The sequence below is a fragment of the Diplotaxodon limnothrissa genome, linkage group LG18 (assembly GCF_057381915.1).
Source record: "Diplotaxodon limnothrissa isolate DT_005_m linkage group LG18, D_limnothrissa_male_GT1.1, whole genome shotgun sequence".
NCBI lineage: Eukaryota > Metazoa > Chordata > Actinopteri > Cichliformes > Cichlidae > Diplotaxodon > Diplotaxodon limnothrissa.
This window is the reverse complement of record NC_140613.1, coordinates 27,856,324-27,978,219: the sequence shown is the minus strand read 5'-3', so window position 1 is coordinate 27,978,219 and position 121,896 is coordinate 27,856,324. Positions and strand designations below refer to the sequence as shown.

The following is a 121,896-nucleotide window of genomic DNA, read 5'->3' as shown; positions in this document are numbered from 1 at the left end:
ACTTCCTCTTGCGAAATGAACTGGCAGCAGAGTCACGAAGTCAAGAGCCTAGAAGAACATGAAAGCATAGTTCGCACTAAACGACGCCTTAGAGAACTGCGCTGTTGGCCACACATAGATGAAACTGTCCACACAATTCTGCACGTCCTGCCAGGCTTGTTATAAAACAGCTACTGTTTCACCTGCTCCTTGCAACTCATCAAGTTTCCAGAAGGTCCATTTAAACTTGTTGTGGTCGACATTGTTGGTCCATTTGAACATGGGACCTATGACTGCAGGTTTGTTACTGACTATTTTAGTAAGTGGCCTGAAGTTGCATTCACCCCAAATGCCACAACTGCAACTGCTTGCATTCCTTACTTCTGTTTTTGCCTGTGAAGGAAACCCCTGCACCATTACCACCATTAATGGTCCACAGTTCACATCCACTGCCTTTACTTATTTTCTGACTGAACGTTGCATTAATCACATGAAGACAAGTGTGTACCATCCTCAACAGGGTACTGAAAGACTCTATTCAGACAGCACAAGCTACTCAGCGACCCTGAAAAACTGTAGTTGCGGAACTACATTACAGCTATTGGGCTACCTCCCATGCTACAACTGGTGGGTCCCCTTTCCAGCTCGTCAGAGGGAGGCCAATGTGGACTAAATTAGACATTTTACCTCTGTCGACAAATGGACGGTATAACTCCATCAGAGCTAAGGTGGTACAGATGCAGGACAAAAGTGTGTTGTGCACAAACAAAAAGAGAAGTGCTAAACCTTATAAAAGTCACTGTTGGTGCTTCAGTTAGAGCAGTGGCGGTCCTAGCCTGTTTGGCGCCCGGGGAGAACACTCCCTCCGGTGCCCCCTCTCCGGCGCCCCCCCACACACACACATAAAACATATTAAGGATTATACATTAACATAAAACTGTTGTCGGAACCATACTGAATTTCGCCAGAGAAACACGCACACACATATGAAGAGAGAGAGAGTATGCATAGTATGCAAACGGCTACCAAACAGCCATCATAATTCATCATACAATGAGAACAGGACAAATCAGCAATTGACAATGACTAATTAATATTAAAATCTACAACATGATGTATTGTTTGGAGTTTAGTCTGTTACTGTTACTATTTTTACCATTTCTTTTTGGAGCAACTGTAATCCACATTATTTCCTTAGGGATTAATAAAGTATTCTGATTCTGATTGTTTCAGGATGACCTGCCATTATCCAATCACACATCTGCTTACCTGCATCTTTTGCTCGTTTCTCCTCCTCTTCTTTTCTATTTTTTCTAAACTGAGCACCTGATGGCTTTGACCTTTTCTTGTCCATCTTACATTTGTTTTCATTTTGCACTGCAGTATGAACACAAATCCCCCAACTCGAGGATCACCACAACATAACCTAACACACCTACACCTTAGTTCACAGATTCACTTTTCTAGGGTTTATTTCTGGGATTTCACACAACCCAGGATTCAAATCATGAACACATAATGGGCTTGGATTTACAACATTATGAATGAAATGTGCTCTATTTGGAAGCAGCCGGCCCCCCTCCCCTTTCGACGGGTTGTGTGTGAGACTTTAAATCATCAAACTGTAAATTTTAAATTGTTATTGATCCCTTTACCCCGAGTCCTAAAGTGTATATTTATTTTCTTACTCTTCTTATATATGTTGTTTGTTTACTTGCACTGCTGTAACTTGAGCCTCATCGTCTCGTCTCTCTATATACTGGACTGAATATAGCAGAGATGACAATAAAGTTTACTTTGACTTCAGCAGCGAGCAGGCGCACCGAGGGCTCTTGCGCGCATTTTTCGCGTATAGAATTTCGAAAAAACATCGGTGCAAATTATAAGCCTGTATCATGATGTCTGGTGTTTTCATGTTTGTTGGTTTGTTTTTATTTTGTTTTATTTTGCGAGTTGGTTATTAGATGCCGCTCCAGCCAGAGAATCCTCCACCGCCCCGCCCTCTCCTCCTGTGCCGCAAGCAGCAGGCGCACCTCGCAAACGAGGGCGCCCTTACTCCCAGCAAATGGGCGATAGAAAACCGATCGGTGCCTATGCCATTCACAATATGCGCTGGCTGATGTCGGGGCAGCATGAGTACGAGCAATTTTTTATTTTTATTTTTTTTGCCGATGCCCGTGATGCCGCCCCCCACCACGATGCCGCCCGGGGCAACCGCCCGTGTCGCCTGTATCAAAAACCAGAGGGAGTGTTCGCCCGGGGGCGCCAAACAGGCTGGGACTGCCACTGGCCACAGTGTTTGGTGTTTTCAAAAAAAAAACAAAAAAACAAACACACACACACAAACAAAGGTAAATCACATTTAGCTACTGAAATATGGCTCCAGACTAGTTGGATAAGCTAAGCTAAAAGCAGATGCTTGGCCTGTTTGATCTGCGTGGTTCATCTCAGACACCATGCTTTATTTTTTCCTTAAGTTGTCAGAAATATAAAACTGAAGACTGAAGTGTTGTTTAGACACCCTTAAAAGTAAACATGTTGTTTAATGTTTGATTAATACCTGCACTTTACTTTAGCTGAGAACTGCTTTTCGGGTAAAAGGGGAGATGTTGTAATTACAGGCTTATGTAGACTGAATCTGAATGTTATGTGCTTCTATGGGTGCTGTTACTCGTTCAGGCCATGTGGCGCTGTTGTGAAACAGGTAAGTGAGGAGGAGTGAGAAGAAGTGGAAGAGTGCGATGTGAGCGTTTTTCAGTAACATTAAAGTGTGCCTAAAAACAAGTCATCGTTTCCAGTGTTATATACAAACACAACACTCTCCTGTATTTGTACTCACCTGCTGGGACAAGTGTGATATGAGACTGGCACTGAAGAGCAACTTCTCTGCAGTGATGTGCAGAAAATCAGAAATGGCCTGGAACTGTGTGAACCGTTTCTTGATCTTCTCCATGAAAGGCTGTGAGGATTTTTTCATGATGTCTTTGTGTGTGGACATCACAGAGTCGATGTAAGCTTTGTCATGAGGTACAGGATAGGTCAAAGTCTCATAATGTTTCCCTGGACCCATTCGTATGGTGGTCTCTGGCGTCACCACCGTAACTGTGTCCACGGCGACCCATTTCCTGGGCAATGGCTTTAAGACCTATCCAATGACTCCCATCCATGGGCACCACGAGCAGTTTGCCTAAAACATTTGAAAAACTTGCAGGCTTGGTGTGAGGAAGTTCAGCCTCTTCTGTCTTCAGTTTGTTGTCAGGACTGGACTTTTCTCTATCTGCAGCACCGCTTATTTCCATGGCCATGTTAAGCAACAAAAGCACAAAGACTCCTGCTGTTCTCATAGTTCTTAGTCAGTGTACCAACGGCTGACTGAAATGAGCACAGAGAAAGTTTGGGGGGAATGGCAAAGGAAACACCCCCTTCTCTGAGCTTTAAGTTCTACAGCTGTGAACCAAGCTGCTCTACCTGCAGGCTCCTCTGAATAAGTTGTTTTAATACCTTGGTGAATTAGCAGATTTGATTCGCATGTGTTCAAAGTCCTTCCTGTCTCTTTTGGGAATCTAGGTGAGAGGAGCATGAGTGCAATAACCCTGCTAAAGCAAACGTTACAGAGAATGTGCTGCAGCTTTAATGCAGTTTCAAAGAGCAGCGTTATTACAATATTTTTCAACAGTACTGTATTTCCAAACCTTCCTCTAACCACACTGAGGATCAACTATCTGCATCTTTTTAACACAGTTGCACTAAAGTCTTTGTAGTTGGTATCAGACAACCCACACATTTACACACTGAACATTCTAATCAAGACACATGTCAAGAAAAAGTAATATTAGCTTGGGAACCCCTCTCAGCATCATAATAGTTCACTCTATTTTAAACAAAAATGGTATGTCTTTTATCTCCTAGGAATATCTGGAAATATGGTTTTCCTGGTTTTATGAACAAGGATTTTTATTTTTAGTGAAGCAGTATTTACTTGTATGAAATTTAATGTAAAAACCTGCTGTGCAAAAAATTGGGTACACACCAAAATTAGTTGTTAAACCTTGGACTCTATAGAGAGATGTGTCCAATCATAAGAAAAGGTATTTAAGGTGGCACATGACAAGTTGTGCTTCTCTTTGACTCTCCTCTGAAGAGTGACAGCATGGGATCGTCAAAGCAACTCTCAAAAGATCTGAAAACAAAGATTGTTCAGGGGGAGGCTTGTATGCAAAAGCTCATTTAGATAAGCCAGATTCATTTAGGAAGAAAGAGCTTTGGACTGATGAAATAATAATTGAGTGTTTCGGTCATAACAAAAAGCACTTTGCGTAGTGGAAGGAAACACTGCATTCCAAGAAAAACACCTGATACCCACTGTCAAATGGAGGCTCCATCATTCTTTGGAGCTAGTTCAAGGACTGGGGCCCTTGTTGAAGTCCAGGGTCAGATGAAGTCAACCCAGTATCAACAAATTCTTCAGGATAATGTTCAAGCATCACTCACAGAGTTGAAGTTTGTGGTGTTGGACATTCCAACAAGACAGTGACCCAAAACACAGTTGGAAATCTACAAAGGGATCATGCAGAGGGAGAAATACAATGTTGTGGAATGGTCATCACTGTCTTCTGACCTGAAATGTAATAGAAAATCGGCTGTATGTGACTGTATGTGGCACCAAATCACAAAAGCAGTTTACACTTTAAATGGTTAAATAAAGACTAGAATAACAGAGAAATTCCCAACAATCGGACAACCCCCTCTGAACAAGCACGTGGCACGTGGTGGAAGAAAAAACTCACTTTTAACGGGAAGAAACCTCTGGCAGATCCAGGCTCAGGAAAAGAGCGAAAAAATTATTAATAACTACTTTGGAGCGGTAAACACAAAAGGTGACTGGAAACAAAACACAAACACACACACAGAAATGACATGCATTATATAATAACCCTGACAGGTTGTTGTAATAAAATGTAAAAAACAACAACAAAAAAACAACAACCCCAAAACAAACAAACAAAAAAAACAATGCTGATCAAATACTAATGATTCAACAGATCATAAATATTTGAAGGAAACAGCTGTTTGCCCTCTGACCATTTATCACCAGGAATCACTACACAGCAAAATCTCCAGTGTTAAATTAACACTGGAGAGTGTCTATATGGGTCCACACCTCTGAGTGCTAAATACAACACTGTTGAGTGTTAAATTAACACTTTTGACAGTGTTATATGTTTAAAAGTAACCTAGTCAGTTTTGAAGATTAACAAAGACTAACACTGAGCAGGAATATTTCTAACATTTTGAGTTATTTTAACACTGGAGATTTTGCTGTGTAGAAATGTTTTTTTCACATAGGTTGAAGTTGAAGAAGAGAGCGCAGTTGGTGCTACGCTCCCTCGGCTTTCCTCAGCGGGGCCTAGAAACAAGCATGGCGGCTTCCAGTGTATTCCGACCGGGCTTGTTCAACCATAAAGTTGCAATAGTGATGGGTGGAGGCACCGGGATCGGTAAAGCTATCTCTGTGGAGCTGCTGGAGCTGGGTGAGTGAGTTCTCATAGTTCTGCGGGGAGCAAATGGGCAATAGAAAACCGATTGGTGCCCATGTAATCCCCAAAATGCGCTGGCATGATGTCGGGGCAGCATGTGTGCGAGCGACTTTTTTGGGGGGGGGGGGGGGTCCGAAGCCATGATGCTGCCCCCACCAAGATGCCACCCTGGGCGGGTCGCACATATCAAAAAAACACTACTGGTCTCCAGGTAGTTAGCCAATCCACAGAGACAATTGCCTGGATCCACCAATGACAGAAAGGGACCTGCACACTCAGATTTGCATATGAGACAACATTATGACAGCAGTCGTAACAAAGTCCATGTGGGTGATACAGAGTATGTACAGCTTTCTAACACAACTGTACTGTAGTTTCCCAGTATATATTAGATTTAATATGGGGGGCTAAATTCAAGTGTTTGTCTCCAGACCACAGTGCATGACCTGAGCCTCGAGAGGGGGAGAACCTGCATGCTCTGAATGAACTGGTCGACCCAAAAAGCAAACTCTGATTCACTCATGGGACGCGCGAGAGATCCCCACAAAATCCCCACGCCAAAAGGCACCGTGGACTCTGAGCCACAAACACTATCGAGGACAGCATGGTGGCCTGGTTAGAAAGTCTGTATTTGTAGTGTGTGACTGATTATTAAGAATCTGCACATAATTGTATGTACCGTATTTGGCAGACTATACGGCGCACTTAAAATCCTTTAATTTAGTCAAAAATCGACAGTGCACCTTATTTATGAATTCTGGTCGTGCTTACAGACCTCAAAGCGATTTTATGTGGTACAAGCGCTCAAAAATCCGTCAAAAAATGTTTTAGTACGACTTTGGTAAGCTACATCGCTTGATGGATTGTTGGAGCATTACAGCTACCGTAGTCAGGAGCCTCACGACTCATAGTAATCTCAAACGAACACTGCAGCGTCACTGAGAGTTAAAAACTGTCCAAATTCTTTCATTTTAATACAATGATCAGTGTTGCTGCTTTACCAGGTGTAACAATTAAGTTTAACATTCAGGCATCTATGAAAACAGAATTTATTAAATTTAACAGAGTTAGAAGTTAGCAGGAAACATGATATAACCAGTGTTGGTCAAGTTACTTGAAAAAAGTAATCAGTAACTAATTACTGATTACTTCCCCCAAAAAGTAATCCCATTGCTTTACTGATTACTTATTTTCAAAAGTAATTAATTACTTAGTTACTTAGTTACTTTTTAAAAACACGATTTACAACCTGAAGAGGTGATAAAGCGATAGATCTTTCAGCCCAATTCTACTTTTTCTACATAATCCATCATACAAAATGTAATCAAATGGAAAAATCTCTTTTTTTAACTTGTTTTATCAGTTTTAATCTTTTAACTTTATACATCAAGCAAAAATTTAATTATATGCAACATTCTGACTTGAATAAATTAGTTTAACATTTAAAGCTATTTTCTGCACATTCCAGCACATAAAATAAAATATTTTTTGTGTTTACACTCACTCTTTCAAATAGATGCAAGTAAAACACAGCAGAAAATAAATAAAGTCAAAGACTCAGCGGTCCCGTTGCTCTATTTTCACCTGTAAAGCAGGACTGCGGTAGGCGGAGGTTTACCCTGGTGCAGGTGTGCCGCGGTCAGTTGAAGAATCCGCGAGTTTCTCTGTGAGTTTCCCATTACGTCGTTGCGCACTCGGTGCTTGCTCGGAAGTTTAGGGGGTTTTTTCGCTGTAAAAAGAAGTTTTCTTCCCACGCACAACGGACACTAATGTTTTTGTCACTTTTTATGGAGTCAAACTCAAAGTAAGGTCAGTACTTCCACACTTTAAGTGCTGCACGCTCATACTCTCTCCCACAATCGATATGTGAGCCATTGTTGATCTGCACACAGCTGTTGTCACTAACGGCGCACTCGCTTACGTCACTGTCGTGAGACATTCTCGCAAAAAATCACGGTTTTACTAACGCAGTAACGCAGCGTTCCTACGGGAAAGTAACGGTAATCTAATTACTTTACTCGTTACTTGAAAAAAGTAATCAGATTACAGTAGTAATCTACAGTAGTAGATTACAGCAGTAACGCGTTACTGCCCATCTCTGGATATAACATGTTCTGACTGTGAGATTTCTGAAAAAATTCAAACGTACAGCTCTGCTATCACTTCCAATATAAATGAAGACAGGAAACTAAACAGCAGTTACTTTTGTAGGGTTACTGAAGTTGGACTAGCTGGTATATAATGGTGCTACGTGATCGCTAGCGACACAGCTATGTTAGCATAACATAAACACAGTGAAGCTGGAGGATGAATGTTAACTTTTTTTCACTCCATAAAAGTTAATGTGAGGCTGTAAACGGACCAAACTTAAGTCAGGAGAACAACTGAGATAATCCATCCACAATACGAGGTTATTCATTAATATACTGCAACAACATGGGAATACAGTGGCTGTGAGGGAATTCAACAATACAATGGTACAGAAGTGGAGGAAGCAAGAAGAATGAGTTGAGTAAAGTTTAACTTATCTGATTGCTTAATTGCACTACAAGTGTCCAGAGGTCCACTAATTGGTCGGTGATTTTAACCTGGCAGGTAATACAGTGATAATGTTAATTAATTACTTAAAGGTAGTTAATCGCTGTTTGTCCGAGGAAGTGAAAATAGCAAATGTCAGGGTTTTTGTGTTTGTGTTGCTCAGAGTTACAAAATATATCACAACAACCCCAGTAAAAAGAAACTGTATTTATTCCTGCTTCCTCTTCCGTCTTAGTTTACGGAAGCATAGCTTCATACATTTTGCTGTCAGCATTACAAAGACAAGCACCACAGTAGTTAGCAGCACTATTACATCCAGGCTGAAGTACTGGAACCAGTAGAGTTCATGGAGAGCCGATTTGAGATGCTTCGCCCCTTTATGCCGCATCACAAATTCTGTCCAATACACTGAAAGCTCAAGCGGGTCCGACGGCCGATCATTATGAAGATCTGACAGCTTCTTCACGTTCTCTTTATACCTGAAAACACAGATAAATGGGCAGGTTTTTTTAAAATGACAATGAGCTGAATTTAATCATATTTAAAGCTCTTGGAGAACAAATGGTACAGTGGTTCAGTGTTTGAAGGTTTGTTAGAGTTTTTTATTTTCTGCAATTAATGTGACCACCATCAAGTTTAACACGAGTCCTAATTAAAATTAGATAATGTTACGTGAACCCAGTTGAACAAATCAGGACCTTTTATTAACTCAAACAAAAAAGTCACTCATTGCATACCTGTGAGGGGGAAAGTAAAAGCCTGCAGCCTGATATTCAAAACACTCAGAAATACACTGAGGCACAAATAAAGGACATTTCTGAGGACATCAGTAAAAGAGTATCTGATGCTCAGGCTGGAAAAAGATTATGAGAGCCTCTCTACAAAGTCAGACTTTGTGTGTATATAGGAAACTCCCTAGGTGTGCTTGACTAGCAAAGAGTCACCATCATGGAAATGTAGCTAGAATGATGACCCATTGTGTACTCAGAGGGCTAGCTTCAGTCATTGTTCAAATGTACTGTTTTTAAGGTTGGGAAAACCTGCAAGACTTGCTTGTTTGAAAAAAATGTTTTGTAGACCAAAGGAGAACATTTTGATTGAATGACAAGGATCATGTAGATCAAACGTCACATTGTGAGCCGTCTGCTGACTCCCTCACCTGCTGTCATTGATGACCTCCTTCAGCCCCTTCAGAAGAGTTTCTGTATTAATGTCTAAAATGTTCAACACGATTCCTACACCTCTGCTGGCCATCCTCGCAGCGTTGTCCGGCTGGTCCCCGTTCAGGGGCACCATCAGCATTGGAATGGCGTGACACAGTCCCTCAAACAGACCATGTGAGCCAGCGTGAGTGATGAATGCACGGGCTCCCGGGTGAGCTACGACACAAAACATGCAGAAATACCAGATGTTATGATATGTGACACATCAGCGTGCTTCACATTTCAGGATGTGCTGCTGCAGACACACACCTAGCAGGTCATTCTGTGGGACCCATTTCATCATCTTCACATTTTCCGGGACATTGTCAGGAACCTTTCCAGTGTATCTCCATATGACCTGTCATAGTTTTATTGTAGATTAAGATTAGCTGTATTTATTTATAACACAAGATAAGCTGTATGCTGATATACCTTCTGTGGAATCTGTCTGAAGGCCTCCAGAAAGACAGAGGTGATTTCCTCTGGCAGATCTGACACCATGGAGCCCAGAGTGAACACTACAAACCCGTGCTCTCCAGACACCCAGGAATCTAGATCCTGACAAAACACAAACTTACTTAAGTACTTTGCATTTATCACTCTTACCTGATTGGTCTTACAGTCCTACGGTAAGTGGTGTCAATCAGAATGTTCATAAATGCATTTAGAGTCTAAAACTCATAAAGTCTTACTGGGGGCAGAGGATGTTTCACATTGCAATTGATTCCACCAACCAGTACAATATTGGGCATGAGTGGGCGTGGGAAATCCAGCGTGAAGTCATTCCTGTTTAAATACAGCAACAGTTTTTTAGTTTTTTACACTCACGCAGGCAGCAAATGTCAACAATACACAGACGTTCCATGTGTTACCTGAGCAGCCAGATATCAGAGTCTGAAAGCACTTCAGCCACGCCCACGTTCTCTCCGAGGAAATCACGGGCTATTTGGTCAAAGTGCCAATACAGCAGTTTGCAAAACAGCGGCTCCACCAATGCCACCTGTGGGTCAGAGGCATTACAGGACAATAATACAGCACCAAAACTGAAGACAGAAAAACTAAGACGTACTGTAATAGTAATAACACTGAAACCACAAACGAACAGTGTTTTGTTCGTGACCATACATTGTCTGAAAGAAGATTGCAAATAACATTCCTGGAAAAGCTGTGCTTTAAGGCTTGAATATGCTAACTTCCACCTGGCTCACCAAAGTGTTGATAAATCTCTCCTTGAAGCTCATTTTATCCGTGTATCCAGTGAAATAGCGAGGAACGTATGAGGGCGGAGATGGGCAGCCAGCAGACTTCATGTCCAAGTGACACGGTATTCCTCTCAGCAGATTGACAGTAGGGAGACCTGGAAGTGATTGAGTAATGATAGGTGAGAAAATGTGCAGGTGTACAAGCAAACAGATAACCTGAGTGCAGAGGAGCTCACCTAATTTCCGAGCTACTAATGAGCCCGTGGGAACCATGGGATCTGTCAAGACGGCATCAAAGTCCTATAACGTGAAACAGGGAGAAGGTGGAAAAGCAGAGAGGAGTCAATCTTCCACTGTGTGTCAGCACTACACTGTCTTGCATACATGGTTCACACATGGAGGATTTTACAGATTGTAGGTAGAAAGGTATAAAGTGTCTAAACTGGATCCATCATGATCATTTGAATCTAGTGCAGCATTGCATGACTCACAGTTCAGTTTTGATCCATTATTAGACCTTTGTGCAGCCCCCAAGTTCATCATCAGTCCAGCAGAAGCGTTTTTAGCCCCCTCCCCCTGCCCTACGTAAACTTTTCTTCTCATTGGCTGTGTTAGGATGCCTGGGTCGTTGACCCAGGGTTTTGAGTTTATTATATTATTTATCATTTCTAGTCTTTGGTTTCTTTGTTAGAGTTCTGTCTCATGGTTTATGTCTGTGTGTTCTCTAGTTGCTCTGTCTCCCCTGTCAGCTGTATCCCCTTGTCAAGTTTGCGTCTCTGTGTTATGTTTCCTGTTTTACTTTGAAAGTCCGTGTCTCATGTAAATGCATCTGGTTTTGCTTCCTTTGTTTCGTCAGGCCTGATGTGCCCCAGCTGTGTTTCCCTCCTGTTACCCATTCCCTGATTGCTCCCTCTGTGTATTTAAGTCCTGTGTTTCGCTGTGTCCGTGTCATGATCTACTCTTAGCTGTCCTCACCCATGCTGTGGTTTTTTGGTTTCCTACCTGTGTTAATGTTTGTACTTTGGAAGTTTGTTACTTTGAGTTCAGTAGTGATGGCCAAATGAAGCTTTCTGAAGCACCGAAGCTTCAAACACAGTCCTCTCTGGTGTCATCTGGTGGCCAAAAATATGAAGAGCAGCTTGAATCCACAAAATAAAACCAACTGCTTCATTAAGATTGCTCACTCTACAGAGTGGAATTCTGTCTGATATTGGGCCGCCGTTGTGTTGCTTTGAATGTGTATTTTTTGGTGGTTAAAAAAATGTGGTTTATTTGTTTAATAAATAATTTTGACCAGTAAACTCTTCTTGTTTAAACATGCACCATGGTGTGGTCTTTCTTTGCTTGTGACTTCTTGATGTTGGTAAATTCAATAATTGAAAAATACCACATTACATATAATATACATATGATAATGTACAACACATTATGGAGTATGCTTCTGCTCTGAGGTCTTGCCTCCATGCACTTATGCAATTAACCGCTAGACGGGTACATTTATAAATAATATTATATTAGGGAAATTTTCCCAGACATATTTTTGACCTGGGGGCAGAATTGATTGTGAAATGGAAAGGAAAAATGCTTATGAAATTGCAAATTAAAAACATGATGCATTTAAAGTAACCCTTTTTCATTTTTATTTAAGAAGAGAATTTGTTCCATTGTGCGATGGCCGAACCTGTTCCTTTTATATTTAGATAATTCCTCCTGCCTTAAGGGAAATCCCTTCACATGGCACAGAAGAGGCTGGAGTGCAGAGAAACTGGTAGAGATGCAGTTATACAGTCTAACTGGGCCCCACAAACTATCAGATAAAGAGAATAAATAAATTCAATTGCTGCACATTTGGCAGACTAACAGTTTAAGATTAATTAAACAATAAAATATATATTTTTACAACATTACATGTAAAGAGTCAAGTGGAAGTTTTTCTAAAGTTATTTAATGATATTTATATTATAGAAGCAGATTTTTGACATTTTACCTTTTTCCCGTTTTCAGATATAATAAACACACACAAAACAAAAGCAAACGGCCAGAACACAGAGCTGGAAAACCCACCCGATTGACAAAAATCAACTCAAAATTCTCCCACACAACAGAACCTCCTCTATTCCTCGCTGGCTCCAAATCTCTCAGTGGTTTGCTATCTGTCACCATCAAAACGCTCCACAAATCCCGCGAATGATTCATTTCCTTATAAACCATTGAATCAGATACCGAAGCAATTAGGCTCTAAATGAAGCTTCGAACGTCACTAATCACACTGAAAAAAAGGCCATGTTGGATTTACTTGATTCAATAGTGGACACTGGTTGCACACAAATGTTTTGCTTTGGCAGAAACTTAAACAACTGAGTTAAATCAACACAACTTTTTCATATTCAGTAAACCTGTGCATTTTGTGTTCATAAAACGCGATTGAAACATGTTCAGATGAAGTAAGTTGAGCTCTTGGAATATTTTAATCCTTCACAATTTTGTCATTTTATTTCAACACTATTCAATAACTTTTACCCCAATACTACTTGGTCACTTAAATACTACATGCTGTCTTCATATTACATAATGTTCAACAAAGTCTAGATCCTGGTTACCATAAAAATTGAATGGGTCTTCAACAACTATCATCCTTCTATCTTTATCCTGGTTGCAGGAGGGCTGGGAAATAACCCTGAAGTGATAGGTTACAAGGCAGGGTACACCCTGGACAGCTGACCAGTCTATCACATAGAAACAAACAACCATTTACACTTACATTCACAGGTAATTTAGAATCACCAGTTAACCCTAACTCTTTTTTTCCCCCTTCTTTTTCTTTTTGTTCTCTTTTTCCAGCTGATTTCAGTGAGTTGATTACAAGTGTATATCCATGCATAACTTTTTATATGTTATGCATCGTTCTCATTAGCTTGTCCTCTCTATTCCCAGTCATTGAGGTGGCATCGGGGGAGTACAGAGACCTGAACCCAGTGCTGTTTGACGCAGTCCAGGGCGGACTGTGCTCAGAGGAGGGCAAGAAGAACTCGAGGGACAAAACTGACTCCTCTTGTCCTCTTTAGTTAACCCTAACTCTAATAACTGCATGACTTTTAACTGCAGGAGGAAACCAGAATACCCAGAGAGAAACCTGCAAACTAGCCAGAATGTGGATTTGAACACAGGACCTTCTTACTGTGAAGCAACAGCACTAACCACCATGCCAACAATCTAGGAAATGTGATTTCCTGTATTTGATGCAGAATTTTTTTGTTTTTGTAATAATACACAATAAATAGCAATAGCATGCATGTGGTGTGTGTGTGTGTAGTTGTCTGCCTCTTATAACTCCAGTGATTTTCCTGCAGTTTGAAATCTTGTGTGATCTTGTGAATTTCATGAGTTCAGCAACTAACCACTCTTACTAGATTGTATCATGTCGTCTCAACAAGAACAAATTAAGTTTTTGAATTTCGTACAAATTCTTCATGATTTCATTAAGTTCATAGAAACATGAAATTATTGTGTTCAAATTACAAGTTAGACTTTTTTAATGTAACAACCACCCAATGTACTTTTTTTGGTGTACTAAAAAAAGTAGAGGTGGCTGCTCGACTTGACTGAGATGGATGCCTTCCTGAAACCACGATCTAAAGAGTGCGAGTCTGAAACCCGTGCAGTGTCGCAGGATTTAACATTGATATATTTTTGACTTACTTCACTTGAACATGATATGAACAATTTAATCTAGCCTCTCTGCATATCATGTAGTTTCTACACTATGTAGTTACACTTAACTTTAAAGCATGAGGCAATTGTGTTAAATACACGCAAGATGCTTACGTAAATCTAAGAGCTGGCCAATCCCTTTTTTTCAGTGCACGTGACTCTGGCCAAACGAATCAAGCTTCAACACAGTGCATCTGAAGCAGTGTGTTGATTTTTTTGACACACGCACCGTAGCTTCAGCTTCAAGCGAGCCATCACTATTACTTTGAGTTCAGCATTAAAGCTGTTTTTTGAGTTCACGTCTGTCTCCGGAGTCTGCACTTTGGGTCCTTTTCCTGCCTGCACACAGCCGTTTCATAACAGGCTGTTGCTCACAACCAGAAGATTTGAACACCAGGTGTATGCTACACCAGCCAGAGTTGCACATTTATCTTCTCTCACTGACTTCATTCAAAGTCAAGAGAAGAATAAACACTACCATAAATGGAGCATTCAGATGTCTACAGTTTACTTGCACATGTACTGACCTGAAATTTGAAGTTTAATATGAACATCCACCACTGTAACTGTTCACATACACTTATGGTAAAATGTAAGTGCACCCTTTTTCCTTTCTTTGGTTTCACATATTAGGACATAATAAACATCATCTGGTCCTTAAGCGTTTTTAAAGGTATTAAATAAACAATGACATGGTGTAATATGTTTTATAGTTCATGTGAAGTTGGAGTGATTTTAAGACCTGATGAAGACTATGTAGTTTTTATTGTCCTGATGTGTGAAACCGAAGTGTTGGGGCAGGCGGCGTGTCACGTGGTTCTTCTATTTTCCTCCTTTTAGGTGCTTCCAGCACTTCCGGGTTATCTGCTTGGTTATCCAGGGGCTTTGACTTTGGTTCCCCATCAGATTGTCTCCATCCACACGGTGGTAATTTGGTTTCCCTTGCTGTCTAAATAGCTTGGAAAGAAAGCAACGGGACTTCCTCAAATTTCTTAAAGACATTTCAACTCTCATTCAAGAGGCTTCTTCAGTTAAAGAACTGGAAACCTACCCCGACTTCCCTGGTTGTTCTTTTTCCATCGTCTCAACCTGCCCATAATTCCAGACTCCCATTTCTCTCCCAGTGCTGGAAATAAGGATTGAGCCACAATCCTGTGCATGATCAACTCCACAGGTGGGAAACCCATCTGCCTCACTTTGTAGATCTCCCACATCACGACTAAATTCTCCACAAACCTCAACGTTCTTCTGTTCAGTTAGTATTTTATCTTTTAATACTGTAATTTTACATAACTGATAAATGAGTCCTATATTTGATGTCATATTTTGCATGAGACAATTAATAATAATACAATTAATATTTAATGCAATATGCACAGTCAACCACTACTGTTACATTAATACAACAACATTTGCATTTGGACTACCATATTGAACAGCATCTCCATACCAACGAAAGACCCTCCATGTACAATTTGCAAAGCTGAAGCTGCAATGTTGGTTTTGCAGCTGATACCAAAGTTGTGTTCATCTTCTGTATTTGTACTCACCTGCTGGGACAAGTGTGATATGAGACTGGCATTGAAGAGCAACTTCTCTGCAGTGATGTGCAGAAAATCAGAAATGGCCTGGAACCGTCTGAACCGTTTCTTGATCTTCTCCATGAAAGGCTGTGAGGATTTTTTCATGATGTCTTTGTGTGTGGACATCACAGAGTCGATGTAAGCTTTGTCATAAGGTACAGGATAGGTCAAAGTGTCATAGTGTTTCCCCGGGCCCATACGTAGGGTGGTCTCTGGCATCACCACCGTAACTCTGTGTCCACGGCGACCCATTTCCTGGGCAATGGCTTTAAGACCTATCCAATGACTCCCATCCATGGGCACCACGAGCAGTTTGCCTAAAAAAAGTGAAAAACTTGCAGGCTTGGTGTGAGGAAGTTCAGCCTCTTCTGTCTTCAGCTTGCTCTCAGGACTTGACTTTTCTGATGCAGATCCCTTCATATTATCCACAGCACCGCTTATTTCCATGACCATGTTAAGCAGCAAAAACACAAAGACTCCTGCTGTCCTCATAGTTCTTAGTCAGTGTACCAACGGCTGACTGAAATGAGCACAGAGAAAGTTTGGAGGGAATGGCAAAGGAAACACCCCCTTCTCTGAGCTTTAAGTTCTACAGCTGTGAACCAAGCTGCTCTACCTGCAGGCTCCTCTGAATAAGTTGTTTTAATTCCTCTGTGAATTAGCAGATTTGATTTGCGTGTGTCTCTGTTGGGAATCTGGGTGAGAGGAGCATGAGTGCAATAACCCTGCTAAAGCAATCTTTAGCCCTTTGAAACATAAATGCAGTTTCAAAGAGCAGCGTTATCGCAGTATTTCTCAACAGTAGTGTTTTTCCAAACCTCTCTGGAGCCACACTGAGGGTCAACTACCTGCATCTTTTTAACACAGTTGCACTAAAGTCTTTGTAGTTGGTATCAGACAACCCACACATTTACACACTGAACATTCTAATCAAGACACATGTCAAGAAAAAGTAATATTAGCTTGGGAACCCCTCTCAGCATCATAATAGTTCACTCTATTTTAAACAAAAAATGGTATGTCTTTTATCTCCTAGGAATATCTGGAAATATGGTTTTCCTGGTTTTATGAACAAGGATTTTTATTTTTAGTGAAGCAGTATTTACTTGTATGAAATTTAATGTAAAAACCTGCTGTGCAAAAAATTGGGTACACACCAAAATTAGTTGTTAAACCTTGGACTCTATAGAGAGATGTGTCCAATCATAAGAAAAGGTATTTAAGGTGGCACATGACAAGTTGTGCTTCTCTTTGACTCTCCTCTGAAGAGTGACAGCATGGGATCGTCAAAGCAACTCTCAAAAGATCTGAAAACAAAGATTGTTCAGGGGGAGGCTTGTATGCAAAAGCTCATTTAGATAAGCCAGATTCATTTAGGAAGAAAGAGCTTTGGACTGATGAAATAATAATTGAGTGTTTTGGTCATAACAAAAAGCACTTTGTGTAGTGGAAGGAAACACTGCATTCCAAGAAAAACACCTGCTACCCACTGTCAAATGGAGGCTCCATCATTCTTTGGAGCTAGTTCAAGGACTGGGGCCCTTGTTGAAGTCCAGGGTCAGATGAAGTCAACCCAGTATCAACAAATTCTTCAGGATAATGTTCAAGCATCACTCACAGAGTTGAAGTTTGTGGTGTTGGACATTCCAACAAGACAGTGACCCAAAACACAGTTGGAAATCTACAAAGGGATCATGCAGAGGGAGAAATACAATGTTGTGGAATGGTCATCACTGTCTTCTGACCTGAAATGTAATAGAAAATTGGTGGGATGATTTGAAGCAGGCTGTCAATACCTGGCTGACATCAGATTTAAATGAAGTGGAGAGATTTTGTAAGGAAGAAATAAACATAATTCCATCCAGAAGAAAGGTTCCCGAATGCTTTCATATGACTGTATGTGGCACCAAATCACAAAAGCAGTTTACACTTTAAATTGTTAAATAAAGACTAGAATAACAGAGAAATTCCCAACAATCAGACAACCCCCTCTGAGCAAGCACGTGGCACGTGGTGGGAAGAAAAAACTCACTTTTAACGGGAAGAAACCTCTGGCAGATCCATGTTCAGGGAGGCGCAGCCGTCTGCAGTGACTGATTGGAGGTGGTGGGGAGGGAGATGGGACAAAAGACACACTGTAGAAGAGAGAGAAAAAATTATAACTACTGTGCAGTGGTAAACACATAGTGAGTAAAAAAAAAGTCAATCGAAGACAAAACAAAAACACAGCAAATACAAACACACACAGAGCATGCATTGTAATGTATAATAACTCTGACAGTTTCTTTTAATAAAATGTAAAAAATCAAATACTGATCAAATACTGATCATTCAACAAATCATCAGTATTTGCCCTCTGACCATTTAATATTGGGAATCAATATTCTTTCAAATCTATTAAAATCACATCCAGAAGAGGGCGCTGCTGGTGCTACGCTCCCTCGGTTTTCCTCTGCGGGGCCCAGAAACTAGTGATGGGCAGATGAAGCTTCATGAAGCACTGAAGCTTTTCATCCAATTGGTTCACCCCAGCGCAAAGCTTCTTGAAGCTTCATTTGCTCTAGTAGGACACCTAGTGGACGTAAAACTATTAGTTGGCATGAATTTGAAGAGTGTGGCCTTTTGCACACAGCCTGTAAATGTCAACAACAAAAGGAGTGTGTAAAACATGTATATTGTAGTGATGGCACTATACGGTGTATATTTATACTGGCAGTATGGAAAATGATTATTTGGAAATGCTTAAAATGGAAATGATCATTTACTGTGAGGTGAGGTGTGGTTGGGGTGTGGACAGTGGTTGTGCTTTTGTAACGTTGAGGTATGGACAGCTACACACTGAGGCTTTGAGCCTCAGTCCTGCCCACATTTTATTCTGTAAAAACTAAATTTCCACTGCTTTTATGGCCTTTTTAGTGGGGAGAACATAGCTAGGATTGAATGTTTTAACAAATCTTTTAAATCCTTTGTCCTCCACAATGCTAAATGGCTGGGAGTCCTCAACCACCATGCTAACCAGGTCTTCATCTATTTGAGATTGTTCTCCTGAGGAAAGACAATAAAGACAAAGCACAAATATAAATATCACACATGTCACTTATTGCATTGTATAATATTGTTATATCATTTAGTAACATTACTGCATGCTATATTATCATGACATTTGATGGCTCACCTGGTCCTGCTCCACAATCGGTGTCCCCCTTATTCACACGCAAAGCTCTGTAGTGCCTAAGCATGGATGAGGTGTTGTTGTTATATCCCAGCTCCCTGGCACATAGCAAACACTTCACCTTGTACAAAAGTACAGACAGCTTAACATAAGTTTTATTGCACCATCAGTATTATGAAAATACATCTTCTGTAGAAATTTACATACCTTGTTGGGAGGAATAAAATCAAAATGTTCCCACACAGGGGAGGACATCCTCCTCTTCTTAGCTGGCTCCATTCTCTCCTGACTTTCTCTCCTCACTCTCATAAACCTCCAAACTGTCTCCAAACTCTCACTAACCGCAACTCTCCATCAAACACCCACATTGTGAATGAAGTCTGAGGGGTTTATATCGCTGTCATAGCTCGCGGCAAAGTTCGAACCACTTCATGAACCAGTCACGTGGTACAGCCGGGCAGCGAGGCTTCGGACGTCATCATTTTCAGCTCCTCCCATAAATGAAGCAAGCCTCGATACGCGCATCGCGGAAACGCCCCCTAAATTACTCGACACAAGCTTTGCACAAGCCTCGATACAGAACGTCACATCACTACCAGAAACAAGCATGGCGGCTTCCAGTGTTTTCCGACCGGGCTTGTTCAACCACAAAGTTGCAATAGTGACGGGTGGAGGCACCGGGATCGGTAAAGCTATCTCTGCGGAGCTGCTGGAGCTGGGTGAGTGAGTTCTAATAGTTGTTGTAGCGCAAAGAGTCTGAAGTGAGGAGCAGCTGAGTGACAGCAAGTGAACTTCGACACAGATACAAACAAGTCTGTAAGAGTCGCACCAGTCCCTCGGTCAAGTGCGCGCAGGGACACTGTGAAAGTGTGGCTGTGAGTGTTCGCTAACAGCTGGAAACACCAAACATCTGGTGGCTTTCAGTGTTGTTTCACAGTAAATTGACTCGAAGCTTTATTTCGGAAAGTGCTGTAATTGTTTTTCGTGGCTCACTTGTTGGTCTTCAGGCTGCAGTGTGGTGATCTCCAGCAGAAAGGCAGACAGGCTGGAGGCAGCAGCTCGGGAGATGAGACAGAAAATCCCTCCCTCCAGTCCTGCAAGTGTCACTGCTGTGCCCTGTAACATCCGCAGCGAGGAGGAGGTGAGCAGCTCTGCATCTGCTGCTCGTTTCAGTGCGTAAGTGGCTGATTTTCTTTTTGTCTTTCTGTCATTTGAAGGTGAAGGCTCTTGTGTCATCAGTACTGAAGCGATATGGCCGTATAGACTTTCTGGTGAACAACGGAGGAGGTCAGTTCAGCAGCCCTGCAGAAGACATGTCCTCTAAGGGCTGGAAGGCTGTGGTAGACACCAACCTGACAGGAACCTTCCACTGCTGCAAGGAGGGTGAGCCGGGCACAGATAACACAGGCTTTGGTGTTTGTGGTTTGGTCTCTCAGCGTGACCGTTGTTGTTCTCCCCTCCAGTCTACACAGCATGGATGAAGGAGCACGGAGGCGCCATCGTCAGCATCATCGCCAACATGTGGAACGGCTTTCCGGGCATGGCGTAAGAACAGTTTCCCTCATTATTCACACACGAATGTGCAACGTCACATAGTTGTTGTTTTTTTTTTTAAAATTGCCTGCTGCGTGGTGTGTCTCCTCCTCCTCGACAGCCACACAGGAGCAGCGAGGGCAGCGGTGGATAACTTAACTAAGAGCCTCGCCATCGAGTGGGCAGCCTCGGGGGTCCGAATCAACGCTGTTGCACCTGTGCGTACAGCTCAGCACATAATCAGTTTTGTTTCAGTTTTTCAAGATGCGCATGATTTTCATCTCTCTGTTTGGCTGCAGGGTACAATCTTTTCCAAAACAGCGATGGAGAACTATAAAGAGTACGGACCACATCTTTTCAAGATGTCCGTTCCATTCACTCCTGCGAAGAGGCTGGCAGTGCCCGAAGAGGTTTGCAACCCAGTTCCCAGCTTTGTTAGAGGAAAAAAGAGTCTCCTGAAAATTCCCCTTGGTGTTGTTAAAAAAAAATGAAGCCAGACCACAAAGGTCTCACAGTGCTCCATAAACAGTATTAGAGGATATAAAGAAGTAGTTGTGAAGCCATACAATAGAAGGAGAAAGGTTAAATCACAGCTGTAATCACCAATTTTTGAATTGCCGTCTTTGCCCAGGTCTCATCTGCAGTGTGTTTCCTGCTCTCTCCTGCTGCTTCCTACATTTCTGGAGCCACGTTGAAGGTCGATGCGGGACAAAGTTTGTATAAGTCCATGTGGGAGATACAGAGTATGTATAGCTCTCTAACACAACTGCACTGTAGTCTTCCCAGTATATATTAGATTTAGTACGAGGAGCTAAATTCTTGTGTTTGTCTCCAGACCACAGTGCATGGCCTGAAGCTCCAGAGGGGGAGAACCTGGATGCTCTGAATGAACTGGTCAACCCAAAAAGCAAACTCTGATTTACTCATGGGACGCGCGAGAGCACAAAATCCCTAAGCCAAAAGGCATCGTGGACTCTGAGCCACAAACACTGTTAAGCACACCGTGCTGGCCTGGTTAGAAAGTCTGTATTTGTAGTGTGTGACTGATTGTTAAGAATTTGCACGTAATTGTATGTAATTAATAGTACGAGAAGTGTCCAGAAGTAAAGATTTGTAACATGCAACTTTTGAAATGTACATATCATTTTTCTCTCCAATTCTGTCAACAAGTCTGTGAGTAAAATTTAATAAAACTGTAAAACAGAACAATATAATTTTCTTTTTTGATTTAACATCTCTGTCTGTTTTGAACTCATTATCTCATAAAAAAGTCTAAAAAGATGTCTGATCATATATTGAACGTATGGAATGAAAAATATTTTATGCCATATTTAGGAAAATTCTTTTGTTACAGCAGTTGACAGGAATATGAAATCGCCACTACTATTAGTATTACTACTAATAATGATAATATATGGAAATTGATTTTCTGCCTGGTAGATATTTTGTATTATAGAAGGTATAGAAGGCATGTAGTATGTCAAACGTTTCCTGCATCTGCTCTTGATTAATTGTGTTAAATGCACTTGAGAAACCAAAGAATGTGATCCTCGCTATATAGATAGAGGTAAGATCTCGACAGCATGTATATGATTACAAACGGCTCTCACAGTTTTGGCCTGTGTGCAAACAGCAGAGTGTACAGACATTTTTTCTCCTGTGGTCTCAGACCATCTAATCATTTGCAAATGAAATGTCTATCTTGCAGCTGGCTGCCAGGAATACAAAAAGAAATTCAGACGATAGTAATTGTTTCAGCATGGTAACACCGCATGTTAATAATAAGTGTCATTAAGTGTAAATATATTTAGATTGTGGATTTATGTAGTTGTTCTGTGTTTGATGTTGAAAATTAATCATATGTTTATAATTAAATAACGTTATTTTGTTGATCACGGGCACCAAACAAAAAAACAAAACAAAACAGCGTGACTTTAAAAGTGAAAAAAAAGCGTTATGGAGTTTTGTCCCTAATGCCGTGCCATAATTTGCCGTATTCCTGCATCAACTGTCGTAACAATTATCCCAGCAGCAGAGGTCACAACAATTGTTCAGGTACCGAATTTATTCCTCTTTAAAATCTTCGGTGTTTCTGTATTACAGTCGTTTGTGTTTCTTTCTCACACCAGGCGACAGGAAAGCAATATTTTCACCAGGGAAGAGGCGTTTGAAAATGTTAGAAGAATTGCAAACAGAAATGCATTGCTAACGTAATGCTAGCCTCCTTGTATGTGTGAAGTTGACGTTTAATTGACATATTATCCTCTAATAGGTCGGTGGGTTTAACCAGACAGGCTACACAGTAATAATGTTGGCTATTTAAAGAGAGTTAATCGCTGATAACTTTGTTCGAGGAAGTGTAAATAGCGAGGTTAACATTTTTGTGTTTGTGTCGTTTAGCCTAGCAGCAAATATGGCTTGTGGGACTGAATAAATACACGGCACTTAAACACATCTTTAATAATTCGGAATTTACTCGATAGTCGTTACAGTCACTAGATTTTATCCTGATGATTCTCGCGCTTTTGTTCCCTTTGTTAAATAAGTCGATAGTGCATAATAATTTTAGTGTGCAATGTAAATAAAGCTTAAATTTTATGACTAACTTTTTATCTACAGCTAAGCACCCTAAAGGGGATGGATAGACAGATAACGGATATTTTATTGATCCCACAGGGGACATGTTTGTGTTACAGCAGCAGGTTATATAATAAACATAGTAAAGTCTACAATAAATAAACAGCATAGGGAAAGTAACACTGCCACAGGCACACAGTGAGCCTTATAGTATGAGATTTTATGTAAAGTTTTATATATACAACAGTGATTAAAAAAACAATAATAAAAAAATTAGGTTAAGTGGATTTTTATTCCTGACAGGCGTGTTTACCTGTCACAGACAGAAAGAGTTACTGTACAGTTTCACAGAGAATGACAGGACTCATTTCCTTAAGCTTATTTGTGGCTTTCATGTAATCATCCTTTGAATACATTAACCATTTGCATGATTACACCCAGATACCAGAAATAAGTTGCAGATTTGGTCACAATGAACTTTGTCCTGTTGTTTTAAAATAAAAGTTCCTCTGTTTGAACATGTTTGTATTAAGTAAGCTGCTGCCATTTGCTGAACCTACTGAAAGTGAGCGTGTTTCATTAAGTAAAACACAGATGACACAAGAAGCAAATCAAAGTCTGCCAGTAAGGTGAAGGTTAAAAAAATGGCCTGTTTGCTTATGTTTCCAGTATGGGAGGTGACCACGGCCACAGCAAGCTCTCCATGCCAGATTGGCGACAGTGGAAGACACAGGGAACGCCACTGGAGTTCACACAGCAGAGGCTGGCTGCACGGGGTCTGAAGGACCCATGGGCACGGTCAGTATTTTTGCCCATGTATGATATATTTCTGACATCTCCTTATATTCTGTGTGATCTGACACTGCTGCCCGTCTTTCTTTCCTGTCACTTTCCCTTTCTCTGCAGCAACGAGGCGTGGAGGTATTCAGGCGGCTTCGCTCGTGCTGTGACTCTGTCAGAAGTTCTGCTGAGAGGATTCAAGTGGGGCTTTGCTGCCTTTACTGTAGCTCTGGCTATAGAGTACACCATGTTCCCTCCAAAGAAGGGTGGCCACTAATGCTCATCATTGCCCCTCAACCCCAGATTATATGTAATGGAATCTAATTATATTCTGTGTTTTCTCTAGATTAAATATCTTTGTGATCACACAAGGCTTCTTAAGTGTATTCAATTAGAATGTAATCAACATTTTGCATTAAGGTTTTATTGATACTGATGTTTTATCAAAACATCCTTTAAACCGTGATGAGAATACAATTACAACATCACAGTACTTCCAGTAAAAAAACTGTCCTTACTCCTGCTTCCACTTTCGTCTCACTTTACGGAAGCATAGCTTCATGCATTTTGCTGTCAGCATTACAAAGACAAGCACCACAGTAGTTAGCAGCACTATTACATCCAGGCTGAAGTACTGGAACCAGTAGAGTTCATGGAGAGTCGATTTGAGATGCTTCGCCCCTTTATGCCGCATCACAAATTCTGTCCAATACACTGAAAGCTCAAGCGGGTCCGACGGCCGATCATTATGAAGATCTGACAGCTTCTTCACGTTCTCTTTGTACCTGAAAACACAGATAAATGGGCAGGTTTTTTTTAAATGACAGTGAGCTGAGTTAGATCATATGTAAAGTTCTTTCAAGAACAGATGGTACAGTGAAGGTTTGTTAGAGTTTTTTATTTTTTGCAATTAATGTGACCACCATCAGGTTTATCTAATTTTAGGACTTGTGTTAATGTGATGTGGACCCAATTGAACAAATGATGACCTTTTATTTACTTAAGAAAAAGTCACTCAATGCATACCTGTGAGGGGGAAAGTAAAAGCCTATACCCTGTTTTAGTTTAAAGCACAGGGATCTGTCCAAGTCTGATATTCAAAACACTCAGAAATACACTGAGGCACAAATAAAGGACATTTCTGAGGACATCAGTAAAAGAGTTTCTGATGCTGAGGCTGGAAAAAATGATAAAAGTCAGGCTGTGCTAATACAGGAAATTCAGGTCCAGTGTTACACTCTTTGGTGTGCATGACCACCAAGGAGTCAACCTCATGTAGCTGCAATCATCACTACACATAGAATAGTCATTTGTGAAATGAGAGGGCAAGTACGTTGGGTTAAGGTCAGAAAGTCTCACTGAGTCTAAAAACCACATGATACACAGGCACCTGGAAAAGTTTTGCATTCAGTTATCTTCAGATGTTTGTGGTGTGCACAGTGGTCCTGCAAATAGAAACCCCTCATGTTCCATAAAGAACCCCCATGACTGTCACCTGCTTGCTAAAGATGTGCTTGTTTGAAAAAAAAAAAAAAACATTTTGTAGACCAAAATGGAAAGTTTTGGTTGAATGTGAGCCGTCTGCTGACTCCCTCACCTGCTGTCATTGATGACCTCCTTCAGCCCCTTCAGAAGAGTTTCTGTATTAATGTCTAAAATGTTCAACACGATTCCTACACCTCTGCTGGCCATCCTCGCAGCGTTGTCCGGCTGATCCCCGTTCAGGGGCACCATCAGCATGGGAACGGCGTGACACAGTCCCTCAAACAGACCATGTGAGCCAGCGTGAGTGATGAATGCACGGGCTCCCGGGTGAGCTACGACACAAAACATGCAGAAATATCAGATGTTATGAGATGTGACACATCAGCGTGCTTCACATTTCAGGATGTGCTGCTGCAGACACACACCTAGCAGGTCATTCTGTGGGACCCATTTCATCATCTTCACATTTTCCGGGACATTGTCAGTAACCTTTCCAGTGTATCTCCATATGACCTGTCATAGTTTTATTGTAGATTAAGATTAGCTGTATTTATTTATAACACAAGATAAGCTGTATGCTGATATACCTTCTGTGGAATCTGTCTGAAGGCCTCCAGAAAGACAGAGGTGATTTCCTCTGGCAGATCTGACACCATGGAGCCCAGAGTGAACACTACAAACCCGTGCTCTCCAGACACCCAGGAATCTAGATCCTGACAAAACACAAACTTACTTAAGTACTTTGCATTTATCACTCTTACCTGATTGGTCTTACAGTCCTACGGTAAGTGGTGTCAATCAGAATGTTCATAAATGCATTTAGAGTCTAAAACTCATAAAGTCTTACTGGGGGCAGAGGATGTTTCACATTGCAATTGATTCCACCAACCAGTACAATATTGGGCATGAGTGGGCGTGGGAAATCCAGCGTGAAGTCATTCCTGTTTAAATACAGCAACAGTTTTTTGGTTTTTTACACTCACGCAGGCAGCAAATGTCAACAATACACAGACGTTCCATGTGTTACCTGAGCAGCCAGATATCAGAGTCTGAAAGCACTTCAGCCACGCCCACGTTCTCTCCAAGGAAGTCACGGGTTATTTGGTCAAAGCGCCAATACAGCAGTTTGCAAAGCAGCGGCTCCACCAATGCCACCTGTGGGTCAGAGGCATTACAGGACAATAATACAGCACCAAAACTGAAGACAGAAAAACTAAGACGTACTGTAATACTAATAACACTGACATACTAGTTTGTCCCAAATGAACCTCATTGTAAGCAGAGATTGACGGTAACGCGTTACTGTAATCCGATGACTTTTTTCAAGTAACGAGTAAATTAAAGCAGTACGATTGCAAAAAAAGCAAGTAGATTACTTTTACTTTTACGCTGTGTTACCGCGTTACTAAAACTTTACATGCTGGAATATGCAGAAAATAGGTTTAAAAGTTAAACACATTTCTTCAAGTCAAACACTCTTGCATATAATTTAATTTTTTTAAAATTAAAATGAATAAAACAAGTTTTAAAAGAGACTTTTTCATTTGATTCGATTTTATAAAATGAAATATTCAGAAAAAAATCAAACGGGGCTGATAGGCTTATTGTTTTATAATGTATTGTTGTGTATCGTGTTTTTAAAAGTAACTAAAAGTACTACTAAAGTAACTCATTACTTTTGAAAATAACAAATCAGTAAAGTAATGGGATTACCTTCATGGAGAAGTGATCAGTAATTAGTAACTAATTATTATTTGCAAGTAACTTGACCGACACTAATTGTAAGGAATAAATAATACTCTCATGACCACAAATGAGGTGAGTATAAAGTATGAAGAGTAATTTAGGAAAGATCATTTGAAGGTACAGCACATATTTCCTTATCAATATGGTCACAAACGAACAGTGTTTTGTTCGTGACCATACATTGTCTGAAAGAAGATTGCAAATAACATTCCTGGAAAAGCTGTGCTTTAAGGCTTGAATATGCTAACTTCCGCCTGGCTCACCAAAGTGTTGATAAATCTCTCTTTGAAACTCATTTTATCCGTGTATCCAGTGAAATAGCGAGGAACGTATGAGGGCGGAGATGGGCAGCCAGCAGACTTCATGTCCAAGTGACACGGTATTCCTCTCAGCAGATTGACAGTAGGGAGACCTGGAAGTGATTGAGTAATGATAGGTGAGAAAATGTGCAGGTGTACAAGCAAACAGATAACCTGAGTGCAGAGGAGCTCACCTAATTTCCGAGCTACTAATGAGCCCATGGGAAGCACGGGATCTGTCAAGACGGCATCAAAGTCCTATAACGTGAAACAGGAAGAAGGTGGAAAAGCAGAGAGGAGTCAATCTTCCACTGTGTGTCAGCACTACACTGTCTTGCATACATGGTTCACACATGGAGGATTTTACAGATTGTAGGTAGAAAGGTATAAAGTGGCTAAACTGGACCTATGATGCTCATTTGAAAGTAGGACAGCATTGCATGATTCACAGTTCAGTTTTTATCCTTTATTGGACCTTTGTGCAGTAGTGATGGGTCGTTCGCGAACGAAATGGCTCTTAGAGCCGGCTCTTTGACGTGAACGACGCGAGCCGGCTCCTTATCGCGAGCCGTCACGTGGGTTTTTTTTTTTCTTTCTCTCACCCTCTCTCTCTCTCTCGCACTTTTTTTCCGCTTCACTTCGCACCTGAGCCTTGTGCTTTATGCTGGGCAGAGGGGGGAGGGGCGGTAGTTACACTCAGTAGCACAGGAACAGAGCCAGAGGGAGAGAGAGAGAGAGAGAAAGAGAGCCAGGGACAACAACGTCACATTAGAAAGGTATAGTAATCATCCACAACTATTTTCGGTTGCAGATGATAAAGGATTCAGAAAGTTTATTCATGCAGACCCATATGACAGAGAATATGCATCTTCTTTTTGTTTTCATATTATAATTTATATTTAATTGTGTTGTGGTTTGAAGTGTTTTGTGTTGTTTTCACTTTAAATTTGTAAAAGGAAAAAGCTGAAAATTTAAATAGTTAAAATTTGAAATGTGAATAGTTGATTTTTGTATTATATGATTTATTTATTACATTTTATGTGGAGTGAAAAAATAAAAGTATATTTACAGTGGCCCCTACAGACAAAGCACATACAAAATTCAAATCACGTACAAACTCTGAAGCACGTACAAACTCCAAAACACGTAAAAACACGTACAAACTCCAAAACACGTAAAAACTCCAAAACACGTACAAAAAACTCAGAAGCACATAAAAACTCAAAACACGTACAAAAGACAACAGAAGTGCTCCAGGATGCTGGGCGCAGTGTTGAGCTTTTGTTACCTAGTGGCTACACAAGCCAGCAAGTACCAACGACCGGATTCGGTGTGTGGTAGTAACAGGTAAATGAACTTTTTTTTAAATTATTTGAATATATATGAGTGCCTGTGTATAAATACACAAACAATACACACATGCTTTCAATTGTGTAATTTAAGTGATCTAGTAGCTCTGCTTTGGAAGTTCAGTTCATGCTAGAAATGTGTTTTGGAGTTTGTACGTGTTTTTTTACGTTAGTAATTCCTTTTGTGCATAATTTTATATTATTGTTAATAATAAATTAATTAAAGCAACAAAACAACCTGAAGAGCCGGTTCGGAGCCGAAAGAGCCGGCTCTTTTTAGTGAGTCGAACCGAAAGAGCCGGATCTCTAAAAAGAGCCGGAAATCCCATCACTATTGTGCAGCCCCCGAGTTCATCATCAGTCTAGCCGAAGCTTTTTTTTATAGCCCCTCCCCCTTTAAGTAAACTTTTTTCCCTCATTGGCTGTTGCTCATAACCAGAAGATTTGAACACCAGGTGCATGCTACGCCAGCCAGTGTTGTACATTTATGTTTGGCATATCTTCTCTCACTGACTTCATCCAAAGTCAAGAGAAGAAAAAGCACTTGCAGAAACAGAGCATTTAGATGTCTACAGTTTACTTGCACATGTACTGACCTGAGCTTTTAAGTTTAATATGAGCATCCACCACTGTTCACATACAGATATGGTAAAAAGAAAGTTCACCTGTTTTCCTGTCTTTGGTTTTACATATTAGGACATAATAAACATCATCTGGTCCTTAAGAGGTTTTAAATAAAGGTCATGGTGTAATATGTTTTACAGTTCATGTGAAGTTGTAGTGGCCCGATTTTGAGACCTGATAAAGCCTATATAGCTTTTAATGTCCTGATGTGTAAAACCTTAGTGTCAGGGTGGGCTGCGTGGCGTGGGTTTTTTATTTTATTTTTTTTCCATGGGTCTATTAATAATAATATACAATTAAAATTTTAGGAACTATACACAGTCAACCACTACAGTTACATTAATAGATGTACAACATGATGAGAATTTGGACTGCCAACTTGTAGAAGAGAACCTCCATCCCAACACTCTTACACAGTATAAGCAAAAGACCCTCCATGTACAATTTGCAAAGCTTGAGCTCCAATGTTGGTTTTGCAGCTGATACCAAAGTTGTGTTCATCTTCTGTATTTGTACTCACCTGCTGGGACAAGTGTGATATGAGACTGGCATTGAAGAGCAGCTTCTCTGCAGTGATGTGCAGAAAATCAGAAATGGCCTGGAACCGTCTGAACCGTTTCTTGATCTTCTCCATGAAAGGCTGTGAGGATTTTTTCATGATGTCTTTGTGTGTGGACATCACAGAGTCGATGTAAGCCTTGTCATAAGGTACAGGATAGGTCAAAGTGTCATAGTGTTTCCCTGGGCCCATTCGTATGGTGGTCTCTGGCATCACCACCGTAACTCTGTGTCCACGGCGACCCATTTCCTGGGCAATGGCTTTAAGACCTATCCAATGACTCCCATCCATGGGCACCACGAGCAGTTTGCCTAAAAACTGTGAAAAACTTGCAGGCTTGGTGTGAGGAAGTTCAGCCTCTTCTGTCTTCAGCTTGTTTTTGGGACTGGACTTTTCTGAACTAGATCCCTTTGTATTATCCACAGCACCAGTTATTTCCATGACCACGTTAAGCAGCAAAAACACAAAGACTCCTGCTGTCCTCATTGTTCTCTCGTCAGTGTACCAACCGCTAATTGAATTGAGCACAGAGAAAGTTTTGGGGGAATGACAAAGGAAACACCCCCTTCCCTGAGCTGTAAACCAGGCTCTTCTCTCTGCAGGCTCCTCTGAATACGTTGTTTAAATTCCTCAGTGAATTAGCAGATTGGATTTGTGTGTGTTCAAAGTCCTTCCTGTTGGGAATCTAGGTGAGAGGAGTAGCCCTGCTAATCTAAAGCAATCAAAGAGTGTCATGTGGCTTTAATGCAGTTTCAAAGGGCAGCGTTATCACAATATTTCCCTCCCCGAAACCAGGGTCAACTATCTGCATCGTTTTAACACAGTTGCACTTCAGTCTTTTTAGTTGGTATCAGACACACAACCCACTAATTTACACATTGAACATTCTAATCAAGACACAAAGAAAAATCACAACAGACTTTGTCATTCAGTATGATCTAAATAATGTTTTAAAGACCACAGTCAACAATAAATAAGTGTGGAAATACAGTACATGTTACAAAGGGAAAAAGGTAGGGTTTGTTGACATTTTAAATTCCAGAGCACACAGAGCTCAATTTGTAAACAGACACAAATGCAAAGGGGGATGCTTGTGCAAAGAGAGACCTGGTCAAATGGTATATGTGCATATAGAGTTGTACACAGTCTACCCAATTTAAGTTGCCAGCATCCACATAGAACTAAAACATAAAATTAACCATGTTAAAAGGCTTTTTTTTAACTTACTGAAACCTAAATGGTTTAAATTTCTGCTGCTTTTTCTGAAACTTCTTTCTCAAACAATAAAACAGAAGCAGAAATAAACTAGAGTCTCGAGGATCATGGAGCAGGTTGCTTGCCCCTGACTTCATTTAAGTTTATTTATATACCCTATATTTCCAAAAGTATTTACTCATCCATCCAAATAATTGAATACTGGTGTTCTAACCACTTCTATAGCCACAGGTTTTGTGCTCCAAATCACAATAGCTGACTCAAGGCACTTTATATTGTAAGGTAATGACCCTACAATAATAGAGAGAAGACCTCAACAATCAGCCAACACCCATAGAACAAGTACATGGCAACAGTGCGAAGTGCAGAACTAGGCTCAAAAATGGGAAGCCATCTGGCATCCACTCATATATATTAGATTCATTGATTATCGACAAGTGTGAGCTCCTCTATCAAAGTAGAAATTTGGGTAGTTTGCTGGTCTGCATAATTCACACACACAATGCCAAGAAGGAAAGACATCAGCAGCAACTGTTGCTGCCCATTACTTTGGGAAGAGGTTTAAGACCATTTTCAAACAATTTGAAGTCCATCATCCTACAGCGAGAAAGATTATTCATAAATGGAAAACCTTCAAGGCAGTTGTCAAAGGAGCTTGCAAAGAAAAGCGTCTGGACTTCTTTAAGTTGCTTGAAGACGTTTCAAGGCAGTTGCCACACTTCCCAGGAGTGGAAGTCACAGCAAGTTTACCCCAAGACTACAATGCTCAGAGACAATGCAAAAGTAAAGTAAGTAAGTAAAGTAAAATTTTATTTATATAGCACATTTCTAGATAAAAGATCACAAAGTGCTTCACAAGGTATAAAACAAAAACAGTCAAAAGTTAACAAAATGCAATTTTAAAAAGATGTGTTTTTAGCTGTTTTTTAAAAGCAGTCACTGAGTCACTGATCTTAAGTTCTGAGGAAGAGAGTTCCACAGTCTGGCGGCCACAGTAGCAAAAGCTCTATCACCCTTGGTTTTCAGTCTTGTATACTGAATAACAAGTAGGCCCTGATCACAAGACCTCAGAGACCTACTAGGGGCATAGGGCTGTAAAAGTTCAATGATGTACGCTGGTGCATGTTCTTGAAGAGGCCGAAGACTGTCTATCTTAATGACAGTACAAAAGGCAGCAAATATATATAGCGCCAAATCACAACAACAGTCACCTCAGGGTGCTTTATTTTGTGAGGTAAAGACGTAAAGGTGAGGTATGAGCCAGTAATAGGAGAAAATGAGCATGCAATAAAGTGGACTTGTTAGGCAGAGTTTGCCATCTGACTTAAAACACTTCAAATCAATTTTTGATGACAGACACAACTAAAAAAATCCTGATCAGATACAGACACATGTACACAATACACACTACTGCTCAAAATTCTTGTTTTAATTATAAATTGACATTTGCTTTAATGTAATATTACATGAAGTTTGCCAGTAATGTTTTCACAGATGTGTTTTTAACCTGACTCCATGTCTGCATTGTGTGGGTGGAAACATCCAGATAAATGTCCCAAGGTTTTCTAACGGAGCATTTTATTATAACCAGATGAACAATGTCACTGACTTCACCTGTCAGTGGGTTTAGTTTTGTGGCTGATTTGTGTGTGTGTTGTTTTTGTGTTGTAATTGTTGAAAGCTCCTATTTGACATCTCTCTCACTGTGTGTTGCAGTTTTTATGCAGACTTTGGGCCCCTCAACCTGGCCATGCTGTACAGATACTGCTGGAAACTCAACAAGAAGCTGAAGGTAATGCAGATGAAGGTCTGTACTTCAGACTCAGGGCTTTGTATGCTGTATAGATATCATTTAGAAAACGCATTACACTCTTATTTTGAAAGGTCTTTGCTCTGATGGTGTGTGTGCACTCCTCTGACAGTAGACGCTTATTTTAAATGTATTAATGCACATGTGCTGTTTTCACTGATTATCATTATTGGTTTATAGTCTTTCACAATGTCTAGAAAGAGACTGGTTCACTAAACCAGCTATGACCAGAAGAAGAGAGCCAATGCTGCTGTTCTCATTGGTGCCTATGCTGTAAATATCATTTCATTTGTCCATCACATCATCTGATTGCCTGTCTGTCTGTCCATTATTAGTTACGTAGTTTAACCTCTGCCCTGTAGGTGATGTATTTGAAGAGAAGCCCAGAAGGTGCCTACAGGACTCTGATAGCAGGAAACAACACAGGCTACATGCCGTTTAGGTACAGGCTGCTGCTTTCTATGAAACAGCACTTCATGCTGGGGCTGTTGTCATTACATTTACTGAGACACTATTCTTCTCTGTCTGTTAAATCTAGCTTAGCTTAGCATAAAGACTGGAAGCAGGGGTAACAAGAAGAAACTCCACCTAGCTGGAAATTATTTGGCGACCTTGGCATGAACGTTCCAGGAAGTCAGGAAACCTCATCAAACCCACACTTTTAAGTTTGGGATGGGAGCATGAGGGTGGGAATGGATGTTTGTATCTGTGTGTGCCTGTATGTCTGTGTCTATATGTCAGGTTGGGTGTCAGGCGCCACCTCTCTGGGGACATCTCAGGCCCTCCAAGGTTTGGAGGCCTATCTCCCCCTACCACCACTTCCCCTGCCAGTGGCGGACCCCCTCAGACATCGGTGCGTTGGTGGTTCTTTGTGTCCGGGGATGGGCGTCCAGGTACACACCGGCTCACTCCTTGGCGGCCGCTTATCGGGGCCTGGAGCCTGGGGCTCGCTCGGGACACTTCGGAGGTGGGGTGCCCCCGGCCTCTCGGCCTGGGGCTCGGTCACTCAGGCGCGGCTGGCTGCCGGCGGAGCTCACGGGCGCGTCACTGCAACTCCCCCTGGCTTCTGCTCCGCGGCTGCTGAGTGAGCCCTCATCTGGGACTCTCCTCAGCTCTTTCTGGGACAGTGGCGCGGCTGCCCCTCTGTTGGTCTTCCTTGGTCTCTTGTGTTCTGGGGGCCTCTGGATGTCTGGAGTTTTGATCTCCTCCACACCTGCTTCACGCCCTGGAGGACGGGGCTGTGGCCCCCCCACACCCTCTAGCAGATTATTACATGAAGGAACCTTTTAAAAAAACAAAAAACAAGCGCGTCCATGCTCACAGGTGTACACACGGGTGATCACACCCACAAACTACACCCTTTTTGGCTCCTACCTCAAAGCACACTGTGTTCTGTTGATCTTATGTGCTGCACAATAATGTTTAACATTTAGTATTTACTGTCATATTCCCATATATCATTGTGATGTTGTTTATTCTATTACTCTTGTTCTCTTCTGCTTGTTTTCTTTTTTCTTTCTCAGCAGGTGATCCAGGTGATTGATATATGCATTTTTTTTTCTCTGCCCGTTCTGTTGGTTTTTGTCTTTTGCCCTTCTCCCCCGTCCCTCTTCTCAGCTGTTTCTCTTTCCCTCTTTCTTTCTCCCCTTCTTTCCCCCAGTCAAGTCTGTCCCGTATTCAGTAAGTGAAAATAAAATAAACAATAAAAGGTGAATCAAATGGACCATTACGGCAAGGCTGGGATGGTCAGTTTGGTAAAGTAAATCCGTTGGGCATCTTTCTTTGCCTTTAGACAACAATTCTGATGGCAAAAGAGCCAAACGGGACAGGCCAAAAAAAAAAAAAAAAAAAAAAAAAAAAAAGTTTGGGATGGGAACATTTTCCCGTATTATTGTAGGGTTTTTACTGCTGTTGTGATTTGGCACTATATAAATAAAACTGAATTCAGAAATTTGAAAGAATTGTTAACAGTTTATGAGCTCTTAGTGAGCTTTAGCGGTGCCAGTTGGTTGATTTCATTCATCTAGACTGAGCTAAGAACGTGTTTCCCCCCATTCCCAGTCCTGAGCTCAGCTCAGCTAAACAGGTGCTGCTTAGTTTTTACACTCTTAGTGATGGTTTATGTTTATTTACAGTGCAAACAAGTCTGAGACCATATGTGAACAGATATGATCTGAACCCTATCCTATTATAAAAGCTTTTGTTTATAACTACACTACTATTACTGTATTCCTTTCACTGTGTGTGTGTGTGTGTGTGTGTGTGTGTGTGTGTGTGTGTGTGTGTGTGTGTGTGTGTGTGTGTGTGTGTGTGAGTGCTCATTTAACCTCACCGTCCTAGACTGCTTACAAGGAATCCACAAGGTAGCAACAACGTCTAACACAGATGATTTTAGTAAAATTAAAATGACACTTATTAATTTTCATTTTGGTCATACCTCATTTCAATGCAAAAATCCCTGTTTGAGCCACATTTGACATTGTTCTCCTCCTATTCTGTAACAACAGTAATTGAATTCAGTTTTATTCATAGCACTAATTCTAAGCAACAGTTACTTCAAGGTACTTTAACTTATAAGGTAAAGACCCTACAGCACTGCAGAAGTATACACTTGGCAACAGTGGGAAGGAAAAACTCCCTTCCAACAGGACGAAACCTCCAACAGAACCAGGTCTAAGGAGGCAGCAATTCACTGTGACTGGTTATGGGTGAGGCGTAAGCGAAGAGAGCAGAGAGAACTACAAAGGAGTTTAATAATTACTAATGATTAAATACTTCAGTGATGTACAAACACACAGGAATTGAAAACAAACGACTAAAGAAGAAATAGCCAGTGCATCAACGTGTCTTTTAGACCCCATTCCTACAAAATTGCTCAAAGTCCTGCCATTAATTAATTAGATTGAAGCTTCTTAATTGCTTCAATCTTAAATATGATCAACCTATCTCTAATAATCGGCTATGTACCACAGGCCTTCAAGCTAGCTGTAGTTAAACCTTTACTCAAAAAGCATCTCTAGACCCAGCAGCCTTAGCTAATTATAGGCCAATCTCCAACCTTCCTTTCATATCAAACATCCTTGAAAGAGTAGTTGTCAAACAGCTAACAGATCATCTGCAGAGGAATGGTTTATTTGAAGAGTTTCAGTCAGGTTTCAGAGCTCAGCACAGCACAGAAACAGCTTTAGTGAAGGTTACAAATGATCTTCTTATGGCCTCTGACAGTGGACTCATCTCTGTGCTTGTCCTGCTAGACCTTAGTGCAGCATTCGATACTGTCGACCATAATATCCTATTAGAGCGATTAGAACATGCTGTAGGTATTACAGGTACTGCGCTGCAGTGGTTTGTATCATATCTATCTAATAGACTCCAATTTGTGCATGTAAATGGAGAGTCATCTTCACACACTGAGGTTAATTATGGAGTTCCACAGGGTTCAGTGCTAGGACCAATTCTGTTTACATTATACATGCTTCCCTTAGGCAGCATCATTAGAAGACATAGCATACATTTTCACTGCTATGCAGATGACACCCAGCTCTATCTGTCCATGAAGCCAGATAACACACACCAATTAGTTAAACTGCAGGAATGTCTTAAAGACATAAAGACCTGGATGGCCGCTAACTTTCTGCTTCTTAATTCAGATCAAACTGAGGTTATTGTACTCGGCCCTGAAAAGCTTAGAAATATGGTATCTAACCAGATTCTTACTCTGGATAGCATTACCTTGGCCTCCAGTAACGCTGTGAGGAACCTTGGAGTCATTTTTGACCAGGATATGTCCTTCAACGCACATATTAAACAAATATGTAAGACTGCTTTCTTCCATTTGCGCAACATCTCTAAAATTAGAAATATCCTGTCTCAAAGTGACGCTGAAAAACTAGTTCATGCATTTATTACTTCCAGGCTGGACTACTGCAATTCATTATTATCAGGATGTCCAAAAAACTCACTGAAAAGCCTTCAGTTAATCCAAAATGCTGCAGCAAGAGTCCTGACAGGGACTAGAAAGAGAGAGCAGATTTCTCCAGTATTGGCTTCCCTTCATTGGCTTCCTGTTAAATCCAGAATTCAAAATCCTGCTCTTCACATACAAGGTCTTAAATAATCAGGCCCCATCTTATCTTAATGACCTTTTAGTACCATATCACCCTATTAGAGCACTTCGCTCTCGCTCTGCAGGCTTACTTGTTGTTCCTAGAGTATTTAAAAGTAGAATGGGACCAGGTGACCCTGAATCCTCCCTTAGTTATGCTGCAATAGGTGTAGGCTGCTGGGGGATTCCCATGATGCACTGGGTGTTTCTTCTTCACTTACTTCTCTGCGCTGAATCATACTTGTTATTAATCTCACACTGTCTTCACAGTGTGTCTTTGGTCCTGTCTCCGTCCCCTCAGCCCCTCAGCAGTCAGTCAGATTGCCGCCCCTCCCTGAGCCTGGTTCTGGTGACACATGTGTTTCTGTTAAAAACGAGTTTTTCCTTCCCACTGTCACCAGTGTGTCTGCTCATAGTTGTGGTCTGATTATGTTTCCTCTGTATAACTGTAGGGTCTTTACCGTACAATATTAACTGCCCTGAGGTGACTTTGTTGTGATTTGGTGCTAAAAAAAAACTGAATTGAACTGAATCTGTGAAACCACTGCAGAGTTGTATGCTCTGAGTGCTTTTGTTGTGAAAATCTGTTTCTGCTCTTTTCCTCTGCAGGCATTACAACATGGTTTCCTGGATTTTGAAAGGTTCAGTGCAGAAGAATATGAACATTATGAGGTAACAGACTGCAGAGTGCTGACTGTTCTACAGGTCTATATCAATGAAAACAGGACCAGGATACCGTAAGAAATAAATAACGTACGGTTGTTATTCATCCAATTAATTTGCAGTGCTGTTAGTAACACAGTCAGGGCCAACCAAGGGCTCGTACAGTGCATGTCCAGGCCTGCGTTGGTGCACGCTGTATTTCCTCAGTTTCTCAGTTAGATTGATCCATAACTCACCCCGTCCAAGTGATAGACAGTCAGTGAGTACCACCTCAGTGAAGTAAAAGTCAGCTCACCTGTGTCCACTACAACAAAACTGATTTCGAATGAAAGGTAAAAGCCCCCCAAAACAGACTGTATGTGTTCATTACTGCAGTGGTGGTATAATTAAGGTGTTCTGGAGCCAATGTTTTTAACTGATATGTCGCTAACCTCTATCACAGTCTTTCTTTCCTTTCTTTTTGTGCTTTTAGCGAGTTGAAAATGGAGATATGAACTGGATCGTTCAGTAGCCCTCATTCTCGTGGTAAGATAAAAAATGGTGAGTCAGAATCTCAAAGCTAAAAGCTAAAAGCATGCCTCCAAACAACATCAGTGCTCATGTTGCTTGGCCTGACAGAAGGCCTCTGCAGCCCCTCAGTGCCTGCACGTCCTGAAACAGCTGAGAAGAGCTAACCTTACCCTGCTGTCTTCTGATGGCGTGTATTGTTTCCTGCTTAGTGCTGTCATGTGTGAGTTGTCATGTTGTTACGGCTGGATTAGATGAGCCTGAACCCTGCAGTGGCTCGGGGTTTCCCATGATGCACTCATGCTTCTTCATCACTCAGCTCTTTTTAATTTGTGTATTTACACCACTTTGCACGTAGTTATTATTCACCTCTGGCTCTCTTCCAGTCTATCTCTTGTCCTGTTGTCCTCCCCTCACCCCGACCACATGTGGCAGATTGCCCCCCCTCCCTTAGCCTGGTTCTTGTTAAAAGGGAGTTTTCCTTTTCCACTGTCAGCAGGTGCTTGGGGCCGTTCGATTGTTGGGGTTTTCTCTGTATTTAATGTCTTTACCTTACAACATAAATCAGTTGACACTACATCATTGAATCTTATTTTACGTTTGCATTAAGAGACAGTACTTGCATTAAAAACAGACCCTCGCTGATTGAAACGTATGATGGAACTCAGTTATTGTTGATTCTGTCTCCAGGTTATCCCCTTCACACACCCGATGCATACTTCTCATACTTTTGCCAAAATGACGTAACGACCGTGGTTCGTCTGAACAGGAAGTTGTATGATGGCAGGCGGTTTGAGGATGCAGGATTTGAACACCACGACCTCTTCTTTCTTGATGGGACCACGCCCTCTGACCTCATCGTCAGACGCTTTCTGCATGTGTGTGAATGTACAGACGGGGCAGTGGCAGTGCACTGTAAAGGTAGGACTGCAAGTGTTTATGTATGTTTAATTGATGTCATTTATTTCTTTTATCTTAACTTTGTCTCTTTAAACACTTCATCCATTTACAGCTGGATTAGGCCGCACGGGGACTCTGATTGGCTGCTACCTTCCGGTTTACTGCAGCCTAGGCGATTGCTTGGATCAGAATCTGCAGACCTGGATCTATCATCGGTCCACAGCAAAACTTCTTAGAAGAGTGAGTTTGTGCCTCAGCTGTGACCGCTCAAACCAAACGGTCCAATTTCCGTGACTCCAAAGGTCTCAGTCGGAGACAATCATTAACCTTTAGTGCCGTTCATGAAGGTACAGAAGTAATGCTTTCCATATGATGTGCACACAGACACGTCTGCAACACTTCATTAGGATAATGTGCCCTGTCACAAAACACAAGCAGACGGCAACTTCACCTCCAAGGTGCACGGAGAAGGCAAAGCTCTGATGAGGTGAAGACTCCAGTGACAGAGTATTAGGGAACAATAACGTGTTAGTGGCCTTCATCAGGGTCATTGCGTTTACCTGTGAAGGTGTGATTGGTCCACTTGGATCTTTTTCTGTTTCCAGTTTTTTTTATTTAAACACAAACTGTTTGACATTTTGCAATGACCCAAAAGGCGTTGGTCACTGAGTACAGCTGTTCACTAATACTTCGAGTGTCGCTGGAGTCTTCACACAAAGCACAAGTAGATCAGGAAGGGTTTGAGGTGTCACCTTGGCCTTCAACTTCGGCAGATCTCAATCTCATCGAGCATCTGTGAGATGTGCTGGACAAACAAGGCCCGTCTGTCCTTAGGCTGTGGCATCTATTGCTGTTACCACACAAGATGTTTCTCCATGCTGAGGTCATGGTTGGAGCATGCTGGAAATGTAGTAAAAGTTAGAAGAGAAGCAAAAGGTGGAGGTCAGGGTGAGGCATTCCCCAGTGTGCCCATGTGCAGCTGGTGGTGGTGGTGACTGCAGCAGTGGGAAACTGGTGGATGATAAATCAAATGTAATTTTAAAAAAGCCTGAAAACTGTGTTACTGCTGCAGACTGCAGTCACAGTGTTCAGCTGCAGCTTGTTTCTCTCCTCAGCTCTGGACGCACACTTCCTCCTTACGCCACAGTAGTGCTCTGTTGCTAATGGCTACTAGCTTTGTGTGTCTACTTACACGCTAAACCAGGATGTTGAATGTTATACCTGCTAAACATAATATCACAGTTAGTTTGTGGCGTGTGTTTGATGTTTGTGTGCAGGAAGCAGCACAGTTTGTGGGTTCAGAGTGACGTGCATCGGTCTAAACAGCTGGTCCAACAGAGACTGAGTCAGCAGCAGCAGCTGCAGCAACAGCAGCTTCACCGCTCTGACTCTGTGCAGGGAGGGAACAGGAGGCAGTGTCCTCGCTGCTTTCCAGCATGGATGACCTGTCAATCAACACTGTGCTCTGCAAGTCATATAGCTTGGATGAGGTCAGCGGTGTGACTTCATAGCATCAACATGACCTTTTTTAATGGTTACTGCAGAATTCAAACAGGCTACTGAGTTATGATCACAATGTTGTGTTTTCATGCTGCTAATTGTGTCTTTCTTTCTGTGTCTGTCCAGAATAACTGCAAAGAAGTCAGTCTGACACAGGGAGACAAACTGAGAGCACTGAAGGGAAAACGCCCACCGAGATCAGCGTCATCCTGCTCAAGGTACCAATTGCTGTAATTTAATTTACGATAAATGGTTATTGTGGTCAGTGCAAGAGACACGTTGAGAATTAGCTCAAACGCTGGACACAAAGTTTCTATTAACAAGGAGATATAATAGACACCAATATGTTTTTGTGGATGTCAGAAAACAAGTACATACAGTAAGTGACTCTGTTGTCGAATGCTACAAAGAACGCATGCTTTGTTTGCACGCTGTCTAACAGACAGACTGGACTGAATGAAATCATGCTGTGTTCTCATCTGTGCAGTGTAAATGTTGTGTATAACCTGCTCGAGCTGATGTATCCTTTTTTGTTCTTTGGTTAAACTGGAACCTAAATGCAACAAGAGAAGTTGTTGTCTTTTGGATACTTTAGTTAATTATGAGTGAGATTAAGATTATGGAGGTTGTCAGAGTATTCCTTCTACTGCCTGACAGTGTCCTCAGTTGGAGTCAGCAGGCCTCCATCTTTACTGTACACCGTGTTGGTAGAGCACCACTTCCCCCTCCTGACGGTTTGCCAGAATCCCTCCTACTACGCCCAAGTTTTTGCTGCAGCTGCAGCCTGAGCTGCGTTTCGATTGGCCTGCCCGCTGCCTCTGCTCTCCACCCTTGGCTGCCGCCAGACACACAATCAGTAGATAATACCTCTGCTCATTACAGTTTTTGTTTTGGTCCCTGAATCCACGGCCTAAATATATAAGATAAATAAGATGCTGCCATAGTTCAAGAAACATTTTGTAAAAAGTAAATAGTTACAAATCGGGGATATGGGAGCTGCGGCAAAAAGAAACAAAAGTGAAGGACGACCACGAACCAAACTCACAACGTGCTTCCGGCTTCTCCTGTAAACTAACATCACTAAACTGCTAACCTGACACAACCAAGAACTGGGCTACTTCCACATGAGTTAAATCGAGGTACCTCCAACACGTTGAAGCGTATTTGTATTTTGTCTTGTCTCTTGTACAGAGTGTATGTGCAGATGTTGATTCCTGCAGTGAGCGTAGAAATCATCAGAAGAATTTTTAGAGAAATTGTTCGCTGTGCTTGTTTTTGTGAAGGATCAAGGTTAGTATTTGCTCTTGGATCACACACACACACACAAATATGATGTGTTCTTGTTTTCTGTGTCAGGTTAAACCTGTCCAAGACTTCACACTGCTCCATCCTCCCTCCCCCGAAGCCCTCCAAAGTCCACCTTTCCCTCACCCCCTCTTCTACTAAAAAGCTGAGATGAAGTTCCTCTACCACCACTGCTCCGCAGATCAGGAGGTTGGTGTCTGTGCTTTTGTTCCTTATTAGAAGAACATTATAATAAAACCAATATAAAATGTGATGTGCTGATGTCTCCACAGTCCCTTCAGCCTCACTTTGTTCAGCACCAGGCCAGCACTGATTCACTGACTTCACACTTGGGACGTTCTGGTTATGAATCAGCCCAGCTGATGATGGACTCGCTGGAAACTGGATTAGCTCTCTTGCACGTTTAATAGGCTGTAAATCCTTTTTTAGCCCCAATAACTACTTTTCGTTTTGACAGACAGAGCCAACAGTTTGTCACCACTTTAACTGGTCACGTGGCCCATTCTGTGATGAAAGGACTGACACCGTAAATCATCACGTCTCTTGGGTATAGCAGGCAGGTAACTGTAAAAAACTGCTGCTGCATGTTGCATATATAACATCTGCTAGATGCTGAATGTCCGTTGTCACAATCATTTTGCTGGAAGCAAAGGACACGTGCAGGTGCAAAGACCAAACAACGCTAACAGGAAATAAAAGGTTGTGGCCCAAGGACTGAGTCAGACCATCGCCAAGAACAGTTTGGGTGCTTCTGATAAACGGCTGCTGCCATTTGTTCATCCAAAGTTCAGAACCACAGGATGTAGACGGCCTGAAGCAACGTCTTGGTTGTGGAAACACAGACCTTTAAAAGTCGTACCAAAATCCACCCCTTAAACTTTGGCAGATCACAGGTTTCTTGGCTGCACATGATGGACCTAGCTTATTTGGCAAGTTGTTGTAATGTTGTCTCCTCATTTTCAGTACTTTAGTAACCTGGTTGGGTTAGAGAACCATAGCAAACCACATCTTTTGTAAGAGATTGGTGCACATTGTTCAAGAATTAACAACTGGACACAAAATTGTCTTGCAAGACCAAGAGTGATACACTGTTTCTGCTATAGATGTTATTTATATTTTCCAAGACAATTTCATCGATAAAGTATGACAAACTTATATTTGTTGGTCTTTTACGGTTCTACTAATGCAGAGCGAGGGACACAAAGCCACGACATGCTTATAATGCACTTTGAAAACCTCTGAGCACACATGCTAGCAATAAAAGACACAAAGAGTCATTAGAGGAAATCAATTAAATGAAGACAGATTCTGATGTTTCATACATGTCAAACGTATCAGACTGAACACGGCACACACACTTTATTTCACAGGTTCTAACATGAAAGTCATTCATATTCATGCACTGAATTTGTCAACAGTACTTTGGCAAAAGACAAATATTTTGAAGGAAATCCTACATAAAGCAAATTCACTATGTTCAGCTTTGCACTATTTTTTTCTAGCAGTAAAATTCTTAATATGCAAATGATGTTCATCTTTGAGCATGTTGTTGCTGTCATACTTTCCTGTATCTGAATGTGTTTCAGACTGTGTGACAGCAGCTGAGATGTGCTGTCTGATTGGTAGTTTACTCCAAAGGAGGAAAACCAGTCAGTAGTGACACAGTTTGAGATGATGGCTAACGGTAGTGTGAAGTGCTAAACTCAACAATAAAGTCCAAGTAATGACGAGATAATGACTCATGCTTCTCTTTGTTATTATCACACTGTCATTGTTTCATAACCTTCACTGAAAGTCACCTGACACAAACTGCTGTGGGATGCTGAGACTGTGGATTCCATGTGCTTGGTATGATTTTGGGAATTTAATGACCAAAACATCAGAAATAACTGAGGCAACTCTATAAGGGAATCCCCTCTGTTGACACTGTACTGAGTCAAAAGTATACGGAACTGAGTTACATGGATTACCTGCACATACACTGACCTACGTATATGAAACACTACATGTCTGAAACAGTACTGTACGTATATTACCAAAATAAGGAAAAGCATAATAGGGCCTCTTAAATTAAAATTCTGGCTGTATGTAGACCTTACTGTAGTTAAGTTAAATAGGTCCTCTATAGTATCCAAATCATTGTCTGGTTGGGACACTTATTGTACTGTCAGGTGCAGAGATGGGATTACTTTTAATCTGATTACTTTCTTCAAGTAAAGTAAGGGATTACTATTGCAAAAAGGTAATTAAATTACTGTTACTTTCCCGTAAGCACGCTGCGTTACTAGAACCGTGATTTTTTTTTGCGAGTGTCTCGTGACAGTGACGTAAGCGAGTGAGACGTTCGTGGCAACAGCTGTGTGCAGATCAAAAATGGATAATATAACGAGTGTGGCAGAGAGTAAGAGCATGCAGCGTTTAAAGCGTTGAAGTACTGACCTTACTTTGAGTTTGATTCCGTAAAAAGTGACAAAAACATTAGCGTCCTCTGCTCACTGTGTGGGAAGAAAACTTTCTTTTACAGCAAAAAAAACCCCTAAACGTCCGAGCAAGCACCGACAGTGCGCTGCCACGGGAATGTGACATTCACAGAGAAACTGGCGTATCCTTCCACTGACCGCTGCGGCACACCTGCACCAGGGCAAACCTCCGCCTGCCCCACTCCTGCTATACAGGTGAAAATAGAGCAACAGGACCGCTAGTTTTTGATTTTATTTGATTTGATTTTTTTCTGCTGTATTTCACTTGCATCTATTTGAAAGACTGAGTGTAAACACAAAAAACAATTTTATTTTATGTGCTGGAATGTGCAGAAAATAGGTTTAAATGTTCAACAAATTTCTTCCAGTCAGAGAATGTTGCATATAATTTAATGTTTGCTTGATGCATAAAGTTAAAGACTTTTCCAGTTGATTACATTTTATATGATCGATTATGCAGAAAAAGTAGAATTGGGCTAAAAGATCTATTGCTTTGTCACCTATTTAGGGGATAAATCATGTTTTAAAATGTAACTAAGTAACTAAATACTTTTGAAAATAAGTAATCAGTAAAGTAACTAATTACTTTTGAAAATAAGTAATCAGTAATTAGTTACTGATTACTTTTTTCAAGTAACTTGACCAACACTGGTCAGGTGTCTCACCTATAAACAGCCATACAAACATGTTTCTAGCTGTTGATTCTTCTGTCTTATCTGTAACCTAGTCTATCTCTACAGCTGCTCATGAAGCAGCAGCCAATGGAAACAGGACTGTGGCTATCTTTGTGTAGATTTCTACAGATGACTCTGTCACCAACCTCAGGCTGACTGGACATACATGTGTTTGTTTCATAAAGTTATCTAGATGCTGCAGAGCAGATGAGGTCTTCCAGAACATCCACCTGTAAGAAAACATCCAGAACAAAATTTAAAACCACGTCATTGTCTCTGCTATCGAACACACACCAGGCAGACAGCACTTGAAATGAGACGTCTCCCTTATTGCTTCTTTCCCACTACTACAATCAGCCCGTCCTTTCTACCAGCTTAATGTTACCTGGCTCTGCTCTCCTACACTGAGATTCTTCAGCTGGTAGACAGTCACATGACCATCAGTGTCTCCTACCACAACACAGTCAGCCTGAGAGGAAAATAGCAAGGACGTCATCCTCACACCAGGGGCTGCAGGCTGCACAATGACGGGGTCCAGACTGGAGGAAAGAGGTGAATATATGGACAAGACACAGGTGATACAGAGGGCTGCACAGGTGGAGTCTCCTTCTGAGTCTGACTCACATTCAGTTCAATCTTATTTATACAGCGTCAAATCACAACAACAGTCGCCTCAAAGTGCTTTATACTGTAAAGAGAAGGAAGACAGCATAAAGACATGCTGTGGAAGAGAGACAGAGATTAATAACAAGTGTGATTCAATGCAGAGAGGTCTATTAACACATAGTGAGTGAAAAAGAAACACCCAGTGCATCATGGGAATCCCCCAGCAGCCTACACCTATTGCAGCATAACTAAGGGAGGATTCAGGGTCACCTGGTCCAGCCCTAACTATATGCTTTAGCAAAAAGGAAAGTTTTAAGCCTAATATTGAAAGTAGAGATAGTGTCTGTCTCCTGAATCCAAACTGGAAGCTGGTTCCACAGAAGAGGGGCCTGAAAACTGAAGGCTCTGCCTCCCATTCTACTTTTAAATACTCTAGGAACAAGTAGGCCTGCAGTGCGAGAGCGAAGTGCTCTAATAGGGTGATATGGTACTACAAGGTCATTAAGATAAGATGGGGCCTGATTATTTAAGACCTTGTATGTGAAGAGCAGGATTTTGAATTCTGGATTTAACAGGAAGCCAATGAAGGGAAGCCAATACTGGAGAAATCTGCTCTCTCTTTCTAGTCCCTGTCAGGACTCTTGCTGCAGCATTTTGGATTAACTGAAGGCTTTTCAGCGAGTTTTTAAAAGAACCTGATGGTAACGAATCACAATAGTTGAGAATAATACATGCATGAACTAGTTTTTCAGTGAAAATGATGCTTCCTAAGGGAAACATGTATAATGTAAACAGAATTGGTCCTAGCACTGAACCCTGTGGAACTCCATAATTAACCTCAGTGTGTGAAGATGACTCTCCATTTACATGCACAAATTGGAGTCTATTAGATAGATATGATACAAACCACTGCAGTGCAGTACCTGTAATACCTACAGCATGTTCTAATCGCTCTAATAGGATATTATGGTCGACAGTATCGAACGCTGCACTGAGGTCTAGCAGGACAAGCACAGAGATGAGTCCACTGTCAGAGGCCATAAGAAGATCATTTGTAACCTTCACTAAAGCTGTTTCTGTGCTGTGCTGAGCTCTGAAACCTGACTGAAACTCTTCAAATAAACCATTCCTCTGCAGATGATCTGTTAGCTGTTTGACAACTACTCTTTCAAGGATGTTTGATATGAAAGGAAGGTTGGAGATTGGCCTATAATTAGCTAAGACTGCTGGGTCTAGAGATGCTTTTTGAGTAAAGGTTTAACTACAGCCAGCTTGAAGGCCTGTGGTACATAGCCGATTATTAGAGATAGGTTGATCATATTTAAGATCGAAGAATGAATTAATGGCAGGACTTCTTTGAGCAGTTTTGTAGGAATGGGGTCTAAAAGACACGTTGATGGTTTGGAGGAAGTAATTATTGAAGTTAACTCAGAAAGATCAATTGGAGAAAAAGAGTCTAACTTAACATCAATGGTACTAAGAGTAGCTGTAGATAATATTACATCTGTCGGATGATTATTGGTAATTTTTTCTCTAATGATAAAAATTTGTGAAGAAGTTCATGAAGTCATTACTAGTTAACATTAAAGGGATGGTTGGATCGATAGAGCTCTGACTTTTTGTCAGAGAGAAACCTGGGGTTGTTCTTATTTTCTTCAATCAGTGACAAATAGTAAGATGTTCTGGCTTTGCGGAGGGCTTTCTTATAAAGCACAAACTATTTCTCCAGGCTAAATGATGATCCTCTAAATTTGTGACACGCCATTTCCTCTCCAGCTTACGAGTTATCTGCTTTAGGCTACGTGTTTGAGAATTATACCACGGAGTCAGGTACTTCTGATTAGAGACCTTAGTTTTCAAGTAAGACTGGTTTCTGAGTTTTACAGCTGGGGTGGACGAGGCTAAGCATCAGACTTTCAAATGTAAGTCTGATGTTTCTAGAAATGAGAGCTGCTCCATCCAAAGTGGGATGGATGCCGTCTCTCCTAACAAGACCAGGTTTCCTCCAGAAGGTTTCACATGTCTAGAAACAGAATCGCCAATAATCAGAGTTTGACCCCCGGCGGGTGTGTCACCAAGTGGGGAAAAACAGTTAGACACATGGTTGGTGGTGTACCTGGGGCTTCTGTTTAAGACTATGCTTCCTCCTCACCGTCACCCAGCCGCCCTCTTTCCCCAGCTGCTTGGGGTCTGCCGGGGAACAGCTAGCGGGGCCTACGCTATCTTCAGCTACAGCAGCTACAGGGGCCTGGCTAGCTACGGGTGAATCAGTGATCCTGGCCCTCAGAGCTGCAAATAGGCTACATTGATTACATGTATCATTACTGCTATGAAATAAGAAGTTATCTAAAGGTTTTCAATTCAACTGGCAGATAAGCTACACAAACACACCACTGTGTGTTGGCACAGGAACACCGAGTGACAGCGCCACCCAAAGGTACTCACATGCTCGAACTCAGGTCCCAGATTTCTAGCTGCCCTTCGGTGACAGCTCCAAATACAGTAGGCCACTTTGGGGACCATTTGATGTCGTAGACAGCCTTCTGGGCGGAGGTGAAACCCAACACGGGCTTCAAGTGGTGCTGCTTCCACAGCTGGATGGTCCAATCAGATGAGCAGCTCAGGAACACATCAGGGTTGAAAGGGGACCACGCAACACAGTTTACAGGACACTGACGAAGAAGAAGAAGAGGTGTCTGAGTGTATATCACACACCCACGAAGAAGATTCAGCACCATAAGAACAGCAGTTTGTAACAAACAGTGAAGTTATTATTTTGCCAGACTTCACTCACTCAGAATCTTTCTACAAAGATCGCAGCATATGTGTGTATAAATGTTCTCCTGCTCAAATGGCTCAATATCACATTTTCATTTCCAAATCAATTTGTGTTTTATTTACAGATCTAAGTGAAATTCATTTCATTGACTGAATCAGGATTCTTGGTATGTGGACAACATTTATACATTACTGTAACAATGTAGCGCTGCCTTCACATACCAAGAATACTTAGTAAGTTTTAAGGCTTAACATCACATTCACACAGAGAAGTATCGGTGAAAATGACTCCAAGTTGTGTGTGCAGCATAATTGACTGAAGAATAAAGGAATATGCTGACACAAAATCTAAACAATAAACCTCAGAAAGAAACTCTAAAACCTCAATGAGACATAAACCAGTCTCAACCCAGTTCACATCAAACCACATCCACTCTGAAATCAGGTCCAAAACTTTACCTAAGCCTAAAATTAGACTGATACCATTTATGAAGGTGACTACAAACCAGTCCAAAACCAAACCCCTAATCCCAGTATGGCTGAGTCAGTCCAGGAGGACTTACAGAGACAGACCAGTAGGTGTCAGTTTACTTTATCTGTTGTTTTCCTTAAAATGAAGTTAACTGACAAATAAGCAGTGTCCCTACAGAGCCGTTATACTGCAGTTGGAGCTTCAGTTTGGAATAAAAAGGCTTTTGGGGAAGAAACAGATGTTTTTTCCAGAAGTCTTTGGCAGCGTTTACTCTGAAGAACTTACAAAGTGTTTCCTGTAGGTTTCAAGGAACTGCTGACTGTTGGAGCAGGAGCACTGGTGAATGAGACCTTCCCATGTCCCAGTCAGGTAGATACTGGAGTCCTGCAGGAACAGTGGAACACAGTGGGATACATTGGTTACATCTCAGGGATTTCATGAATCTCTGTTAGAGAACTGTGGATCAATATGGTCGTCATTGTGCAGGAAGGCCAAGATTATTAGATCTTTAGCAAGAATGTTAAAAGGTTATGCCATATGTGGGGTGACTGGAGATGTTGGTGAAAGGTCACAGTGATATGTGGTGTAGCAGACAATGTCACATATCACATGTTCACATATCACATGTTCACATATCACATGTTCACGTGTGAGTGCCTGATCTGTCACATGACTAACGAGATGTTTCTGTAACTGCTGTTGTCAATAAAAGGACTGTGAGGGGGACCAGGTGAAGAAATTTCCCCTTGTGGGACTAATAAAGGTATCTTATCTTATCTTATCTAAGATCCTGACGACTCCCCTTGCAGCAAGTAAAAGACAAAGAGCACTGTGGTCGTCTTGCTTTGATTGGTCCCTGAGTCAGCGGGGTCTATCTCTTTAAGACCAACAGTAACTTACTGTGGGATGAAAGTCAAAGCAGAGCCCAGGAGTCAGTGCTGTCAGGACACTTTCTGTCATCATCTCGGTCCTCTTCCCTCCAGTCAGTGTCTCTGTATTTTGAATCCGCCTTAGCTTCATCAAGTCTACGGCAAGAAATGGATCATTTTATATCATTTACCTGACACCAAGGTGAGAGCAGAGAAGGAGCTATTTGATCATTGCCTGTTGTCTGTTTGTCTGTGAGCAAGAGCATGCAGAAGCCACCACAGAGCAACAGTCAGTCTGAGTTGCACTGTGTTCGTCTCTGTGGTGCCAGGCATGTCTTCATGTTCTAGTCCGTGGTTGTTGTTGGATTTTGTGTACTTTTTCTTAGCTTAGAGTATTGTGATATTATTCTGTTATCATATGTTACCTTATATATGTAATCAAAGTAGTTGAATTATGATAACAGCTGTAGGACATATATTATCCTTTAGTTTAGATGGTGTGCTGTGCATGTAGTTTAGTCCTCATTATACTTTTGGGTTAAAAGAACAATCATTTTTGTAGTTCATTAGATAAGTGTGCATCACTCTGTATCCTTGATCTGCTGTGAATGTCTTACACTGTTTTCTTGACATGCTTTATTGTTGAATCATAAAAAGAAGGTTGTAAGCAGGAGACTTTGTGTCTCGGGCAGAAGAGACAGACCACATTCCATACCCCCACCTTACAGAGAGCAGAAAGACAGGGAGCCGAGGTCATAATTTAGGCGTTTAGGCTTTTACGACTAGGTGGGGGCCGCTATAAGAGGCTGTGTAACCCGTCACCATTTTGAGACTCGCTGTGACCCTCTGCAGGCAGGTCTCCCCATCATGATGGTTCTAATGCTCATAAGTGTTGAATTGTATGGAAATAAATGATTGTTGATTGAGCATTTATACACCGAGTACTGTCCTTCCTTCAGCCCAAAGATTAAAAGAATTGGGAGATTTGCAACAGTATCTATGGAGTTAGCACAGCATCTGTTGAGTATTTCTGTCAGATTGGACTTTTCATTTCCTGTGACCATTGAAATAAAAGCTCTGCTTCTCCTCTGCACACCTTTGACAAAATACTCACCCATTAGAGTTTAACATTACTGCCAACTGCCAAGATTCACTTAGAAAAGGACATTTTTCCTGAATTTCTTCTAAAATCTTGAAGGCCAAAGAGAGAGTTGAAGTTCTCCAAGGCTGGAACTATCCTGAGAGACAACGATGACCTGTATGCTGTCTCAGCTGACTGCACTGAGCCGGCTGCTAAGTACCTATGCAGTCGAGGCCATCTTTGAAGAAAAACCACTTGCTAATTCTGCCATCTGCACCCACAGAGAGGAGGGCCTCCACCTTCTCTTCCCCCGTCGAGCTCACTTGTTGTTGGGTCCACCTGAGCTGCCACACTGGCCCCAGGTGTCTGTTGGGACTCTCCCTACACAGAGCACATGAAACAAAGACAGAGCAGTAGCATGGTTTACTTTCAGTGTGTAGTAAAAGACCTGCACTGTCCAATGCACACGCCCCTCACCGGCTGCTGACACCACGTGACCTGTTGTCCTGACTGTGCACACTGTGGATTGTTATGCTGCCGTCATGTGTGCCCACAGCCAGCTGACTGGGGCTGTTAGCAGAGAAATCCAGAGCGGTCACGGCGCTGTCACAGTGGATAACGTGCTCCGGCCACTGCAGGAGGAAGAACATCCTCAGTCAACAATCTGTGTGATGATGATGAGGGGAGCTGACTAAATCCAGTCCAAAGCAAAGTCATACCTTGAGGTTTTTGATGGACCAGCAGCTCACCAGACCTGGTTTCTGGTTCCCAGAGTCAAACTTGCCATGACCCACAGCCAGGAGGTCCTAGAAGACAGCCACACGAGGAGGATCTGTAATCAGTCGTCTGCCTGCTTTCCTGGGTGTTAGTCTGCTTCCTACACGACTGCCGCTTTCCCACGCTGTCTTTCTTTGAACCAATCAGCTTCCACTTTGCACGGTTTACATGTGTGCTCTCTGTCATTCTTCCTTTCAGATTCTCCTTTGTGCAACCCTCCACCTCCCCACCCTCAGCCAGAGCCGTCTTCATCATCATCACCACCAGAGTCTCAGCTGTGGGGGGTCCTGTCCTAAACCCTGGCACTGCTTTGATGGGTCACCACAGTCTAATCGCCAAATACATTCATTTCTCTATCTCAATAAATCATGTTCAGTTCTTTCAAGTGATCAGCATGCTTCAATACAATATTATCAGAAGAGACAGACCCAATATTAGCCAGGCTCCTTCAGCATTTAACTGAGCAAAGGTACGGCCTTTTCTCCACACTGCAGGCGTGTCTGAAAGTTAGCTAACTGTACTTGGTTATACTACCTTTGAATTGTATATTTAAAGATTATTTTTATAACCCAGCTCACTCTGACTTCACTGTTCAGACTGAAAAACAGTCCAGCAACATTAGTGACACACATGAATGACACAAGGACAAAAGACTTGTGTTGCACAGAAATGTACACTAACTTCAAGCCCTTTGCTCTTGAATCAGTTTCTGTGAGTTGGAGTTGATCTTTGTTCTGTTACCGGATTCTTTCTGTTCCAGGTCATGCAGCTCACGCTGCGTCCTCTGCTGAGCTCACAGCTGAAAACCCAGAGACACTGCAGAGACGGACCGCCGTCCGTGCCCCCCGTCCTCTGCTCCACCATCTCATTCTTCACTGGACACTCTGGGTCTGAAAAAATTATTTCACTCATTACAATCTTAATGCTTCATCTAGTAGTAATGTTACCACGGTGCTGTGACGGTGCTGTGACGATGGTGTGACGGTGCTGTGAGGGTGCTGTGACGATGGTGTGACGGTGCTGTGACGATGGTGTGACGGTGGTGTGACGATAGTGTGACGATGGTGTGACGGTGCTGTGACGATGGTGTGACGATGGTGTGACGGTGGTGTGAGGATGCTGTGACAGTGGTGTGACGGTGGTGTGACGGTGCTGTGACGGTGGTGTGAGTGTGCTGTGACGGTGCTGTGACGGTGGTGTGACGGTGGTGTGAGTGTGCTGTGACGGTGCTGTGACAGTGGTGTGAGTGTGCTGTGACGGTGGTGTGAGGATGCTGTGACGGTGCTGTGACGATGGTGTGAGGATGCTGTGACGGTGCTGTGACGGTGGTGTGACGGTGCTGTGACGGTGCTGTGACGGTGCTGTGAGCACTACCTCCCAGCACAGGCAGCTGTCTGTAAGCAGCCAGCTGAGGGTGGAAGCTGTTTTGCAGGATGCTTCTCTCCACTGTTTGTAAGCAAAGCTGAAACTTGTCTGACAGCATGATGAGCTTCCACTGCGTCTCAGCGTTTAAAGCTTTTACTTCCACTTCTTTCAGTGAACCACAGGCACTGACTGAAGACAAATACAAGAAAACAGTTTCTCTACTGTAAAAAGAATGAAACTGATAAAACTTCTGAATGATGACGAACCCTGAGCCCTGTTTGAATGAAGCAGTGAACCAGTGGGTGCAGTTACCTGTAGTGGCTGTGCTGCCCACTGACACACTCCTGTCTGCACCTCTGCTGGAGTCCGTCACACCCTCTGAGTGGTCAGTCTTCACTGGGTTACAGATACCTGCTGTTTCCTCCTGCTCAGCCTCACTTAAAGGCTCATACATGTCGCAGACGGTAACATTTGTGGCTGTGGACATGCAAACATCTGAAAACACTGTGCATTTATAAAAGCTCAACACTCCATCCTCTGTTTTATGGATGAAGTGAACTGCTGAAAGTAGAACTAAAGTAGAAAGTAGAACAATATAAGGATATAGTGAATGGTGGGTTCTACTATTGAGAGTGTGTAAAAAGCTAAAAAGAAGGGTGGGGTAGGGTCAGAATTTGGTGTAAACATATATGAAAGCACAGCTCCATCCTGCCTGATACCAACAGGTGAAGCTGGTGGTGGGTGTGTGATGGTGTGGGGGATCATTTCCCAGCACACTTTGGGCCTCCTTCGCACCAAGCATCATTTCAATGCTTAGCTGAATATTGTTGCTGACCACAGCCTACCCATCCTCTGATAACTGCAAATAATCTGAAAAGAATTTCCTGATCATACCAATGAATTGAGTGTACTTCAGTGGTCTCCACAGTCACAAGGAAGCCTTTGGGACATGAGTGGATAATCAGATAGCTGCAGCCGACTAATCTGCAGCAACTGCATTAAGCTATCAGGTCAACGCAGACCAAAACCTCTGCAGCACCTTCAGCATCAGATAAATAGACACTAATGTGGATAAAAAGGTAAATGCTAATCTGCGGTTCATAAATTGTTGGGAAAGAGGCTAGCTTAATGTTCTAGCTCGCCATTTTTAGCCAGAACATTTGGCTAAAAATGGCAGATAAATAGTTCAAATGGAGAAGAGGTAACAATGAACTACTCTGATATAAACATAGTGAGCTAAAACAAACACACTGTGAACACTACACATCTAAGACAGCGACACACTTCCACACACCAAAGTTTGGGAACCAAATATTCATCACACTTTAAATAGACTGAGTCCAAAAGCACAGTTTGAGATGAAAGAAAGCCATGTTCTAAATAAAGCTGCCAAAAATCAAGTTAGTCCAGCTTCATGTTTAGGTACACTGACCTGGGTGTGTTTAAAACTTTTATAAAAGTCACCATTAGAATAACAGCTTCACCTGCATCCACCACCATCAGCCCGTTACTCTGGACATGCTTGTTTTTTGTTGTTCCGGTCAGCGTCTGCACTGATCGCTCCACATGTTTGTCCCTGCTCACTCTGTTTCTGCAGACCTCCTCGTACTGATGGTTTCTTGCTCTGTGAAAACGAGGTAAAATCACAACGTGCCAGTAGCGCATTTTAGGTGCATATGTAAGCGTCTCAACCAGTCAGATATGGGAAACACTTCACCCACATGGTAGCTTCTGCCTCATCAGCATCCACACACACAAAGGTGCTGGGCATGTCCAGCAGTGAAAAGGTGTCTGTCTCAGAGATAAAGACCTCCGTGATGTCCTTCAACATGTCCTCTGTCACCTGTTCTTTCTCCGTGTCCTTTTTTACCCTCACATCTAGCAAGAAAATATATGAACAAACTCTTATAAACACCACAAAGATACATTGTAGGTGTGACCGAGAACTGAGAGCTTTAGTCACAGTAATATGTGGAGATTTAAAAAAAACAATTTATTAACCTGGAAAACTGAGGGGAATGTCACGTTTAGAAAACATGTCCTCGTCATCCACGGACTCTGTGGTGGACTGGCTGGATATTCTGCTGCTGCCAAATACTGACCTGGAAACATTGCGAGCACATTTTTACAGGGTGAAGCGTGTAACCTGCAGTCACTTTAGACAGTTTGTCCTCGCTCTCTCCAGGAAGTGCTTGGCTGTGGCTGCCTCCCTGCACCATGGACCTGCTCAACTGGTGGCACAATTTAGTAAGAAGCTGTGCTTCAGCAGCCCTGGTTGATTCAAACTTCTGCTGTTTTATAATTACTGAGCTTAAATGTAATGTAATGGTTTCCACCCAAACCTGTATCACTGGGAGTTCCCCGACTGATTCAATCACGTTCACATATCAAAGATTTTAAAAGAAAAGAGGATAGGTCAGGGTTCAAGGGTCCCCAGGTTATAACCACAATGCTGCCCAACCTCAGAACACGAGCGAGGGACAAGCCACACCGGCGTGGACGTCACCGAGCTTAATAAGAGCCACGTGAGGTATGCCGGAACAACGACGTACCGATGAGAACTTAGCTACTAGAAAAGATAAGACATGGAAAGGCCTGCAGAGAAAACTCATATTCAAATTCAAGCAATGCTTTAACATTTGCACTCCACACATTCAAGCCTCACAGAGCAGCTCCAGCTGCATCACCTCAGACTCTGGTACCTGGAGAAAGGCAGAGTGAAGCTGCCCGTGGCTGTTGGCTGGTCTGATGCTGAGCCCACAGACATTTCATCCACAAACAGCATGGGCTGCACTGCTCCTGGATCAGCCTGGTACAGCGGCTGAGGAGTGACATCATTGTTTACTTCATCAAACACCTGCAACAAACACAGAAGCTAGCTACAGCTAACTTGGTACTGCACCCAAGGGAACACTGGAGGTACTTCTACATCACTACATGCTCGCTACATCATGGTATTTAACTCCACTACCTGCATCTCTCCTTTTATTGCCTTTTTCACAAAGCACTCAGTTAACTGCTTTGAAAAATTGGTGAGTGGTAGTCGAATGTTAATTTTAGAGGCATCAGAATAATCAGTCATGAAAACAAATCCACAAAATGAAATCTTGTGTTTTTGTCTGGGTTGCAAAGTAAAACTGTGACTACAGCCTGAGTTTGATGTAAGCCTACTTCTTTAAACTTTCAGCATACATATGCATTAAACACAGTCTACGACGCGGGTCTTTACTCTGTGGAACTGATGAGAAACTGTGTCTAATCTGAATCTAGTACCGAGTCTGTGACTGATGTTCTCATTTACAAACTGTTCAGAGGACCCACAGACTGTGAGGACAGTGTCCGTGTGATGCTCAGGTACCCGAACAGCCTGTCTGGGAGTCTGAACCACGTTCTTCTCCAGGACTTTGCTGCCCCCGAGGCTCCGCCTGCTGTGACAGCCCAGCACACTCGTGGTTTGTCTGGAACGCTGGTGAGCTCCGCGTGGGCCTCCGTGTGAGACTGAGGTGGTACGAGAGGAGCTGGAAGGCAGCAAAACAACAAGTGACCGTGGCTGCGTGTACGTGCAGACAGCTGCAGTGAAAAGAGTACGGCTAACGTACGGTCTCAGAAGCAGGGGGCATCGCCGCTTTCCTCCGTCTTTCCCCCCCGTGGCAGACATCGCTGCAGTGCGCCTGCTGTTGTGGGTTTCCTACTGCGGTGCTATGGCAACGGGACATGCCCAGTCAGAGCTCGTGCTCGTGCGTACAGGGAGGGTAACTGTTACACTGTGCTGGACATTAACACGTAGATGTATACAGTCAGACCATATCAACATTTTCACATTTTCCTTAAAGTAAAGTAAAAAACGTTTTTTAAACAACAGTTAAAAACATAGGTTACCACCATCTTTACTGTCGCTGTTCAGTTTAACCACGTGTTCTCACTGGGTCTCATTACATTTATGTATATAGTTGCCTCAGAAAACTTTATATTATTAAGACCCAACAATAATCAGAAAAGTCCCCATGAGCACATACGTGGCAAGAGTACAACGGAAAAACTCACTGTTAACAGAAACACCAGAACCAGGCTCAATCTGACCGACCGCTGAGGGGGCGGAGACGGGACCAAAGACACAGATTAATGGTTAAATACAGAGTAGCGTGTAAATATAGGCCTATTGCAGGGTAACTGACGGAGAATTCAAGGTCATCTAACACAGCCCTGTGGGCTTTACAAAAAGGAAGAGAAGCCAGTGTGGGCAAAATCTGCTCTCTCTAGTCCCCGTCAGTATGCTCACTGCAGCATTTTGGATTAACTGAAGGCTTTTCAGGCAGTTTTTAGGACATCCTGATAATAATGAATTACAGTAGTCCAGCCTGGAAGTAAGACAGAGCCTGATTATTCAACATCTTGTATGTGAGGAGGAAAATTTTTAATTCCGTTCTGGATGTATGAGGGAGGCACAGAATAGTAGCAAGAGACAGGATATTTCTAACTTTAGAGATGTTGCGCAAATGGAAGAAAGCAGTCTTACATATTTGTTTAATATGTGTGTTGAAGGACATGTCCTGGTTAAAAATGACTCCAAGGTTCCTCACAGCGTTACTGGAGGCCAAGGTAATGCCATCCAGAGTAAGAATCTGGTTAGATACCATATTTCTAAGATTTTCAGGGCCGAGTACAATAACCTCAGTTTGATCTGAATTAAGAAGCAGAAAGTTAGCGGCCATCCAGGTCTTTATGTCTTTAAGACATTCCTGCAGTTTAACTCATTGGTGTGTGTTATCTGCAGCACAGTACCTTTATCTACAGCATGCTCTAATCTCTGTAATAAAATATTGTGGTCAGCAGCACTGAACGCTGCACTGAGGTCTAACTGCAATAATATCATTCATAACCTTCACAGTTCTGAGTACATAGAATTCATCTGCACCTAACGATACATACTAGGGCAAAATAGTTCTCATTGGTTACATGTCTACAGGTTAGCTAACAGAGCTTTTTCTGTTTGCAGCTGTTTTGGGATTGTGAGGAAGACAAACACATTCGGTCTGTTTTACCTGCAAACTGCACAGGTATGTGTGTTCTTTTAATGATTGCTGGACAAACCTGTGATTGATTTAGCAGATAACAAAGAAAAAACAAGATGTTAAGAACTAAAAGACAGTACAGACTGTGTGGCTCTGGTGTTCAGGAGAGCATGAGCTTATGGAGAAGATTGTCTTGATGCAGGCTCAGTCATCCAGGAAACATGAAAAGGTTGATTCTGTTCATCTGGATGTTTTCAGTGGGAGAAACGTTTCATCGTCATCAGCTGACTTCTTCAGCCTCAGCTGACTGCAGGTTTCAACCTTATAAACAGGACATTTGCACAATGACGGAAACCAGCTGACTGACAAGTTTTGGACTACTGAAGGTGTTCCTAAACAATTACAACGTCAACGTCTTTAAGGACTTTGCAAAATGGGCTGTGGAGCAAGGAATATGTGAGGGATTTGGGATGATCCCCCTTTGAGCAAACACTTGACAACAGTGGGAAGAAAAAACTTCCTTTAATATTCAAAACCACCACAACGCCTGAAATTGTGCTGGTGTCAGAAGTTACAAAGAACCTTAGAATGTGGAAGCTTACAGTACTCTGGGAAAAGCATATGGAGGAAACTTACGAAAGGAAAAGGAAAAATATGGTGACTTGGTCAAGGACTGCTAGAACCAAGGCTGGAGGGCAAGGTTATTCTCCTGTTCTAAAGTGCATTTAAAACAGAGGAGGGGCATGGTGCCAATGACCCTCTGCCAGATAAGAGCTGGTGTTAGCAGGACCCTTCCAAAAACCCGTGCCCCCATGCATGCTGTTTTAGCAGTTTTAACGACTGACTGACTTCAGTTCTCAGTGCAATGATGTACTGTTGTTTCTCATTTTCTCAGTGGTTGTATAGACTGTTGAGATGAGAGTGACTGAATCGGCACTCACCTGCTGGGCCAGGTGGGAGATCAGACTGGCATTGAAGAGGAGCTTGTCTGCACTGATGTGCAGTAAATCTGAAATGATCCACAACTGTCTGAGTTTCTTGATCTTCCCCATGAGAGGATATGCAGATTTTTTTTCATGATGTCTTTGTGTGTGGACATCACAGAGTCGATGTAAGCCTTGTCATAAGGTACAGGATAGGTCAAAGTCTCATAATGTTTCCCCGGGCCCATTCGTATGGTGGTCTCTGGCATCACCACCGTCGTGTCCAAATTCATGGGCTGCATCCTCCTGAGGACCCGGCCTTCGCGGTCTACGTGGGCCGGGTCCTCAGAAGGTCGGGTAGGCCGGAAGTAAACGGCCGTGAAATTGGACGGTCTAGCCTTCTGATTAGCGTCACCGCTGTCTCGGTGGAGTTTAATAAACTCAGCCGTCTGATCCTTGCTATCTAAAATATAACAGGACACTGGCGTAAATTCTCGACTGTCTCATACTTCTGTTTAATCAGTTTTCTGTTTGACGTTTAGTCAGCTGTGTAAAAACCAAGGAGGAACCCACCCGGGGGATTAATAAAGTTTTATTTTATCTAATCTAATAACTTTAATCTCAGCCAAACCGATTTACTCACGAACAAACAAAACACTGAAAAACCCCAACAATAACATTTTTAGGTTGTCTAAGTGACTTATATATTACGTTTAACCCGAGCAGCGAAAGTCCGCGGTGATCTGAAAATGATGTGCCGGAGTTGTGCCGCATCAGTAACCCTCGAGCTCCCGGCTAGCTATCGAGCTGGTGGGTAGCAGACGTCTCCGAAAACGTCGAAGCACTTTTGCAAATATGCGATATCTTGATAAACCGAGCAGATAATTGATGTCTACACAGCTACTTTCTCGCCTGAAAATATGTTAAAAGTTTATTTTGTGACCCAGAAAGATTAGTATGAGTAATTTTAAAACTTAGTAGCGGCCGCCATTGTTGGAAACTGGAGTTTGGCTGGGCCGCGCTATGAATTCTGGGATATGGTAGGCCACGAAGGACACACCCGACCCATCCTTCAAATTCGGGGAAAAGGAGGACACATTTGTCGGCTGTATTCGGAGGAGTCTACGAATTTGGACAGCCTTCGGCGCGTCGCTGTGACGTAATCGGTCTACAAATGCGGCCTCAGGAGGATGCAGCCCATGAATTTGGACACGAGCAACCCATTTCCTGGGCAATGGCATTAAGACCTATCCAATGACTCCCATCCGTGGGCACCATGAGCAGTTTGCCTAAAAACTGTGAAAAACTTGCAGGCTTGGCCTGAGTAGCTTCAGCTTCTGCTGTCTTCACCTTGTCCTCTGGACTGGACTTTTCTGATACAGATCCCTTCGTATTGTTGGGAACACCGCTTATTTCCCTAGCCAAGATGAACAGCAAAAACACAAACGATTCTGCTGTCCTCATTGTTCTCTCGTCAGTGTACCTGGAGCTAACTGAATCGAAGACAGATAAAGTTGGAGCACGTCTGAATATATTGTTTGAATTCCTCATTGAATTAGCAGATTGCATTTGTGTGTGTTCAAAGTCCTTCCTGTCTCTGTTGGGAATAGGTAAGCGGACCATGAACGTAATAACCCTGCTAAAGGAATCATTACAGAGGATGTGCGAGGCTTTAACGTGTCAAAGGTCAGCATTATCTTTATGTTTTTAGTGTTTATATCTCAACAGAAGTTTTTTCCTTCCCTCTCTGGAGCCAACCTGCACATTTACACACTGAACATTGCAAAGAAGACACAGGATTAATTAATTTAAAAAATGAAAAGTCACGTTGCACAAGTGTTCAAACCCTGCTTTACACCGAATTACTGTTTTCCAACAAGTATTTAGACCCTTTATTTAAGTAAAAGTCACAATCCTACTTAGAAGTTTTCCGCATCAAATCACACATAAATGAATCAATGCCTGTGCCACCTTAATGTTGCTGCATTTTTCCCTTGTCGCATTGGTGAATTTCAATATATCGCCTTTCCATTTCAGGCCAACTTTCTAATAATTCAGCCTATGCACAGTATCAACTAATCAAACCAGCACTGTGTAGGTTACATAATCATTCAGCCCGAACAGCCAAATATCTATATAAACAAACACAAATGTGGTACCATAATTCTCTAAATGTAATTAACATTTCATGGTATTTGGTTGCAACAATATTACTAGTCTTCCTTTGTGGTAGTGGCAGCTGAGTGCAACATCTTTCAGGATGGATAACACCAGTGTCCCCACTCCTTCCTAGAAGGGGGATGCTGTTGTAAAGACAGACCTCGTAAAACAGGGTAGATTAACTACAGCTGGAGGACAAGGATAGTTGACCTCAAATAAATTATGTACATAACAAGGCATAGCTCCCATTTCAGTTGTGCGTGTTATTAATGTCCTCTCGGATCATGGGAAATTTGGAGCAGGCATCTCTGATCTCAAGATATTGGTATGGTAAATTTTTCACTTCATCATTTCCCTTTCACATTGAATAGCTCCTTGTGCTTGTATCATTGTGGAAGCCAAATAGGTCATTAGGTCTTTTTTCTGTGCTCTAAAGAGACCTACATAATTTTTGAAGTAGTGTCATTCGAGGCTATTAAACAATGTGCAGGGTGTCTTGATGCATTCTCATTCATCCAGGGAAGTAAATCTCCAAAAAGTTGATTCTGTTCATCTGGACGCAGCGTTTTGTGGGAGAAACGTTTCGTCACTCATCCAAGTGACTTCTTCAGTCTCAGCTGACTGCAGGTTTCCCCAATCTTATAAACAGTACATTTGCATAATGACTGAAACCAGCCCACTGAAGAAACAATGGGCTGGGAGGTCAGTTCCTTAATCTTAATTATGCAAATTCTCATGACCATTGATCAAAGACCACTGATCAATGGCCATGAGTCCCATTCACAGAGAGTTGGGGAATGGCTGCAATCACAGCATTGTAAGATGGCAAAAGATGTACCCTTAGGCCCCCTCCTCGATTCAGAGATGGTCTTTCCCTTTTCACGTAAATGGCCTCCTTGACTCTGCGCTCAAACCAGCGTTCCTCCCTGTCCAGGATGTGTACATCCTCATCATTGAAAGAGTGTCCACTGGCCTGTAGGTGTAAATAGACTGCAGAGTCCTGGCCTGACGAGGTAGCTCTTCTGTGTTGTGCCATCTGCTTCGCCAGAGGTTGTTTGGTTTCCCCGATGTACAAATCCTGGCAATCCGCCTGACACTTAACAGCTTACACTATGTTACTCTGTTTGTGTCGGGGGACCTGATCCTTGGGGTGGACTAGTTTTTGGCGCAGCGTGTTTTGGGGTTTAAAAGCCACAGAGACCCGGTGTTTAGAAAAAATGTGTCTCAACTGCTCCGATACTCCTGACACATATGGGATCACTACAGGTTTTTGCTTGGGCAGCGGTTGTCCTTCTCTCCTGGATCGGCTGGAGCTTTCTTTCTGTCTTTCTTTCTGTCTTTCTTTCTTTCTTTCTTTCTTTCCAGCTTTGACAAACGTCCAGCTGGAATAACCACATTTACTCAGGGCCTTCTTGATGTGCTGTTCTTCTGCCTCCCTGGCCGCTGTGTCTGTGGGGATGGTGTTCGCTCTGTGTTGTAGCGTCCTAATGACAACCAGTTTGTGCTCCAGTGGATGATGAGAGTCAAACCTTAAATACTGATCTGTATGTGTAGGCTTACATTACACGTCAACTTTTATATGTCCCCCATTCCTGATGGAAATCTCACAGTCTAAGAAGGCTAACCTGCCACTTTTCATATCCTCCCTGGTGAATTTGATGTGTCGGTCCACCGAGTTAATGTGATCTGTGAATTGTGGTATGTCCTGAGATTTGATTTTCCCAGGTGTCATCCACATATTTGAACCAATGGCTTGGTGGTGTTCCAGGGTAGGATAGCAAAGCCCTCTTTTCCACTTCTTCCATGAACAAATTGGCCACGATGGGTGAAAATGGGGAGTCCATGGCACACCCATGTTTCTGCCTGTAGAACTGACCCTTGTATGTGAAGTAGGTGGAATGAAGACACAGTCCCAAAAGCAAAACACACTTGGTTGATGCTGAGAGTGGTCCTGTTGCTGAGGTTGGTGTCATTCTGTAATCTCTTACGGACTACCTCCAACACTTCCGTGACTGGGATGCAAGTGAAGAGAGATGTAACGTCGTGTGACGGGTTTTGGTCAGTGGTTGTTGATCAATGGTCATGAGAATTTGCATAATTAAGATTAACCCATTGTTCCTTCAGTGGGCTGGTTTCAGTCATTATGCAAATGTACTGTTTATAAGATTGGGGAAACCTGCAGTCAGCTGAGACTGAAGAAGTCACTTGGATGAGTGACGAAACGTTTCTCCCACAAAACGCTGCGTCCAGATGAACAGAATCAACTTTTTGGAGAATGTGCAGGGTGGTCAGCCACCATTGTACATTTGACCACAGATGCACCTGTGGTGAAATCCAATTACATTGCAAAATGTTTAGATGAATCATTTACATTACTGGTTAAGAGTCATGTTTGGCACATAATTTAATCTGTAACATATTTGATGACTGGTATTACATTATATAACCTCCAGTGTTAATATTTCTGCTCGCAATTTCACTTCAAATTAATACATTATTAAAGCTCGCAATAGTCAGCATACATATAGAGTCAAAACCTGAACTTTAACCGTTTTTATTTGAAGGCAGTTCATTTTAGGCAGGAAAAATGGTTTACATTTCTGAAACTTGTCCAGTTGGCGGCAGTAACGCGACATTCCCCCAGCCCCAAACGAACAAACAGAAGGAGAAGAAAACCAGAGAGAGCTACTAGGAGCTTTGAGGATCATGGGACGAGGAATTTTGTTCTATCCTCGCGCATCATCTTGAAGTGATTTGTCCTCGAGCGCATCTACAAACAGGCTCACGTCCGCGAGCTCACCAAGGCACGAGCCAGAATGTGAACAAGTAAGCACGGCGCCGTGTTTCAGCTTCAGTCATAATTAAATTAATAAAAGTTTTACACGTTAGAGTGCGTTAACCGCGAAGGAGCAGAGATGAAGTAAGTCATGTCCTGGCTTCAATGCCCGGTGCTTTCAGTGATGTCCATCCGCCCTCTGTGTGAGCTTTAGTTTTGAGCCCAGTTGGCTTAGCCGGGATGCTAACGTTAGCTAAGCATCGCCTGAGTTTCAATGCAGATTTTGTAGCTGGGTGTTTTCAGACATTGGTTTCCAGCCACAGGCAGAGCACAGTGAACCTGAGTCATAACTGGTGGTTTTATTTCCAGATTACATTAAATGTGTGCCTATATATATGCCTGACACAGTAAACCTGTATGAAAGGTGAAATCATTTCAACATAAATGTAAAGACAAAGTGCAGTTCTAAGGAGATTAGAATATGAACTTAAAACATGTCCTTTCATCAAGTTCAAAGGTCGTGGCATTGGACAAATGCACATGCCATTTTGTTGTCAATCCTGTCAAAGTGATGTGCTGTTTTTGATTTTGCAGGTTCAATGCAGATGACTTAGGCTCCTTCACTCATTTACTGTTTTTCAAGGTAGAATATTACAGGTAAGACGATAAGAAATATTTTCATCTAGACTCAATTTATTTGTAAAATATTGCAGGAGGAGTCACTGTTGCTCTTGTTAGCAGGTCCATAAGATATTGTGTGAAGTGGAAAGGATCCATGTGTCCCCAACGCTCCAACAGACAGCCTAGGGCCTCCAAGAAGAACACCAAGACAAGCCCCGCTCCAGAGGAAGAAGTCATCCAGCGTCAGCTGAGAGGGCGGAGGGGGAAAGGCAGTACTGGTGACAGCCTCTGTATCGCAGGTGAGGGAACAGGGTGCGACATCCTCGACATCATTACCACTCAGGAAGAGAAGCATGTTGGTGAAGAAGATGGGGGAAAGGCGGTAGAGATAGCTCATAAAGAACTGGACGACTTGGATGAAGACCGAGTCTCTGTTTGCAGCAGCACAGCGTCTGGTCCCTCTTTTTATCACTCCACCTACAGAAAAGCGAGGCCTTCCCAGAACCTGTGCTTGGCCTGTCAGAAGCTCTACCAGAAAGCAAAGAAGATAAAAACACCAATCATAAACAAACTGCTGGACAATGGTGAGCACACTAATGGCAGCATGAAAATATAATGTCTTTGGGAAGAAGTTCATGCTATAGCTACTCTTCCAAAGGAAAGATGAACAATTGTTAATAATACTTGAGAAATATTTTTCTATAGCACACTTGCACTGCTTTTATTAGCCCTGCATAAAAAGAAATCTAAAAGTATAACTACACATTTCAGTAACCAGTATACAATTATGTATTGTTTGTTGCATGAAGTGGATGAAATGCTTACATATGGTTTAACTTACAGTACCAAATTAATAGCCGTCCTCTTTTGCATCTATATTAACAACAAACAGGTAAGCACAGTTCTGTAACACTTTGATTTTGATTCTTGTTTAGATCCTATGTCCCCGACATGTGACCAGTGGGTCCTTATCAAAAAGCGGACATCCCAAAGGTGGCCTGATGCAAGAGGGTAAGGCTGAGTGTACACTGTATGTATGTGTGCGTTTGACAAATTACCATCATATTTAAGCTGATTGTACTGCTGCCTGTCTGCTCTGTCAGGAAGCTTTTGAGCCACATAAAGAAGATAAAGAAGGCCTGTGAGAAACAAAGTGAGCAGCGTGTGGAAGAATCTGCCGTCTGTTCAAGGCCGCACACTTTCCTCCACAGGTAACGTGTTTGCCTGCATGAATTTCTTATGACTGTAGCTGTTCTCATCTAAAATGACTTGTATGTGCTGTGTTTTTGGGCTTAGGAACCTCAGACGATGTGTGAAAGCGAAAAAGGAGAGGAAGAAGAATAAGAACAGGAGGAAGAGACAGAGAGACGGTTCGCAGGGTACTCGTGTCGCTAAGCAGCAGCGTCTCCACACCAACACTCCCATCAAGATGACCTGTGTAGAGCCAAACAGCCGCCGAAAAAGCAGCAGTCAGGGGAACAGAGGTGTGACTGCTGAGGCGATTCCCTCGTCTGTGACACAGGAAGCCACCACACCAAGCAAGAGAACACCAAAGCAGACGGGTAGATTCAGAAACTTGCTGGCTGAGCTACGGAGCAAGAGCAGCATGATTGTAAGAGAAACACACTAGTGAGGAGGCAGGATTCGAGTGCTAATCGCTTTTAGTCGTGATGTTCTGCTGGTCTTCAGTATTGTTACCTATTCGGTGGCCTATGCCTAGAGTTACTTGACAAAGTGCCGTCGCAGTTCTGTGCATGTTTTGTTTGTGATCCTTTAAAATTAAAAATAATATTTATTTAATGTTCCTTACAACTGGACAGCTGTGAATAAATGTTTATGTTGATCTCATGCCATGCCTTTTTTTTTTTTTAAATACCGACATAAGTTCACTCACTCGCATTCAAAAACACTCGTGCATTTACAGCTCTTCACAAAATCAAGTACCTTTCACCTGTATGCAAACACTTGCTTATTTTCATTTTCGTTTGCAGCAAGCTGGTCACTGTTCATAGTGTCCACAGCATGTACACCACTTCCTGCTAGCGCTCCAGCTTCTTCAGTGAGCTGCATTTCAGGGATGTTAAAGTTGCACAGCATCAGAGCTTTGACTCGTTATATAATGTGAAGATATCAGTCCTCACTCCCAAGTGTGGTGTCCACAACTAGGTGATAATGGGAGGAGAGAGGGATTTCACAGCTTCAGTGTCTGAGTGGGCTGTTGTTGGACATTATTTTTTCACAAATGCATCCAAAGACAAACGAAAAAAGGTGGCAAAATATTTGAAACTATATCTTTCCTAATCCTACAAAACAAAACAGTCAAAAAAGAAAATCAGTGAGCTATAAATATTATTTTATATGCCATGGTGTATACTAGTTATTCCTAAATGCTGTCATGTTGACTCACTGTGTTTGTACTTTGTACAAACTACAAACTTACATTAAAGGAAACCCATCTGCACCATTGCAAAAATTGAGAGGTTGATGCATCAGAGCTTATAAGAGGGAGATACACAATTAATTGCCAATGCAGGCAACCCACTGTCTAAACAGGATATCACCAGGCCTACCTGTCTTTTGGCTTTGGGAATGTGAACGGCCTCCGTCCATCATCAGTCACTTGAAGTTGTTTTATGGTAAAATGTTGCCAGGCAGGCTCAAGATGCACTTTCAAACCAAACAGCCTTTCTGAGAGAAACCCTAACCCTCAAAAGAGTGCTGGATCTGAAACAGAGGCACTTCTGTTTGAAGGTGTGTAATAAGGCGGTGGAGATGAGGTGTATGATAGTGGTGTACACAGGTATGATGGAAAGTTAGGTGTGCCTTTGATTTATTTGGGAATGTGTGACAAACTCGGACAGACATTTACTTCTTCAAGTACACTGAAGTCCCAATTACTTTAGGGAAGAAAGGTAAATCCATCCATTCTTTTTCTCAACGCAGTGGAGATGGAGCCCACGTAGCAGGCTGTTTGCAGACGCTTATTCTAACAGCCCACATGGTGGCGCCACATAACCAGCACTGACTCTACAGCTCTGTGTGTAGTAACACAAAATAAACACAAATGTACAAAAAGCACATAGATACAGGGTTAGAGCTCATGGGGAGCATGGGTAATGTGGTATGTGACATAAATACAAGCGGTTGGCACTGGACTCGCTTGGGCCAGTCTCACTCTGCACAGCAGGACAGGTACAGGTGTAATCAATAACATTAATGATCATGAAGCATCCCAGAGAGCCGGCATGCACAATAAGCAGGGTCAGTCCTGCAGCTCAGAGTAAAGCAACTTTAACCTGATACCATCATTTTCACCTGTGTGAATCATCAGCTGTTCAAGTGTTTACACTGCAGGATCACAGTCGCAGTTACTGCAGGTCAGTGCAGCCACCTGTTGCTATGAGCAGAAGTGCCAACGAGTCATATCATACAGTAGATCTGCATTTATTTTTATTTTGTTAAGTTTTGGAACTAATCAAAAGCTAATTTTTCAGGCAACAGTGACCTCAGTTAAATGCTTGTTTCATTTAACTTTGTATTAGTTTTAGTGGTGGTTTATCTCAACTTTCTTTTTAATTATACACAGTGTGACGTCAAAAAATGCGCACACATTTGACTCTGTGTTATCCGTTTTTTTCGTCCACACCTAAATGCAAAAACGGAGTTTTCAAAAATATCCACCCTGGCCGGAGTTTTTAAAAATCTTCGTTTTCAGTGACCAAAAACGCCGTTTACGTGTGGACGAAAGGTGCAAACGCATAGAAAAATCCGCGTTTTCAAAAATACCCGGGTACGTGTGGACGTAGCCTAAATCTAAATAGATTTCCTGCAGATTTTATTTTATGTTGGTGTGTAGATATAAAACTAGCCATCTTTATTTATTGATTGATTGATTTAAGGCTCAAGGGGAGGGGGGGAAAGTAAGTCTTATAAAGATTAACCCTTGTGTTGTCCACGGGTCATTTTTGTCCTCTAAAGAAATCTTTTGCTATCAAAAATGTATTTGTTATTCATCAAATGGGCTGAAAATAACAGAAGTTATTCATTACTATACTATGAATGATTGGAATAAGTTTCAAGTAATTTGATTTATTTATGTGGTTTTTATTGAATTTTATAACGTTGTTGGCCCTCGTGGACAAAAATGACCCCAAAGTACAAAGTGTTGCAAAGAGCTGTATTTTCACACCATACTGTTTTCAAACATCTTTGATCTTGGATCACTGATGTGTGGGGTCAAGCACTGGTCATAACAACCACAACAGGCAGCACAATGAGGAGGCAGGTGCTCTATATTCAATGAAATTTTATTTATACAGCGCCAAATCACAACAACAGCCGCATCAAAGTGTTTCGTATTGTAAGGTAGACTCTGCAATAATACATACACAGAAAGTATCCTCAAAAGCCTCCATTGCACTGGAGATTTGCATACTTTGATGAGCATACTTTTTTTTACCATGTTGTGCAAAGCAATGACCAGTAGGACAAAGCACATATTGTCCTCTAGTATAATGAGGAGGGAGAATCAATGTTCAGGAAGATCCAGGGTTAGAAGATATAGAAAATATTGTCAATATTTAGAGCACATGCTACCCTTTCTCTGAAAAAGCACATCAGCCACCTGCAGAAGTGGAAGAAGGCTATGAAGTGAAGAAAAGTGATGAAGAATCTGAACTATGTTCAAGTAGGTTCTCAGGCATCCAGGACATGGTAGTCTGAGGAGCTTGGAGAGAAAGTGACTGGGCTTCTTGAAGTTTCTTGAATTTTCAGAATGTGAAACTGAAATAGAAGATGTGTCAGAGGACTACACATCATCCATTTCAATTATGATGAAGACAAAGAATCAAGCAGGAAAGAGGAATCAGCTGAGACAGAGGAATATTTGCAGTAACGTGAGGAAACACTGATCTGGTCTTCTAACCTCCCCAGTGACAGACGATGCATGACTCTCTCATGTGCCTCAGAGAAAGATGATCTACCACAGTCCAAGCACATGTGCCAGGTCCCATACTCCTTCAGTGGCTTTTCTACTCGAGTACTGAAAGCATTATACACAGTGTATTCTGCTTGTATTCTGCTTTTTAACGTTCACATGCCAATGGATGCATCAGAGACCAAGTTGGGGTTCAGTAACTTGCCCAAGGACACCTTGGTAAGAACTCCAGACTAGAGCACACAGAGATTGAACCAACAACCATCCAATTAGCAGATGACCTGCTCTACAGCCAACTCAATGATGAACAAGGAGGGACAACAAGAGAGGAAGAAAAATGGACCGAATGCAGCTGTAGGCATATGTGGGTGTGTTGATTCTTACTGCCGTGCATCCAGTAGAGTCGCTACGGCCAGTTTATGACATCCTGAGTCTGGTAGAGAAGTTTTCATGCTGACACAAGATTAATCATAGAAGCACAAAAAGGACATAATTTCTTGATAAAGACACAATAGATGATCGTCGTTCATGACACAAACGTGCTCCCATTTGAGGTGTATGATGTGTGTTGGTGTTGACTTGACTTGAAACACAAGTGGGTGTTCCTCCTGCTGTGATGTAAGATCCTGGTACTGATGTGACTGTATGAGCACCAAGTCCCCTTCAGAGGACTCTGTCCCCTCCAACAGAACATCCAAGTAAACCAGGGAACTTTGAGACAAAAACATGGGCAGCATGTGATGCAGGTCCAGCTGTACATGGAACATGCTCGTGTGCGATGGCAAACCGTCTGTCCTGCAGTCAGGACACGAGTTGTCCCTAACATTGCAGGTTTCCAAAAGAAAACAATCACCTGTAACAGCTTGTTTACTGTATATGCCCCTTGGCCTGCAACTGCAGAAAGAATGCTGTCCATGATGGGACCAGTGCAGAGGAATAAACCTGAGCTTCCTCCTGCACTTGGGTCAAATATGGACACGCCTTTGTCCTCATGAAAGTTTGCCTTCACTCAGACTCATGCCCTCCTACCATGCCAAAATATAGAAAACTGTCAGGCAATGAGTTGGAATAAAGTTGAATAAAACCTTGAAACACAGAGATGGATGATATTTTATACTTGTTGCTTCAAAGCAAACGGGGTCATTTTTGAGCCCTGAGGACCACAGGTGTGATTATGTGCTGCCATTTAAAATTTATAAATGGTTCAAAAAAAGAATTCTCACTAAAGTTCAACATACAGCACTCTGTATGTTGAACTTTAGTGAGAATTTTTAAAAAAAAAAAAAAAAATTTAATATTTAATTTAATTAAATATTTAATTTTCTTGTTTTATTTTCGCTAAAAAACAGGGTGTATTTTTTGTAAACAAGGTCTGGTGGCCCTAAAATGTAAAATGTTGGGTAAATTATGTGTTAATGTGTTGGTCTTAAGTAAAACTAAGGTGTAACACTGAATTGATTGACAATTTATACTTTTTACTTTAAAAAAACAGTCAAATGAAGTGGGGACATTTTTGACCCCTGAGGACCACCAGTGTGATTATTTGCTGCCATTAAAAATTTTCAAACGCTTGAAAAAAAACTTTCTCACTAAAGTTCAACATACAGCACTCTCTAGTTATTCAGATAGTCAAAATTATCTAAACAATTAAATATTTAATTTTCTCAATTTGTTTTCGCTAAAAAAACAGGGTTTATTTTTTGTAAAGAAGGTCTGGTGGCCCTAAAATGTAAAATGTTGAGTAAATTTTGTGTTAATGTGTTGGTCTTAAGTAAAACTAAGGTGTAACACTGAATTGATTGACAATTTATACTTTTTACTTTAAAAAACAGTCAAATGAAGTGGGGACATTTTTGACCCCTGAGGACCACCAGTGTGATTATTTGCTGCCATTAAAAAAATTTAAATGGTTCAAAAAAAGAATTCTCACTAAAGTTCAACATACAGCACTCTCTAGTTATTCAGATAGTCAAAATTATCTAAACAATTAAATATTTAATTTTCTTTTTTTATTTTCGCTAAAAAACAGGGTTTATTTTTTTGTAAAGAAGGTCTGGTGGCCCTAAAATGTAAAATGTTGAGTAAATTTTGTTTTAATGTGTTGGTCTTAAGTAAAACTAAGGTGTAACACTGAATTGATTGACAATTTATACTTTTTACTTTAAAAAACAGTCAAATGAAGTGGGGACATTTTTGACCCCTGAGGACCACCAGTGTGATTATTTGCTGCCATTAAAAATTTATAAACGCTTGAAAAAAAAAATTCTCACTAAAGTTCAACATACAGCACTCTCTAGTTATTCAGATAGTCAAAATTATCTAAACAATTAAATATTTAATTTTCTCAATTTGTTTTCGCTAAAAAAACAGGGTTTATTTTTTGTAAAGAAGGTCTGGTGGCCCTAAAATGTAAAATGTTGAGTAAATTTTGTGTTAATGTGTTGGTCTTAAGTAAAACTAAGGTGTAACACTGAATTGATTGACAATTTATACTTTATACTTTAAAAAACAGTCAAATGAAGTGGGGACACTTTTGACCCCTGATGGCTCACATTGTATGCAAATCGGGAGGACATCACAAGGGTCAAGCAAAACTAAAACTTCTTACATCCGTCAGCACTTTAAAAAGGAAGAGTTTCGAACAACAGTGTTGTTTTTTTGAGATGTTTGTGCTGATACAGTGAATGGTTGGCAGAGGAAGGGTGGGGAAGTAAGAGGCAGATAAGAGACCAGGGTATGCAGTCTTCACAGTTTTAACAGATTTCTTTTAGTTTGTTTATGTTGGGGTAGCCTTACTGTTTACTCAGAGGATTAATGTATTGGGAGAGCAGTCAGAGCTGCTGGGGGCTTGTCAGCACGTCAGGAAATGTGCCTTCTTAGTAGTTAAGAGATATTGAGGTGAGTCATTAATAAACTATTTTAAAAAGCTACCATGAATGTACTAATTAGATCTTTGAGGTACAATATTTTTTACTTCGATCCACAGCCACAGCTATTCTTCCCTGTGAAAGTCCAGACAACTGACAAATAAACCGAAGGAAACAGCACGATGAAAATGTGAGAATGAAAATATATATTACTGTGAATGCACTGCAGTTAGTCACGGGCTGACTTTCATCCATAGTCCCAGGTCAGATTTTTAAAGGCAACCTAAAAACATTTCACATTATCAACATAAAGATGAAAACAAACAAGCAGGAGGGTAAAAGCATCTCATTTTGTATTATTAGATTATCAGCCATTTTTTAAATAGACATTTAAAGTGTTGTATGTGTTCTGCTCTCTGATAATAATGGTTCTAGAGCACCACTGTTGCCTTCAAAGAAAAAAAGATTCTTCTTCTTCCTCTTTTCTGTTTACTCTGATAAACTCAATGCTGGAGGAGCCACATTGTATAAAATGTTATAAATTAGATATCCATGTATTTAATAAAATGTGCTTCTATACAACAAAACAGTGATGACTGCAACAAGGCCTTTTCTGTGGTTCTGTAATGGTTTTAAAGCGTTAAGTCTGATCATGCAGTAATAATATTATTAATATAGGAAAGGATGAGTGTTTTAGCTGTACGAACAATCAAAAGGTTGTACAACAAGCATTTAAACAAAAAAACAATTAACAAACTATTACCGACAGTCAGTTAATGAATGCAGGGACAACAAAGCCAGCATTATACAATCATCATCAGTCATCACAGATAAATAAGCAAATATAGCCCAAAAGTATTTCCTTCCTTAAAGCTGCTGTTTCTAATTGCTTTTAAATTATAAAAATACTTCTTTAAATACTTACTTAAATACTGAATAAAGATGGGAAGTGACATAACCTGCTAAAATGCTGGTTTTCTTTAACACGTTTATTTTAGGCAAAGATAAGCAAAACGTCCCATAAAAGCATGTGTGACACAGCCTCTCATGTTAACTGTGAATATAAGTATTTAGGCCTTCTCAGTACACAAATGTTCCTTATATTAAAGACAAGATTACATGCCAGCCTGTCCTCCACCTGCATCCATGACAGCCTGGCATGCCGGCAACCCGCACCATCCACACAGCTCCGTTCTGACTGAGCTGGAGCATAACCAGGTCTTTCCTGAAGCAGCAGACCAAATAACTATGCAGTAATCAAGCCATCATCAAAAGACTGTAATACTTTGTAAAGCTTGCATACTTTCTAAAAACTGGAATAGTCCTACTCGGTTTAGCAACTATATCATCAGTGAGTTAACCTGTTTGACAGCTTCCCCTTACAAGGAGCTATACGGGGCTGATTGAAAGTGTTTTAAAGCATTAACACATTCTGATTGTGAGTTTGCTTTAATTCTGTATTATTTTCTCTTTTCTTGTGGATTCAAACAAAAAAACAAACTAAATACCTTAAAATAAAAACATAAAATAATGGCTGTTTATAGTAGAGACTCCAGAGGGATGTGTTCCTGGAAGCATCAGTGTTGAAATAACAAGAACGTGTTGATTTTGTTCTCAGGAAAGTGACACACTGGCATCGCACCTCTCGCTTCATTGACATTCAAAGATCAGAGGCAGACTGTCTGGTGAACTTGGCTGAAAAGCCACGATAGTCATCTTCTGAATCAATCAGCCCTCAGTGTGCACGCTCCTTGCATGCATTATATGAGACAGTGATGCAAACAGGACAAGTATATTCACAGTCTGCAGAGACACTCCTGCTGCTTGCCCTGATTTAACTAAGAATGGAGCTTAGAGTGTTACTGTTGCACGCAGACACACAAACACTGACACGTTATTTATTGTCCGATTCTCATCAACATCCTTTCCTATGGCCAATAGGACCTGATTATCACAAACCAGAGGTCTCAGGGCTAAAACAATTCACAGTGCGCGCACACACTGCGGTATCCTGTGATAGATATCAGCACCTGACACCTCGAAAACAGGAAAAACGTTTCAGCAGGAACACAGATGTGTTGGAGTGTGGGGGGAGGAGCATGTAAACAACTATTTAACCTCTGTGGACAGAAATCTCAGCTTCACTCAACGAAGGAGTGCAGCCGTCTCCACCATGTCCTACTATGAGGTAGGGAGGTGTCATCTAATCATGCACAGAAACTTTAAATGTGTTCACAAATATATGATTGCCTTCTCTCTTCTCATCATTTCTCATCTGTCTCTAGCATATCGTCTTTGAGGATTACTACAATGACACCGGCTCTGGCTCTGGCTCTGGGGAACTTGGAGTGGATCTGGAGGAGCCCTGTGGTGTGGAGCACATGACAACTACTGAGCTTCAGCAAGTCTTCTTGCCTGTCATTTATGCCCTTATCTTCATTCTGGGCATCACTGGAAACGGCTTGGTTGTCGTAGTCCTAGGCTGCCAACGCAGGTGAGGGGATGGGTAACTGCTGTTTGAAGCTTTGACTTCGAAGCATTGCTGGGTGTGGGGGAAGAGCATGAAAGTGATCAGATTTTTTGTGTCTCCAGGTCGAAATGCAGCCTCACAGACTGGTACCGCCTGCATCTCTCTGCTGCGGATCTCCTCTTCGTTCTGTCTCTGCCGTTCTGGGCGGTGGATGCAGCCTTGGCTGACTGGCGTTTCGGAGCTGCCACCTGCATTGGAGTGCATGTCATCTACACAGTCAACCTGTACGGCAGCGTGCTCATCCTGGCATTCATCAGCCTGGACCGCTACCTTGCGGTGGTCCGAGCCACGGACACCAACACTAGTGGGCTGAGGCAGCTGCTGGCTCACAAACTGGTGTATGTAGGTGAGTATCAAAAGGCTTGCTCTTCCTGCTGTTAGTCTTCTTTTCTCCACACAGTCCCTCACTTGTCTTTTTTAATCTTCCTCCTCCCTGCAGGTGCCTGGTTGCCTGCTGGCCTGCTGGCAGTGCCAGATTTGATATTTGCCCGCACTCAGGAAGGAGGAGAGGGGTCAACTCTGTGCCAGAGATTCTACCCAGAAGAAAATGCTCCTCTCTGGGTTGCAGTCTTCCACCTCCAGCTCGTCCTGGTGGGTCTGTTGATCCCTGGACTGGTGCTCCTGGTGTGTTACTGCGTCATTGTCACCAGGCTGACCCGTGGCCCACTGGGGGGCCAGAGGCAGAAGCGACGGGCGGTCAGGACTACCATCGCGCTGGTGCTCTGCTTCTTCGTGTGTTGGCTCCCTTATGGAGCGGGCATTTCTGTGGACGCTCTGCTGCGGTTGGAAGTCCTGCCCCGCAGCTGCAGGCTGGAAGCTGCTTTAGGCGTGTGGCTGTCGGTGGCTGAGCCCATGGCGTTCGCTCACTGTTGCCTGAACCCACTGCTGTACGCCTTCCTCGGGGCCGGGTTCAAGAATTCGGCCCGCAGAGCTCTCACTCTGAACCGGGCATCCAGTCTGAAGGTTTTACCACGAAGACGCCCCGGGACCTCAACAACTACAGAGTCCGAATCCTCCAGTTTACACTCCAGCTAGTGTTTGCATCTGTTGTTGATGTGTGTGTGTGTACTGTATATATGTATAAATGTATATAAGAGAAAGTAAGAAGCAGTCTGCTGGCTCATGACTGATCCTCTCCCTCATTTGAGGGTATCTTTTGTAAATAGTTTGATGTTGTTATGTGTGTGTGTGTTTGTGTGTGCTTTTGACTATTGTAGATGTTTGTAATAAAATATACAAAATACTTTGTGAAAGTGGCTTTTCTTTCTTTTTTTCTGTCTTCCTGTGTGAAACAGTGTGAGTTTCTGGTTTACACAATCTCTCAACCACAGCTAGTTCCACCCTCAGCTCCTATTCTCAGTGGGTAAGATACAAATCATGAAAACTCCTAAAAAAAGAAAATTGGAGCCAAGCTAGCTAATGAGATGAAAGGACGATGGCAATAGAACTTTATCACAAAACCCCACACGGAAAAGGGACAGGAAAGGTGTAATAGGAATAACAAGCCTCAATCAAATGTCTTTGGTCTTAATTAGCAGATGATAACTTCTGTTGTGTCAGAGCTTAAAATCACGAGTGTTTTCTGGGAACCCTGTTTATAATAGGGTGTTTCTCGGTTGCAGAGTTTAAACAAAAAAGAAAAAAAAAAGAAAATCAGTAGGTGGGTTGCATGGTTATTATCTGATTAACCGGCAGCTTGCATCACCATATTTAATTCATTGTCATTTAGCTGTGCGCCATCTGAATCCACTGATGCGGAGAATGGACACAGCCAATTTCTTTTGAAAAATGAAACTGCGTTTTGTAAGATGCACCATCTGTCTGCCAGGTGTATCTGAGTCACATGTACGTGCGTGTGTGTGAGCGTGTGTGCGACTGATATAAATATTGGATGTGTGTGAATGTTTTTGCGTCAGCCTTTTGGGGGAGCAGGGTAAGATTTATGTTGATGATATAAACAGTTTGCAGTTCCTACATGAGAAAGAAGGGAGCACGAGAGGGTCAGGAGGTTCATTTTTCCAGTACCTTAATGCACACAAAAGTGCTTCCCACATTTCTACTTCCACTTGGAAGTGAGAGAAACAGAAGCTGGAAGTTTGTTGTGTCCTGTTTCCTGGAGTGAAGACGAAGAGAGGATGAGGAGGAGAGTTGTGAGAGAGACAGAAAGGAAAAATACAGTAAGTCGGCTCCGCGATCAAATTAACTGTGTGGCATTTTGAGCATCTCGAGGTGTAAATCATGATTACTGCGTCCTATTATTTGATCGCAGTGTATACCTCTATGTTTGCAAACCTAAAGAAGACCTTTTTGGTACCTTTTTATATACGCCGCTTCCTCCTCGCCCCTAACACATTCAAACGCTCACACACACACACACACACACACACACACACACCGACATGCGCTACACATACACACAATTCACTTCTATTCATAGTGTATTCAAAACAGGAAAGACTTCCTGTGGCTCATTTTAGGAAAAACAAGCAGCTTAAACAATCAAACAGTGGAGCAGCTCTCCACTCATCAACACAGAGCACTTATAAACTAAATCATTCACACTGAAGGATTTCAAAGACCTGAACCAGCTTCACACATAACCAGGTATAAAGGTGCTAAGTTATTTGTATGTGTGGAAGAAATAAATACCACATTGAGACATCATTATAGGATGGTTTCATTTTTTTGTCTTTTTATGTTTGTGTATTTTAGTGCTCCAGAACCTTGGGTTTGTTCCTTCTTATAAAAGTATGCAGCGTCACTGTAGCGCAGACTGTTAATCTTTTAACTGCAGATTTGTACAGATATTCATGGTCACCAGAAGATGAATCACTTTAATGGGCCCCTCAATCTTCACCTACAGCCTTTTAGTTCTAATATCCTCAACGATACTTTCTTTCCAGTCACAGACAGCAGGTCTATAAAAGATTCTTCTGTCTTTTACACCACTCTGTCTAGTATAAATACCAAATTCTATTATGCAAACATGCTAATTGCTTAATTCTTTAATTATGTTTCAGACCTCGCTGTTATATAATTATCATGTCTAGGTAAATTTTTAACTTACATTTAATCTTGTTTTATCTTAATTAAATATGGCTAACATCAGCTAAACATGCTAGCACTGTTATTGTGAGCACGATAATATGCTAATATTAGTATTTAAGTACGGACTAGCATTAAAGCAGTTACCCTCCAAAAAGTTGATTCTGTTCATCTGGACGTAGCGTTTTGTGGGAGAAACGTTTCGTCACTCATCCAAGTGACTTCTTCAGTCTCAGCTGACTGCAGGTCTCCCCAATCTTATAAACAGTACATTTGCATAATGACTGAAACCAGCCCACTGAGGAAACAATGGGCTGGGAGGTCAGTTCCTTAATCATAATTATGCAAATTCTCATGACCATTGATCAACAACCACTGACCAAAACCCACTGATCAAAGACCACTGATCAATGGCCATGAGTCCCATTCACAGAGAGTTGGGGAATGGCTGCAATCACAGCATTGTAAGATGGCGAAAGATGTACCCTTAGGCCCCCTCCTCGATTCAGAGATGGTCTTTTCCTTTTCACATAAATGGCCTCCTTGACTCCGCGCTCAAACCAGCGTTAAAGCGGTTAGCATAAGAAGAGAACTTCAACTGCTTGTTTACAATAGCTCACTAGCATGTCTGTTAGAAAACCAAAGCGAGCTCTAGCATGCTAGCTGTGTTTGTTTGACTTTTCAAATATATTTTGAAATATCAAAATGAAAAAGTTCAAATGTTACGTTACAGGCTTGACTTATTATGGTCATTAATAAAACTTTATTTACATTGTTTGGTTAATGTACAAAAGTCTTTCTAGAAAAAAGTCTTGCAGCTTTGCATCTATGTTGAAATGCCTTTGGATACTTGCAGTTATCCCACTGTGGTATCTAAATGAATTTGAATAGTCACCAGGACACAACTGCTTGGATACATTTTTTGGACACTTGATTGTATTGGGATTTACTTTTAGAACTGCCTCAATTCTACATGGCAAAGATCCAGCAACGGGCTGGGAAACATTCCCCAGAGATTTTGCTGCAGATTTGTTGGCTGCACATCCATGATATGAATCTCCCGTTCCATTACAATCCAGATGTGCCGTACTGAATTGAGATCTAGTCACAATGTAGGCCATATGAGTACAGTGAACTCACAGTAGTGTTCAAGAAATGTACAGATCTACAGCCCACTCTTTGTCCTGAACATGTCTCCTACTGCTTATCTTTATGTTTCACACAACCGATGTACTAAGGCTGGGAGTAAAAGTAGGTGTCCAGTCACAAAGCACATAAGAACAGCTGTAACTGTATGAATGTGAGATACCGTAATTTTTCGTCTAGTGCACAGAAGGACACGAGCGAAACAATGAAAATGTGTCAGCAGCTGAGTACAAATAAACCAGGAAACAAGTCTTTTCTAAACTATCTTTTCCCGCTCCTCTTTCATATCCTGGTTGTATTTTGCCCCCATTGTACTATTTCTCACCAGTTACCAAAAGATCTATACACACTGCATGTTTTTCATCTCCGTGCACCAGCAAGTTTTAGTGTACCACAAAGATGTGTACTACAGGCAGTGCTGCCTGTGTGTGGGTCTGATTATAAGAAATCATTAGTATTAATGATGTCATAAACCCAATGATGTAAAGTAATAATATTAGTATTAGTAGTTTTGTCATTTAATTTTCAAATACAAAGTCAAACATCATGTGAAAACTGTTTTACATCAAACATCAGAGCACTTTTGTTGTGGTGGATATGCCTGAGTACGTGTGAATTTGATCTGTGTGTGTGTGTGTGTGTGTGTGTGTGTGTGTGTGTGTGTGTGTGTGTGTGTGTGTGTGTGTGTGTGGGTGGGTGAGTGGGGGTGTGATCGTCTACAGATGGTCAGGTTCCCTCATATTCAAACACGACTGAGTTTCCTGCGGCTGAACAATCGTGGGAAAAACAGAGGTCAAGACAAAAGGAGAAATAAAGAGAGAAGGAGGCTGGGTTGCATCCAAATGGCTCACAATGACTTCCTGCTTTTTTCCTGGTGGATTAATACAATGTGACAGGTGAAACCAATAGCCCGCTGGCTGATGTTTGTATTGACTTCAGCAGGTGGAGACGTGAGAATAATGTGGGAACTGAAATAGAAATTAATAGAATAATAGAGCAGAAATGAATGTTTACCCTGACGGTGGACTGAGTTTGCCTCAGGATGGAGTTTGTGTCCCCTGGGTGATCCAGCCCTATATTGAAAGACACCTTAAGAAATACATAATAATGTTTTATAGTTTGTCTTATGGGTATTTTTATGTGTACTATGATGTAGATCTGTAGTTTCTGTTGTTTTACAGGCCCTCGAGGACAGGAGTTTGACATGTGTGGTTTAAGACAGGGGTGTCGAACTCCAGGCCTCGCGGGCTGATGTCCTGGGGGTTTTAGATGCGTCCTTTATCCAACACAGCTGATTTAAATGGCTAAATGACCTCCTCAACATGTCCTGAGGTTCTCCAGAGGCCTGGTAATGAACTAATCATTTGATTAAGGTGTGTTGACCCAGGGTGAGATCTAAAACCTGCAGGACACTAGCCCTCAAGGCCTGAAGTTCAATACTCCTGGTTTAAGGCATTTGAGGGAAGTTATTTTTTCATGTTACTGCGTGCCATCAAACATCAAACCAATACCACATGAAAGGCAGTCCTGTTCTTGTATTAATCAGCAGGGGATGTAGCATAAAAGGAGATGAAGGAGGCAAAACCATGTGCCGTAGTCAGGGGTTACAGTGGGCCAGTGGTTTTGCAGTACTTCAGCATCTAGCGAGCCCTAAAGACGAGCGAGCGTGAAGGGAGTGATGTTTCTATCAGCTTAACAAACACACAAACTGTTTGTGTGCAGTTTGTCTTACACTGTGTTGCTAGCTAAAGGTCCAGCTGCTGTATTTCACAGGGAGAGAAAACACAGAGAGCTAACTTCACTCAGAGATGGAGAAAGATAAGAAAGAGGACACGAGAGGAAGAAGAGGGGCTAAAGATAAGGACTGATCAGTGGTGTTTGATAAACCGGAAATTTAAAGCTTACATGTAAGTTCTCACATTTTTAAATCAGATATCTGGTCTGTACACATGACATTACGTTTTTTCATATTGTGAAACCTGCAGCTAAACAAACGGAGGTACACTCGCTGTGTTATTTAAAGGTTGCATGAAAATCCTATAAATCCTATCCAATAAACAGGTTAGTTTGTTGTGAGGGGTTTAAAGTAAAGAACAGTGTGTGACTGGTGCACAGTGGCTGTGGTTTCATGGTCAGAGTTAGGTTACATAAAGTGTAGCAGAGATGAATCTGAAGTTAAGCTGATGGTGCTGAGATTCATTCAGCGAATTTCACCTTCATACCAATTTTATACCTTCTAGAAAAAAGACAGAATACACACTGTACTGTCAGTGTCGAGGATGGAAATCAGCCAAGACAACTCATAAAACATCTGCTGACATCTGGTTGAATTAAGTTGTGTACATCCACAAAGAGCAGCATATTATTTTATAGTTACAATAATAGAGCACAAGGTTCAGTTAGTGTTGCACAAAATAGGTGGTAGAGATGTTCTTCAAGGAGCTACTTTTTACTTTCTTACTGTGAGTACATTTCAGAGTCTGTACTTTTTCACTTTTACTTGAGTAAAGAATTCAAACCAGGACTTCAACTTTTACTGGAGTATTTTTGAATCTGCACTTCTACTTAAGTACAGAATGTCTGTATTTTTGCCACATCTGCTTGTCACTTATTATCAGCTAACTGTTGCAGAACATAATCATGTCCACTCGGTTCCGAGAATTGCAGGCGGTCTTGCTCTACTGTTCCCCCTGTGAATTGTTCTGTTAACAAATAACTTCCTCTGCCGGTCTCTCAGAGTCATTCCAAAACATGCCCAATATAAATGTGTGTTATGTAACCACAAATATATCTATCTATCTATCTATCTATCTATCTATCTATCTATCTATCTATCTATCTATCTATCTATCTACATATATATATATATATATATATATATATATATATATATATATATATATATATATATATATATATATATATATATATATATATATATAAAAGCTACATTTCAGTGAGTTTTTCTTTCAGAAAACCCTCTGGTTGTCCCCACTGTCTAAAGAAATTAAAATGAGAAAACGTCACGGGTCAAGATGACTGTCTGTGGGGATTCCTCAGGTGTGCCTGTTTGGTGTTGGGTTCATTTGGTCGACTTTTTTCTACTTTTTTAATTCTGCTGTAACTCATGTATATATCTTTCTACGTAGCACTCATAATTCTTATTCTCATGTATATATCTCATGTATATCTCATGCACATATCTTTCTTTCTACATAGCACTTTAATTCTTATTGTCTGCTCTGAAGCACCGCAGCAATTTCCTAATGTTGTAAACCTCAACATCTGGCAATAAACCCATTCTGATTCTGATTCTGAACTGATGTGAATACAAGGTCACAATAGCTGTTCTTTCCAGTCTCGAGGAGCCACCGTGATAAAACAAAGAAGCAGGGACTGTAATGCTCTCTACAACATGGACATGATCCGTCGGTGGTTTCTCATTTTACTGTTGTAACTTTATTAACAGCACCTTTACTTACAAACTTGTACTCCAACCTTCCACCAATGCCTGCTGTCCCATAGCTGCACTGTTTTAACAGAACTACAACAATAGAGTGGAACAAGTATACACAGACACATAGTGCAAAATTAACCATTCAGCTGAAGTTGTATCTTTCTAGTCCCCGCGCAAAACTATAAATAAGAAAAACAATTTTGGAAAAATTGTATTATTTTATTGTCTGTAGTGACTGTAGTACTACTTTCCTTTTAGAAATGATGCAATATAGACCTGCACCATATCATGGATAGCATCACCCCTGCAACACATAGATACCTAGTAGGCGCTGACACTGACTGAGCTGACATGTAAAATAAAAATATGCAGAAACGTGAGTGTTCACTGCCCCCCAGTGGTCACGTGGTACATTTACAAGTTGAATCCAATTACTTGTGTCCTTGTGCACAGTTTTGACGATATACTTGTAACTTTACTCCCTTCACCTCACAAACATGAGCAGTACTTTACAAAATAATATTTACTGCAAAACACACAAAATGCTTACAACATAAAGCACACTGGACACACATATTTCAAACATAAATGCACACAATGTGTGAGGCTGTGCGATGAGTTTTTCATCTAAACCTTTGAGGCACAAACACATTCGTTACTGCAAATAAGTTGATCTGGGAATTTTTTTTTTAAATTCAGTCTTTTATTCCCATCTAACAAATTCTCACTTCTAGCTGGTGACCTCTGAAGCAGCTTGTTTCTTTGGATGGAAACCACTAGTGGAAGAGACAAATGACATGTAGGCTTGTATAAAGCAGTTAAAACAGCTTCACCGCAGATGTGCAGCAGTAAAATGCTTTCGGTTTTTAAATCAAAGTACATTTACTCAAACCCAAATCCCCTTTTGGTGTTTAGCATCCATTGTAAAACTGCAAAATTAAATATAAGGGAGCGGCTGGGAGTAGCTTCTACTCAAAGGAAAAGGCTTACAGTGAGTTGTACTAGGAAAGGAGGAAAAAAAAGTTTTGGCTTGGCAGAGAGATTGCGCTGGGAAGGATTTGCAACAGGTTACGGTGGTTAAAGATAGAGATGGAACTGTATTAGCGAGTGAAGAAAATGTCCTGATAAGGTGGAAGGAGTACTTTGAGGGGCTGATGAGGAAATGAGAGGAAAGTGCAGAGGATTAGTAAGGAAGGAGTGAAATTAGCTATGAAGAAGGGTGAGTGGACATACCTGTGGAGGTATGGGGATGACTAGGAGAAAGGGCATTGGGTGCATTAACAAGATTGTTTAACACAATTCTGGAAAGCAAGATGCCTGAGGAATGGAGAAGAAGAATACTAGCACCAGTTTTCAAGAACAGTGGTGATATGCAGAGCTGTTGTAACTACAGAGGGAGAGTTGCTGAAACTATGTTAAGAGGAGAAATGTGATAGTGAGCAGGACTATGGTTTCATAGCACTACAGATGTGATGTTTTCTTGGAGAGTGTTCATGGAGAAGTGCAGAGAAGGTCAAAAGGAGTTGCACTGTGACTACATGGGTCTAGAGAAAGCATTTGATAGGGTGGTGAGAGAGATACCGTGGTACAGCATGAGGTTGTGGCAGAGAAATATGTGAGGGTGGTGCAAGACATGTAAGACAGCAAGAGAGGGGTGAGAGTGACAGATGTGTTCAAGGTGGGGGTGAGATTACATCAGGGATTGGCTCTGATCCCCCTCTTGTTTTGATGAGGTCAGGCAGGAGTTTCCATGGAATATCAAGTTTGCAGGTTACACTGGGACAGTTTGAGCTGGATGTTGGGATTTTCACTGGGAGTGACCAGAATGGACACGATCAGGAATGAGTATATCAGAGAGGCAGGGCGGGTTGATCGGTTTGGAGACAAAGTAAGAGAGGCAAGACTGGGATATTTTGCACATGTGCAGAGGAGGGAGAGCAGATATACTGGGCAAAGGATGCTAAGTATGGAGGAGGCAAGCAGAAGGAAAACAGACGATTCATAGATGAAGCTGGATGATCCAATGAGGAAGAAAGAAGGAAGAAGAAGAAGAAGATGATGATGATGATGATGATGATGATGATGACATACTTTTAAATTGTCCAAATATTTTGGCCGGAAATGGCTCAAGTGCTAAGTTCACTGTGACGCTGACAGTCAGCTCATTCTTCATTTATAACCTATCTGTTTAACGCACGTGCTCGACAAAGACACGCGCACACTGAGATAACAGCTCGGTCTCTCCCCGGGGTCTACAGCTTAGAACAGGAAGCGTACCGCGGGAAAACGGGCAGCAGGGCTCCGCGTCAATTTACGTTTCCGCTTCTAATTGGCTACGAGCTCAGAGATATTTCCATAACGTCGCACATTGGTCGAAAGCGGCGCGCCAAACATCACGTGGTCTCACTTTTCGCGCGAAACCGGGCTCTGTTGTCCGGAGCTGAGCGTGCTGTGTGTCAGAGAGGAGCAGCTCGTGTCTGTTTTGCAAACTTGTTTTTGTATCTTTTTGTTGTCGCAGTTTGACGGACTTGCAGCATGGATGTCGCCACAGCCACCGCGGAGACTGCCGGGGCGATGGTGAAGGACGAGCTGGCCGAGAAGTGCCAGAAGTTATTCCAGGCTTTCTTAGAGGAGTAAGTGAGGCGGCAGCGACCGTGTCGTATTGTTGTCGGCCGAAACGTGCTTGGCTTGACATCGCTCTTGTAATCAGCAATTATAAGGATCGAGTGCTACTTTGATCGGCTGCTATTGGTGTCTTTTCACTGCTTTTCTTAACTCTCGCCCGATTCCTGCGTCACCCTGCAGATTTCAGAGCGGGGATGGGGAGGTGAAGTATGTCCGGGAGGCCGAGGAGCTGATCAGGCCTGAGAGGAACACCCTACTGGTGAGCTTCACCGACTTGGAGGGTTTCAACCAGGAACTGGCTACCACCATCCAGGAGGAGTACTACAGGTGAGCAAGCCCACCAAGTCATAGGTGCTTCCATCATATCTCATCTAAATACTGAGGTGGGAGAGTGCGCTGCTGCATTTCAAACCATCAGTTCAGTGCTGTGGAAATAAGCTGTGGGGTAACCTGAAGGATTGTCTGTTTCCAGAGTGTATCCCTACCTCTGCAGAGCAGTGCGCAACTTTGCTCGGGATCACGGGAACGTCCCCCTCAACAAAGAATTCTACGTCGCTATCGAGGAGCTGCCCACCAGACACAAGTAAGACACTGTTAACCAAACCACCATGTACATCTCCATTTATCTGGTCTGAGCTGCCATTTATGCAGCTAGATTGCTTTAGTGCAAAGATGGTTGTAGAAATGTCTGCTTGGCTTGAATCAATTGGAACAAAATGGTGTTTAAGTTGTGGTGCATAAAGCAGGAATGATGCATCTCTCACTGGTAAATGTTAATGGGAATGAAATGCCAAATCTGATCCTTTTCCTGTGTTAAATAAATAAATAGGATCCGTGAGTTGTCCTCCATGCGTATTGGCAGCCTGGTGAGAATCAGCGGTCAGGTGGTGAGAACGCACCCAGTCCATCCTGAGCTGGTGAGATGTTTATATCAGTGAAGAAGACACAAAGTTCAGTTGCGTTACGCTTGTCTTTTGTCATTAAACCCATCCTGCTTCCTTTGGTGCAGGTGAGCGGTACCTTCCTGTGCATGGACTGCCAGGCAGTGATCAAAGATGTCTCTCAGCAATTCAAATACTCTCCTCCGACCATCTGCAGGAACCCCGTGTGCAACAACCGCTCCCGCTTCCACCTCGACACGCACAAATCCAAGTTCATCGACTTTCAGAAGGTAACTGTGATAAAGGATGTCTGTCTGCATGGATGAATGAGTCTGATTTTGACCCTGTGTACCCTGTTTGTGTATCCAGGTGCGTATCCAGGAGACGCAGGCGGAGCTGCCTCGCGGTTCGATCCCACGCTCTCTTGAGATCATCCTGAGGGCAGAGGCTGTGGAGACGGCTCAGGCTGGAGACCGCTGTGACTTCACTGGGACCCTGATTGTCGTGCCGGATGTCTCACAGCTCAGCACACCTGGTACTTTTTAAAATTTTAACCATTTATGGTCAAAACTATGTCTTGTGGTGTTTTGTTTTGGTTCTCATGACTGTATGGATGTTACTTCCAGGTGTGCGAGCAGAGACCAGTACCCGTATAGCAGGAGGTCCTCAGGGCTTTGAGTCTGATGGTCTGAGAGGACTGAAAGCTCTGGGAGTCAGAGAGCTGTCATACAGGCTGGCCTTCCTGGCCTGCAACGTGGCGCCAACCAACCCACGGGTAAGAAGCGCTCGCCCATGTGTCTAAAAATGCAAACGGCTACAAATCTTGCTGTGTGATTACAAATGTGTGCCGTCTTTATCACAGTTTGGCGGTAAAGAGCTGCGGGAGGAGGAGCAGACGGCTGAAAGCATTAAGAGCCAGATGACAGAGAAAGAGTGGGAGAAGGTTTTTGAGATGAGCCAGGACAAGAACCTGTACCACAACCTGTGCACCAGCCTCTTCCCCACCATCCACGGTCAGTGATCGAACCCCCCGTCTAGCCTTTTTCTCCAATGGAGGACGCTCTCGTAGTTCTTTATCAAAGCTGTGACTTGTGAGTTAAACGTTAACGTGATGGTGCAGGTAACGATGAGGTGAAGCGCGGCATCCTGCTGATGCTCTTTGGAGGCGTTCCCAAGACGACCATGGAAAGGACCTCGCTCAGAGGAGACATCAACGTGTGCATTGTGGGAGATCCGAGCACTGCCAAGAGCCAGTTCCTCAAGTACGTTCCACAGTTTCCACCTTCATTGATTAGCTTTGCATAAAGCTTTTCTTTGTTCCATCTTCTGGCACAAACACTTTTCAGTGCTCTCTTTGCTGTAGACATTTGTTGTACAGCAGTGTTGATTTGAGTGTGTGTGCCTGTGTAGGCACGTGGAGGAGTTCAGTCCCAGAGCGGTGTACACCAGCGGCAAGGCCAGCACTGCTGCAGGTCTGACGGCGGCCGTGGTCCGAGACGAGGAGTCACATGAGTTTGTCATCGAGGCTGGAGCTCTGATGCTCGCCGACAACGTGAGTGTCATGAGTTCTGAAGAACAGTGAACAGTGTATTGTTATATTTAAAAAAAACAAAAAAGTTTCTTTATGTAATTAGTGCAAGTAAAACTTGTTAACTGGTTTGATTTCAGGGTGTTTGCTGTATTGATGAGTTTGATAAGATGGACCTCAAAGACCAGGTGGCCATCCATGAAGCCATGGAGCAGCAGACCATCAGCATCACCAAAGCCGGAGTCAAGGTGACGCTTTCAAAGCTTTGCGCTTTAAACACTCGCGTTTATGCAGCACAAGCGGAAGTTACACTGCTATCATATTCGATCGTTCGTCTCTGCAGTAGAATAACCAGACTGTTCCTCCGCTTCTCTCCTCAGGCTACCCTGAACGCTCGCACATCCATCCTGGCTGCTGCTAACCCTGTCAGCGGACGCTACGACCGCAGCAAGAGTCTGAAGCAGAACGTCAACCTGACCGCTCCCATTATGAGCCGCTTTGATCTCTTCTTCATCCTGGTGGACGAGTGCAATGAGGTACATGCAAATGAGCGTAGTCTGAGCATCCTGTGCTTACTGGTTGTTTCTATTCATGTCTTTTATTTTGTCCTTTTTTTTTTTTTTAAATATGATAATTTAGTTGAATACTGCAGCTAACGATTTGCACCTGTCATAGGTGACGGACTACGCTATCGCCAGACGCATCGTGGATCTGCACTCCCGTGTGGAGGAGTCTGTGGACAGACTGTACTCCCTGGATGAGATCCGCAGATACCTGCTCTTCGCCAGGCAGTTCAAACCCAAGGTGGGTGTGCTGGTGTCCCCACACGCCGACACCAGCGACCCAGTTTTTACTGTTTAACACATTTCCTTTATATTAACTTCTGGACCTCCGTAGATCTCCAGCGAATCAGAAGAGTTCATCGTCGAGCAGTACAAGCGTCTCCGCCAGCGTGACGGCTCAGGGGGCGTGTCCAAATCTGCCTGGAGGATAACTGTGCGACAGCTGGAGAGCATGATCCGCCTCTCAGAGGCCATGGCACGTATGCACTGTTGTGATGAGGTACGTGCGAAGACACACAAGCTTCATTCATGCAACACTCGATACTGAGTGTGGTTGATAAAATTTAATACTGCAAAACCACCCTGAGTATCACTTTAACCAAAATGAGGGGAACAAAAAGACATCCTTTCAAAATAAAAGGCCAAACTGTGAATTAACTCTTGCCCTTTCATCCCATGCTTCTAGGTTCAGCCCAAACACGTGAAGGAAGCGTTCCGTCTTCTGAACAAATCTATCATCAGAGTGGAGACGCCAGACATCAACCTGGAACAGGAGGATGAAATGGAGGAAGAGGAGGAGCAGCAGGAAGAAGGTACTATCAATATAGAGAAGATGTGAAATGACACCATCCATCACCGCTGTTTATTTAACGTAAACTCTTCTCTGCATCTTTGCAGGTAACGTCCCGAATGGAGTAAATGGAAACGTGGATGGTGTCATTGGCCTTACTAATGGAATTAATGGACACGCTGGCGGTGTCAATGGCCACGGCGAGCCTGGGAGCCAGTCCAAACCATCTCTTCGTCTGTCTTTCGCCGAGTACAAACGCATCTCCAACCTGCTCGTCCTGCATCTGCGCAGAGCAGAGGATGGTAAGAGATGTTCCTCCCTCCAGTCTGTTTTCCATCTCATTTCCTTGTCTGTTCTGTCACTGTTCTTTTTCTTTTTCTTTTCACATTTTTCTTGCTAATCTGTGTTGCAGCTGAGGAAGAGGAGGATCTGAAGAAAAGTGCAGTGGTCAACTGGTATCTGAAGGAGATCGAGTCAGAGATCGACTCTGAGGAGGAGCTCATCAATAGGAAGGGGCTGATAGAGAAGGTCATCCACAGGCTGGTGCACTATGTAAGTCTACCATCTTAAAATGTGAAAAGATAATGAGTCAGCGATTCTCTAAGTGCAGACATGTTCATTTATACGATCTCCCACACAAATCTCTTCCTCAAGGATCACATCCTCATCCAGCTGTCTCAGGCTGGGCTGAAGGGCTCAGAGTCTGCAAGCACAGAAGAGGAATCTGTTCTGGTTGTAAACCCCAACTACATCCTGGAAGACTAAACTCCTGTCCTCAAATTGATCCCTGCTTCTTTGTGGCAAACAAGAGTTATTGTTCATAGTGTGTTTAATGCTCATAATGGTGGCATTGGAGATGTTTCGCTGCTGTACAAAGATACGAGGATTTATCTAAATATTCTTTAGATTTAAAAAGATAAAACAAAACAAAAACAGATGTAAATATACTGGCCTCTTCTCCAGCTGTTTATTCACTTCTCTTTGACTTAGTTTATTGTTGACTTTGAATAACTGTATATTATAAGCATACAGCATGGTTTACGTCCATGGTTTAAAGTGTTTTTGTATTATAATTATGATTTTCTGAATGAAATGTTGGAACAATGAATAAAATGTTGAAAAACACAAATTTGCTTCATGTGTCTTTTGTTGCCTGCGGCATTAAAATAATACAAAATCTAAATGAGTACCACTAGGTGGCAGCAGCTCCCGTTGTTGCGACTGCGCATGTCCGTTTCAATTACGCAACAAACATGGCGGCGTCCACAGTGAATACAGTCCGGACAACACTGAAAGGTTTAATTATTGGCTTTATTCGTTATAAAAAAAAGTTCACAATTAAGGGAATTATATTTTGGTCGGCGGCGATAAGTTGTTTATTTTAATATAGTTATTTTTTGTAAATAACCTTTTATATGCTTTAGTTTAGCACTTTAAGAAGACTTCATATCGACGTGGTCGCAAATGAAGTAAGATTTTTAAAGTACTGGTGTAATTTGTGTCAACAGGTATGCACCTTTTCTCCGGCCGGTGGCTGCTCAGACAGAGCAGTCAAAGCCGGGCCGTGTGTCCGAGCCTGCGGCTGCACGTCTCCCCTGCTGCCTGCTCCAGGATGGAGACGCAGAGGAGCGAGCAGACCCAGAATACCGACAGAGGCAGAGCCCAGGAGGAGGTAGAGGAACCAGAGGGTCCTGAATACATCCCCAAGAGAAAAGCCAAGAACCCTATGGTGAAAATCGGCTTTGCCTGGTAATTTCTCTCTTTTGACCAAAACCCGCGAGAGAGATATAGAAGCTACAGCACTGACAAATCAAGTCAGAGGTGTGTCAAAGAACGATTAAAAAGATTAGAAATGACACGCTTTTTATGCAGTCCTCGTTTCCAGAGGCTCAAATATAATTGGGCTAGCATGATAATAAAAATGTTTATTTTTGATTGTTTGTTTGACTGCCTAAAGCCTACAGCTAGAGCATGGGTGATTGGCCTTTACTGCAGTTCTTCTGATTGTAGTGCATGCTTGGTTGCTTGTTCAAGTCAGCTGCTTGACAAATGCAGAACTTTTCACTTTTCTTCGAAAACCTCTCGGTTTTGTTCTGTTTTCTCAAAGAAAACGCGCTCTAGTGCTAACTGCAAAAGTTTACAGTAACTGTGTGACAGCGAAGTGAGGTGTTGATGGGGGTTTGAAAAGTGTTTTTAAAGTACTTGAATAGATCTCGGTGAATATCAGTTAGTATTTCTGCTTGAATTGCTCACCTTTCAAACTGATCTTGCTTTTCTATGCAATACCTAATCTGGCCTTTAAGTCCCTGAGGAAGTGTGGTTATACCAGCTGGACATTTGTCAACACTGGGAAGGCACCTAAAGAATGCCCCAGGCAATCTTCAGGAGATTGCTTGGGGTTAAATTAAGTTAAGGCTTAGCTCATGTTGTCCATGAAACCAATTTTGAGTCCACTGGCCAATTATATTTGGTCCCTTGAAAAGAGGTGGCTGGCAATTAGAGGAAATATTATTAGAGCACTTACTAAAAACTTCCTGTGTCTTTAAGTTCATATTTATTAGGTAACTGTAATGTCTGTGAAGGCTTTCAGTCATCCAGGTCATCGTAGTCTAAAGAGCTTGGAAAGAAAAGCGTCTGGACGACTACTTCTTCATATTTTGAAGACGTTTCACCTCTCATCCTGTGAAAACAAGGATGCCAATGTTCACATTTTGGACAAAGACAGATGGTTTGAAAGTGTTAGGAGCCATTATGTCCACTGTGAACAACCATCTTTGAATAGAGGTGGTGGCTTACGACACCAACTGTCTGCATCTATAATCCAGTTTGAGATCCCTTCCCAGACGCCCTAACGCCCACTCACATCTTGGGCCATTTGACCTCAGTAAATCATGTGATAGGGAAGGGCTAGGTTTCGCAATGGGTTCATGCGAAAACCTTGGCTCATTGTGACCCACACCCAGGCTCATGTGATTAGACGGAGGATCCATGACGGGGTCCATGTCCCTCTTAGGGCCACTCCCATAGGGCTTAAAATCTGTGAATCTCCACCAATTACTCTTCGAACTGAAGAAGCTTCGCGGATGAGAGGTGAAACGTCTTCAAGAAACTTAAAGTCCAGATGCTTTTCTTTCCAAGGTAATTTTAATGTTATGTTTTGGTCACCTTCCTGTGTTGCCTGCATGTTAATGTTACTGATGTGTCCTCCTCAAGTCCCAGAAACACAATTGGCAGACAATAACAGTGAAACAATTGTTCTTCCATATAATGCTACTGTGGCTAAAAGAGAAAACTTTGCACAATTTTCCAAAAGAGAGATTCACTATCCAAAATACAACTTGGATGAATATCATCCACACAGGCTACTAATACATTTTTTTTTTTTAAAGAGCAAGATATATTAGGTGCAGATTTGTCGTTCACGTTCAGCGCAGTCACTGGGGAACCACCAGTTTTCCCGAGCTGCGTAGAACTTGCTGTCCTGTTATTCTCTAGTGTGACAGAGCCATCAGTACTGTATAAATATTTTGTCTCTTTCCTCTCTGTGCAGGATTATCGGTCTCCCTACAGGAATAATCAGCTTCTTCCTGGCCAAGAGACAAGTGGACAAAAACAGACTGAAACAGTTAAAGATCAGACAGAGGATGAAAAGATCAAATGAAGGCGAATACGAAGGGAGTCGCTACCGCCATCATGCAGTGGATGTTAAACTCGACCAGTAATTTATGTTGCAGCTGTGATTTGCATCGTATGCACAGTATCCCACACAGAGACTCTTGGATTAAAGACTGATCAGAACACTGATGTAAAGTTCACCCATGTCAGAGGTAAATGTATATTTGAATAAAATCATCACTGGTACAATCACATTAAGACTAAAAGAAAACTTTATTTATAATGATAAGCAAATAGATTTTCTGTAGCACTGATATATTTACAACCCCCTCTTCCACACTAACCATCCGTGGTGTACAGTAAACATGTCTGCCTCTGTTGATTTGACTCGTGGCTTTTATAAACTTTAAGCTGTGCTCTAAATATGTCATTAATGGTCTTAGCTGATCATCTCAGGAGAAACATTTGGACAATGAAAGACTGGAGTTCAGAAATGTTCCAGTACTTTAACAACACGGCACCGATAATGCTGTCCTGTGTGGAAAAATCCCGCCCTGCCAGCCCTCGCTGTCTGACCCACATCTGACTAACACAACTATATTTACAGGCACACATATAATAACTCTATAAAACATATTATAACCCTGTATTCTGTAAAGTTAAAAAAATTTAAAATAACAGACATTGACACGGTGAAGGCACTGAAGTGATATAAAGGAGTACAATTCAAATAAAGTGACCTATATTACTTTATCTGAATAAAGTAATATAGCAGAGCCGTGGCTGCCATTAGTGGCGCCGAGCTGTGCTTCAGGGGTGGACATGTCCCAAAAATCTGACTCTGCTCATACTTGAGTAACTGAGATCAAATGTGGCAATGCCCACCCCTACTGTACTTCATAATCTCAAAAAGTTACACTTTAGGATTTGCCTTGTTCTTGTAGCATTTAGACACATGGGAGAATTCATTTGTAGCTGTACATGTTCATACACAGAAGAGAGATCAGACACTTTCTGCATTAAGTCCAGTAATATGGAATAAATGTTGCAGATGGGATTCAAGTGTCTGTAGATAGTTAGGTAATAGTATTCGTCATAACCACCGATAAGCTGTTAAAGTATATAAAAACAAATATAGATTTCATACAAAGTGCATTTTTGGGTGATGTAAACTAATGCTCAGATTTTTGGGGGGCATCACTTTAAAATATCCTTACTTTGCAAAAAAACAAAAACACTTAACAAGGCATGATCAGAGATATTATACAAACAAAGATAAATGGAATTATTCTTGGGCTGTCAACATTAACGTGGATTAATCTGTCGTCATGATGATCACGATCAAAATTTTCAATGCAATTAACCCATTTGGAGCGAAAATGACTCAAAATCCCTGCATGCATCAAGGCTATTTGGGCAGTTTGCACAAAGTTTGTCCATTCTGCGCTCCAGATGGTTTAATTGTGTTGAAAATTTAAAATTGCGTTAATAATGATGACGGATAAAGCCGCGTTAACATTAACAGCCCTAAATTAGTCATAACTTTTTTTAAAGGTCTCCTTAGTACAGCTCTCTGAAACAATGGTTCAGTCCACGCCTTGACTTTTCTGTTCAGGGGATGAAAAAAAAAATCCAACGAATAACAAAAACAAATCATTAATTTTTACCACAGCTCTGATCAGCTGGTCATGGCTGGATCACAGAACAAGAAAATAAATGTTATTATTGTTAAGTCATCCAGTTAACTGAACATCTAAACATTAGCTTACTGCAGACTAGCATGCTTTAACACCTCCACATGGATAACACAGTAGATGGAACTCCAATACAATATATATGGTGGAAAATTACATCATAAACACAGAAGCCCACTTTCATGGCACACCCTGTTACTTAAATGCAAGTTTTTCCATGTAAAAAGACTGACCATGTAACAAGAGCTGAGAACAGATTAAAGAAGCTAATCATTTACTTAGCTGATTGAAGCATTTCGTGTGATTATACTAGATTATACTCTAACTACATTAGAACGCTCCTTTATCAGCTTTCAGCTGTGTTTGGAAAGTTTTTTTGTCTAGGGATCAATAAGCCTGGTCCCGTGATAAACCTGCATTAGGTAACACAATACACCTCAGCAATACAGGAGGGATAATGCTGAAATTAACTCCAGTTTTCTTATGAAAATCCCAAACCATAAATTTACATAATCTCACATAATTTGGACATTTACAATTAACTGTCATTAAATTGATCAGATCATTTCTGATCAAGTTAATTTGTTATTAGATGAAAGTTCTTCCTTTCAAGAAAAGGGTGTATCAGCGTGACCCCAAACATTTGAGCAGCAGTTTAGGTTTAATCTACAATGTAAAATCTCATATTCAGCCCTTAGACATTTTCCCTGAAGAGCACCATGGTCTTAAAAATCTTTTAATGTCTATTGGAAAAGTAAAGCTTTTCAAAAGCATGGAATGATTTCACTACACTGTGCCGCTGGATTTTTATTTGGTGGAAGCACCAATAATTTGCAACAGGAAAAGGAAGATCTGGATTATATCGACGTAGATGGAGAGTGCAGCGAACACGTACTCCTCTGGACTAATGGAGTGCTTTCTGTTTCCAATCAGTAGCTGAGTGTGATATGCCAGGAACTGCAAGACACAAACAGTTACAAAAAAACTGAGCACTATATCAACAAATACAATGAGGGCTGCTGTAAGATTTAAGGTGACTTTTCCACTTCTTTGTAACTTTAAAGTGAAATACTTACCAGAGTGAAAACTATGGCTCCTATAGCCGCATAAAGCATGTGAAGCCAAAATATCTGCAACAACAAATAGTCATTAAGATAACAAGAAAACCCAAGAAGGTGTCAGGAAACAGTCACAGTCTTCACAACAGCAGTAACTCACGTATTTGAAGGACAGCACGATGGCTGTAATGATGCCAGTCACGAACACGACGATACCGAGGACACAGAAAAGGCCCTGGCACTTGGTGAAGTCGACCTACAAAGAGAAATTGACAGCAGGCATCTCAACGTGTGGCCATGAACAAACACACTGTGGAGATTTAAAGCTGATAAGCAGAAACGTGCACGCCCCTACCTTCGTCTGGAAGCAGAACACTGTGACGGCGATGCAGACGACAGCTGTGATTCCCAGCGCAAGAAACACTGCTTTTGTGTCATAGTAACTAAAACCAAAGCGCAACACACAGTCAGCAGTGAGGAAACCATCAGAATCTTTTTATCACATGAAAGGGACTGTATATATATTTTTTTACCTGGATATGGTTCCAGTCATATACGACAAAGACAGAGTCTGTTTCACAAAAAAATAAAGATCAGATATAACTACAATGAAACACTTCTTGTCCAACCACAAACAGCATAATCTTGACATGCGGTCTAACTCAGTGTCAACACAATACTGTGATAAAAGTCCCAGTGTCATGTGGGACTCCTACAAGTCCACGTGACAATTCAGGAAATAAGAATACAGAATAAAAAACCCACAAAACCTTTTATTATGTGACAAAATGCAGATCATAAAACAGCTCAGTCATGTTGCTGTTCGAGCTGATAAACTGAACACTCAAACGTATCAACAGGTAAAATGCAAACAAATGTGGTGACTCACAGCTTGGCTCTGATATCAAAATTACATTTCAAGTACTGTGATAAGGCTGTCATTGGATGGAATGTCTCGCTGACAAAGACAAAAAGGGTTTCAGTATGACTTGATCCAAGTCCAGGAAACTGCTGGTAATGACCACAACCACAAGTCATACTTACAAAGAGGCCGAGCAGAATCATGTTCCATGGGAACTTCCTCCTGCAAAATAAGTTGGCTTTCAGTACAACGTTGGTTTAAAACTGTTCAAGTACGAGTATTTCCTCTTAAAACATAATAAAAGCAGGCAATCACACTCACCGGGGGCCCTTGCAGCAGACCAGCACGATGTGGGTGATGAAATACACCGCGCTAAAATGTAGAAATGAATCACAAAGGTACAGTTCTTATCCATGAGTCAGCACATCACTTCGAATGATGTTACCACAGAGGGAGACTTACTATGATGCCCAGTACACAGCTGAGTTCTGCCTTACAAAAGATTTGACAGGTTGGCTGTAACAAAGAGAGGCCCAGTTAACACCAGGAAATGCTCACACGCAAAGAGCCTGAGAAAGAACACAATCTGTATACTCACACAAACGTGAATATGGCGACAATGGCTGTGGTGACCAGGAGCTGACACGCCAAGATCAAATACACCTTAAAAAGAAAAAAATATTCACAATTTTTTATACTCTGAATACAGAAGCTATTGGATTGGTCCAGTTTGTGTCTGACATATCTTTGTGCTCATTTGCATATGATACAAAAAAAAGAAAAACAAACTAGCAGTATGTAGTTATGAATTATACATTTTCTCAAAATATGGTGGAATCTTTTAAGCTACAATGTAACATATAATTATTTATTTTATGTGCTTTTGTTGTTCATTTAAAATAAATCATGCCAACACTGAGGAGGTTGGAGCTTGTCAACAATAAAACTATACAAAACAAAAGACTATGTTGGAATCAGGATGTAGCAAACCAGGACACCAGTCCGGGAAAGCACGTTGGGGGAAGAGATTTGACACTCCACCTTTTGAAGTGGCAAAACAGTCAGTGCCAAGAGTAAAGTCAACAGAGCCATTCATAGCTATCCAGTTACAAATGCATCACAAAAACTCATAGGAGACGAGATCTGGTGACCACGCATATTTAAAAGTCTTAAGACACTCCCTGGTCTTTTTCTTCAAGCAGTTCTTTACAGATTTACCAGTGTTTGGGCTTGTTGTCCCACTGCCAACCAGACTCAAGTGAACCCAGGATTCGTACAGCAATCGCTAAAGACTGGAAGACAACATTAGTGAAAACAACCCTGTGCTTGCAAACCAAAACAAATGTGTCGCACGTTCACACACTATCCATTTAACTTCGAGCCAGAAAGGTTGTGTACAGGAAACCCAACAAAACAACACTCAGTGACAGCTCTCAAGTTCAGTGCCAAGTAAACTTAGTTTGGCTGTTCTCCTATGCTTTCTGTTTCACTGTGTCTTCGTTTAACTGCCCTACTGTTACAGATGAAGAAGGCACATAAGTGAAATCCTTAAAATACCAGAATCAAAGCAAGGCTGCACTCTGCCTTCTAATATCTACACCCACTTTCATCTGTTTCTAAACAGTTTAAGGGTTATCAGTTTTCAAGGCAGGGACTCGTGTAGACTAGCACACACAAGCAACCAAAGCACTGACCAGAGAAGCTGAGACTAAAACACACACACAGGTTAATTCTCTTGTAAAGCTGTCATAGCTCCTGTGTATCCTTATATAGCAAAAGGCCGTCTCCTGTTATATAGTATGTATAGTACACAGATGTATAATTATTTACACTTATTATCTAATGTGCTTACAGTACAAACTGTGAAGCACTGGGTGTTTTTAAAAAGGCCATACAAATAAAGTTATTATTAGAATAACTCATCCTCTCCCCAGTTTATGCTCTGTCATTGACCTTTCAGTCAGTGTCACAAATGTCAAATTTGGATCTAACAATAAACAGAACCTCTCACCATCATACTCTATAAAATGCTGCATGTCTTAGCCAACCCCCCCCCGTGCTTGGTTTGTTTCCCCTCCACAGAAGTAGTTTAGAGACTGATGCTTGTCCTCTGAGACTACTAGAGTTCTTTATTTGGAAAATTCTGCATCTGTGATGAGGCTACTTTTCTGTCTCAGTAAACAAAGCTGGATATAATGATCTTTTTCTGGTCTGCTGCTGTGTATGTGTTATCAGAATCAGAATACTTTATTAATCCCGAAGGCTTGTATATTCACTTATATAGTCCCATGTACTAGTCCATTAGAAAACCTCATCACGAGTCAAAGCTCATCCAACCATTCAAAACACATGAACAACAGCTGCAAGGCTAAAATCACTCTGGCCAGTGTTGCTGAACACATCTCAAAGAAAATTTGCCATTTTGCATAAAGAAATACATTCTTTGTAGCGCCTTGAGGCACCTGTTGTTGTAATTTGGCATATAAATAAAAATGAATTGAATTGAATACATTCTGCCAAAATTTGACTGTTAACCAGGAAATGATGTGGATTTTTTTCAAATATACATGTAATTTTCCTGACAATACAACTTTTAGCTGATAAGATAGCTCTAGGTAAGGAAAGCGTACCATCTTGGCCTACGCAAGATCTTTCCTAATGAGCACTTTCCACTTTGTTTAGCCTGCAATGACATGTCATAATTGGTGCTGTCAATCTGCCCTTTTCTTTTGGGTGTGGGTGTTGTAATGAGTCTTAAATGATTCTGAAAGTAACTTAAAAGTGTTATTAAGCACTCCTCTGGATAAATTATTGCACAGGACAGTAAAATAGGTAATTTCATGCAGATTGTGGTGCTTTACCTTTCTGATGAAGGTATGCCGAATGCTCAGACTGTCCCAATCGCTGCCACTTGCTGCAAACTCATCACCTGTATCATCAGTAGATAGAAAAGCAATCACTGACTACAAAGAGCAACAAGAAGCATTATTCATTAGGTAAACTTTATTACAATTAAAATATGCATATTTTGTTTTATTTATTAAAATTCACTTGATAGTCCACTCACAAGTGTAAAAATGAAACAAAGAAGCTCTAATGTATAACTCTATGAGACTAAGAACTCCTATAGGTGGATTTTGTTGTAATATTCCTTAACCTACATCATGCACTAGCTGACTAATGGCTCTAGTTCAATACTGGAATGATATCATTGTTAGGTGTTGTGTGAGCACACAGTAGCAGGATGCTTTCTCCTTTTATTAAAAAGATAATGTCATTAGAGGATACACGTTACAAGCCAGAGTCTTACCAGAGCTCAGGACATCTGATGGTATTGTAGGTGGAACGACAGGAGGCATGGGAGGAGGATTCGGGTAGCGAGATCCTGGATGTCCAGCAGGCTGTGGCTGCCCTGGATAAGGGCCTGGAGGGTAGCCAGCTGGCTGGCCTGGGTACAGAGGGGCATTTGGACCAGAAGGGTATGGAGCAGAGGGATAGCCTGGCTGTGAACCACCATATGATGGGAATCCATATGGAGGGGGTGGTGGGTAGTTCCCACCCTGAGGTCCATACAGTGAGCCATGAGATTCGTCGTACCCTGGAGGGTAGTGTGACATGATGCCTGTGCGGAAGGGAGGGGAGGAAATACAGTTCACAACATGCAGGGACTACAGGGAGCAGAGGTAAGACAGTCGGAAGCATCACCAACATGTGCTCTTTAAGTCAAAGGAGCTTGCAAAGAAAAGCGTCTGGACTTCTTTAAGTTACTTGAAGACGTTTCACCTCTCATCCGAGAAGCTTCTTCAGTTCTAAGGTCAAATGGTGGAGAGTCCCAGATATAAGCCTAGTGGGAGTGATCCCCCACACTGTGCTCTTTAAGGTTTTGCTGTACACTGTCATCGTCAGTAAAAGATTTATAATGCACATTGAAAAAGTCAGGAAAAAGGGAAATAGGTACAGCAATTTATTGAAACATGGGCAAACATACATGGTATATAAGGCCGATACGGTTTTTACCTGACTTATGACCACCTTTATTCTTCATCACAACCTGAATTCTCTAAGGCAGCCTTCTTGTAATTTCACATTACTTCATTACTGTTGAGGTCCACACTCTGACAATGTCCCACTGTGCGTTTTTCTATCCAGGTATGGTTCCACTGCACTGGCAGTGTGTTCAGGATCACTGTCAGGATCACTTTTTCACTTTTTTTTGCGTTATGACATTAGCAAACTTAGGTGTCCACGCTGCCCTCCCGCCTGCCTGAAAATGCACAGTTGTGCCTTTGGCGACAACAACAGAGCTCCATTTAGCTTTAGGGCTCTGCATGGAGCCACTGTTGGTGTGCGTGCACATTAAGGTCTGGGTAATAGCTGGGCTTGGGCTCCTGCCAGAGTAATTACCATGCACCTTACTGTACACACTTGGGTGTGTATCGGGTTCACGGAGTAGAAGGATTTGCTCAACACTGGTTCACAAAACCCACCACATACCCAGGAACCACCACACGGGCCCCAAAGGGAAATTTCTAATAATAACCACATGCACGCTAACATCATGCAACAACATGAGGCCCAAGTATTCCATGCTGCTGAAAGAACTGAGATGGTCAGTACACTGGGTTCTTGAGACCTAAGTGTACCTACTTTTTCAGTGTGAAACATAAAGAATTAAAAGGGCAATTTACTTCTGCTGATTTTACAAAAGACACCAAACTGCTATCTTAAAAGGCTGATGTGTTTCTAAAGCACAATACAGTTTGCTCAGTTATTCTGAAAGTGCTGCATTTTCAGTGGGACTTTTAGGGAAATATACGCAGTAAAGGAATTCAAGAGCTGGCTCCACCTCTTGTTGCCATTACCTCACATACTAAGCACCAAGCAACAGGACAGAAAACAATCAATGGAAAAAGTGCTTCAGCTGATCCTTGTGGAATGAGGACAAAGCTGATTGCTTCATAGTCACTGAGACATGAGAAGGCAGCAGGTTCATATGTGTGTTTGAACAGGCGGGTGTAGCTCTAATATTTACGAAAAATACACTCATATTCAATGTAGTTCATCCTCCCTTCAACCTCAGGTCATCATGTGGTTGTGGTTATTACTGTAACGTATGTCGTCTGAACACACTAACATAACTAGTCTGTTTACATTCATCTGGCATGGCACAAACACGTCACTCAGAGCAAAGCCCTGTGACTCAGAAATGCTTTTGTTACGTGAAGCCTGTCATGCGGATGGACACAGTTACAGAAGCACCACACAAGAACACTGAGAACCGGTTTGGCAAAGCTTTTAATCACTCCTTTTTGTTGAGCTTCATTATTTCTGCCTGGGCAAGAAGTCATGCATTTTTTTTAATGCTGCTGACTCTTTCTAATCCAATACGCCTGCAACAGACTTTGTCCTTTACATTCTCGCACATGCTTTCCTGCCCAATCATGACATTTTACATTGTACACAGCAGTGAACTTTAACTTGAATGCTAACTTAAAACCTGTTTGTTATTTTATCCTGTTTTTTATTATCAGATAAACAGATTTTTTTGCATACTTCTGCTTCATCATTCTCTACATGTACAGTAAACATCAGCAGATTATTAAAATGAATTGTACAAAAATAATTAATCGAGGATGTCAGAAAATGGGAATGCTGTTGTTCAGTATTATTGAGTATTGCTTTCATTTGGTGTTCCTTTTTTGTGGTAGAACCAACATCCAGTTACTTATCCTATCTATGAATTTATGCTGCATTTAAGGTTTTATTTGTCCTATCAAAAGCTGATCAAACACCAGACACCAGGGAGGGGATTTGCAATCTAGCTTAGGCTAGATAAAGCCTGTTATGCGTTTCCTGGTTCTTATAACACATTTGCCACTAAACCTAAAATTAAATGTAACATTTGGTTGCTCCCTTTTGACCCCCCACAACAGTAGATGACTAACACTGTGTAAAGGCTGGTCAGATGAAACCAGACACACGGAGATGTCATCATACATTTGGGCAACTGTGTTGGGCATTTTTCAATTTAGCCTGTTTGTGTTTACATGTTTACGGTCAACTTCCGCAAAGCAAAACTCAGGCTTAAGCCCAACCGACTCCCAAAACAATATTCATCGGGTAAAGTCCTGTTGAACGTCAGCCACTTATTATTTAACTATAACAGACTGTGCACAAGTATGTGTGTAGACTGGCACACTGACTAAGAACTGACACGACGTCTCACACGACTCGACAGCACATCAGCGAATTAGAAATCATCAAGAGCTCCGTTGCCTTTAAGGGCGCACTCATTAACGTTATTGCTAACAGCTGTCTTCCCCGCTACGAGGGCCGCCTTTACCCGCCCTGTAACTCATCTCTGACAGCAAAAAATAAGCAACGATGTAACATTCAAAAGGAAAAAGAAGAAAACTCAGCATCTGAGCTGTGTCTCGTGTTTAACATTTCAGTTTTGTCGACTGAACTGAAAAAGAAAGATGGCTATCCTAAAAGCGTTTACACACAGACCCACTCCACCCAGTTACCAAACCTCCGCTAACTCCCCCCAAAAAAGCTTTTCCAGGTGTGTGAGCGAGCTCAGCCAGAACACAAACACCACCACCTTCACCATGAGCGGTGTTTCTGACAGAATGGGAAGAATATAACAACATCTTACCAAATTACGAGACGTCAACCTCGTCGGTGGCTCTCAGTCCCAGAGAGAAGAGCGATATCCTCCCGCTGTCACTCACAAAGCCTTAAACTGTCTTTAATGCTGTACTCCAAGTTTTAGTGTGGGGTTGTTTTATGTTCTCGATGTTGTTATTCAGAGAAGCACTGGCAGAAGTGGGCAGCTGTGAAAAGTTTTTTTTTTTCCTGGAACTGTGGAAGCAGGGTGTGGTCCGGAGGAATCTCTCTCACACACACCCACATCGCGGACAGCGGGGCCCGAAAGGCGCTGACTCATTTTCAGCACTGGCGGTGTCACGTTACTGAATGCACGCGCTCTCCTAAAGTGCCCTCTGCTGCTGGCGCGCGAGTCTTCCACACTTTGCAGAGTTCTGACTCCTTTCACCTGATATGAGCTGTTATTTGGACTCTGTAGTAAACAAGCTCATCAAGTGTACTGAACTTCTCTCAGGCTGATGAAGGCCAGCGTTATGACGTGAAAACACGTTTTATAGGCGCCCTCTGCAGATACACTCATACACTTATTCTTCTTTTTTATACTAAGTTAATATACTGTGTTGTGTTGTTTGTTACGTTGTGATGTGTCATATCGTGTCGTGTTGTGTTATATGTAGTGCCGACGTAGGACAGTTTTTCCAATTTCATTGTACTACTGTACTATGTATGACTGTGCAATGACAATAAAGAGTTATCTTATCTTATCTTATCAGATAAGCTCATTCATGATTTGACAGGAAAAAGATATGCCTGTTTAAGTATTATAGAGTACTGTAAAAATTCTCTAGTCACTCTTCATTTCTTTATGTTTTGCTTCCAAGGAACCAGAATTTGCTTCTTCTTTTTTTCAAAGCGGTCTTAAACAATAATCATTGGCTGCTTCTTCAATCATTTTTAGTCCAATTCTTTTATCTGATCTGAGGATGTTTTTCCTTTATCTTTAGGCACTTTCCAAAAACACATTTCTTCAAATTTATCGGATACATACTGTCAGTCCCTATAAAAGTAGTGGACAGAAGACGATGTAGCAGGCCTTTAAAAACTATCTACAGCAGGTGAACAGTATATGAAATTCATGTCCCTAATAAATATGAAGAAAATCTAGCACCTGAGAGATCTGGCCCTTCAGTTTATCCAGCTACTGTCCACTTAAGTCTCATCAGACAAGGTCTTCGTGGAAGGGTGGCTGTCAACAAGCCATTCTTAAAGGGAAACGGGAAGAATGGGTTGAGGCATTCCAGATTACACAAGACCTGCAGTGAAATCAGTCCAGCTCTTATGCAGTGACGGATCCAAATGTAAAACTTTTGGTGTGTGATTCTTATATAATGCTTTTTTCTTCTTTGAGCGCTCAAAGTGCTTTATGCAACCTGTTGCTCAAATGTTAAGAAGTGGTGTAAGAGTGTAAGATTTGATTTCATGATTCTTAGGTGAAAATCAATTTTCTAGAGTTTGGAAAACACCAAATAAAAAAAAATCCTATTTATATTTGAGAAATGACAAAAATGTACCATTTCATTTGCCACTGTGGATAATTTTTATTCAGTTCATAATTACAAAAATCACATTTATCAAACCAAACACACACACAGTGTAAACTGTAATGTGAATCCAGGAATTGTGTAGACATGCAGTGTTGTATTTGGTCACAGTCGGGTCATACAAATTTGAGGACGAGCTTCTTGGTGAGAGTGTAGTTGGGCTGTGGCATTTGTTTGTGGGATAAATACTCTCCTTTGCTGACCTCCCTGTTCACACGTGTCAGGACAGTGAGGATATCGTCCATCTCCTGTCTGGAAGGAACACACGTGAAACAAAAAGGATTCATCTTGGATAATTTTAACAAAACACGCAGCTCATGCCAACACCATGTTTGAAACCACCAAAAGCAGGAAGACAGAAATGTACAAAGATTTGATGCATTTGATTTGTCTTCCCTGATGACTTTTGAGCCTCAGAAAATGGGTGCAACTTCAAAACAGTTAAGACTGTGCTTTTTGTAAAACCCCTTGAATAAAAGCACAAGGTCTGATTGTGTGAAAATGTATTGAGGCGCTCTACAGAGGAAAAACTACAACATTTGTGTCTTTGTCCATAATTCTATGGACCGAACTGTATGTAACAGAAATTACATTAAAAAAAAATCTACTTTGTAGGAAACTACTGCACTATGACCTTCCCATATGTCAGTAGTACATATGGGCCAGAGGGGCCGATGGCGCAATATGGCAGCCTCGCTTCTGTCAGTCTGCCCCAGGGCAGCTGTGGCTACAACTGTAGCTTGCCTCCACCAGTGTGTGAATGTGAGAGTGAATGAATAGTGGAATTGTAGAGCGCTTTGGGTGCCTTGAAAAGCGCTATATAAATCCAATCCATTATTATTATTATAGTATGGTCTGCCATAAAGAAACTAATCAGTTCAACTCACCTTCTTGCTGCTATTGTCAGCTGCTTGCACAGCTCCTGGATGTAGATAGATCCCGTAACTGTGTTTCGAAATGATTTGAATTCCTCCACAGTGGCCATGCCGATCAGAAAGTCTGCTAGTTCAGGCACTAGCACTGCCTCATCAGGGATTGAAGCGTCTGATTGCAGTGCTCCTTTGTTTTGCTTCTCGTCCTCTCTGCTGCTGGGATAGTATCCTTTCTGGTATTCTTCACCTTGACAGGCTTGAATGAAGAAGAGTTTGGGCTTCCCTGCCAAGGTTGAGGCTCTTCCACTTGTAAAGGGGTCCGTCAGCTCTTTCAGGAGCACCTTTCCCCCATCAGTGCCAAAGACACACCCCTTTTCTCCATGTGAAAGAACGCACACCACCTTAAATCAGAGGTAGATATATGTTTTATTATTTATACTAACACTACTACTGACATTGTCGATGTAGCTGCTGTTACAATCACAGAGATATGCACTACATGGTGACATTTTCAGAAATGTGCTGATCCCAGCTAAGACCTTTTTGAGAAGACAGATACCACATATCTGCACAGTAAATATGAAACAGTAGCTGGCTCATTTACTAAAGAAAAAAATGTAAATGTAATATTAATAAGTTAGGGTTTTATGGTAAAGTATTTGCAGGTTACATTTAGCCTCAGAGCCTGCTGCTTGTATTCTGTATGGCTGTGTTGCCAATCTTCTCAGATATCTCTTATTTAAAAAAGAAAAAAATTCAAAATAAGTGTAAATGTATAAAATGCATGAAGTACTACAACTCTAAAAGGTGTGTGACTACACACCAAGGCATCATGATTTGTAAAATTAATCCTGCCAAGATCATTTATTTCCTTCTTCATCTGCTCTGCAGTACAGTTGTTGTGTATCTTCACTTGAAAACCTAAGCGAGTGAACACTTCTGTCAGAGTATCTGTATCAGACAGAAAAGAAGCAAAAGAAGGATTATAAGTACATTACATGGTCATGGCATACGTATATATGCATTAATTGTTACAGGGCTCAGGAGCTTCCAGATAAAACAGTCATAGATAAATCAGGTCATTGTTTAAAGGCAAGAACTGTACCTGCATCCTTCTGAGTTCCTTTTCGATTACTCAGATGTGTTGCTGTAAAGATCTCATTGTTGAAGACCACGCACAGACCACGTGGGTTATGAGTCAGTGTGTAGTAGTCTGACTACAGGACACAAACACAGCAAACAGGCCGATCATAAATGTTACTGATGTGACAAAAGAATGAATGAAAGCATGAGAGCCTGTGAATGGATTACCTGATCAGGAAGAGAGGTGGGATTTGTTTCTAGTTGTGCATCAGTGTTAATACTCTCTCTTCGATCTAAACAAAACATTACAACAATGTAAACTTGTATATCAATCATGAGTATGATAAAAATAACAAAAAACATAAGTGTGACAACAGAAGGTTTAACAAATAATAATCACAAATAAATTTTAATAGAGACACCTACAGTTGGGCTGAGTTTCAGTTATAGACAGTGGCTCATGGGTCCTCTGTGGGAATAAAACAAAGCAGTCAGCAAACTGACAAACTGCAACATTAACTGCTCAGAAACACACATTTACAGACACACATAGACCTCAATATCCATGCTGACATCAGGGGGTAACGTGAACTGCTGCCGTTGCTGACCGCCTCCTGTAACGATCACAATCATTTGATGGTGTTACCAACACATTCAATTTCCACATGTATGTATATGTACATGTGCGGGTATATGGAAGTGGATCCTATACCTTGTGTGTACTCCTCTAAAGTAATTGCCAGTTGTTGATCACACTCTTGCAGTGCTTTATGTAGCAAGCTAACATCTGTCTCTGATAGTAAAGCAGATTTTTCCATTTCTGCAAACACGTCCAGCGGTGTCTGGAATGAAAAGACAGAAAGTTTTTAGTTCACAGAGGCTGTTTGTGGGACAGTCATCATCTCTGGTGCCATCAAATCCACAACACGGTTTCCATTTGCATCAAATGCAAAGCACAGAAAATAATGGCTGCATGCCAAATATCCTTGGGCAAGATACTAACCCCATGTTTGCCTACTGGTGGTGGTCAGAGGGCCCGGTGGCGCCTGTGTCCGGCAGCCTCGCCTCTGTCAGTGCGCCCCAGGGCAGCTGTGGCTACAATGTAGCTTGCCATCGCCAGTGTGTGAATGTGTGTGTGAATGGGTGAATGACTGAATGTAGTGTGAAGCGCTTTGGGGTCCTTAGGGACTAGAAAAGCGCTATATAAATACAGGCCATTTACCATGTGTTACACTACAACATGGGGATACAGAAATATGCATTAGAACTCAAACACTGGGCCTCATGGCCCAGCACCATGACAACGGTGGTTGGTTGGCAGCATAATGGTGGCAGCAGGGAGATCCCATAAAGACTCTTTTAAATAGAGCCAAATGCACAAACAAACTTGGAGACAACGGCATACATCCATCACGTACAAACAGGAATTTGGTAGTACTAGTATTCTGATTAGGGCTTGGAGCAGGGGTAACCATCTCCAGGCCTCTAGTGCCAGTGTTTTAGATGCGCTCTACAAATGCAGGCAGGCCATAATACTTAGTGGAGATTTTAATTGAATTTAAGAAAAATACAAAACAGTGAGATTCCATATTACAGAAATTCAACCAAAGTAATAGACATTATTATTTACAAATAATCTATGCTGAATTCAGAAAGTTACTTGTGGGACTCCTTAAAGTTCAGTGCTCAAACCTAAACTGTTCAAACGGTATGTCTATAAATTTATGTTGTTCTGGGATAAAAAAGTGAAGCAGCATTTCAATACAATTTAAAGGGAATTGTAAGTTTTTAAATATGAATAAATTATCACTAACCTATAGCAAAATAAAGAAGAAGGATAATTATATAATAACAGGAAAATTAAATAACAAATTCCAAATAACGATGAATAACAGTTAAACAAAAGAGGTGTAAATAGATGGAAATTGACACCACCAAAAAAATATATCTTCAATTACAAAATTAATTGTTCCTTGTTAGTTTCACATAGTAAGGATGTCAAACTCATTTTGATTTCAAGTGGGCCTGACCAGAGAAACACACCTTTCTGTCAGTGAAAAGACATTTAACTAATTTCAACAGCATATCTCAGTTTTTCTACACGACACAGAAATGCTGCTGTGGTAAACTTTCACCATGACTGTTTGGGTTTAAATTCTAAAAAATAAATGTGTCAATTTTCAGAGAAAATTCTAATAGTTCGTTGCCTCGTTGCCCTGACTGGCCTGTAAATAGGAAACAAGAAATGTGCTTTTTTGTGTGGACGCACAAGAAAACAACATCCAAAAACCTTCCATCTTTAACATTGAAAAAACAGGAACTTTTCTGTTTTTTAAAATAATGTAATTAATGTGGTGTACCAGGGATGGTCACCAGAGAGATGTGTATGGGTAGGAAAAGCCGAAAAATATATTGAATTATAGTTAAAAAGAATTTAGGCCTTGCTTCACATTTTCTAAAGCTGCCTAATGGGCAGGATTGGAGTCTTTTCTCAGACTGATTCTGGACCTCAGGCTTTGCGTTTAACACCCCTGTACAACATCAGAATAGTTAGAGGGATATCATGTGTTTGCTGATATATTCATCTCAGCATTTATGCATTTATATAAAAAAATAAACAGGAGAAACACCCTTCACCATATAACGATGGCTGATGTTATATGTTATATGTTAGTTACACACATGTTGTGAAAGCTGCAAACACAACAACCAGCTGATCCAAGCAAAAGTTGGGCAGAGTGTAAACAAGTAATCCATGACCTCTTATGACAATAAAAAAATTAATCTGATTTTAGCAAGGACTGTAAATAACTACATTTAATAAATAGTATGGAAATCTGTTTATGTTTCATGTGTCTGGAAAGAAATCCGCATTGGTTGCACTTTAGCTGCATGCAAAAATAAACAAATCCAGTTTTCCTGCTTTTACTTTTTTCCCCTCTTTAGAAGAAAACTCTTGAGAATCGATTAGTTTAAGCCAACCAACAGACTTTCAGTAAACTGCATGCTTTTATGATATCACTGATCTCAACTTTGCACTGATGATGTACAAAGCACAAAATAATAAACTGTATTCAGAGGCTGGTAGTTTCCACTTGAACTTCAGTGTGTGAAAAGCCACTGTAAACAGTACTCAGTCTATTTGACAGAACATTTCAAAGTAAAATTACCAGTTAACTACTCTTAGTAGTGGAAGCGTGTTCTTTACTGTGCTTATAAAATGAAAGGAAAAGTCGTTACATGCTGATCACAGTGAAAACAATCTAAATGTCAACTGTACAGCTAGCCTTTGATGTTCAGTAAAAAGCTTCTCACTCAAAAGCAGAAATGAAAAGGTGGATTGGTGTGTTCTCACCTTGGACAATTCCATTTGTCTCCTGCCCAGCTGGTCAGTCAGTAGAAACTTCAGCTTTTCAAAGTTCTCTGTAGTGAAGCCATTGTATATAGAATACAGGGTCTTCCTAATGGTCAGAGAAAAACTTTTGATATATTACTATTCCTATGCTGCATGCTGTACTATTAAGATAAAAACCGAAAGCTTTTACCTGTAGTCTGACAGGACAGGACTAGCATCTGTTTCCTCTGGCGGTCTGCTGTCTGTCTCCAGGACCCTGAGGAGATCTGCTCGATGGATGGTGTAGAGCAGCTGCCTGAGGAAGGCATCGTTTTGCAGCAGACCTTTTTCCTCTAATCTCAAGAACAGGTCTTTTGCATCCTTAATCTGTAGGGAAAAAAACCCACTCTTGAACATGCATATCCTAGGGCGTCATACTGTCAACGTGTTATTTAAAACAATTTCCCACAAACATGCTAACAAAACAAGTGTAAACACATTACAAAATTTGCTGTGCTCACGTTCTCCAGGCGTCTTCTGGTGACTACATCACGGCATAAGAAGCAAAGTTCTGCCACTTCAGAAGAGTCCAGGCCCTCATCTATGTGGGACAAAGTCAGCCTGTCCATCATGGCCTGGTCCTCAGCTCACAGCGATCTGCAGCTTTTATTGTTAACAGAAAACAAGTGTGCATGTTTTGATGGAGCAAAAACTGAAGTATTCAAAAACTTCATGCATTGCAAACAAGCAGTTTTACATTAATGACTAAAGATCATGGCTAGAATGTTAAAATAACGACAACAATAATAATAACACCACACCATACACGATAAGATGCCATTACTGCCCTACGTAGAAGCACCGCTATACTGTATGTTTTTACAGGGAAACACAGTAAGATGACTACATAGAGAACTTTGTCTTCCATCGCTGACCTTTCAACAGCGAACTGTTATCTTGATCATTATTAAATGGCACAGAGCTTTGGATGTTAGGCCACATCATCTCTGACTATCCAAACAAACAAACAAACACCTGCAACATTTAAATGTTATTTACAATTTCCTATGAAAGCCTGGTTTTAAATTGTGTATTTGCATGGCAGCTTATACGTGACGCGGTGTCTTTTCAGTCCTTCACGGTTTACTTTATTTCATGTTATTTTGGCCTCTCAATGCGTTCCTAGTAATCCCGTGTAGTCCCATGAAAAGACATCTGCGTGATACGACAGAGTGACGTCACTAACACTACCCACCCCGCCCCCCGCCGCCAGTTTTGTTTCTCTTGACAAAAACGAACATTAAAAAGTTTTAAGTCAATGTTACATAACGTGGCCCAGAGTTTACGCTAACAGTTTACGTCAGGTGAACTAAATTATGACGCTGAAACTTACCGCCGCTGTCTCTCGCTGTTAGTTTACAGCTCCTTAGCGAAAAGGGCGCGTCTTGTTAAATGCGAGGAAAATAACTTAAACAAATGAAAAAAAAAAACTTTTTGGGAGCGAAAAAAATACTGAAATATGTTTCAGTGGCTTTTATTTCCGCTTTCTGTTAGAGCTGCAAATTCTTTCGTTTTCGGAGCAAGCGCCTCACGTAACTGGATGTGACGTCACGGTATAGGAAGTTGAAGTTGAGTGTCGGGTGCTGGGTAGAAAATTTTAAAAAATAAAGGCCACATAGGCCACATTCACACACAAACTGTAGCGTTAGTGAGCTGACCAATATATTTTTCGCTTCACACTTGGCTACATGAGTTTACTAAGCTCAACTACAGCACATACTGGCACGTCTTTCATAATAAAATCCGTTTGTTTAGCATTGTAAACCTTTATTTTGAAAACTCCCATGCTTCTTTTTTTTTCTTAAACACATATTTATCGGCAGAGGGCTTTGCCCAAACGTGTACAAGAAACCCAAACTACTGAAACTGAAAAAAAAAAACCCAAACTTTATTTATCTGTCTTTTACTGGAAAGATCACAACGTTTGAGTTTTGATCGTTTGTGTTCCTCTCCACCAAATGTCCACAGATACAACTAATAGTCAGTCACTCGGAATAAAAAACAAAATAACTTTCTAAATGTCAGTGAAGATTATTCTCATGAACAAACATATATGAATCTTATAAAGAGACAGTTTGTGAGCATGTGATAATGTGACTAGAGGGACTGGGCTTCCTGGTCTGCGTCTGCAGGATGATTGGAGGCAAAAGGGGTGAAGTACTCTCTGGCAAACAGAAAAACGTCGTCTGGTTTCCTCAACAACAGCAACTGCAGGAAGTCAGATATTAGTGCTCGAATCTCTGGATGCTGTCTCAAGTATGAGGAGTGGTCGGCCTTAAGCTCTTCCTGCCAAAACAAGACATAAACACACATTCATTTTCTGCTCAGATGGTCAGTAGAGTAATGGAAGTCTAGTATTAATCTCCTGTTGCACATGACCGGCTACCTTTCTGTCCAGAAACTTAGAACGCATCTGCATGTCTTCCTCCCACACAAGGGGGATCTTCTTGAAATCTACTGTAAAATTACAAATACACAAATATCACTGAATCTTTCATTGGAATCATACCTCTTATGTGTGAATATGTGTGTGGGGGATGTGTGTAACCTTTTTCTGCCTTTGATGGCAACTCTAGAAGTCTCATGGTGACTGGTGACCCCACCTGAACTCTGGTCACCAGATGCCTGATCAGAGAATATAACGAGTCAAATTGAAAGCACTAGTGTAACACATAACAACAATAATAGCACTTACTTGTTATTCAGAAACCGCTTGAGTTAAACCAGAAAGTTCTCATGTATCACCAATATTCTTTCGCATACAAAAATCAGATGTGTCCTATTCCGTAGGTATATCTACACTTTATGGGAACCTTTCCCTTCAAAATGATCATTTTTAGAAACTGAATAGTTCCTAAGATGTCAAGGACACAAAGCAATTAACTATTCTACTATAGCTAATGTTATAGTTTGGACCCACAAAGAAGAAGCATCAATGGCTCCATTAGCAGTGGTTAATAGGTTTGGCTAACATGTGAAAGATCTCTAGTTTAAGACCAGGAGGTGACATAAATCACAAGCAGGGTTGTACCAGGAAGGATGCCTAATCAAACATGTGGGAAATAGTAGAAATTCTTCTTTTATTTACCCCTTTCCCTGTTTCATCCACACCTCTTTAACCTCACTTACTGTCGGAGTTTTCTTATCACTGGTGGGCTCCTTTGTTCCATACCTGAACTTACCTGGCACAGAGTATATAATGACTGCACTCCCTTCCACCTCACTCTGTTTGCTTCTGGACTGGGAGCAGCTAAGGTGAGTTAGCTTAATTTACTTATTTAGCTTTAAGTCAGTGACTTGAAATCTAACCTTGTTGGTCTTTTTAAGAGATTGCTAGTCCAAGTGTGGCAATCTTTTGTGTAATTTAAACTACCTTTTTCTACAAGTTAAATAAACCCAACCACTGGGGAATCACTGATGGTTCATTCATACTGGTTGCCCATGCTGATAACAGTCCTCTCCTTTTAACCTCCTAACTAATGGATCCCTTGTGATTAAGGGAAGCATTCAATAAGTAGTGCTATTGTGTGATTAAAATGCTTGTTGTTTAGTCTACATTAGTGACCTCCTATCAGCAGTAGGTAATATAAACATGAAACTCAACAGTGGGCAGCTGCAGTCTGTCTGGTGCACAGAGGGAGGCAGTAACACAGTCCAACATGTGTGGGATGATGGAGAGGTACATATATTAAGCTTACCCATCATCCAGGAAGTAGCACTGCCAGGTACTGGGGCTGCCCTCCATGGACTGAATAATCCTCTCTACCCCAAATACATCCAGGAGCTCACCCCCGACCTCTAGCTGCCTCTGATCCAGCTCTCTCTGAGCACAAAAGAGACCACAATCAGAGCTCAGTACTCAAACAAGTTACTGATGGACCAGGATGTCTTACACAGGCATAAAGACTTACAAAAGAGGTGTTAATTATGTGTAATCCTGGGTCTAAGGAGACAAACGTCATGTTTTCTGGCATCTTCCTCCTCAGAGCGATCAGGCGCATCAACAGCAAGCTAGAGCCCTCAGTTACCAGCCCTCTCAGGACAGACATGGGGTAGGACATGCTCTCTTCTGTCACCTCCTGTACACACACACACACACACACACACACACACACACACACACACACACACGCGCGCACACAAATGACAACATGCAGTAAATGCGCAACAGTAAGTAAAGATTTTGTAAATACTGGACTAACTCTTGCAAAGAGAGCGTGGAAGTTGCTCTGAATGACTGTGGTACTGTTTCATTAATATATTAGTGAGTTGACCTATAAAGCAGTGGTTATCTGACCTCTCCCACAGTCGTAACCTTATGGATCACCATCAGCCCATCACGCTGCACCATGTGACACCTCTTGTCCACACTATGGCCCTCAAGCTGAGGAGAGAAGTATAGAAGCACATCAAAGATGCAATATTTCCACTTAATGCATCTGCTGAGCTGAGTCAATGTAAAAAGAAACAGCCCGGAAAGGATTCAGCGACTCACCTTGACATATTCATGGTGATCTTCCTCCAGCACCTCCAGGTCAGTCGTTAGGTAGGCTTAAACAGAGTAAAGGGTATGAAGAGAAATACTAACAACAGGAAACAGCAAAGATCAGTTTGTCCTAGCATCCTCTGCCTGCTGTCACCTGTCACTGCTGTCCCACAGGGGCAGTCATCAATGGCTCCGTGGCTCTGAGCATGAAGCATCATGCATGGCTGCTCTCTCCGGGCAAACTCCACCGTCACACTGAACTCCCCCAGCTCTCTCCCCCCCTCTGATACAGTCACCAGCGAGTCTGCAAACACACACTTCTGCAGCTCGGCAGGCTCTGAGAAGCGAAGGGACACAGAAGGCAAAGCCAAAGTGGACAGATTCAAATATCTGTAATGATTTCACGGTTTTTTGCTTTTCAGGTAGTTTTGGACTCAGCTGTTTCCTACCGACCATATTAGCCTAAATTGGATGCGAACTCACCGATGCCGGACATGAACGTGACAGCTTCGTCAGAGGCTTCCAGCTCCTGTCGCTGTTCAGGTCCTTCAGTCCCCGCTGAAAAACCTACAGCAGTCTGTTCACACAGCGTGGCTTCCATCTTTAAAACAGCCTGAAAAGTGTGTGGGAGCAACTTCACAGGACACTCGCCTGCCTCGACAGACAGTCTGTCTGGGTAATTTTATGCAAAGCAGTCTTATCCCACACTTTTCCTGCTTAGCATTTTTCTGCTACGGAAGGGAAGCTGGCGACCAAATCTCTGTTGGCATGGCAACGACGCTGGAGTACCGTAAAGACCATTGTATGTGTGAATTGTAGGCTGACTATTCACCACCAAATCTAGAGGAAGGAATTATACAAAAATAGAGGCGCTGTACATAAGCTAATAAAAAAACAAAACAAAGAACACTGATTACTATTCCTCCTAAAAACCAGCAAATAATTTTTGTGAATTAATTTACTTAAGTCTGAGATCTTTACATCAAGCAAACAATTATGCAATACAATATATAATAGTGAATTCAGATCATAATTCTGATTGCAAAAGCTGCTAGACAGAACAATCTTAAAAACAGTCCTACTGTATTGTCAGGAGGACATCCTGGGCCACATTTGTGGGGGTCAGTCTAGCAGGCAACATGCTTGCTTTTCAAAATGATGGCCATTTCACATGTTATAGCAACAAGGGAGCTTAAATGTTTTTTTTTTTAAATTTGATCATTTTATTTTTTTTATTTAAAAGGGACAGTGCAGTTTAACATATTTCAAGTGCAAGACATGAAACTGATGTGCCGCACACAGGTTTATAGCTACTGCTAATTTTCAACAATTGTCCCTTGTTGGGCTTACAATCTAAATAGATACATTTGTAGATATTATGTTTCTGTTGCTAAAAGTCGATTTTTTTTCATTCAATATTCTTGGGGATTCTTATTTTGAATTTAGTAGGACTTCAGAAATGTACAGTAAACCTATCCCACTTAACCAATTGTTACGGCCCTAGCAGGGCCTCCTCCTGAAGGTGCCTGTGTGGGCGTGTCCCACCACCTCTTTTGCCTGAGGTGCCACCTTTCCCTGTTACACAGCTGACTCACATCAGTAATTAAAAGTATTTAAGCCCAGGGAAAGGTGAGCTCTGGGCCAGAGTGCCAGTAGTGTGGTTACAGCTAGTGAGCTGAGTGGGTGTTGTGTTTGCAGCTAGTGAGCTGTGTTTTTGGTGGTTTTCAGCTAGTGAGCTGCTCTCTTTCTTTTTGGCTTACGTTTTACTTTATTGACCAACACCTAAGTTTTGTTTGTTTTCTTAAATGGTGATAGCAGCTTGTCCGTCTCTTTTACTTGGTATGAATTGAGACTTTAATACTCTTTAATTTACCCTTTTGCCTCCTTGACTCCTTTTTCTGACCCGGTCACTTTTGTTACTTCCCCCTCCCCGCCTAGACCCCTCAGGGGAACGTAACAAAATGTTTGATTCAGTGTCCTTTGTAGTGGACAGCAAGACTCCCACATTTTCAATCTGTGTCCACACTTCAGGAAGCAGAGGGCTGAGTGATGTAGAGTTCTTTTAAATTCTGGATTTCACTCAGTCAGACTTGCATATAGGATGAGGCGGGGGAGTGCAGGGAGGTGAGAGTCAGAGGGCACACCAGCTTCTGAGGAGCCTGAGAAGGAAGCCACTGTCACTTATGGACAAGCGTGTAACCAAAGGTGTTTTTTGGCTCTACCCGTTCTTTCTTTATGGATTCAATTTCAACCCTATTAACACTGGGTTGAAAGACTAACAATAAACATGAAAACAGGGCAACTCTGTCTATAACCACCATGACTGGAGGATCACTGATGTAATCAGTGATCAGACAGCCAGGTTCTTGAAAGTGTCAAAGCACACAAACCAAAGGGAGATGCTCATCTCTGCAGGCAGCCCAAACATTTATAAGCTGCATATCATACGTTAATATCTATGACATGACTTGAATCTGGATATATTCAGTACTATTTATAGCAATTTCAATGCATATAGACAGATTGTTTAAGACTGTTACTTTCCAGCACTGACAAGATGACTTCAATGTGTGATCAGACGATAGAAGGCCAGTGCAGATGTTTCCTACAGCACTTACGCAATACCTATTAACCATAATAGGCTTCAGCTGTGGTCTCTTTGCTCCAGCATAGACTACTCAAACACTGGGATGTTCTTCTCTGAACTTCACCTTCCTTTTTTTTAAATCAAGTATTTCCCTTCATCTAACAGTTCAGAGATCCACATGAAAAAAAACAAAACAAAATGAGGGACAGAAGAAAATAAACAACATTTTTGAAAAAAGGTTTTGCTGGAACATGTTTCTTTCAACCACATATGGTAGCCATGGTAACTTTCAGGATTTGTGGAGGGAGAAATCAAGTCAAACAGTTCTGAAGCAAACTGATGTATTCTGAGAGAATTAAAAGACATAACAAGTGAAATGTAACATTTTTATTGTTACTATCAGGAGACCGTTGTGAGATTTGTTGTTTGAAATAAAAGTAACCTTTTTGATTGATTAAGTAATGTTACTAGGTTTAAGAATGTAAAGGCTCAGTTTAGGAAAAGCACCCGTGAAGCTCTACTGCAGCACATGTAAAAACCTCCCAACACAAATAACACCAGTTGTGTTCCCAGTCTGAGATTTATTCTTTGATATAAAACTGCTACAGTATAAAATGCAGCACCTCAATGCGAGATTCAGATTTAGAAAAATAAAAGATTTAAAATGATGACAGAAAGATGGAAAATATAAAGGAAACATTTTAAGAAACATAATAAGTAACTCTGATAAGTAATCATGCATCCCTAGTTGCACAGTAAGATGTGCTGTATTTCCATGATGACTTCAGGTGCGCTGAGGTGGCAGCACAAGTTTCTTTCTCAGGGTGAATCTCACTTCAGGCATCTGCTTGGCCAACGAGGAGGTCTCTCTATGTGCTACATCATCGTTCACGTAGTGGAGGATGGAGACGATGTCTTCGCCCCTAAGAGCATTTATAGAGATACAAAAACATGTTGATATCACTGTCAGGGTCAGTGTGCACATGTGTTTGGTGATTTTAAAACAATTACCTGGGACAGCGCTCCTTCAGCTGCTCACAAAGAGACTGAACGAACCAGCTTCCATCGACTATATGTCTAAGTGAAGCATGATCTTCAACAGTGGCTATGGCAACCAGAACATCAGCTTCCTCAGGGATGGTCAATGGTGAAGAATCATCATCAGTCTCCATCAGCTGCACTCCATGCTGTATGTTACTTCCTTGACAGGCCTGGATCAGGAACACTTTGGGCTTACCGGTGAGGACGGACTGGTCACACCCCCTGAACTTCCGGGTAATTTCTTTAATGGGGAGGGGGTTCCTGTCAGTTCCCAAAACTACACCCTTTTTTCCGTGACTCAGAATAGAGCAGATGAAAGCATCACCGTGCTCAAGGACCTGCTGAGGATCAACAAAGCTGCTGCCATCCCACTCTTTTAAGTTGAACTTCTGCAGCTGAGACATGTCTGCCAGGGAAGCAACAAACGTCAGTGCCTGATCCATCTGATCCTTGTTCAGGTCTTCACACATCAGCACTCTGAAGCCCAGACACCTGAACACCTCTGCCAAGCTTTCTGCAAAAAATGTAATTAGAGAAAAATATTTAAGCACCAGATACTAACAAGAAAGAATAAAAAATCTGCCCCTGAAACTTACGGGCGTCTTTATCTGTCCCTCTTCTCTGTGAACCATCCTTGAAGTTCTTATTGTTTATGATCACGCAGAGGCCGACGGGCCGGCTAATGATTTGATAAACATCCTAAAGAGTGGACACCAAGATTTTACATGTGTTACTACAGGATGCGTAACCACAGAATTTCATCTACATATCTGTCTCAAGCAATGTCACAAGTGTAGGAGGCTGTTTCTGCATCACCATCTTACCTGTGACATATTCCCATCTTGTAGCAGAACATGTGAGGGAAGAACAATAAAACTGAGGTAAACAACCAAACACAACAGGAGACACAGTGTTTCTATACTGTGTTACGTGTGTGTTACCGTGCTGACATGAAGACACTTGGACAGGCTCGGATAAAAGGGGGGTACAACTCAGCTGTAAACTCGCCAGCAGAGGGAAAGTTTCTTTAATGGCGCCATCGGTTTGCAGGAGGTTCAGGAAGTCTTTGCATGTTTTTTCTCCTTTATTCATGATCTTATCCACGAGCTCATTGACGTGTGTCTCCACATTTGCACTGTTGATGCTTTTAAGATTGTTGTATTCCCGCTGAGTGATCAGCTTATTCTCATAAACTTTGTTGAGAATTAGCCTGTGGTCTCCGGACAGACTCTCATGAATGGCTGTTTTATTGCTCCTTATTGCATTTTGGGCCGACATGCTGAATCTGCGCAAAGGAAAGAGTCAGAGGTGATCCTAAAAACTACTGTCTATGAGAAGGAAGTGGTTTACTACAGTTTACTATCGTAATAATAGCTGCACATTATATTACATAAAACGTAATTCTCTTACGGTCAGTTGGAACTTCTGCTGTCCTTGAAAACGAAACCTCGTTCCTTCTTTCAAATAACATTGAGCTCGAAACTATCCCGCCTTCTGAGAACAGACTCGGAAGTGACTCAGATCCTCCAATAACGACTACACGCTATACAATAGCGCCCTCTACTTCTGGACAGCAGGAATAACAGGTTTACAGCCTTTGGTGTAGCACTGAGAAGAAGCTGTGCTGCAGCATCCCTGTCGCAGCAGAGAGTATTCCCCACAAATCCCCCACCCTGCTGCAAAAACGCACAGTATTATTACACAAACATAACATATTTTGTAAAGATCTCACAGTGAATTTCACACTGAATTTATCCGTGTGTGCGTGTGTGTGCACGCCCATGTGCAACTGTACATTGTAAATCATGATTAAAAGGCATAAAAGCTGCATTTTAAGAAATAAATTTATGGAGCGCATTGTATTTACCATGATAATTTATTTGGTGAAGGTAGACCCTTTGTATATGTGGAAAACAAACCACATATCTGCCAACCTGCTGCCTCAGGCTCAGGTGTTCCACTCCCATTGCCCCATTCCCACACACTGATATCTGAGGATGGAGGTTAGTTATTTTATGTCACAAAACAAGTGGAATTGTGTAAGGAAAAAAAAATCTTTCCTTTTTGCTAAGGCATATAGGATTCCCATGATGCATTGAGTATTTCTTCCTCAGTCACATTTCTCACTCACTGTGTGTTAATAGACCTCGCTGCATTGAATTATTAATCTTCAGCTCTCTTCCACAGCATGTCTTTTATCCTGTCTTCCTTCCCTCACCCCAACTGGTTGCAGCAGATGGCCGCCCCTCAGGGCCGTGCAGAGAGGTTTAAAGGGGCGGGTGCTCAAAGTTAAAAAGGGGCACATTGAACCAGGCTGAATAACAACAACACACATTCATCAAGAATCTAATATGGGAAGGGCAGGGCTGTGTTGATCTGAGACTGTAGACATTAAAAAGTCCATAGGAGAGATGGTAGCTGATTAAACAAGTGTCATGAGATAATAACAAAATGCAAAGATTGGTGACAGCGCTTGGAACCATAAGGCAACAAAAAACTGTGAGAAATAATTTAGGCTCTGCCTGTGAATCACTCTTTGCTTCTCTTCTTCCATCCCATCATTTCATATATCACTCTCCACTTGCTATGTGAGAACAAGGCACAACTTGCTATTGCAATAAACTATAATTTAATTATCCACACCTAACAACTCTTGCACTTAATCTATAATAAAATGATGACAGAAAAATGTTATAGCACTGCTTTTAGTAGCCTCACACAGCTCCTACTGTTTCCTCCTCATGTCCTTACCAGGCATGTCTGGACAATGTTATATCATGAGTAATATTTTTTTTTAAACTCCATCTAAATAAAACACACACATGCACGCACACACAGGGACATTTTAGACCTTCTTCAGAATACTGTACTATGGGCATCATGGTGCTGATCCAGAATCCTTACATTATTATTTATTACTAGAGCTACAATAATAAAGCAATGAGGAGGGGGAAGTAATAAATATGAAATAATGTATTTATGATGATTCCATTTGTTTCACTATCCACTCTGTGCAGGGGCAAAGCTTATTACATTTTTAAACTGTAGAGATACAATCATTTTACTGCTGTAAAATCCAACTTTTGTCTTATTTAAAATATAAATCTAATATAATCTGCTTCTTAATGTATGTTCTTTAAAATACAGCTTGTGTTTTTTAATATATTATAATAATTATTATGTGGACATGCATATTAGACCGTTTTTTAGTGAAATATAATCCCTCCAGAAAGGCAGGAAAAGCCCGGAAACTTACTTTAAAACTAAATATGTTTCTAAATACTTTAAAACTAAATATGTTCCCTAAAACGGTGACAGAGCTACAGACCCATGACAGCCTTACACAGGTAGCCAGCAGCTATGACCAGCACTACTTGTGCAGTTAATAAAAGGACAGGTAATGTTTGTCGCGCTGTTGCACACACAGCACGCTCGTTTGTTTCAGTTCGTCAGTTGCCACAAGACAGCTTACCAACGTGTACGTAATAAGCTAATACTCCTGGGTGCTATACACTACAGTTTACGCTGTACACCTACTTACTGGTTTTGTCGCATCAGTCTGTGTCTCTGAGTTAACTTGTGTTTCTCCTACAGCTCCGGACCGCTAAAAATGCGCGTGCTCTTTGTGAGCTCGTTCCCGGCTCGTAACCAGCGCGTTCTGCCGTCAAGGGCGATCATTGGTTAAATGTGATCATGTGACTGATGCAAGCCAGATCCTTTTATTTAGCAAAACTGTGATTAATAGTTAAATATTATTGTTGAGGGGCACAGACAGGACTCCGCACGCACACACACATAAAAAAAAAAAAAAAAATTGCCTCAACAAAAGGGCACTTTGGGCACCCATCAGGAAAGGGGCGGGTGCTCAAGCCCCTCTAGCCCCCCCCTCTGCACGTGCCTGCCGCCCCTCCCTGAGCCTGGTTCTGCTGGAAGTTTCTTCCTGTTAAAAGGGAGTTTTTCGCTTCAAACTGTGGCCAAAGTGCTTGCTCATAGGGGGTCATGTAGGGCTGGGTATCGTCACTGATTTCTAGAATGATTTGATTCCGATTCACAAGGTCCCGAATCGATTCGATCCACGATTCGATTCGATTCAACACTCGCAAGACTTTTTCAAAGGTGTGAGCATCACAGCAGATACCTTTGTGTCAAAG

The 121,896-nt window shown here is 41.7% G+C and overlaps 13 protein-coding genes and 1 pseudogene across 14 annotated transcripts; 7 read left to right on the top strand and 7 right to left on the bottom strand.

Moving 5' to 3' along the window:
* Nucleotides 1–8,228: 8,228 nt before the first annotated feature.
* On the bottom strand, nucleotides 8,229–16,474 carry LOC146613891 (UDP-glucuronosyltransferase-like). The gene is made up of 9 exons (XM_085378771.1): nucleotides 15,720–16,474; nucleotides 10,695–10,758; nucleotides 10,465–10,613; nucleotides 10,129–10,256; nucleotides 9,949–10,042; nucleotides 9,689–9,814; nucleotides 9,527–9,614; nucleotides 9,214–9,433; nucleotides 8,229–8,533 (listed from the first exon to the last, which is right to left on the bottom strand). The coding sequence occupies exons 1-9, from the start codon at nucleotides 16,242–16,244 to the stop codon at nucleotides 8,263–8,265; spliced, it is 1,665 nt and encodes a 554-aa protein (XP_085234897.1). The 5' UTR covers nucleotides 16,245–16,474; the 3' UTR covers nucleotides 8,229–8,262.
* A 3,020-nt stretch (nucleotides 16,475–19,494) lies between these two features.
* On the top strand, nucleotides 19,495–21,656 carry LOC146613890 (peroxisomal trans-2-enoyl-CoA reductase-like). 2 transcript variants are annotated; one of them, XM_085377937.1, is made up of 8 exons: nucleotides 19,495–19,643; nucleotides 19,932–20,065; nucleotides 20,142–20,307; nucleotides 20,388–20,469; nucleotides 20,579–20,675; nucleotides 20,757–20,867; nucleotides 21,089–21,200; nucleotides 21,293–21,656. In XM_085377937.1, the coding sequence occupies exons 1-8, from the start codon at nucleotides 19,532–19,534 to the stop codon at nucleotides 21,373–21,375; spliced, it is 897 nt and encodes a 298-aa protein (XP_085234063.1). In that variant the 5' UTR covers nucleotides 19,495–19,531; the 3' UTR covers nucleotides 21,376–21,656. The 2 variants fall into 2 exon arrangements, with proteins under 2 accessions (XP_085234063.1, XP_085234064.1); XM_085377938.1 differs by having other exon boundaries at nucleotides 19,576–19,799.
* A 791-nt stretch (nucleotides 21,657–22,447) lies between these two features.
* ndufb3 (NADH:ubiquinone oxidoreductase subunit B3) lies at nucleotides 22,448–24,179 on the top strand. Its single transcript, XM_085378774.1, has 3 exons — nucleotides 22,448–22,512; nucleotides 23,704–23,832; nucleotides 23,941–24,179. Exons 2-3 carry the CDS (start codon nucleotides 23,705–23,707, stop codon nucleotides 24,089–24,091), a joined length of 279 nt encoding a protein of 92 aa, XP_085234900.1. The 5' UTR covers nucleotides 22,448–22,512; nucleotide 23,704; the 3' UTR covers nucleotides 24,092–24,179.
* LOC146613888 (UDP-glucuronosyltransferase 1A1-like) lies at nucleotides 23,524–30,538 on the bottom strand. The gene is made up of 9 exons (XM_085378772.1): nucleotides 29,838–30,538; nucleotides 27,539–27,602; nucleotides 27,309–27,457; nucleotides 26,327–26,454; nucleotides 26,147–26,240; nucleotides 25,887–26,012; nucleotides 25,725–25,812; nucleotides 25,412–25,631; nucleotides 23,524–24,599 (listed from the first exon to the last, which is right to left on the bottom strand). The coding sequence occupies exons 1-9, from the start codon at nucleotides 30,360–30,362 to the stop codon at nucleotides 24,329–24,331; spliced, it is 1,665 nt and encodes a 554-aa protein (XP_085234898.1). The 5' UTR covers nucleotides 30,363–30,538; the 3' UTR covers nucleotides 23,524–24,328.
* Nucleotides 30,539–32,814: 2,276 nt separating this feature from the next.
* Nucleotides 32,815–42,202, top strand: LOC146613887 (dual specificity protein phosphatase CDC14AB-like; annotated as a pseudogene).
* Nucleotides 42,203–45,220: 3,018 nt separating this feature from the next.
* Nucleotides 45,221–56,641, bottom strand: dnai4 (dynein axonemal intermediate chain 4). The gene is made up of 17 exons (XM_085378446.1): nucleotides 56,583–56,641; nucleotides 56,342–56,501; nucleotides 55,686–55,840; nucleotides 54,985–55,085; nucleotides 54,705–54,861; nucleotides 54,468–54,607; nucleotides 53,296–53,460; nucleotides 52,993–53,172; nucleotides 52,360–52,508; nucleotides 51,561–51,647; nucleotides 51,319–51,473; nucleotides 51,062–51,222; nucleotides 49,792–49,916; nucleotides 49,177–49,275; nucleotides 48,087–48,313; nucleotides 45,421–45,574; nucleotides 45,221–45,265 (listed from the first exon to the last, which is right to left on the bottom strand). Exons 1-17 carry the CDS (start codon nucleotides 56,639–56,641, stop codon nucleotides 45,221–45,223), a joined length of 2,319 nt encoding a protein of 772 aa, XP_085234572.1.
* Nucleotides 56,642–62,899: 6,258 nt separating this feature from the next.
* On the top strand, nucleotides 62,900–66,135 carry LOC146613885 (uncharacterized). Its single transcript, XM_085378590.1, has 7 exons — nucleotides 62,900–62,903; nucleotides 63,781–63,904; nucleotides 64,449–64,511; nucleotides 64,596–65,059; nucleotides 65,411–65,486; nucleotides 65,579–65,686; nucleotides 65,772–66,135. The coding sequence occupies exons 1-7, from the start codon at nucleotides 62,900–62,902 to the stop codon at nucleotides 66,103–66,105; spliced, it is 1,173 nt and encodes a 390-aa protein (XP_085234716.1). The 3' UTR covers nucleotides 66,106–66,135.
* A 6,325-nt stretch (nucleotides 66,136–72,460) lies between these two features.
* On the top strand, nucleotides 72,461–75,843 carry LOC146613884 (C-X-C chemokine receptor type 4-like). The gene is made up of 5 exons (XM_085377114.1): nucleotides 72,461–72,468; nucleotides 74,409–74,466; nucleotides 74,564–74,772; nucleotides 74,871–75,154; nucleotides 75,248–75,843. The coding sequence occupies exons 1-5, from the start codon at nucleotides 72,461–72,463 to the stop codon at nucleotides 75,841–75,843; spliced, it is 1,155 nt and encodes a 384-aa protein (XP_085233240.1).
* Nucleotides 75,844–84,991: 9,148 nt separating this feature from the next.
* Nucleotides 84,992–89,608, top strand: mcm6 (minichromosome maintenance complex component 6). Its single transcript, XM_085378020.1, has 18 exons — nucleotides 84,992–85,089; nucleotides 85,262–85,408; nucleotides 85,554–85,664; nucleotides 85,911–85,998; nucleotides 86,091–86,252; nucleotides 86,332–86,497; nucleotides 86,589–86,737; nucleotides 86,825–86,975; nucleotides 87,083–87,224; nucleotides 87,373–87,514; nucleotides 87,631–87,738; nucleotides 87,871–88,026; nucleotides 88,166–88,294; nucleotides 88,388–88,552; nucleotides 88,739–88,865; nucleotides 88,951–89,145; nucleotides 89,256–89,395; nucleotides 89,498–89,608. Exons 1-18 carry the CDS (start codon nucleotides 84,992–84,994, stop codon nucleotides 89,606–89,608), a joined length of 2,487 nt encoding a protein of 828 aa, XP_085234146.1.
* A 481-nt stretch (nucleotides 89,609–90,089) lies between these two features.
* Nucleotides 90,090–92,713, top strand: LOC146613882 (uncharacterized). The gene is made up of 3 exons (XM_085378098.1): nucleotides 90,090–90,139; nucleotides 90,352–90,592; nucleotides 92,394–92,713. Exons 1-3 carry the CDS (start codon nucleotides 90,097–90,099, stop codon nucleotides 92,563–92,565), a joined length of 456 nt encoding a protein of 151 aa, XP_085234224.1. The 5' UTR covers nucleotides 90,090–90,096; the 3' UTR covers nucleotides 92,566–92,713.
* Nucleotides 92,706–102,993, bottom strand: LOC146613881 (protein lifeguard 3-like). The gene is made up of 12 exons (XM_085378097.1): nucleotides 102,731–102,993; nucleotides 99,383–99,694; nucleotides 98,934–99,001; nucleotides 96,671–96,735; nucleotides 96,535–96,588; nucleotides 96,394–96,444; nucleotides 96,255–96,294; nucleotides 95,744–95,781; nucleotides 95,566–95,653; nucleotides 95,371–95,466; nucleotides 95,229–95,282; nucleotides 92,706–95,109 (listed from the first exon to the last, which is right to left on the bottom strand). The coding sequence occupies exons 2-12, from the start codon at nucleotides 99,687–99,689 to the stop codon at nucleotides 94,960–94,962; spliced, it is 1,011 nt and encodes a 336-aa protein (XP_085234223.1). The 5' UTR covers nucleotides 99,690–99,694; nucleotides 102,731–102,993; the 3' UTR covers nucleotides 92,706–94,959.
* Nucleotides 102,994–104,358: 1,365 nt separating this feature from the next.
* Nucleotides 104,359–111,134, bottom strand: casp8 (caspase 8, apoptosis-related cysteine peptidase). The gene is made up of 12 exons (XM_085379016.1): nucleotides 110,965–111,134; nucleotides 110,093–110,234; nucleotides 109,783–109,958; nucleotides 109,593–109,698; nucleotides 106,950–107,079; nucleotides 106,793–106,851; nucleotides 106,664–106,706; nucleotides 106,466–106,530; nucleotides 106,260–106,371; nucleotides 105,978–106,105; nucleotides 105,170–105,555; nucleotides 104,359–104,534 (listed from the first exon to the last, which is right to left on the bottom strand). Exons 2-12 carry the CDS (start codon nucleotides 110,201–110,203, stop codon nucleotides 104,399–104,401), a joined length of 1,452 nt encoding a protein of 483 aa, XP_085235142.1. The 5' UTR covers nucleotides 110,204–110,234; nucleotides 110,965–111,134; the 3' UTR covers nucleotides 104,359–104,398.
* Nucleotides 111,135–111,728: 594 nt separating this feature from the next.
* LOC146613879 (ciliogenesis-associated TTC17-interacting protein-like) lies at nucleotides 111,729–114,718 on the bottom strand. The gene is made up of 9 exons (XM_085379018.1): nucleotides 114,601–114,718; nucleotides 114,272–114,454; nucleotides 114,127–114,182; nucleotides 113,929–114,015; nucleotides 113,543–113,710; nucleotides 113,330–113,454; nucleotides 112,180–112,256; nucleotides 112,018–112,088; nucleotides 111,729–111,917 (listed from the first exon to the last, which is right to left on the bottom strand). Exons 1-9 carry the CDS (start codon nucleotides 114,716–114,718, stop codon nucleotides 111,729–111,731), a joined length of 1,074 nt encoding a protein of 357 aa, XP_085235144.1.
* Nucleotides 114,719–117,488: 2,770 nt separating this feature from the next.
* LOC146613878 (caspase-8-like) lies at nucleotides 117,489–119,199 on the bottom strand. Its single transcript, XM_085379017.1, has 6 exons — nucleotides 119,156–119,199; nucleotides 118,687–119,030; nucleotides 118,570–118,586; nucleotides 118,342–118,444; nucleotides 117,716–118,259; nucleotides 117,489–117,627 (listed from the first exon to the last, which is right to left on the bottom strand). The coding sequence occupies exons 2-6, from the start codon at nucleotides 119,021–119,023 to the stop codon at nucleotides 117,489–117,491; spliced, it is 1,140 nt and encodes a 379-aa protein (XP_085235143.1). The 5' UTR covers nucleotides 119,024–119,030; nucleotides 119,156–119,199.
* Nucleotides 119,200–121,896: the final 2,697 nt, after the last annotated feature.

Coding starts and splice junctions, on each gene's coding strand:
- LOC146613891 (XM_085378771.1), bottom strand. CDS start 16,244: ATGAGGACAGCAGGAGTCTTTGTGTTTTTGCTGCTTAACATGGTCATG. Junction 10,614..10,694: donor ATTAGTAGCTCGGAAATTAG/GTGAGCTCCTCT, acceptor AATCACTTCCAG/GTCTCCCTACTGTCAATCTG. Junction 10,043..10,128: donor TCTGATATCTGGCTGCTCAG/GTAACACATGGA, acceptor GTATTTAAACAG/GAATGACTTCACGCTGGATT.
- LOC146613890 (XM_085377937.1), top strand. CDS start 19,532: ATGGCGGCTTCCAGTGTTTTCCGACCGGGCTTGTTCAACCACAAAGTT. Junction 19,644..19,931: donor TGCGGAGCTGCTGGAGCTGG/GTGAGTGAGTTC, acceptor GTTGGTCTTCAG/GCTGCAGTGTGGTGATCTCC. Junction 20,470..20,578: donor AACGGCTTTCCGGGCATGGC/GTAAGAACAGTT, acceptor CCTCCTCGACAG/CCACACAGGAGCAGCGAGGG.
- ndufb3 (XM_085378774.1), top strand. CDS start 23,705: ATGGGAGGTGACCACGGCCACAGCAAGCTCTCCATGCCAGATTGGCGA. Junction 23,833..23,940: donor CTGAAGGACCCATGGGCACG/GTCAGTATTTTT, acceptor CTTTCTCTGCAG/CAACGAGGCGTGGAGGTATT.
- LOC146613888 (XM_085378772.1), bottom strand. CDS start 30,362: ATGAGGACAGCAGGAGTCTTTGTGTTTTTGCTGCTTAACGTGGTCATG. Junction 27,458..27,538: donor ATTAGTAGCTCGGAAATTAG/GTGAGCTCCTCT, acceptor AATCACTTCCAG/GTCTCCCTACTGTCAATCTG. Junction 25,632..25,724: donor CCCACAGAATGACCTGCTAG/GTGTGTGTCTGC, acceptor TTTGTGTCGTAG/CTCACCCGGGAGCCCGTGCA.
- dnai4 (XM_085378446.1), bottom strand. CDS start 56,641: ATGTCTGCCACGGGGGGGAAAGACGGAGGAAAGCGGCGATGCCCCCTG. Junction 55,086..55,685: donor TTCACTCTGCCTTTCTCCAG/GTACCAGAGTCT, acceptor CAATGTTTCCAG/GTCAGTATTTGGCAGCAGCA. Junction 52,509..52,992: donor ACAGCTGCCTGTGCTGGGAG/GTAGTGCTCACA, acceptor TAATTTTTTCAG/ACCCAGAGTGTCCAGTGAAG.
- LOC146613885 (XM_085378590.1), top strand. Junction 64,512..64,595: donor TTCAAGGTAGAATATTACAG/GTAAGACGATAA, acceptor TCTTGTTAGCAG/GTCCATAAGATATTGTGTGA. Junction 65,487..65,578: donor AGGTGGCCTGATGCAAGAGG/GTAAGGCTGAGT, acceptor CTGCTCTGTCAG/GAAGCTTTTGAGCCACATAA.
- LOC146613884 (XM_085377114.1), top strand. Junction 74,467..74,563: donor CCACCATGTCCTACTATGAG/GTAGGGAGGTGT, acceptor ATCTGTCTCTAG/CATATCGTCTTTGAGGATTA. Junction 75,155..75,247: donor TCACAAACTGGTGTATGTAG/GTGAGTATCAAA, acceptor TCCTCCCTGCAG/GTGCCTGGTTGCCTGCTGGC.
- mcm6 (XM_085378020.1), top strand. CDS start 84,992: ATGGATGTCGCCACAGCCACCGCGGAGACTGCCGGGGCGATGGTGAAG. Junction 85,409..85,553: donor ATCCAGGAGGAGTACTACAG/GTGAGCAAGCCC, acceptor GTCTGTTTCCAG/AGTGTATCCCTACCTCTGCA. Junction 86,976..87,082: donor CCTCTTCCCCACCATCCACG/GTCAGTGATCGA, acceptor GTGATGGTGCAG/GTAACGATGAGGTGAAGCGC.
- LOC146613882 (XM_085378098.1), top strand. CDS start 90,097: ATGGCGGCGTCCACAGTGAATACAGTCCGGACAACACTGAAAG. Junction 90,140..90,351: donor AGTCCGGACAACACTGAAAG/GTTTAATTATTG, acceptor TTGTGTCAACAG/GTATGCACCTTTTCTCCGGC. Junction 90,593..92,393: donor GTGAAAATCGGCTTTGCCTG/GTAATTTCTCTC, acceptor CTCTCTGTGCAG/GATTATCGGTCTCCCTACAG.
- LOC146613881 (XM_085378097.1), bottom strand. CDS start 99,689: ATGTCACACTACCCTCCAGGGTACGACGAATCTCATGGCTCACTGTAT. Junction 96,445..96,534: donor GCTGTGTACTGGGCATCATA/GTAAGTCTCCCT, acceptor TCTACATTTTAG/CGCGGTGTATTTCATCACCC. Junction 95,110..95,228: donor GAGCCATAGTTTTCACTCTG/GTAAGTATTTCA, acceptor TGTGTCTTGCAG/TTCCTGGCATATCACACTCA.
- casp8 (XM_085379016.1), bottom strand. CDS start 110,203: ATGATGGACAGGCTGACTTTGTCCCACATAGATGAGGGCCTGGACTCT. Junction 106,707..106,792: donor ATGTCAGCATGGATATTGAG/GTCTATGTGTGT, acceptor TTATTCCCACAG/AGGACCCATGAGCCACTGTC. Junction 106,106..106,259: donor AGGAACTCAGAAGGATGCAG/GTACAGTTCTTG, acceptor TGTCTGATACAG/ATACTCTGACAGAAGTGTTC.
- LOC146613879 (XM_085379018.1), bottom strand. CDS start 114,718: ATGGAAGCCACGCTGTGTGAACAGACTGCTGTAGGTTTTTCAGCGGGG. Junction 112,257..113,329: donor TGCTACTTCCTGGATGATGG/GTAAGCTTAATA, acceptor TTCTCTGATCAG/GCATCTGGTGACCAGAGTTC. Junction 111,918..112,017: donor CTAAGTTTCTGGACAGAAAG/GTAGCCGGTCAT, acceptor TTGTTTTGGCAG/GAAGAGCTTAAGGCCGACCA.
- LOC146613878 (XM_085379017.1), bottom strand. CDS start 119,023: ATGTCGGCCCAAAATGCAATAAGGAGCAATAAAACAGCCATTCATGAG. Junction 118,260..118,341: donor AGGGACAGATAAAGACGCCC/GTAAGTTTCAGG, acceptor CATTTTTTGCAG/AAAGCTTGGCAGAGGTGTTC. Junction 117,628..117,715: donor CTGAAGGAGCGCTGTCCCAG/GTAATTGTTTTA, acceptor AAATGCTCTTAG/GGGCGAAGACATCGTCTCCA.